The following is a 144,179-nucleotide window of genomic DNA, read 5'->3' on the forward strand; positions in this document are numbered from 1 at the left end:
TGCTCATCTCCCAGGTCATCTCATAAAGCAGTCCCTTACAGTCGCTTGTATCACCTCGGGCGGAATTAAGCCGCCGGCTCCGAGGGCACGCCTACCGGGTCGCTCACCGCGGTGCTGATTGGCTGTTAGGGCTGGTTCACTCCTTCCCTCTTATGACGAGGTGGAGACACGCCTCTCTTCTCCGACTCAAAGCACATGGGCAATGGCGGCCTGCGGGATTGAAAACAACTCCCCTTTTTAAAAGGAACTTTGGACAGCGGAGATGTTTGGGGAAATTGGAAGGGCCTACGCTTATTTTGTTTGATACAATGCAAAGTCAATCTAGTGGGAAACACATATTTAGCCTACATGGAATAAGGAAATACACTATTTAAAAGATATATCGTGACCTGCGTGTAAGTTTCATGGAATTAACTAGGAGGCCGACTGCGACCATTATTTACATTAACAGGGTGTGCCCGTACTTTTGTAACGTTCACATTGTAACGTTTCCACATTCGTTACACTGCACCCTCCTTTCTTCAGGCCCCTTTCTCGGGCCTACTAAACTTTAACTTAGTGTGACACGTAGGTGTAATTCCCTCTACAATTAACCTGACCCTGAGTGTGACAATCTTAAAACACAAATAAGTATGTCCCCCTATTGCATTGCACCCTGTCTAACAGACTCAAGCCCACAGCTAACCGAATTACGGAATTATTCTCAAACTATACATTTACGGTGGGGAGCATTATTTACAATGACGTGATTTCTTATTTACAACGCAACCCAGGACCTGTGTGTTTTTTTTTTTTTCTTTCTTTCTTAGGGAACAAGAAAAAGAAATTCCTGTTGGGAGGGTGGAGACAGCACGCATTGCATCGATGCACCAGTACCAATACCACCAAAGCACCCAAAAGCACCAAAAGCACCACAAAGCACCAAAAGCACCACCCGGTGCGCAGTCACCATGGTTCATAATAAACACAACAAAACAACTGGTGGTGGTCTTCTCTTTCTCTGCTGGGCCGATGTTCTTCCCGACGTCTTCTGGCTTCATGCGGCCTAGTTGGAAATAATAAAAAGCACAACTTGTGTCCATTTTTATTTAGGGCCTCAGGGGCCAACTAAGGGTGGTCCACCTGTTTGGCATAGGTGCCACCTTACCGAGGTCCGCAAGCAAGATTCCCTGGCCACTATGGCCGGTCTCCAACAGAGGTGCCCTGCCCCAGAACCTGGGGTCCATCAAGTGGTACTTGGCCGCAGAACAGCGGTCCATACAGTGGTACATCAACGCAATGCATGCTGGTTCTGGGAATCTCGGGCGCACAATGGCCACCTCACGCACGCTCCCATCGGCACCCAATGGCGCACAGGTCATGTGGGAGACAAAAGAAAGACAATTGAGCGAGGGGTAAGGTCACAAGGGTACACGTCAATAAGGCAATGCAAGGTGAAATGCGTACGGAGGGCGAAGTGAGAAAGCTCGTCCCTACCGTACGTCACCCCCCTGTCACCTACCCTACCCTTGCCCTTGCCCTTACCCCATATGTACAAAATCTACACATTACCAATTCGTCACTACTGTCACGTCTTCCCCATATTTCCCCTATACCAAATTCGTCTCCACAATCCCTCTACTTCAAAATTTGCCATCACCAATTCATCATCAATCCTCATAAGGAGGGAGAGATGGAATTACGCACAATGTCACACCCACGTCATGATGCGTCTCCCAATCCAACATTTGCATCATAAAAAATAATCAAAACATGGCATGGTGTGGAGTACCTGTCACCTCAGGTGAGTGGATGCAGATGGTGCGAGGAGATCCTTCATCCTAACTATTTTCTAAATGACTTTAACACACTTTACACTACCCGGGGTCTCTCCCTGCCAATCCATTGGCCAACTTACACTATGGGTTCTAAAAACCAATTCCCATTGACCAAACTGTGGTGCCTCTCAATTTGGGGTCTCACTCCCCCGATTCATCTCCCGGTGCTTTCGCACAATTTCTGGGCTGCGACGTCTAGCTCTCCCAACAGGTCTACCCACCTGCACACCTCCACCACTGTAGTTGCCACCCGAGCTTACCTAGCTCCTCACCCTAACCTATCTACCTGGGGCAGGCCCCTCCTGGCTCTGTCACCCCACTCGGTGCCCTCTGGCACTGGGCTACCCGGGTCTGTCCTCCGGATCCTCGGGCCCCATCCACAACAACTACTACCGGCTCCCAGAGCCCACCTGCGGCCTCACCTGGCCGACATCCTTACAGTGGTGGAGCGCCCAAACAACTACACACACTAACAGGCTACACGCCCAGCCATTTCCACAACACTAATGCACCCATCCAAATACCATTCTGTCACTCGCACCACAGATGCCAATATCCAACCACAATTTACCTGTACCCTCTACCTAACACTTACACTACCCACCCCGGGTATCCGTGATGGGGGTCCACTCTTCCCCCATTCACACCTTCGCACCATCCACTCCACTCCACAATTTCCACCATTCTCACTCCACGACCATCCATTCCAATACTCCAGATATTCCACACTACCATTTATTCCACACAGCCACATACACCTGTTGTTGCACACCTGTGCCCTCACACCTGGTGCCACCTGCACCCTCCTTTCTTCCTGGACCATTTGGTCAACACAACACGCAATCACCACTACTCCCTCATACACTGCTCCACACACCTGTTCAGTTGCACACCTGTGCAATCACACCTGTTCCATTCTCACCTGTTCAATCCTCACACACACGGCATCATCTCAGCTAACTACTCCCCTCTGAAACTTGCGCTTCCCAGTCGTCCCTTTAAACTATTGCGCTCCCACGTCATTATAATCCCCACTAATCTACCTGCGTCCCCACTACAGGTATCAGTCACTAACTAAACTTAACGTTACCTAATGTCATCTTCGCTAGATCCCTACAATTATAACCTAACCCACCCGGGCTAGTTTTCACTGCCATACACCCCATAAGCTATTGCGCATTTGCCCCACGTCTGTGAGGGATGGTGGATTTGCCATCCCTCCACATCGGGGGTCTCTCACTATCAATTTTGTTCGTCCAGATTCCAACCAATTCAAAAATTTTCCATTTACTGCCAATTCTACTCACTTTTCTAAATTTCGTTTTAAATCACTATCACTATCACCATCACCCGTATACTTATTACATCCTCTCGGTGCGCCAATTCACGTCTACAGCCCGGCTTCGTACAGCCGAGCAATGAACGCGGATTCTTTTGTGCCGGCGGCTGGATGCGTCCCGCATTCGGGGCAGGGGCAGGGGCTTACCCGGGCCGAGATCCCACGCACCACCTCGGCGTGGAGCCATCCAATGTCCCGATCTCGACCTGCCGGCACGTCTCAACAAAACGTGGTCGCCATAACGACCCTTCCTATCCAGCTGCCCGCTCCGCCTAGTGGAGCTCGGACGCGGCCGTTCCAAGCGAGGCACAGCATGGATCGCGTACGGCGGTTCCTTCGAAACCGCCGTGGTTCGGATCCCCGCTGGTCCTCGCGGCATGCGAAGCTGCCCGACGCGCACCGAGGGCCCGATTCGGCTATAAGTCGTTCTAACCTCTAAACCGGTTACCGTCGACGCTTCACCTGGACGCTTACATGCATACGCTACCCCTTTCTTGCTCATACATGCAGCCGTCTCCCTGCTCTTGGTCGTACCTTCTCTAACACACCTCGGGACACTCATTCCGCTCACCGACTTGGTCACACACCTGACCACCGAACACCTTGGCACACATTTGTCGCTCGCACACCTCACCATCACACCTCTTCGCGCCCCTTTCTCGGTCACCTCCTTTGTGACAATCACAGGTGTGCTCTCACCCGCACACCCAACCGCGTGCCTCACGACCAACTCAAGTGTGCATCCCCACACACGCTCTACCATTCCAGGTGTGCATCCTTCCATTCCAGGTGTACATCCTCGCTCACCTGTCACAACCAACTCACGCTCCGTTTCACTCTCACTACTCTCACCTCCCCTCTTGACAACGCACTCACCCTTCCTCTCGACAGCGCACTCTTTCCTCATGCACCCGTCTGTTACACACCTCTCTCGCGCACACTTTTTCGTTACTTCCTCCGTAACACTCACCACACCGCGCTTCCATGTACCCCCTCGCACACGCGCTTCGACCAACTCACTCTTGACGGCACACTCACTCCTTGGCGTGCACTTTTTCCTCACACACCCCATGGTCGGACATTCTCGCACCCCTATTTTTTCGCACACCAGACCTGTCGCACACTTCACCAACGGCCTCTCACGAACACCCGGATCCAAACCAATCCCCAAGCCGACTGAAGCTTTCCTCACATCATATACATTGCCACTCACCTTCGTACCTTGTCTCCGCACCTCCTTTGCCACCTGCAAACTCTTTATTTGGTTATGAGCATCACATTATGAGTTGAGCACCGACCTTGTACATATTCCGCTATCTCCTCCTTTATTTCTCTCTTAGTTTCTGTCCGTCTCTTCTTAATTTCACTCACCTCTTCTTCCACTTCCTCTAATTTTTGTTTAACCTCTTTTATTTCTCGGTGCGTCTCCTCAAGTTCGTCCTCTAAGGCTACCGTGACCGTCTCTATGTGCATCCTCACCTGCCGGTCCTTTGTCTCCATTATCTCTGTCACCTCGTCCACCCTCATTGTCAGTTCCTCCCGTACCATCTGACATTGCCTCTGTGTCGCTATTAATTCGTTTTTAATTTCTTTTTGTGTCGCCTTTAACCCTCCGAGTACTGCAGTGTTCCTTTCCACTTGGTCCGCTAGTTCCCTTTGTCCGACTGTCAGCTGTTCTACTCCCTTCGTCAGATCTTCTATTCCCCCTTGTAACTTAGCCGTATTATTTCTCACCTCTTTCTCCATACGCTTCTCACCTCGCTTTACCTCCTCGCGCAGCCCCGAAACCTCCTCACTTACCCCTCATCGTATTTCCTCCATCTCTTTTGTAGATGCCACCCTCATCTGTCCCAATTCATCCCTCTGAGCATCCAGTTTGGTTTCTACCCCGATTTTCACCTCCTCTATCTGCTCTCCCATTTGTTTGATTTCCCTGGCAGATTGTTCCCCTATTTCCCGCAATTTGTCCTCCATCCTATTTTCTAACCCCATTAACCCATTTTTCACCCCCTCTAACTGATTCTCCTGGGCAGCCATTCTGTTTTCCACCCCCGTTAACCCATTCTTTACCTCTTTTATCCCGTTGTCTAACCCCTCAAAATTATTGTCTAACTTCCCAATTTTCTTGTCTAACTCCCCGATTTGATTTCCTAGTCGCTCGCCCATTCTGTTTTCCATTCCCTCCATTTCCCTGGCTCTTTTTTCGTTGTCGCACTTCGACTGTGCCATGTATTCGCTAAACCGTGCCATGAACTGCTGCATGTTAAAGCCCGCTGATACAGCGGGCTCGGCTACCGCGCGCTCGTGCGAGGCGCCTCTTTGCGCGCCTGATACCCCCTCAACCGCCTCCTCATTGCTCTCCTCCTCCCTTTCTTTCCCTAAGTCCTGGGTTACCCCTAACCCGTCTATTTCCCCCACCGACATCCGATCGCCTTGATTGTCCATGGCGCGATCTCAAAATTCGGGTTTTATAAAACAAAATAAATTTCGGCAGCTTATAATTTTGAGCGCGTTAAGCGCGCTTCGGGTCCGATTTCGGGTCCGATCTCCCTCCTCGACACCAATTGTTACTCTAATAGTACAATTGGTGTTCCAAAATTTGGGCCTAACAAATTTAGTCCCAGGTCCGAATCCAACTCCTCGACATCAATTGTTACTGACGCGGCTTTAGATGTTATATTGACCGAGCGGTGGTGTATTTAACCGCGTCCGAACAGTTACTCCCCGATTAGAACCCGATTCCACCCGACGTTGACCAGATCGCCCCACAGATATTCAATCGGGAAACTTCTAAAGCGACCGAAAGAGAATGAAAAAGAAGAAGAAGAAGAATACGGAGGAAGAACAGATTTATTATACACACACAGCAATGGATGGAAGAAGCAGTAACACAGCGAATCGTTAACTTACACTATTCATTTTTACTTAACCCCAAGACAACGAGCAGGACAGGACGTTCACACTTACACAGGGGATAATGCAGGCAGGTAGGGCTTGAGGTGGATTGCTTGAGAGGGAGGCAAAGTCGGGAGGCAGCAGCTCGCAATTCCTCGTGGTTGTGGCGGGAAAACCCTCCGTCGCTATCCGCTGCGGTAGACGTCACTCGCTGGTTCGGCACACCTGCTCCTCTTCTTGTGGTGGAGCCGTCTCCCTCCTTTCAGCGCGTCTCTCCAAAGCTGGTTTCCTTGCCGAGTACCTCTCCTCTTTGGCTTGGAGCGTTTCGCATCTCACCGCTCCTCTTGGTGCAGCCTCTTTGCTCATCTCCCAGGTCATCTCATAAAGCAGTCCCTTACAGTCGCTTTTATCACCTCGGGCGGAATTAAGCCGCCGGCTCCGAGGGCACGCCTACCGGGTCGCTCACCGCGGTGCTGATTGGCTGTTAGGGCTGGTTCACTCCTTCCCTCTTATGACGAGGTGGAGACACGCCTTTCTTCTCCGACTCAAAGCACATGGGCAATGGCGGCCTGCGGGATTGAAAACAACTCCCCTTTTTAAAAGGAACTTTGGAGAGCGGAGATGTTTGGGGAAATTGGAAGGGCCTACGCTTATTTTGTTTGATACAATGCAAAGGCAATCTAGTGGGAAACACATATTTAGCCAACATGGAATAAGGAAATACACTATTTAAAAGATATATCGTGACCTGCGTGTAAGTTTCATGGAATTAACTAGGAGGCCGACTGCGACCATTATTTACATTAACAGGGTGTTACCGTACTTTTGTAACGTTCACATTGTAACGTTTCCACATTCGTTACAATATATATATATATATACATACATACATACATACATACATACATACATACATATATATATATATATATATATATATATATATATATATATATATATATATAGTAACGAATTTGAGAAGTGTAACGGATTTGAGAAGTGTAACAATTTTGAGAAAGTGTAACGAATGTGAAAAGTATGGTTTTGTTGTGTGTAACTGACCCTCGTAATGTAAAGAATGGTCGCAGCTCGTCCTCTTAGTTAATTCCATAAACCTACACACAAGACACGATATATCCTTTTAAATAGTTAGTCCCTTATTCTCTGTAGGCTAAGGATGTGTTTCCCACTAGTTTGACTCTTCATTGCACCGAATTAAATAAGAGTAGGCCCTCTGACGCCCCATGGCAGCTTCCAAGTGCCAGGTTCGCCACTTTGCTGCAATTGCCTCTTTAGGCACTTTGCTGCATTTCCATCTGCCGTCCACTGTGCTGCATTTGACTCCATTACGCACGAGGTAACGCCGAAGAAGAAAGGCGGGTCTCCACCTCGTCATAGAGGGGAGGAGTAAGTCAGCCCTGCTCATCCAACCCAGAACGAGGGGTTTGGCTTGAGAGGGCGGAGAGAGAACGTTTGGGGAAGGTTCGAAAAGGGTGAAGGGCGGGGCCTATATAACCCGCCGCGGGACGCTCCCCAAGGAGATCTGAGATGAGCTTTTATGGAGATGGGTCCAGGAGATGCGCTGGAGACGAGCAGGTGTGACCGAGCCGCCGTGAAACGTGCCGCGCTGCAGGAAAAGCGGACCGGGGCAACGCAAGGAGGGCACGAGGCAGCAGTACAGAGAAAGGAACTTCGCCCGTGCAGTTTGGGACCAAAGCTCGGCTTCTTGACGGCGGTGCCTTCTGGCCCGACCATGCCCAGTACCCGCTGAACCTTCCTTGCCTCTAAAAGCCACCCATCTCCAAGCCATTCATTCCTGCCTGCATTTCCCCGTGTAAGTGTGATCTTCCGTCTGTCTTCAACATTGTCCTGGGGTTTATTAATTAAGCTTGTATAGGTAAGCTAAAGATTTCACTGTGTGCCTGCTCCTTTCATGTCCCTGTACATAACCGTGACTGCTCCTTTTTGCTTGTGTGTGTAATAATAAAACCTGTTATTCCTCTGTACGTCTTCTTCGTCTTCCTCTTTACATTCGGTCGCTTTAGAGGTTTCCATATCGAATAGCTGTGGAGCGATACGGCCAACGTCTGGGTGAATCGGGTGAGTCGGGAAAAACTGTTAGGTTGCGGGGCCTCCGCTCGGCAAACAACATCCTTAACCGCGAACCGTAACAATATATATATATATATATGTATATATATATATATATATATATATATGTATATATATATATATATATATATATATGCAGTGGTTGATGATCGTTTTCCGTGGATGCAGCGAATGAATGAATAAGAGAATGCATGCATTGTCGTATGGAGGTGTTATTGCCAAAAGTTCTAATTTTGAGAGATAGTTATATAATTATGCAGTGGTTGATGATCGTATTCCGTGGATGCAGCGAATGAATGAATAAGATAATGCATGAATTGTCGTATGGAGGTGTTATTGCCAAAAGTTCTAATTTTGAGAGATAGTTATATATGCAGTGGTTGATGATCGTTTTCCGTGGATGCAGCAAATGAATGAATAAGAGAATGCATGCATTGTCGTATGGAGGTGTTATTGCCAAAAGTTCTAATTTTGAGAGATAGTTATATAATTATGCAGTGGTTGATGATCGTATTCCGTGGATGCAGCGAATGAATGAATAAGATAATGCATGAATTGTCGTATGGAGGTGTTATTGCCAAAAGTTCTAATTTTGAGAGATAGTTATATATGCAGTGGTTGATGATCGTTTTCCGTGGATGCAGCGAATGAATGAATAAGATAATGCATGCATTGTCGTATGGAGGTGTTATTGCCAAAAGTTCTAATTTTGAGAGATAGTTATATATGCAGTGGTTGATGATCGTTTTCCGTGGATGCAGCGAATGAATGAATAAGATAATGCATGCATTGTCGTATGGAGGTGTTAATGCCAAAAGTTCTAATTTTGAGAGATAGTTATATATTGTTACGGACCGCGGTTTAGATGTTATATTTGCCGAGCGGAGGCTCCACGACCGAACAGTTATTCCCCGACTAACACCCGATTCACCCAGACGTTGGCCAAATCGCGCTATGCTAAATCAATGATAAAAGGGACACGACGACTGGGATAGATGAAACGACGCAAGGGGTACAGTTCTCAAGACCTCCGGAGGAGGGTATAATTACAGTGGTGGAGAAAAGGGGGTAGATTACACGGCAGAGTGAGGTAAAGACACAGAAGAGATGGGCACTTAAATACAATCTTATCTATTCCCGGACAGACCACGGACAAACGGACAAGGTAGACTCACACGGGGATTGATGGTGGGAATGGGCAGGTCGGTCGATGGCACAAGGTGCACCTTGGCTCGGGGACAGGATAAAGCACGGTTCAAAAGATGCAGGGAGGTCTCACAGCGCTCGGAGGTGGTCTTGCTTGCTCCAAGCTCAGCGCGCATCTGACGTCACCTCCCTCTCACTGCGCATGCTCAGCGGGGAGTGACACGCCCTCGGCTGGTTGGTTCCGCCCCACTGGGGCCGGTCCGCCGCTTCCATTGGGTGCGGGGGTTACCGGGCTCCGCCCTTGACGAGGAGCCGACAGGGAGCCCCTGTTTGGTAACCCCGTCGAGCACATGTCCGATGGCGGGTCGTTGGGAAGGCCTGGTGCCCTCCCACCACTCCTACCAAGCCGGAGTGAGGACGCGCACTCCCTGCGCTCATTGTTGTTGTTGTTGTTGTTGTTGTTGAACTGTGAGGAAGAGCTGCGGGGAGGTATTGGGAGATCCTAAACTTCCTAACGGTGCCATACAATCACATTCTGGTGCAACGAAGGGTCAGAATTAATGGAAACGAATCCTTAACTGACATAGACTAAGAATAACTAGCAAGATGTCCTATAGTTGTCTTACATGAGATGCGGTGAACCTGGGTGCGACATTTAATGGGGGAAATAGGGGGAGGTCGGGTCTACAGAGTGTTGTTTACAGAAAATGGGACTAGGGAATGGGGGATTGGGGAGAGTTGGGAAGTATTGAGGAAATAGGGGAATATTTACAAGCGGATATGGATGGATGCAAATCCCATATCCGCAACAATATGCAGTGGTTGGTGATCGTATTCCGTGGATTCAGCGAATTAATGAATATGAGAATGCATGCATTGTCGTATGGAGGTGTTATTGCCAAAAGTTCTAATTTTGAGAGATCGTTATATATGCAGTGGTTGATGATCGTATTCCGTGGATTCAGCGAATGAATGAATAAGATAATGCATGCATTGTCGTATGGAGGTGTTATTGCCAAAAGTTCTAATTTTGAGAGATAGTTACCTTCGCAAAAGCGGAGGTTATGTTTTGATCGCTGTGTATTTATTTGTATGTCTGTGTGTGTGTGTGTATGTTATTCGCATAACTCAAAAAGTATTCAACCGAATTGCATGAAATTTGGTGGGATGATTGGTTATTATACGGGACACATTTGATTAGATTTTGGGAGCAATCGGGTCAAAGGTCAAGGTCAAGGTCACGAAAAGGTCAAAATCGTATTTTTACCAAGTACAGAACAGTAGCTGCGGCGAAGGTATGCGCTCTACCGAGTGCCCGTTCTAGTTGAATCTGCGTTACATTAATCAAATAAGATAGGCCCCTTTCAATTTCCCCAATCATCTCCGCTCTTCAAAGTGCAGTAACAGTAGGATAGCGTTCGCTGCCGTTTGCATTGGGCTGTTTGCTGGCACCAAGCCGCCATTACGCACACGGTCTCAAGCCGAGGATAAAGGGGGCGGAACCACAAGAACAAGGTGTGGCACGTCGACTCACCATCAGAGGTGGAGCTTCTTGCCCTTGCCGGCCAACCAGCGCCGAGGTGAGCCGGCCGGTAGGCGTGTCATCGGAGCCGGCGGCTTGATACAACAACGGACAATAAAAGTGGCTGTGTGGGACTGCTTGAACAGATGAGGTGAGAAGGAGGGCAGATGAGGTGAGAAGGAGTTCGGATCGATGAGCTGGAGCGGAGCTGAGAGTGCGCCACGGACTGCTTTTGGTACGAGCTGCGCCACGAACTGCTGATGGTAACGGACTGCGCAGGGGCCTGGAGAGAGAGAGAGAGAGAGAGAGACACACACACACACACACACACACACACACACACACACACACACACACAGAGAGAGAGAGAGAGAGAGAGAGAGAGAGAGAGAGCGTTGGCACGAGCCACATATTACGTATGCTGTATCCCAGTTTCCCCGATATATGTAACGTCCGCTCGCGGTCCACGATACGCGCGCGCTGCCTGCCAGGGTTTCCCGCCACGACGCGAGTCCACTCCTGGAGCCGGACCTCAATGCCCTACCGTCTGCCTGGACATTCTCCTCCTTCCAGCCATTCCTTCCTGCCATTCGCTGTCGTGTAAGTCTGTTTGTTTGGGGTTATAAAATAAGACTGTTTTAAGGCTTGCCCTGTGTATCTGCTTCTTCTTCTTCACTGCACAATTCCCTTCCGTTTCTTCTTTGGTTTTGGTTTTGTATATAATTAATAAATTACACCTGTTCCTTCTTATTCTTTGGGTTTTCCTCTCATCCGGTCGCATTAGTCTTTTCCCTGATTGAATACCTGTGGCGCGATTTTGGCCAAACGCTCGGAGTCGGGTTAGTCCTTTGTTAATGGCTTGAGCTGCGGATTGCTAAACCGCTCGGCAATCTTCCATCTTGTCCGTGGCTCGAGCAGAAGTAGCGCCCTGCTTTGCGGCGAGGTTGGCGAAGGTATCTGGGACTCCATTGACCAGTCACCCTGGTCACCCTCACCCCCGCAAAGGAGCGAGATAGTTCCAGGACTCGGACGGCCAGCTTAAAAGACGAGGGGATTGAACCCTCCTCGGTAAGGGGAGTGCCGAAACCAAGATCCGCAACAATATATATATATATATATATATAGATATATTTATATATTGTCACGCAACCGCCGAAATTTATATCAGGCGATCGCAGATGCCGATCACGAAGGCTTTAACTCCGAGGCGGAAGCTCAATGGCGGATTCCAAAATCTAAAACCCTTAAATGCGCGGAATGGAAGGAAGCAGCGCAAGTCCCCGCAGCCTTATCTATCAAATCAATCACCCTGTAAACTGCGTTCAGGTATTATGTACAAAAAATATATATAAGGGTTTATTGAATAACAGGCAGGGACAGGAAAATACGTGCCGGTAATGAGCTATTCTAAATCGGGATCCCGCACACAACAGATATCAGAGACGAGACGAGGGAGATGAAATACGAAAGAAACACGTCTTTTATGTCAAATGTACGCGGAGCTCAGGCTTATCTGTCTCGTCGTCTGCCTTGGCTACTGTCCAACACTGCCCCGCCCGGCCCGACCGCACACCATGAGGTCCTTTGCTCCAAGTCCCACAAGGCCTCGCTCCAAGCTCCACGCGTCCCACGTAGGCTAGCGGCTCCACGCGAGGTCGACTCGGACCAAAGTCCTGCCGCGTCTCAAACCCAACTGCTCAAAACGGACTCGGGCTCTGCACTGCACTGCCAGGAATCCAACTGCTCGGGATCAACTGCGCTGAACTGCAAACTGCCAGGAATCCAACTGCTCTGGATCAGATCTTCTCAACTGCGCAATGGCCACTGTGCACACGAACTCTCAACTGCCCTGGAAATCGCGTCGGCACTGTTCATATCCCTGGCCGGTGACGTCAGCATTGGCAAACTGTCCTGCCAATCAGAGCCTCCCCCAACTCGCTGGCTCGCTCAGGTCACGCCCACTGCGTCACTCCACTCCCGTCCCCTACGCCTTGGTCACAGCACGTGCTATGCGAGGCGGGTAGGCCTCTCGGAGGTGTAAATGGTGGCGGCCAATTGTGGCGGTGTTCTAGCCCGATTTCTTCCTAAGTCATGTCAGGGGGAAGGGCGTTATTTTGTGTTGTACTAAAGGTCCTAACTAATGTTTAAGTGGTCTGCAGTGCCATAAGGGACAAAGGTTTGACTACCAGGTGAGACATACAAGGGCTCTACTCATTATTCCCTACACTACTTAACACACGAATCTCCTGGTAGATTCACACTCATACATCTTAGCCGACAAAACGCCTACACATGACTTATTACAGGAAGTGTTCCTTATCGCGACATCTCGAAGCATGTTACCTACTCATATCTACTCTGCTCTACATATTGCTCTACCAAATTCGTAACACAGCCCCACCCCCCGCCCCCCGGAATCGTAGCTCCTGCAAGGTTCACTGCAGGCGCTACCATTCCAGCCTTAACACTTCCTGTCACACACTTAATTAACCTATGAAATAAATCAGGAAGGGCTGTGGGAAGTGAGTCGGACTACATACCTACACTTCCTTAACATGCCAAACCCCTTAACCATCATGCAATCAAATATGTACATTGATCTTCTTTGTTCCTGCGGAGGGAGGAAACAAACAACATGCAAAAATCTACCTTATCCACAAAACTTAACCTTACTCAAAAAATTTCAAAAACTCCACAAAACATTTTTTACCAATCACGGTCTACAGACCGCATCCCCCAGTGGATTTTTTTTGTTTGTTTTTTTTGTTTTTTTTGTATACAAGATCGAGGCTCGTGAAAGAGCGAACATTAATCACACAGAAAGACAAACAGACACACAAAACAAATAACATCGGGAGCGGTAGACAAGATGGGGAGAGAGGGGGAAGGACACAAACACAACATTTGAGAGCAGGGACCGAGAGACATGGAGACATCGAGAGAACTGTGGGAGGGAGAGGGCTTTGGGGGGAGGCATGGGAAAGGGGGGGGGGTGGGAGAGGTATAAAACATATGGACACTGCCAAGACTTCCAGGAAAGAAGTTGGAATTTCAAACAAGGTGGATCTGGGGTGAATTAGTGGGGGTAGAAAAGATCAAGGTTTTGGATGGGGGAAGATAAGAGATGGTGGTGAACAGCTGTTTTGAAGACCTGGAGGGAGGAGTGTGATTGAAGTGAGTGTGGGAGTTTGTTCCAGAGGCGGGAGAAAAGAGGAATGAAAGAGTGAAGGTGAGCAGAGAGCCGAGATTTCGGCAGTTTAACCATCAGAGGGTGGCTGGCAGATCTTGTGCGACCTGTAGGAATATTTGGGGGACAGAGCACAGAGAGAGCTGGGGGAGCAAGGCCGGAGAGGAGTCGATAGAAGACAGAAAGACCACCTACCTGCATGCGGTGAGTGAGTGAAAGGCCCTCAGAGATAGCTTCATCGCGGGAGATTCCAATGATTCTGAAAACTTTGGATTCAACAGCGTGAAGCCGAGCCAGGTGTGAGGCAGGAGCACCAGCCCATAGGGGAGAACAGTATTCCATTGAGCTGCGGATGAAAGCCTTGTATGTGGTGAGGAGCTCAGGTGTGCCTAGGAAGGACTTCGCACGACGGAGGATGCCCAGTCGGCGACTGGCTTTCGAGGCCAGCTTGGAAATGTGGTTTTCCCAAGAAAGATCATGGCAGATGGTGAGACCCAAAAGCTTGAGCGACAGAACTTCTTGGAGAGGATTGTTGAGAAAGTAGATGGGAGGGTTGTCCAGTCGATCTTTTCGGAGAGACATAGTAAGAGTGTGAGATTTGTCAGGATTGAAAGACATGTTCCACATGTTTGACCAGTCTGTGATTTTGTCCAGGTCTTCAGAGAGTGAGGAGGCTGCAGACTGCCGATCTGAGGGAAGAGGAATGGAGCGGCAGAGAGTGGAGTCATCAGCAAAGAGATACAGAGGATTTTCCAGAGAGTCGGAGAGATCATTGATAAAGACCAGAAAAAGCACAGGGCCCAGCACACTACCTTGGGGAACTCCAGCCTGAACGGGAAGGGGAGATGAGAGAAATCCATTCAGGGCCACACGTTGACTACGACCAGAGAGGAAGTCCGCAAGCCATGCATGGAGATTTCCATGGATACCATAGGAGGAGAGTTTGGTGAGCAGAGCTGGGTGCCAGACCGTATCGAAGGCACGTGATATGTCAAGGGAGACAGCTCTGATTTCCTGTTTGGCATTGAGGACCTCCATCCATTGTTGAGACAGCAGAAGCAGCATGTCCAGAGTAGAGTGACCTGGTCTGAAACCAAATTGATGATCAGAGATCAAGCCATTGGAGAAGAGGAAAGATTTCATATCCGAAGCAATGATGGATTCCATGACTTTGCTGATAATAATTGGGAGCAGGCTGATTTGTCTGTAGTTGCAAGGATGTGTTTTTGCACCTTTTTTGTGTAAAGCGGTAATGTTTGCTGATTTCCAGGATGCTGGCAGATGACCTTGAGCAAAAGATAGGGTGAAAAGAACAGAGAGAGGGTGAGATAGAGCGGCAAAGCAGGATTTTAGGACCCGTGGGCTGATGCCATCTGGTCCAGTTGCAGAATCAGAGTCGAGGTTTGACAAAAACTCCTCCACCTTGTCAGGAGAGAAGGTCACAGAGTCCAGGAGCAGTTTGGTTCGACTGGGAAAGGTGGGAACAGAGAGAGATGGGTTTGTGACTAAGGATTTTGAGGCAAACACAGAGTTGAGGCATTCGGCTTTGTCACGTGCGATGTCAACTGTGTGGCCATTTGAGGTAAGGGAGGGGATGGAGGGGGAACAAACACCAGAAACGGATTTGACCAGACGCCACCAGGATTTGGAGGAAGGAGACAGGTTTGAGAGTTCATTCTTGAGTGAGGAGAGATAGTGCTTCCTGGCACTCCTGAGGGTAGACACACACTTGTTCCGAGCTTGGTGGAAGGAACTGAGATTTCCTTCAGTTGGATTAGCCTTCCAAGAGGCAAAGGCAAGTTGTTTCAGGGCAACTGCCTCACCACAAGATTCAGTGTACCATGGACGGGAGGTAGGGTAAGACAACTGAAGGCGAGATGGGATAAATCTGTGCATGAGAGAGATCAGTTTGCTTTGGAAGAATTCCCAGGAAGAATTGATGTCAGAGGCAGTGGAGATGGGAGACCAATCCAGACGAATGATGGCTGCTTGAAGACCGTCCCTGTCGGCCTGAGTGAAATGCCAGACTCGTTGACGCTGAGGAGGCTCTCTGAGAATGGCCAGAGAGATGTCCACTTTGACAAGCACATGATCAGAAGAACCGATTGGAGCAGAAGAAGAGCAGCAGACATTAGCAGGGAAGTTAGTCATAACCAAGTCTAGAAGAGAAGATATTCCATTGGCTGAGATCCGGGTCGGGAAATTGACAGATTGTGTCAATCCCAGTGAGTCACAGAAGTCCTTTGCTGAGGTGCCATGACTGGTGAGAGAGGAACCCACACCCAACCAGGTGGCATGATGACAATTGAAGTCACCACATATGAGGAAGAGAGAGTTGGGATGAGTGGATAGAAGTTGGTCCATGTTGTCGGACAGTGAAATGTAGATGGAGTCATCACTGTTTGGGGGACGGTACAGGACACATATGAACAAAAGGTGGGAGCGGAGAGGAAGCCGTAGCCAGAGGTACTCCTGGGGGTGAAGAGGAGAGAGGGCAGTGCAAGGAGAGTGAGGAAGAGAGTTTTTGATAAAGATAGCCACCCCACCACCAGGCCGAGGCTCAGGTCTATCATACCGGAGGAGGGAGTAACCAGGAAGAGATATTAAGGAATCAGAGACATCTTGAAGGAGGAAAGTCTCTGTTAAGCAGATCAAGTCTGGATTGTCAGAAGCAACCTGTATGGAGAGATCAGTCAGGTTTGAGCGAAGGCCCCGGATGTTTGAGGTCCATACCGTTAATGAAGAGAGAGTGGGAGCATCGGGTACAGGACAGGGGAGGGGAGGAGTAGGGTAAGATGAAGGATGAGAGGGGGAGGTAGGGAGAGCAGTTGTTAGTGTGTCAGCGATTGCAGAAGAGTTCCAAGAAAGGGAAGGATGAGGAGGATGAAAGGTTTGAAGGTGAAGGGATGAGGCACAGTGAGGGGTTGTTTGAGGGGGGGCAGAGGAAAGAGGAAGGTTGGGGGGGGTGGAGGTATGAGATAGAAGGGAGACGAAGTGGGGAGGAGGCAGCTTCGAGGAGGAGGGGGGAGGAGGGAGAATTGGAGAGGAATGGTATGGGGGGAGATTTGAATGGGAGGGGTTGGGGGGGAGTTTTGAAGGGGAGGAGTGAGGGGGGAGTTTAGGAGGGGAAGGGCAAGGGGGGAGTTCAGGAGTGGAAGGGCAAGGGGGGAGTTCAGGAGTGGAGGGGCAGGGGGGGAGTTTAAGAGTGGCGGGGCAAGGGGGGAGTTTAGGAGTGTAGGTGCAAGGGGAGGGATTTGGATGGGAGGGGCAAGAGGGGAGTTTAGAAAGTGGATGATTAATGAAAGACGAACATTGAAAACAAATTGGGTTTGTTGTGATTTTCAAGTTAGCAATCCGGTTCAGAATGATGGAGGAGGGATGGAATGAATGTGAATTTAGACCATGTAGTGAGGGAGACGTATAAGATATTGAATTTCTTTTTTTTGAGGTGGAATGAGTTGGAGAGGAAATTGAGAAAAGCCTTTTAAATAGGAAGAAAAACAGCGTGTTGTAAAATACCACTGAGTAAAACACTGAAGGGGAAAGGTTATACATATTTAAATAATATTTAAACAGAACCGTGAACAATCTTATGTGCACAAAAAATACCAACGGGGGGAGAGCCGAGAGGGACCACCACGAGTCAATACTTGGATGCCACAAGACACAACCTTACCTGCGGGGCCATCCCCAATGCACCCCCTAAATTTTCACGGGCCCTGTCCAGGTGTTACAGGTGAGTGACATGGCTCGGTGGATTTCGCCCACATTCATCCTCTCTCTCCCTCTTGCTCCCCCACACGTATTATCCGCCATTTGATTGAACGCCCCGGAGTAACAGCTCGTTTGATCATATGTGCTACCCTAAGGTGTTCACCACACAAAATAGTCACACGACAGTATCTTTAACAACCAAAAGTAATACTCACACCCATAAAACTACAAATCAAAACTATGGCTGATCAAGTCCCGTAAGCAACAAAAATTCCAAACAACGCACAGGAATCCTCAAGGTTAATTCACTCTGGATAAAGCATCTGCGACTACATTGTCTCTGCCCTTTACATGCCTAATTGCTAAGCTGAACTCTTGCAAATACAAGCTCCATCTCATCAACCTCTGATTTATATTTTTCATTTTTTTGGAATGAAGGTTAAGCGGTCGTGATCAATGAAGACCTTTCATCTTAACAGGGTTCATTTGGAAGGGGTGTTGTTTCATGGGAGTGGCCTCCCCCACATAAATATCATTATATACTAAGTCGGTACGACCAGGTACATCTGTGAACAAATGTGCAAACTCCGAAATTAGGTTGGATAATTGTCCTTGTTGTTTCCTTGTCAAATGACCTAATTTCTGGTCTAGGTTCCTTAACACTTCAGTGTTCGTCAATCTGGGCCAAGCCTGGTCATCAATGCTATCGCACTTCACACTGGCCTCATACTCTGGATTCTCTTGCACACCGACTACAGGTACGACAGGTGAGACAGGAGCCATTTTTTCCACTGGCTTCCTCTCATAATATTTCTTCAGTCTGTTAATGTGATACAGCTGCCGCTTTTTCCGTCGGTCTGGAGTTGTCACCACATAATAAATTTCATTGACCCTCCTTTCGATGGCATAGGGTCCAAAATACCTAGCCTGTAGCAGCTAACCTGGAACTGGAAGCAACACCAGCACTCGGTCCTCAGAACTGAAATTTATTTTCTGAGAAGTCTTGTCATGTCTCACTTTCATCCTCTCGCTACTTTACTGTCCTTAGTCAATCTGTGCCTAATAGATGTCACATACTCGAACACAGTTGATTGTGACTCCTCTTGTAGCCACTGTTCCTTCACCAGTTTCAAAGGTCCTCAAACTGTATGTCCAAACACGAGTTCAAAAGGACTGAATCCCAATGGCTCCTGAACAGATTCCCTCATAGCAAACAGCAATAAGGGTATTCCCTCATCCCAATCCTTGTCACATTCAAAGCAGTAAGTTCTGATCATATTCTTTAATGTCTGGTGAAACATTTCCAAGACCCCTTGTCTCTCGGAATGGTAAGTACTTGACCTCACTTTCTTCACTCCCAACAGGTGTACCACTTGCTGAAAAGGCATTGACATGAAGTTGGAACCCTGATCAGACTGGATGACCTTAGGTAGGCCAACCAGGGTGAAACTTTTAATGAAAGCCTTTGCAATAACTGTCGCAGTAATTTTCCTAAGAGGCATCACTCCTGGGAACCCAGTGGAAGTGCACAATATGGTCAGCATGTACTGACGTCCAGCCTTAGTTTTAGTTAAAGGACCTACACAGTCAATAATGACCTGGCTGAATGGTTCTTCAAAAGCTGTAATCAGTTTTAAAGGCGCTGAAGTGCTTTTCTGATTAGGTTTGCCCACCAACTAACAAGAATGATAAGATTTACAGAATTCCGCCACATCACGTCACAATCCTGGCCAGAAAAATGTGCCAAAATTCTGTCATGTCTTGTTCACTCCAAGGTGCCCAGCAGAAGGTGTCTCATGTGCCAAACTTAATATCTCCTTCCGGTAGAGTTGTGGCAACACAATTTGGTAATGGACTTTCCACTCGTCATTCGCTCGAACCTCCAGTGGTCTCAATTTTCTCATAAGTATTTCCCCTTTCATGAAGTAACCAACAAGTACCTCATCGGCTCTTTCTCTGCAATTACTTTACCAATCAGACTCCGGAGTTCAAAATATCTGTGTTGCTCTTCATCAAGTCTCTTTCGGACAAGCACCGTTTGTTCAGCCTCATTCACAGATGTCTCTGAAGGACACTCCATTTTATCCTTTGGTCCAGATGAAACCTTGTCATTAGGTTCCTTGGTGTCACTCCCTTTCCTACCTTGTCTCCCAGACCTTTCCTCCAACATCTCTATAGAACCCAAATCTACATCACCTTCCTTCTCATTCTCTTCAGAGTGCTTCCTACCCATAGCACGAGTCAGATGATGGAAAGATACCCGGATTCTCCTGCTCTAACTGTGCTGTTATCTTCCATACTGGGCTCTTCAACCAACATCGGATTACCTGAAACTCAACCACTGGCCAAATTGTTCCGGATAATAAAAGAGATCCCCTCTACAAGAAGAGTGGCTTGTAAACCGATGGTGACCGGTCCATACACCAACTCAGACTTTAAATGGATCACATGAAGAGGAGCTTTAACGAAGCCACCAACCCCCTGAAAGAGGAGACACTAACCCCAGTTGCAGTTTTTTCTGACAATGGCAAAATGCCCTCGAGCATCAAAGATTGATGTGCTCCCATGTCCCCCAATACCCTAACAGGTCTCTGGTTGGTTAAGTCCCCATCCAGTGACACAAACCCATCGGAAATGAAAGGTTGTAACCCTCTTGGACAAGGTCGTTCTCTGATGCAGTAAGTGTGGCACGGGGAGTTTCACAATTCACTGTCCTCCAAGGAATATTACTCGCACTGGACAACGCATTCGGAGTTGAACTAGCCAGACTCCGATCCTGATTTGTCCTTTTCAGGGTGTAACATTGGGACATCAAATGCCCAGGTTTCTTGAAAAAAGCGCAAGTAGGCCCAGAGGAAAATCCCGTGGTCTGCCTTGCACTAAAATTTGAGGTACCAGCTTTGCACGATACTCTTCTCTGGGCCGTCTCCATGAGAATTTGCTCTCCAAACCTTATTTAATGTAACTCCCCTGACTAATGCTAGGTGGGAAATTTGGTTTGTGAAACCCATCCTGAGTGTCAAGGCATAGTCATCTGCCACTGTTGCTGCCTCATACACTCAGGTACATTTCTTTCACGCAAATGAAATTTAATGTCCACGTGGACACACTGTTTAAATTCTTCCACCAAAATCAATTGTCACAAATGGTTAAAGTCTTCCCCCAATCTCTTTCGAGTCACACCACCTATAAAACATAGTTTCCTTCTCTCTGGCAAACTCAACATGGGTCTCATTCTCCCGCTTCCTACCTCCTTTTCGTTAAAGGGTGGAACCAGTCTTACATGCCTACCAATATCCCAAGAATTCTGACTTGTTGTCGAACTAGCCGGAAAGGACAAGATTTCTCTCCATCCTCCCAGTAATTCAAGCTCCTTGAGTTTAGTTTCCCTCTGATACTCCATGTGCTGTTCCTTCAAGTCCCTTTCAGCTTTCCTTTCCTCTGCTTCCTTTTCTGCTTTTATTTCCTCTCGATGCTGCCTCTTCTGCATCTCCATTTTACAGAGCTACATAATTCCTTTTTCCTCTGGTAACCAATCCAATGCTACATCTTCCCATTTTCTCTCTCCAATTAAATATTCTACCACCAACGTCTGAATCTCTGCCTTCTTCATATTGACTCGGACCTCCAAGTTACAGTATTTGGCCAAAGTCCCAAGTTCCGATATTTTTAACGCCTGGAACTGTGCCTCATTCGTGGACGTCACACAATTTTCCACGTCAAACATTGTGCCTATTAGTGATAATTATTAGTGACTATTAGTATTGTGACTATTTTTTAGCAAGCCTGTTAACCTTTACACAAAAATTGTCAAATTTGGGAATGTTAGGGAATTCAATCCCGGTCACGAATGTTGGGGATTTCAATCACGGATGAGCCCCTAATTTCTGTTTCATGTTACCTCCCCAAACCCCGGTTACAGTGCACCTCAGTGTCTTGAGAGGGAATGCGGCAGAAAGATTTGTTATTTTGAGTGTTCTAATAAACCATGATAAAACCACACCAATGCAATTGTGCAGAACAAAACAAGTAATTGTATTAATAACTCTCACATACACAATAATAACACTATTAAAGAAAGTACCATGAAAATATCACTTGCATCAAATGAACAATACATATGATGGTACCATCATTCCCCAATGCTCTCAAAGCAATAAGCTCACGATACGCCAAACGTGAGTGGAATGTAACATTCCCCAAGTCCTTGCACAAATCCCAATGCTGGGTGAAGGTTGAAGTCGTGCAGAACGATGAAAACAGGCTGTTATCAGCGCGGCTGCGAACAAGGAGTTATGAGGTGAGAGGTCGATATGGGAAATGAGCCGATATTGGAACCAACGGCAATCCACACGGTGATGTCGATATGGGAATCCCAATGACAAAACAAGATGCACCAAGCGGACAGCCTCTTCAAGGACAAAATGGCGTATCGGCCTGTAATGGAGGCGCTTGCTTTCCCTCCAACAATAGCTCACACTGGGTGATAAAACCAGAGATGCATGTTTAATTGCAATCACAATATGTGAGGATGTCGCGGGCAATCCCTTTCCCGGGAAGTCTCAACTCAATCGTGACCAATATCAAAAAAGACCGCTCGCAGCCTCGATGTGACACACAGGCTGTATCTCTCTCATGGTCGTCTCCGCCTCTCTCTCCTCTTCCTCCTCTCTCCTCTTCCGGTTTCTTTGCCGTGTTTTCCTTTTTCCTTCACAAACATTTATTTTTACCTTTTACTAAAGTCATCTCCATTTCACACAAAAATCTTGACAACAATATTACCTGAAACAAAAAATATTCTGCAAGTATATAATAACAACAAAGGCGGAAGTGACGGATCCATAACAATATTCCCTCTGTTCACCCAACTCCCTCACCGTTGCTGTTGAAGGTATACTATAAATTAATCTCCGAGGGTCTTCATGCTTTGGTTCAATATCTACTACGAGTCTGGTTTCAGGAAACTTGTGCATCCACTCCAAACAGGAGCGGATGGTATGCAGGTCATGGTATTACTCTCTCTCTGGAGGACATAGATTACAGTAGATCTAGGCCTGGTCTCAACCTCAAGAACGTCAGGGTTACCAAGTTTCTGGTGGAGCGATCGCTAAGTGGCTTAATCATTCAAGCAAGTACTCAATTTGAAGCCATTAAGGAACGGCTGGCTTAGCAAGCACGAGCTCGCTGCTCACTAACTGAACACACCCTGGGTTTCCTCCATATCAGGTTTGTGTTACTTCAGGCAATGAAAAAAAAAAATTACCTCACGGTTCAGTCTGTGTCTCTAATCTGTCTCATGAATCTTGTGCCCTGTCTGTTTCGTGTTCCCATGTGAATGAATAACATCAGATAGATGAATAACTGAATGAATAATTTATTTTATATATGTTACCTCAGTTTTGTCATGTGCGTCTCTCTCGCTCTCTCTCTCCGCCGCCCTCCCACTCTTCTCTGTGGTAATAACCCTTTTGTTCATAAATACCTGCATGTAAATATTCGAGGGAAGGAACTTTGCCATTAACCCGTAAAGCGTACCGGGCCACGGCACAGGCCTGCGAGCCATGAGTGTGTCGTGGCCCCCACCAAATTTGGTAATTATATGGGCGTGTTCTTGCTGCTATTTGTATGCAAATGAGTTTAAACTGACGTCACCTCAAATAACGAATCAAGACCTTTCTTAGAATACCAGGGCAACTTTTGAAAGCTTGCTTCGAATTGGTGGAGAAAATCCGATGACAAAAAATGCATTTCTGGCCAACGAACCAGTAAAATATGTAATTTGTTTGTTTGTTTAAAGTCTTACGATTGCGTTAGTATGATCCACATGCTGCCTTGTCTCCTAGCAACCATTGAAATTGGGTTAAAATACCTTTTTCGTTGTAGTATACTGCTTTATTCTACCATTTGAGCACACAGGGGTATTGTCGCTATTTTTTTTACGGCCTAGCCCATGGGGAAAAGCCGTCTAGAACAGTGTTTGTTTGTATGTATGTATGTATGTTTGTATGTATGTATGTCCCCTCAAATGAATACCAATCAGACTTGACGATCTGGTCACATGACAGGGTGATGTGATTACGTGTGATGTCATTACGGCGGTAAACACCGCCATTTTGATTACAATGCAGTTCATGGAGAGCATATCGTCGATCCTGTCATTTATCACAATCGCCATGCTCTGCCTTCATGTTTTTCATTCAGTGTGAAACACAAACAAACCGATTGTTAAAATGACCATAAAATATCGAAAGCACGGCATTACGTCTCTTCCAACAGTTCCAACGTACCCAATTCTTGTGGGGTATATAGATTACAGTAGATCTTCCCTCAGTTCTGCAAGTAAAACGTACCTCACGGATGTCTGGATTCCTCCAAATTTATTTGTGTAATGTTGCAAACACCATTAGCGACTGTTTAAAAAGCTCATCATGTGTGTTTGTGGTTTGTAATATTTTACAAGCCCGGCTAAGCTGCTGTTAGACTTTTGGTCTTTTTTTTTTTTTTTGCCTGCTTTCGTCATGTTTAACATACAGAAAAAGAAGAAGTCTGAATACAAAGCGGATGTGGATGGGTTTTGCATTTTCAGATGCTTTCTGGTTATTACCCTCGCCGTAGGAGTGGGTATTGCATTTGGGTCCGTTCATAACTTGGAGAAAAAAAATTTGACAAGTATGTTGATCACTCTGGTTTGTGTGTGTATTTGTCTGTCTGTTCCCTTGCAGGTGACAATTTAAAACCGATTTTCAAGAAACTTCACCAAATGCTCAGGGAGTTCCAAATGCAAATGCCCAAATGGTGGAGTTGGTGGTCCGACAGATTCCAATTTATTTTTTTAGGTCAAAAGGTCAACATGGGCCAAAGGTCAACCGCCTTTTTCAAATTTCGAAAATCCTCGATTTTCATCTGATTGACTTGAAATTTGAATAGAATTTGCATTTCAGCAAACTGAATTCAAAGAACAACTATTTTTGAGGTCAACATAGATCACAAGGTCCACATTGGCCAAAGATAAACAACCTTTTCAAATTTCTAAAATCCTCAATTTTCATCTGATTGACTTTAAATTTGAATAAGATTTGCATATCTGGACACTGAATTCAACCACCAACTATATTTTAGGTCAACATCGGCCAAAAGGTCAACATAGGCCAAATTTCTATAATTGTCAATTTTAATTCGATTAAATTAAAATTTGAAGACGATTTGCATGTGAGTTTGCATGTGTGTTTGCATTATTTGCATGTGATAAATGACCAAAATAGGTCATTGAATGCAACCACCAATTATTTTTGAGGACAAAAGGATGCTCCACTGGGTGTCATTCTACTATGCTTTCTTTTGCCCAAGTGTCGCTCTATGAGTGATTTTTAGCTCACCTGGAACAAAGTTCAGGGGAGCTTATGCGATGGCGCTTCGTCCATCTGTCAGTCCGTCAGTCCGTAAACACTTTAAACTTCTTTTCCGAAACCGCTGATGGGATTGCGACCAAATTTGGCAGAAAATGATATTTGTTGTGTTGTGACTAAAGTTTGTTCAAAGCATTCAAAAGTCGGGGCCGAAGGAGGTTTACCGGGGGTCAAGGTAGATCCAGGTTAACCCCCCCCCCTCCCCCCCCCTATGGGAATTTGCTGTTAGCAAGGTAGATCAAAAATAGGAATTTGCTTTTTCCTGTGAAAATTTCGATGAAACTTTTCCACAACCTTCATCACCCGTGATTTACCAAAGTTTGTTCACTGCATTAAAAAGCTGCCCCATTATGGGTCTATGGGGGGGGGGGGTGTTGCCCCCAAAATCAGTGTTTGCTTTCTTCTCAGAAACTACACACGCAATTCCGATGAAACTTAACCACAACCTTCATCACCCGTGATGTAACAACGTTTGTTCACTGCATTAAAAAAATCTGCCCCTTTGGGGATCGACGGGGGGCTTTTCAGTTGTTTTTTGTTTTTTGTTTTTTGTACAACAGATCGAGGCTCGTGAAAGAGCTAACATTAATCACACAAAAAGTCAAACCGACACACAAAACACAATATAAGGGGAGCGGTAGACAACATGGTGAGAGAGGGGAAGGACAAACACAACATTTGAGAGCAGGGACATCGAGAGAACTGTGGGAGGGAGAGGGCTTGAGGGGAGGTGGGAGAGGTATAAAACATATGGACACTTCAAGGACTTCCAGGAAAGAAGTTGGAATTTCAAAATGTGCATCTGGGGTGAAATTAGCGGGGGTAGGAAAGATCAAGGTTTTGGATGGGGGAAGATAAGAGATGGTGGTGAACAGCTGTTTGAAAGACCTGGAGGGAGGAGTGGGATTTTTTTTTTTTTTTTTTGTATACAACATCGAGGCTCGTGAAAGAGCGAACATTAATCACACAGAAAGACAAACCGACACATAAAACATATAACATCGGGAGCGGTAGACAAGATGGGGAGAGAGGAGGAAGGACACAAACACAACATTATTTTGAGAGCAGGGACCGAGAGACATGGAGACATCGAGAGATCTGTGAGAGGGAGAGGGCATTGGAGGGAGGGCATGGGAAGGGGGGGGGGGTGGGAGAGGTATAAAACATATGGACACTGCCAGCACTTCCAGGAAAGAAGTTGGAATTTCAAACAAGGTGGATCTGGGGTGAATTAGCGGGGGTAGAAAAGATCAAGGTTTTGGATGGGGGAAGATAAGAGATGGTGGTGAACAGCTGTTTTAAAGACCTGGAGGGACGAGTGGGATTGAAGGGAGTGAGGGAGTTTGTTCCAGAGGCGGGAGAAAAGAGGAATGAAAGAGTGAAGGTGAGCAGAGAGCCGAGATTTCGGCAGTTTAACCATCAGAGGGTTGCTGGCAGATCCTGTGCGACCTGTAGGAATATTTGAGGGACAGAGCACAGAGAGAGCTGGGGGTGCAAGGCCGGAGAGGAGTCGGTAGAAGACAGAAAGACCACCTACCTGCCTGCGGTGAGTGAGTGAAAGGCCCTCAGAGATAACTTCATCGCGGGAGATTCCAATAATTCTGAAAGCTTTGGTTTCGACAGCGTGAAGCCGAGCTAGGTGTGAGGCAGGAGTACCGGCCCATAGGGGAGAACAGTATTCCATTGAGCTGCGGATGAAAGCCTTGTATGTGGTGAGGAGCTCAGGTGTGCCGAGGAAGGACTTCACCCGACGGAGGATGCCCAGTCGGCGACTGGCTTTGGAAGCCAGCTTGGAAATGTGGTTTTCCCAAGAAAGATCATGGCAGATAGTGAGACCCAAAAGCTTGAGCGACAGAACTTCTTGGAGGGGATTGTTGAGAAAGTAGATGGGAGGGTTGTCCAGTCGATCTTTTCGGAGAGACATAGTAAGAGTGTGAGATTTGTCAGGATTAAAAGACATGTTCCACTTGTTTGACCAGTCTGTGATTTTGTCCAAGTCTTCAGAGAGTGAGGAGGCTGCAGACTGCCGATCTGAGGGCAGAGGAATGGAGCGGCAGAGAGGGGAGTCATCAGCAAAGAGATAGAGAGGATTTTCCAGAGAGTCGGAGAGATCATTGATAAAGACCAGAAAAAGCACAGGACCCAGAACACTGCCTTGGGGAACTCCAGCCTGAACAGGAAGGGGAGTTGAGAGAAATCCATTCAGGGCCACACGTTGACTACGACCAGAGAGGAAGTCCGCAAGCCATGCATGGAGATTTCCATGGATACCATAGGAGGAGAGTTTGGTTAGCAGAGCTGGGTGCCAGACCGTATCGAAGGCACGTGATATGTCGAGGGAGACAGCTCTGATTTCCTGTTTGGCATTGAGGACCTCCTTCCATTGTTGAGACAGCAGAAGCAGCATGTCCAGAGTAGAGTGACCTGGTCTGAAACCAAATTGATGATCAGAGATCAAGCCATTGGAGAAGAGGAAAGATTTCATATCCGAAGCAATGATGGATTCCATGACTTTGCTGATAATTGGGAGCAGGCTGATTGGTCTGTAGTTGCAAGGATCTGTTTTTGCACCTTTTTTGTGTAAAGCGGTAATGTTTGCTGATTTCCAGGATGCTGGCAGATGACCTTGAGCAGAAGAGAGGAAATTCGGAGAAAGGATTGAAGGGAGTGGGGGAGTTTGTTCCAGAGGCGGGAGAAAAGGGGAATGAAAGAGTGAAGGTGTGCAGAGAGCCTAGATTTTGGCAGTTTAACCAGAAGAGGGTTGCAGGCAGATCTTGTGCGACCCGTAGGAATATTTGGGGGACAGAGCACAGAGAGAGCTGGGGGAGCAAGGCCGGAGAGGAGTCGGTAGAAGACAAAGACCACCAACCTGCTTGCGGTGAGTGAGTGAAAGGCCCGTGGAGTTAGCTTCATCGCAGGAGATTCCAATGATTCTGAAAGGTTTGGTTTCAACAGCGTGAAGCCGAGCTAGGTGTGAGGCAGGAGCACCGGCCCAGAGGGGGGAACAGTATTCCATTGAGCTGTGGATGAAAGCCTTGTATGTGGTGAGGAGTTCAGGTGTGCCAAGGAAGGACTTCGCACGACGGAGGATGCCCAGTCGGCGACTGGCTTTGGAGGCCAGCTTGGAAATGTGGTTTTCCCCAAGAAAGATCATGGCAGATAGTGAGACTCAAAAGCTTGAGCGACAGAACTTCTTGGAGAGGATTGTTGAGAAACTATATGGAAGGGTTTTCCAGTCGGTCTTTTCGGAGAGACAAAGTAAGAGTGTGAGATTTGTCAGGATTGAAAGACATGTTCCACTTGTTTGACCAGTCTGTGATTTTGTCCAGGTCTGCAGAGAGTGAGGAGGCTGCAGACTGCCGATCTGAGGGATGAGAAATGGAGAGGCAGAGAGTGGAGTCATCAGCAAAGAGATAAAGAGGATTTTCCAGAGAGTCGGAGAGATCATTGATGAAGATCAGAAATATCACAGGGCCCAGAACAATACCTTGGGGAACTCAAGCCAGAACAGGAAGGGGGAGATGAGAGAAATCCATTCAGGGCCACACGTTGACTTCGACCAGAGAGGAAGTCCACAAGCCATGCAAGGAGATTTCCATGGATACCATAGGAAGAGAGTTTGGTGAGCAGAGCTGGGAGCCAGACTGTATCGAAGGCACGTGATATGTCAAGGGAGACAGCTCTGATTTCCTGTTTCGCATTGAGGACCTCCATCCATTGTTGAGACAGCAGAAGCAACATGTCCAGATGAGAATGACCTGGTCTGAATCCAAATTGATGATCGGAGATCAAGCCATTGGAGAAGAGGAAGGATTTGATATCCGAAGCAATGATGGATTCCATGACTTTGCTGATAATTGGGAGGAGGCTGATTGGTCTGTAGTTGCAACTATCTGTTTTTGCACCTTTTTTGTGTAAATCGGTAATGTTTGCTGATTTCCAAGATGCTGGCAGATGACCTTGAGCAAAAGAGAGGGTGAAGCAATTCCGACAGGCAAAATGACGTCGTTTATTCGAATTTAACAATGGAAAGAGCAAATGCAGATCTGATGATTTCTGAATATATCTATACACACATATCTCTGTCAATAATGATCCGATCTGCCGATCACCAACAAACTGGGCACATATGTAGTACAGCCTAAACAGACAAAAATGATGAATTCCTGCAAATAAAGGACAAAGGCAACAACTCGAGAACAGAACAAAGTGAATGTCACATCATTCCAAAAATTGCTCAAAAAGATAATTAATTTGAAGTATTACGTGGTGGAATGGGTCCATTATGGATATAAATTATTCAGATATTCACTGACGGGATGCGGAGAAGAGAGAAGAGCATTAAACATGCACGAGTCATGGAGTCAAAATATCATGACTCGCACACTATCATGACTCATCCGCCTCTGCAGTCAGACAAAGGCAGACCAAAGCCGTCCAATATTTCAAACGGCTTCTCCGTTAGTTTTATGTCGGTGGTGTCTTTCACAACAAAAAAATGAGAGGAAATGTTCACATATTTCGGAATCCTCTCCATCTTGCACACAAACGAAGCAGATGACAACTTAAAGTTGCTCTTGGTGGGCGATATCTGAGGTGCAATCAAGCAACACTGAGTAGTACTTGTAAGATGAAACACATGCAAGTATTTCACTTCTAATTGTGTTGGCTAATAATCCGAGGAGCTCGTTCTGAATATCGGCACTCAGACAGTTATCATGTACTTCCCCGGTTGATGATCATCGAATATACTCCTGCGTGACTGAGTCAAATCGACCCACAAACTCCAACTGCCCAATAAAATTACCATTGTTAGGATCGTCGAGGCCTTTTGATGACCCAAGGAATGCCAGATTTCTCTCAGCAAAAAAATGAACAATCGCAATCAAATGCTCAAGGACGTTTTTCCAATGTTTTTTCTCCAGGTCTATCAAACTCTGATGCTTATCATCGAGTCTTTCCGGATTTTAACCTTGCATCCAATCCCTTCCACGTCTGCATGCAAGCTGTGTGGTGTGGTGAGGTTTCATGTCGGCAGAATGTTTTTGACAAATCTTTCCAGGCTGAAAGACCATCATAGGTGAGGTGCATGGCGACATTTCCGAAAAGCTTACAACAGAAGCAATGCACAGCGTCAGCCGCTATAGAATATATTAGCCATGTGTGCTCGATTTGTTCACCATTTTTTTTAGCTTTCTGTGATAATTTTCAGCTGAGAATCCCCTTTCGCATCGTTTTTTGGAAAATCATGCATTTTCACATGCTATGGACCGAACTTGCAATGGCAGAAATTGTCACCTGGTCCAGCACTTGAGGCCACTCTGAAGGGTCAGCAAATTTTTCGACAAAATCTGCAGACCGCTCACCTCCAACTGATTCTTTCTCTGCCTGTCCAGACATCTACTCTTCCATTGAAAGTGTTGTGTCTACATCCATGTCCCCAGAATTCCCATCTTGCTCCTGGCGCTAGAGCTGTGACGTTGAATCAAATGTGCTGTGCTGCGCTCTGGGTGATTTCATCAGAAATTTCTCAAGACAGCCTCTCAATTTTGTTTCTCCAAATTTTGACGCCTCTTGCTTTTTTCTTTTTGCTGCTCCAGACTCGTAATGCCTCGGATCTCGGTTTATGTGCCTATCACTGTTCATTATTGACAGGATGGCTGATGTGAGCCTAATGCCGAGTGTGTTAAGAAAGAAGATAACGCTGACTCACGTCCCAAAGGTATTTCCACAAGATGGTGGAAATGACGTAAAATCGAGTAAATAATTCATAGTAAGTTTCATTTGGTTTAGTTTGAGGTCGTTGGAAAGTTATTTAAGAAGAAATAAAAACATTTCGAAAAATGAAAAAGGATGTAGAGATGTTACTGGTAAAAGTATGGAAACAAGAAGAAATGATCGATTATATTTTGGGGGAAAAAATCAATATCTGTTTAAACATAAAGATACAGAGTTCTATTTTAAAAGTGCGTCTATCTTTCTGAATTGGATTGAGAAGATGTTTCATGTATGACGGCAGGAACCATTTAAGATTTTAGAATAAAGCGTGACAGACACAGAAGGAGCACATAAACAACAACAACAACAACAACAACTCTGCCACGAAAGGTCGGGTTTTCGCGTGTTTCGCTATTTTTCATCCTCTGAGATTTACAGATGTATTGCTGGATTTTAGGACCCGTGAGCTGATGCTGTCTGGTCCAGTTGCAGAGTCAGAGTCGAGGTTTGACAAAAACTTCTCCACCTTGTCAGGAGAGAATGACACAGTGTTCTTGAGCAGCTGGGTTTGATTGGGAAAGGTGGGTACAGAGAGAGATGGGTTCGGGACACAAAATTTTGAGGCAAACACAGAGTTGAGGCATTCGGCTTTTTCACATGCGGTGTCAACTGTGTCGTCGTTTGAGGTAAGGAAGGGGATCGAAGGGGAAGAAACACCAGAAACAGATTTGACCAGATGCCACCAAAATTTGGAGGAGGGAGACAAGTTTAGGTTTGACAGTTCAGTCTTGAAATTGGAGAGATATTGTTTTCTGGCTCTCCTGAGTGTAGACACACACTTGTTCCGAGCTTTGTGAAAGGAACTGAGATTTCCTTCTGTTGGATTAATTATCCTTCATAGGTGAAGGCAATTTGCTTCAAGGCAACTGCCTCACCACAAGCTTCAGTGTACCATGGACGGGAGGAAGTGTATGACAACTGAAGACGAGATGGGATAAATCTGTGCATGAGAGAGAGTAGTTTTCTTTGGAAGAATTCCCAGGAAGAGTTGATGTCAGAGGCAGTAGAGATGGGAGACCAGTCCAGGTGTTTAATGGCTGCTTGAAGAACATGCCAGTCAGCCTTTTTTTTTTCTTTTTTTTTTGTATACAAGATCGAGGCTCGTGAAAGAGCTAACATTAATCACACAGAAAGATAAACCGACACATAAAACATATAACATGGGGAGCGGTAGACAAGATGGGGCGAGAGGGGGAGGAACACAAACACAACATCTGAGAGCAGGGACATCGAGAGATCTGTGGGAGGGAGAGGGTTTGGGGGGGGGGGCATGGGAAGGAGGGGGTGGGAGAGGTATAAAACATATGGACACTGCCAGGACTTCCAGGAAAGAAGTTGGAATTTCAAACAAGGTGGATCTGGGGTGAATTAGCGGGGGTAGAAAAGATCAAGGTTTTGGATGGGGAAAGATAAGAGATGGTGGTGAACAGCTGTTTTAAAGACCTGGAGGGAGGAGTGGGATTGAAGGGAGTGTGGGAGTTTGTTCCAGAGGCGGGAGAAAAGAGGAATGAAAGATTGAAGGTGAGCAGAGAGCCGAGATTTCGGCAGTTTAACCATCAGAGGGTTGCTGGCAGATCTTGTGCGACCTGTAGGAATAGCTGGGGGACAAAGCACAGAGAGAGCTGGGGGAGCAAGGCCGGAGAGGAGTCGGTAGAAGACAGAAAGACCACCTACCTGTCTGAAATGCCAGACTTGTCGGCGCTGAGGAGGGTCTCTGAGAATGGTCAGAGAGACATCCACTTTAACAAGGAAATGATCATAAGAACCGATTTGTGCAGAAGAAGAGCAGCAGACAATTGCAGGGAAGTTTGTCATAACCAAGTCGAGAAGAGAAGATACTCCATTGACTGAGATCCGGGTCGGGAAATTGACAGATTGTGTCAGTTCCTGTGAGTCACAGAAGTCCTTTGCTGAGGTGCCATGGCTAGATATTGTTCTTTAATACTTTTGTTCCTTGTATAAAAATATGCCATATACAGACTTGGCATTTAATATGGAATATTTTTTTGTGGGGGTGAACTTACTTTTCAAGATGTCTTAGAACCAAAAGTTCATTGGAATTATGTTGAAATTATTCTACATTTTGTTAATGTGACCTTTAAAAGAAACAAAAACCACATTTGACATTTCGAAACAAATAAATTGATCCTTGAAAGTGATGTAAACTGATATCGAACTCAATTCATGGACAGTACTGTGTTAAACTTCTGTACGTTTTCCAGAAGTATCTCTTTATTTTGCACATTAGCCAAAAATTTTCTTTTTACAAAAACAAAAGTTAAATTACGACTGGGATTACGGACAGTAAAATTACAGTTCAGTACTTCGTGTAACCCCCACGAGCATTCAGGAGAGCACGTACACGTTGAGGCATGCTGTTCACGAGATTTACCAAGGTTTGGACAGGAATCGCTTGCCATGCAGTGACAATAGCCTGCTGCAATTCATGCACAAAGGTCGGCTGCTGGTTCAAGTGGTCGATTTGACACGTTAATTCTGCCCACAAGTTCTCTATCGGATTCATATACGGGGACATGGCAGGCCACTCCTTATGCTCTACACCACGGTCAGCAAGAAAGTGTTGGATCATGCGAGCACGATGAGGCCGTGCATTGTCATCTTGGAAGACAAAGTTTCCTCGAAAGGCTGCACGAGCAAATGGAAGCAATGTGTCTTCCAGAATGGCCCTGTACTTGAACTGGTTCAGGTTTCCATTCAGAACAACCAGGTCAGTTTTGCCCCCTGCATGAAAAGCAGCCCAAACGGCCACCCCACCACCTCCAGCTTGGACTCTTGGCACAATACAATCTTTGTTGTAGGCTTCATGCACTTGTCTGTACACTCGGATGCGGCCATCTTGACGATAGACCAGAAATCTAGACTCGTCACTGAAGATCACATGATTCCAGTGTCCTGGCTGCCATTGACGGTGCTCTCTGGCCCACTGCAATCGGCGCTGGCGGTGTTGTCTGGTCAGGCGTGGCTTTCTCAGGGGATGCCTGGCACGATAGCCTGCTTGAACCAGTCGTTGGTTGACTAGCCTTCTGGATACAGGCACATTTGTCAGTTGCTGTCATTCAGCCCTAAGCCGATTAGCCGATTTGGTACGGCCATTGCGGACTAACCGGTGCAGCTGGCGATCATCCCTCCTTGTGGTTCTGCGGGGACGTCCTGGCCTCGGTATTGGAGTAGGGACACCCCTCTGAGCATTTCGTTTCAGGATCTTTGACACCTGACCTTGAGTGATGCCATACTGCCGAGCAATAGCATGCTGTTTCATGCCGTAATTTCGTAAAGCCACCACTCCATGACAAACAGCATTGTCGAGTTGACGGACCATCTCCAGAAGAAGCGGCAATAACTTTTGGAGATGTGCAGCAGTTGTTTTCCACTAATACAGAACGCAACAACCCTTGTATACCCGACTGTGAAGCCAATCATCAAATGCACCTGTCCGTACATTTTGCCATGCCACCTGTGATATAATCCTGTTGGTGACTTCTTGCTGCGACAGACAATCAGTGACATGGTTCTTTTCACAAATAAATCACCAAAGTGTAAAAGAAACTCACCAGATTGATATACTGAGTTAAGAAAGTAAACCCAAGTCAAGAAAAAAAATATATGCCATATTAAATGCCAAGTCTGTATGTAGATATTAAAGACAAAACAGTGTGGAGAACAATTAATTCTGAAATCTAATGAAGCGAAACTTTTACTTCAAACCAAGGTAGCTAAGAAATGCCACAAGAGTTTGCTTTGCAAGCCACGGGTGTGTTCAAAGACGGAATGGCATCCACCTGGCCTTGAGGATGTTTTGATAATGCCTGCAGCTACAAAACACAGGGACTGAGTGCTCACTGCTTTAACGATGAGTGTAAAAAGCTATATTTGCGTTTATCTCTCTTTGTATCGATATAAATGAAGTTAATAGTATTTATAACTCTTAGGATAAGGATTATATATTCTCTATAAACTAAGATTACATATGTATGTTAATAGAACAGTATAATAATAAAATTAATGCAAGGGGGCCACAGTGTCTACAAGAGAGACAGAGGAATGTCAGACAAGGACACCACAGCACAATGCTCAAAGCCATTTGTGCCGGCAAAAGACAAACAACCCCTGGCCCAATGGATAATTCGTATGAAGTGAACAAGGAGTAAGACATTATGAATCAAGGATTGTCCAGGGTTCAGACAACACCCCTCCACTCTCTTTGACGTCTTGCATCCTCACACACTTCCCTCTTGATGCTTTGACGCAAGACATCACCTTGAGTACATAGGGTGGCTTATACCCTATTTCCCTCAACCCACACCTGCATCCTATACCATTGAGTTGAGAAAACTCCTATATAAAGCTGAACTCAAGGAACATTTTTTTTAGAGATTATCAGAGAGTTCTGTTGTACTGATCGTTGTAATTATTGTGCTGTTTCTTTTATAACTGTTACCCTTGTAATTGCTGTTGGTCCTTTGTAATTGATTTGATCTCTGATCATCTCTCCATTTAAACATTCTCAACTCGACCCAGAGTGGACATTGAATCAGTTCCACGTCAACAAGTAACACCAATAACCTAGCGAGCTGATTGAACACATTTTCACTTTGACCTTTCAAACCATTCCAAAGATTTAACAGTGGATACAGGACAGAAAGTAAAGGATCACCAATCACAAATGAGGTTTATTATATTACCAATGTAGGAATCAACCCAGTCACTGCTTTACTCGTTCAACCTCTTGAGAGTCTTTCATGGAGTTTCAGAAGATTGCAAAACTTAAATGACTCAATTTTAGAAAGAAAATCTTCCAATTATACAGGATCATGTTGATCACATTTTGTTTTTTCAATTATACAATTAAAATGAAAATAAGGTTGAATAATTATTGTTATTGTACTTTTATTGATGTGCATTTTGGGATTGGTTTGAAAAAGGTTCTCTTGAGTCTGCTATGTTAGAGACTATATAAACCAATGGTAAGAGTGCTGTATATTTTATATATGGCAATGCGCACAATGTTAAACAACAAAATATGTGTTGAGCAATGTGAAAATGAAAAGCATAATGTTTCAAACTTTAAACCACAGACAGTATTTATTGCAGTTATTTGCTGTGCCTGCTTATCTACAGTTTATGGAAGTCCTTGTCAAATAACAGAAAGTCATAGTTTGCGCAGCATAACAGCAAGTGGAGACATCATGCTCACTGGCATGATCGACGTCCATTATGGCATGGACAAAATTCAGCAATCCTTTACAAAGCTTCCAAACTTTCGTGGCTGCAAAATGTAAGTGTGCAAAAAATTCTGTTGAGGTTTATGTTTTATAACAAATCTCATAACGCCATGTATTATTTGTTTCTCATGAACGTGGAAAAGGAATTGTGAATCAGAGGCATGTCCCCAGAAATGGTAAGTAAACCAAGACTTTATGAAGAGTACAAAGTGAGCCAAGTAAGTGGTTTGACTAAAAATAACGGTAAATTTTGTCTGACGAGCTATGTCAGCTGCAAGTTGTTTGAGTGGCAATGGAGTTTGAATTGACGTTATGCAGCAGTTGAACTATCATTATTCTTGTAAAAATCTTTGTTAGCAAAAGCGCGTTCTTCACCCGACCAGTTCCACATGGTCACTCAAGTGTTGTGCCTGCAAAAAATAAAAATAAATCAGTAAAAAATATAAATAACAAAAATGCATGCAGTCCCATGTAGGGGAGAGGCAGTTTAGTTGATACAGTAGGTTAGTTGATACAACCTTCCTCCTTGCCCTCAGAAATGAAACTTGTATAAATGCTGCCCCCTGTTGTTAGCTAGTTGCATTACATATCATTGATGAGTACGTCAAGAAGTTACAGCAAAGAATTGGTGTGATTCTCCAAAAAAAAACTGATTTGTGTCCTCCTGAGTAAAAACGCCAACAAAAGGTAAGATCATTTATTGTGATAATACAACATAGATTTCACAGGAGTTCTCATTGGTTCATTATACCTTGTGAAAGTGGCTTTCAGCCTACGCTGCTTTGATTGCCAGGATAATAAACATAAGCATGTGGGCAACATGTGTTGCAAAAAACCCATGGATGGGTTAGATGATACAGTCTGAGTAGGTTAGTTGATATGCGTATCAACGAACCCCACCGACCTGTATCAACTAACACATTCATTTTTTTTTTTTACAAGACAATGCAGTAGCCATTTGTAACTGGGCTTCATACATCATAATACATTTCATTCAGAAAGTATTCAGAACCCTTCACTTTTTTCACATTTTGTTATGTTTCAGCTTCATGCTAAAATCGTTTAAATTCATTTTTTCCCTCATCAATCTACACTCAATACCCCATAATGACAAAGAGAAAACAGGATTTTAGAAAGTTTTGCAAGTTTATTAAAAAGAAAAAACGGAAATATCACAATTGACATAAGTATTCATACCCTTTGCTATGACACTTAAAATTTAGCTCAGGTACCTCCCATTTCTCTTGATCATCCTTGAGATGTTTCTACACCTTGATTGGAGTCCACCTGTGGTAAATTCAATTGATTGGACATGATTTGGTAAGGCACACACCTGTCTACATAAGGTCTCACAGCTGACAATGCACATCAGAGCAAAAACCAAGCCATGAGGTCGAAGGAACTGCCTGCAGAGCTCAGAGACAGGATTGTGTCGAGGCACAGATCTGGGGAAGCCTACAAAAAAAATTCTGCTGCATTGAAGGTTCCCAAGAGCACAGTAGCCTCCATAATTCTTCAATGGAAGAAGTTTGGAACAACCAGGACTCTTCCTAGAGCTGGCCGCCCGGCCAAACTGAGCAATCCGGGGAGAAGGACCTTGGTAAGAGAGGAGACCAAGAACCTGATGGTCACTCTGGCTGAGCTCCAGAGATTCTGTGTGGAGATGGGACAAACTTCCGGAAGGACAACCATCACTGCAACACTCCACCGATCTGGGTTATATGGCTGAGAGGCCAGACGAAAGCCAAACAGTTCAATCTTGGTTTCATCAGACCACAGAATCTTGTTTCTCACAGTCTGAGAGTCCTTCAGGTGCTTTTTTGCAAACACCAAGCGGGCTTTCATGTGTCTTTCACTGAAGAGAGGCTTCTATCTGGCCACTCTGCCATAAAGCCCAGATTGGTGGAGTGTTGCAGTGATGCAGTGATGGTTGTCCTTCTGGAAGTTTCTCCCATCTCCACGCAGGATCTCTGGAGCTCAGCCAGAGTGACCATCGGGTTCTTGGTCACCTCTCTTACCAAGGCCCTTTTCCCCGATTGGTCAGTTTGGCCGGGCGGCCAGCTCTAGGAAGAGTCCTGGTTGCTCCAAACTTCTTCCATTTAAGAATTATGGAGGCCACTGTGCGCTTGGGAACGTTCAATGCAGCAGAGATTTTTTTTGTAGGCTTCCACAGATCTGTGCCTCGACACAATCCTGTCTCTGAGCTCTGCAGGCAGTTCCTTCGACTTCATGGCTTGGTTTTTGATCTGATATGCATTATTAGCTGTGAGACCTTATATAGACAGGTGTGTGCCCTTCCAAATCATGTCCAATCAGTTGAATTTACCACAGGTGGACTCCAATCAAGGTGTAGAAACATCTCAAAGATGATCAAGAGAAATGGGAGGCGCCTGAGCAAAATTTCAATTGTCAGAGCAAAGGGTAGGAATACTTATGTCAATGTGATATTTCAGTTTTTTCTTTTTAATAAATCTGCAAAACTTTCTAAAATCCTGTTTTCTCTTTGTCATTTTGGAGTATTGAGTGTAGATTTGATGAAGGAAAAAATGAATTTCAACGATTTCAGCATAAGGCTGCAAGCCTGCAACATAACAAAATTTGAAAAAAGTGAAGGGGTCTGAATACTTTCTGAATGCACTGTATATGTAGGCATATTTAGCCTACACTGTACATCTTTGGAATATAAGAGTTGTGTCCATCTGAGTTGTGAATCTTGTTCCTTTCCTGATATTTGATGCTTGCCGATTCATTTGTTTGGCAGATCTTTTTTTTCTCTCTAACTCTGGGGTACTTAACCTGGGGTATCCATACCACTTGGGGGTATGAGGACCAAAATCTGGGGGTATGGGGCTAGTAATAAATTATAATAATAAATTGTTACAAATTCAATGAAATATCAACTTGAAATATATAATAAATATATTGTTGTGGATCTCTCGAACCCGTCGACGTACAGAGGGGGGTTAAACCCTTTTCCCCGTTCGAGGTTCGAGTCCGAGTCGCCACTCCCATAGCGAGCATGCGGAAGGGTATCTGGTCGAGTTGCTACGTACCTTCGATACACACGCCGCCAAGAGAACGTGGACTGGACCTCACATGGGTCACGCTAATCGGATACGCCGAGCGGTTTACGTGTCACATGACCCGTGCCGTTAATTCTTATTGAACCCGATTTGAGTGGTTTTATTCGTGCGATGCTTGGCCAATAGTGTGAAATGACGTGCACGGTCAAATGGAAGGAAGAACACAGGTTTATTTACAACTATACAGTGATCAGGGTAAAGAGAAGAGACACAGAGCAGATACTTAGTCAATCTTATTTAATCCCCGGACAAGGGCCCACTCACTCACGCAGGGAAAGAAGGAAGGAAAAGTACGCACTCCAAACGTGTCCTGGCGCCGTTCGCTCCGGACAGCTCGCCGGGCATGGCCCTCGAAGTGTTCGCGGCACGTGTGCTGGGAGCACAGGTAGGAAGGTCGTCAGCGTAGGTGGCCCCGGGAGAGATCGTCCTCGCACAGCGTTATTCACAGGCAGCAGGGTGCTGAGCAGGGGAGAATTCGTACACACACAGCCTTGATCTCCTCGCAGCGATTCTCTCTCTCACAACGCTCTGACTCACAATGCTCTCCCTCACAATGCTCTCTGGGGCACTGCTGACGACTGGGGCACTCTCTGACTCTCTGCTCAGACTTGGTCACAGCTGCACTCTCTCACAACGCTCACTGACTGGCTTGGTCACTGCTGCACTGCGGTGGGGGGCCCGGGGCAGGGTTTTATAGCCCCGCCCCCGAGTCTTACCTGAATGTTCCAAGCCCCTCCTCTCGCTGCCATTGTTAGCCACTACCCTTGAGCTCCGATTGACTGCTCGCCACTTACCGGCCACTCCCCTGCAGCTCCTCCTTCGGGCCTGCCAGACTTGTTCTCAGCATAGCACATGGCATTCTAGCCCAATCCAGGCCTACACTTACTGGCCTGCTCAACTCATACTAACACAGGAAAGGAGACTACGCTTACATTTAATAAGAAATAACTGAACTAAAGCGAGGCTACATGTTGTGGTGCAACTACCTACGAGGAGGGTTATCCTTTATTCTGAAAACTGCAACACTACTCCCCTCTTTCACCAGACTCGGCCCGAGTCGACCGCAACAGTGGAACGACTGGTAGAGCCTGGCATGCAAATTTACCCTTCCCGTTAGTGTGACACATAGGTGTAATTCCCCTCAGGCCCCACTCCACTCTAACCTAACCGGCTCCCAGAGCCGACCTGCGGCCTTACCTGGCCGACAAACTACCAGTGGCGGAGTGCCCCAATAACCATACGCACCAATTAAGACACACGCCCAGCCATGTCACTGACTACTGCACCCTCCAAAACACTTCGTTCCACTGCCCGCACCACAGGTGTCAATATCCATGCAATTTACCTCTGCCCACTACCTGGCTTTGCACTACCCCCCCGGGCTTTCGTGAATGGGTTCCACTTCCCCCCATTCACTCCTTCGTACCATGCATTCCACACCATTTATCTCACACACCATTTATTTTGCACACCACTACTTTCACACACCAAATATTTGCACACCATTTTTCTCACACCTCAACACAATTCCTCAAACACACAGCATCATATATCTACGTAATTTCCCCTAATCTCGTGCTTCCCCGTCGTCCCTTTACACTATGCACTCCCTTTTCTTTTAACATCCACCTGAACTCTCTGCGTCCCCTCTACAGTCAGGTTTCACTACTTAAATCTCAGTCTCTACTATCTTCAAAATCCCTAACATTATCCTAGCCCTCCCTCGGCTAGCTTCGGTGCCCCATGGAGGCAACCATTGCTGGCCCCTCCATGGGCCTAACACTGCCACCCCCCTAAACTAATGCTCATGGGCCCCCCCGTCTGAGGAATGGTGACACCACCATTCCCCCACGTGAGGTACACTACTTCCAGTCCTCTAAACGATGAGCCCCCATTTATGGAGGTACATTGTCACAGCTCGGCCTCGAAGGGCCGAGCGATCCATGCGGGTGGTAGGTCCCCTGTATGGAGTGTCCGTCCGGCATTTTCAATCCAAGGGGGGAGGGAATGATGGGCCCAGGGGCCGGGCTCCATCTCTGTGCGGGGTCTCGCAGTCCTACGCACGATGACCCAACCGGCCAAAATCCGAGCACCTCACCCGCCAAGTTGCGTGGCTCCGATCCCTCATACCTCCCCTTGAACCCGGCCGACCGGCCTTGCCACCATACAGCGCCAACCATAATGTGCGGGGGCCGGGGGCACGAATCGTGCACGCCGGTCCTCGTGAGACCGACGCGGCACCGATCCCCTCTGGTCCCTGCTGCACACAAATCACCGGGGGCTCGCGTTCACTACCCGTCCCACTAAGCACTACCCCAGTCGGAGTCAATGCATGAGCCGCGTCCTCACCACGCGTGACCCACTCCACACTCGCACACCCATGCGCCCACGCGCATCCCACTCACTCCGTTGTGCACTCTTCTTTCACACACTCAGGTGTGCACTCTCGCTCACACTCCGTAACACTCTTCCCACACACACTCCGGTGTGCACTGTTTTTCCACACACTCAGTTCTCGCACACTACGGTGCACACTTTTCTTTTTCACACTCGGCCATCGCACATGCCGGTGCACTCCTTTCCACACTCTTGTGTGCACTCTCGCTCATACTCCGTACCACTCTCTCGCTCCAAGCGCTCCGGTACGTACTCCCTCTCACACCGCACAATGGGCCCTTGGCAAATCGTACCACCCTCACTCGTACACCGCACAATGGGCCCTACGTGAACGCCAGGGTCTCGCCTTTTTCCCAAGCGTGCCGAGCACCCGTTCGCGCCAAACACATTCCCGCCATTTGCGCTACTCACCTCGGGGCTCTCCTTCCCCGCCAGCACATGCAAACCTTTTATGGGGTTAGCAAGCATGGCATCAAGGTGTGAACACAGACTTTGTGCGCATTCCATCACCTCCTCCCGTGATTAATTCACTTTCTCTCCCGTCTCTTCAGCCCCAATTGTTTCTTTTTCTAACACGAAGATCGTCGGCACCCCTAAAATGTTCTTTTCCAATTCAGCCTTCCCCGGCGCCCCCAAAATTTTATTTTCCAATTCGACGATCGTCGGCTTCTCTACACCCCATGTCGCTACTCCCATAGCCCCGGTCAACTTGGCTGTCCTCCGCTCTAGCTCGCTCCCCATGTGCTCCCCGCACCGCATCTCCACGTCACGTACCACCGCGACCTTCCCGCTCAGCCTGCGCCCAATGTCCGCCCCCATTTTTTATGTCCTTCTTTGACGCTGCCCTCATCTTTTCCATTTCACACCTGGATTATTTTATTTCGTCCCTCTGGGCATCCATTTTGTTTTCTAACCCATCCTTCATCTCTTTCATTTCCTAGGTGGATGTCTCCCTGGGTATCCATTTTTTCACCCATTTTTTTTAGGTTTGCCATGAATTGCGTCATGAATAAGGCCATGTACCCTGGCACTGCGGGCTCGGCTCTCGCCGCCACGTGCGAGGTGCAGCCATTTCCTTCGCCAGCTGCCGCACCCTCATCAACTTCCTCCACTACCAACTGTCCCTGCCGGTCCTGGGCCATTAGTTCTTCTTCTGTTATTACTCCCACCAACATTTGACCGTCTTGGCCAGCCATTGTACGAATATAAATTAGATTTTACAAACTAAATTTCATTCGCTCGTTATTTTTGAGTGCGTGAAGCGCACTCTAGGTCCAATTATCCCACTCCTGACACCAATTTGTTGCGGATCTCTCGAACCCGTCGACGTACAAAGTGGGGTTAAACCCTTTTCCCCCTTCGAGCTTCGAGTCCACGAGGCCGAGTCGCCACTGCCGTAGCGAGCGTGCGGAAGGGTATCTGGTCGAGTCCCTACCTACCTTCGACACACACGCCGCCACGAGAACAGGGACTGGACCTCACACGGGTCACGCTAATCGGATACGGTGAGCGGTTTGCGTGTCACGTGACCCGTGCCGTTAATTCTTATTGAACCCTTGATTAATTCTTATAGCTTGATCTCTGACCATCAATTTGGTTTCAGACCTGGTCACTCCACTCTGGACATGCTGCTTCTGCTTTCTCAACAATGGATGGAGGTCCTCAACGCCAAACAGGAAATTAGAGCTGTCTCCCTTGACATTTCACATGCCTTCAATACGATCTGGCACCCCGCTCTGCTCACCAAACTCTCCTCCTTTGGTATCCATGGAAATCTCCACGCATGGCTGGCGGACTTCCTCTCTAGTCATAGTCAACGTGTGGCCCTGAATGGGTTTCTCTCATCTCCTCTTCCTGTTCAGGCTGGAGTTCCCCAAGGCAGTGTTCTGGGCCCTGTGCTTTTTCTGGTCTTCATCAATGATCTCTCTGACTCTCTTGAAAATCCTCTCTATCTCTTTGCTGACGACTCTACTCTCTGTCGCTCCATTCCTCATCCCTCAGATCGGAAGTCTGCAGCCTCCTCACTCTCTGCAGACTTGGACAAAATCACAGACTGGGCAAACAAGTGGAACATGTCTTTCAATCCTGACAAATCTCACACTCTTATGATATCTCTCCGAAAAGACCGACTGGACAACCCTCCCATCCACTTTCTGAATAATCCTCTCCAAGAAGTTCTGTCACTCAAGCTTTTGGGTCTCACCATCTGCCATGATCTTTCCTGGGAAAACCACATTTCAAATCTGGCCTCCAAAGCCAGTCGCCGACTGGGCATCCTCCGTCGTGCGAAGTCCTTCCTTGGTACACCTGAGCTCCTCACCACTTACAAGGCTTTCATCCGCAGCTCTATGGAATACTGCTCTCCCCTCTGGTCTGGTGCTCCTGCCTCACACCTAGCTCGTCTTCACGCTGTTGAAACCAAAACGTTCAGAATCATTGGAATCTCCCGCGATGAAGCTAACTGCAAGGGCCTTTCACTCACTCACCGCAGGCAGGTTGGTGGTCTTTCCGTCTTCTACCGACTCCTCTCTGACCTTGCCCCCCCCAGCTCTCTCTGGGCTTTGTCCCCCAAATATTCCTACAGGTCGCACAAGATCTGCCTGCAACCCTCTTATGGTTAAACTGCCAAAATAAAGACTTTCTGCTCACCTTCACTCCTTCATTCCTCTTTTCTCCCGCCTCTGGAACAAACTCCCTCACTCTCTTCAATCCCACTCCACCCTCGAGGTCTTTAAAACAGCTGTTCACCACCATCTCTTATCTTCCCCCATCCAAAACCTTGATCTTTTCTACCCCCGCTAATTTCACCAAAAATCCAACACTTTTTTTTGAAATACCAACTTCTGTCCTGGAAGTCCTTGGTCTCCTTGTGTTTTATACCTCTCCCCCCACCCCCTTCCCACGCCTCCTCCCCCCAAGCCCTCTCCCTCCCACACTTATCCCTGCTCTCAAATGTGTTTGTGTGCTTCCCCTTCTCTCCCCATCTTGTCTTCCGCTCCCTCCTTTTATATATTTTGTTTGTCTGGTTGATTTGTTTGTGAAATAAATGTTAGCTCTTTCACGAGCCTCGATTCGGTATCCATAAAACCCCCCCCCCCCAAAAAACGATTTGAGCGGTTTATTCGTGCGATGTTCGGCCAATAGTGTAAAATAACGTGCACGGTCAAATGGAAGGAAAAACACAGGTTTATTTAAAACTATACAGTGATCAGGGTAAAGAGAAGACACACAGAGCAGATACTTAGTCAATCTTATTTAAATCCCGGACAAGGGCCCATTCACTCACGCAGGGAAAAGAAGGAAGGAAAAGTACACGCTCCAAATGCGTCCTGGCGCTGTTCGCTCTGGACAGCTCGCCGGGCGTGGCCCTCGAAGTGTTCACAGCACGTGTGCTGGGAGCGCAGGTAGGAAGGTCATCAGCGTAGGTGGCCCCGGGAGAGATCGTCCTCGCACAGCGTTATTCACTGGCAGCGGGGTGCCTGGTAGGGAGAATTCGTGCACACACAGCCTTGATCTCCTCGCAGCGATTCTCTCTCTCTCAACGAACCACTCTCTCACAACGCTCTGACTCACAACGCTCTCTGGGTCACTGCCGACGACAGGGGGATTCTCTGACTCTCTGCACAGACTTGGTCACTGCTGCACTCTCTCACAACGCTCACTGACTGGCTTGGTCACTGCTGCACTGCGGTGGGGGGCCCGGGGCAGGGTTTTATAGCCCCGCCCCCGTCTTACCTGAATGTTCCAAGCCCCTCCTCTCGCTGCCATTGTTAGCCACTACCCTTGAGCTCCGATTGGCTGCTCGCCACTTACCGGCCACTCCCCTGCAGCTCCTCCTTCAGGCCTGCCAGACTTGTTCTAGGCATAGCACATGGCATTCTAGCCCAATCGAGGCCTACACTTACTGGCCTGCTCAACGCATACTAACACAGGAAAGGAGACTACGCTTACATTTAATAAGAAATAACTGAACTAAAGTGAGGCTACATGTTGTGGTGCAACTACCTACGAGGGGGGTTATCCTTTATTCTGAAATCCGCAACAATATATTTCAAAACAAATTATATTTGTATCATTATATTTCAAACAAATACATATTCAATTTTCTAATACAATTCGAATAAATCAACTATACGCCCCAGGCGTATGCATGCAATTACAATGCATGATTGAGATGACAATGAGAACATTTACATAGCGATTAGGGGGAGTCAAAGTTCACACTGAGCCAATGTGCTGTGACGTACTGTAGGTAGGCCCGACATTACGTGAGATTGTAGGCCATTAGGATATTAAGTGAACAACCGAATATCGGCAATTACGGCAATTACAACCTCATTCTCAATTTGATTCCGGTGAAAACATTTGCAAAACAAGTGAGTACTGATGTGTTCTACATCGCGAAGCCTTGGCGTCCAAAACGTTGTCGAAGAAACTGAAAGAAGAGATGGTAATAGTCGTGCAGACAGTCAACTTTATTCGTGGACGGGCATTAAATAATCGGCTATTTCAAAAATTCTGTGATGAGATTGGGGCAGAACATTGTGTTTTACTGTACCACACAGAGGTAAGTTGGTTATCTCGTGGTCGTGTTTTCACATGTGGAGTGGAACTTCAGGAAGAAATTCTCGAATTCCTCAGGCATCAACAATCCCATCTTGCGAACAGTTTTGAAGATGAGCATTTTATTGTTAGCCTGGGATATTTGGCCGATATTTTCGGTCACCTCAATGACTTGAACATGGCGATGCAGGGAAGGGATGTGGACATTATTCAAGCCAGGGGAAAGTTAGTGGCATTCACGAAGAAATTACCTATTTGGAGTCGCCGTGTTGAAAGCGGAAACATGGCGAACTTTCCAATCCTTGGCGATATCCTTGATGGAGAAGATAAAAAGGCATTGCCTGGGGAAATACTTCAAGAAGTCAAGGACCATTTGAAAGTCCTAAGTACCAATTTTGAGGGTTACTTCTCAGATATTGATGATCTTAGCACGGAATCCGTTTGGACCCAAAACCCTTTCTCGTTTGATATTTCTACGATGAGTGACAATGATTTAGTGAAGGATGATTTGATCGAGTTCCAAGAAGATCAAAGAAAGAAGGCTGATTTCGGAAAGGCTGGGCTGGATTTTAAGCAGTTTTGGTGTGAGCAGATAGCAGCTTACCCTAGCTTGGCGAAGAGGGTAATGAATGTGTTGGTTTCCTTCACAACTACGTATCTCTATGAAACAGGTTTCTCTGCATTATTGAACCTGAAATCAGAGTAGAGAAATCGACATGATGTGTCCGATGATATGCGAGTGGCGTTGTCACGAACTGTGCCCCGATTCCATATTCTGATTGCACGAAAACAGCAGCAACAATCTCACTGGATTAGTAAAACGGCTTGCATAAAACTTGCATGTTTTAGTTTAGTTTGTTTTGTTTCATTGTTAACAAGCAAATAAATAAATAGGGATAAAATCCTAATGATTTTCTTTCGTGTTCTGTTCCCAATTATCCATAGGTAAAACTAAGCTATCGAGATATTTTGAAGTCACATTGGAACCTAATGGGACTGGTAATCAGGCGCGGATCCCCGAACTTAGCCCATTTTCTGGGTAATAAGTTACCAATTTTCATCCAAAGAAATAGGCAATTAAAGTAAAAAAGACCCCTCAGAATGCACCACAAAGCACCAAGAAATCCAAAAAATTATAGGGGGACATGCCCCCAGTCCCCGCTAGCTATGTGCACCTGCGGTGCGCCTTGGTCAGTCAACAGTCTGGTGAAGGGGGTATGGGGACATCGTGGGCAATCCGTTGGGGGTCTTGACAGGGAAAAAGGTTAAGAACTCCTGCTCTAACTTTAACAAACGTTAAGCCAACTTTTAATTGATTGACAGCTTTAATTAACAGTGCTCATTGATTGAAAATACCATTAGTACAAATATTATACAGAAATGATGGTATGTAGCCTAGTTTGATGTGTCTCTGTAATTATATGTGCATGCTAATTTGTTACCATTGGCAGAAATACCATGTAAATCGATGTATCATCTAACTCATTCACCATGTAAATCGATCTAACCTACCAAGGTGTATCAACTTACCGACTTTGTCAGGTCAGATGATGTTTGACAAACAGCTTTTTTGTGAGCCACCATTCCAAGTTTGATAATGCAGCGGATCTGGCATGCTTCACAGATATGTACATGACCCTGATATTTCTTTTGGACAATTCATGAATCCTGTCGAGCTAACAGTCTTCATTATAGGCCAACATAAGTGAAAAGTGTATCAACTAACCTGCCTCTCCCCGACTTCAATATCATGAATGAATTTATTTTGAAATGCAATTTTTTTTCCCCTTCACACGAATCTAGCAGTGGCGAACTCGGGCGTGTTTGATACTTTAGTTGAAGAGGATAGTATGACCTGGGTGGATATACCAGTAAGCAAATAATTTAAGTATTAAATTATTTTGAAGTACTCTGAGTCTCTAAGCTGTCTGTCACCATGGAAGTGAAGAGATTGCATTGAGACACTGGTTTATTATATAATTATGTTGGTCAGTTAATCAACACTATTAAAGTGACCTCAGCACCATCCCGACACACACCACTGTGTGCGTCACGGAATGAGGTGTTTTACAGTGGCCGGAGTGCAAATCCTGCCACCAACCTCCTTGAGACAGGACCCAGTGAGTTGGTACTCATTTTGCCGACCTCGGAAGGATGACAGACTGAGTCAACCACACCTGGTGTTAAGTCAAGAACTGACTGGGATTCAAGCTCAAGATCCGAGGATCCCAAGCCCTCCACCCTAACCGTTAAGCCAACACCAGTCTTCAGGTGGTTGGAGGCAGTCATAAGAAATGCTTCAATGTTTGAAGAGCCCTTAATAAAAGTTTTAATTATCAAAGAGGGGTGGGGAACTGAGAAGGGGAGGGGGAGGGAGAGGGAGAGGGGTGGGGAACTGAGAAGGGGGGCAAGAGAGCCAGCGAGGTGGCGGCAGAAGGGTTTATTTAAAATGGTGAGTTGAGGTAATGCTGGTTTAGTTTTATTTAAGAGGCGAGTTAAGGCAATGCTGGTGGGTAAAGGGGTCTTGAGTGTCTTCCAGGCCGAAAGTGATTTTGTGGCCTAAAGGGTCTTCAAAGTCTTGAGGGTCTTTGGGGTGTTAATTGTCTTTGAGGTCGTAACGGCCTTAAAAGGTCTTAGGGATCATTGGTATTCAAAGGGTCTTTGGGGTCCAAAGGGTGTTTGGGGTCTTCAAGGGTCTTAATGGTGTTATGGGTCTTTGGTGTCTGAAGGGGTCTAATCTCTCAAGCATGTAAAAAGTCTTCTCTCAAGCATGTATAAAATAATATTATGGGTCTTTAAAGGCTGAGGTTGTGGATGAAAATACTCTTAGGCCAATCCCTGTGTAGGACTTAAACAATGTGCCAAATTTGGTGGTTGTCGGCCCAGCGGTCTTTGCAAAAAACACAAACAGATAGACAGACATCCAATGAATTTTATTGATCAGAAACGAGTGGAGCACCCGTGGGAAACCCATGGGCATAGACGTGGATGACATTTCGACATCTTGAGTTCGATGCTGCACGAAGAGTTTCACAAAATGGTTAAAAACCTCTCTCCTCTCCCCCTCCCCCCACCCACCCCTCACTCTTCTCCATCCCTCACCCTCTCTATCCTCACTTTCATCTCCCCTGATCACTCCTGTCCTCTCCCACCTTCACTCCTCTCTGCCCCTCACTCTCCTCTCCCCATCACTCTCTCTCCTTCCCTCCTCACTCCTCCTCTCTTCTCCCTCCTCCTCCTCTCCTCACTCCTCTTCTCCCTCACTCCCATCCTCTCCTTTCTCTACTCCTCACTTGTTGTGGACCTGTTGCTTCGGGGTACCACGTGATTGGGGGTTAATCGAGGAAGGGTGCGCATGTGCAGGAGGAAAAAGCCGAATTAAATAAAACCTTTTGATTCTCGTTCCTATTGCTGTTTACTGAATGTACAGATACTACATCACTCCTCTCCCCCTTCACCCTTCTCACCACTCCTCTTCCCTCATGTCTCCTCTTCTCCCTCCCCCCCGCCCCCCAATTAGGGCAAAGGGGGGAATTAATCTCCAGGGGGCATTAGGCTCCACTACATTGTAAATGCATTATATTTACCTTCAAAATTTACAATGTAGTGGAGCTTAATGCCCCATGTGCCCTACTCCTTTCCTTTAACACTCACTCTTCTCCACTCACTCCGTTCCCCTCACTCCTCTCCTCCACCCTCGCTCCTCTCATCCTCACTCTCCTCTACCTCCTTCCTCCTCTCTCCTCTCCTCTCCCCCCTCGATCCTCTCTCCCTTCACTCCTCTCATTCACCTTTCACTCCTCTTCGCCCCTGACTCCTCTCACCTCACTCTTCTCCACCATCACTCTCCTCTCCCTCCTCACTCCTCCTTGAAGCCCCTACCCGAACGGGGGAAGCCACATCCATGTACGGACAGACGGACACACTGGAGTTCCAGTATCGTGGAAATCTTGCCGAATACGCCATCATTAACGAAACACACCCCTGCAGGCCGCCATGTTTGCGCAGAAAGTAATTGCATTTTGCGTCTGTTTGGCAAAATAAAAGGAATTTTTTTTTCATTTACTATACCTTTCGTAGACTAGAAAGCAATAAAGACAGCTAGGATAACAAACCGGAGATAAAATTAGTTTGCGTTTAACACATGCTCGAGGAACCAAAATGATACTGCAACCATAATGAAGAAGAACTGCCAATTAACCACCGTGTTTGAGTGTATTCGGCAAAATAAAAGGAACTAGAACGACACTCTTCGACGTCACGTCGGCGACCAATATGCCTCCGCCTACATTATTACATCATCATACATTCTTGCATCAAGTTTGATTTAAATACCTTCAGTTGTTCTCAAGTATTACATTTTTACCTGACATGACCTCTGACCTCACCAAAATCACAAAATCACCTCACTCACTTTTTGATACCAAATATAATAACTTCATCTTTACATCATAATAGAAACTTACACCAAGTTTGGTCAAAATCCATTCACCGGTTTACAGGTTAGAACAGTAGCAGAATTTTTACTTAACAAAATAAAACGTAACCAGACTTGGTGGCATAATGGTTAGGTTAGGGAGTCTACTATGAGTCTAAGACTTTGGCGATTCGAACTTCGGCTATGTCATACCTAAATGATTAAAATTGGTATGTGCTACTTCTTTGCATGACCCTCAGCATTTAAAAAGGATAGAGTAAAAAACAAAAACAAATGAGTAAAATGTAAATATAAAAAGGAATCCTTAAAATAACTTTAAAAATATCTACTCTACATCTGCTTAAATATAATATCTACATATATTATATTGTCGGAGTTGCGGATGACGAGAGGACGAGACATTGCCTAGCTGTTCAAAGCTCCTTTATTCCAACAGCACTGAAAAGGCGACCGGAACTCATACAGCTTTTATAACGCCAAAACCCTCTTCGGAGGGCGTGGCTCCAACAACCGCGTGCATGCCACGCCCACACCATCAAAAGCCCCACTGGCCCGTGCCCGTGGATTATGTCCCAATAAGGTAACCACTACATGCGCCCCCCCCCCCCAGAATGCACTCGCAATGTCAGTTTTCGGGGGGCCTTAACCACCCGGCCGAAACGACTGTTGACCCGAACAGGGACTGTGAGCGACTTAGCAGTGGGCGGGCCAACAGGGGACTTACCCGACAGGGGACGGCCCCGCCGTGGGGTTGAGCCAACTGAGGGGGCTGGTCAATGCCTCGGGGGAGGCTGCTGAGGTTCCTCACGGGCCTCCCGATGCTGCTGAGGTTCCTCACGGGCCTCCCCGATGCTGCTGAGGTTCCTCACGGGCCTCCCGATGCTGCTGAGGTTCCTCACGGGCCTCCCGATGCTGCTGAGGTTCCTCACGGGCCTCCCGATGCTGCTGAGGTTCCTCACGGGCCTCCCGATGCTGCTAAGGTTCCTCACGGGCCCCCCGAGGCTGCTGAGGTTCCTCACGGGCCTCCCGAGGCTGCTGAGGTTCCTCACGGGCCTCCCGAGGCTGCTGAGGTTCCTCACGGGCCTCCCGAGGCTGCTGAGGTTCCTCACAGCACTCTTCAGTAAAGCAAGATGGTGTCCGCCAGCGGCGAAGGCTCGACGGGGCCGGTGTCCCATGCGGCCACACCACATTGCTGTCTGGCGGAGAAATACTTGTCTGCTTCTTTGGCCAGGGTGCAGAAATCCTTGACAGCAGAGTTAGCCAGGGCTGACCATACCAGTCCTGGCAGCTGTTACAGGAGCAGTTCTTTGAAGAGGAAACATGGTCGGTGGCTGCCCAGGAGAGACAACATGTCATCCATAGGCCCCGACGGCTTGGAATCGCCCAGCCCGGGTAAAGAAAGTAGTTCGCTGGCATGCTCGGCAGTGCCGAGCAGGCTCGAGCAGTGCTCGGCCTCAGTGCGTGCGAAGGTCACGAGCAGCAGTGCCGCCAGCGCCAGTGTGCACGAAGGTGACGAGCAGCAGTGCCGCCAGCATCAGAGCGCACGAAGGCCACGAGCAGCAGTGCCGCCAGCGCCAGTGTGCGCGAAGGTCAAGAGCAGCAGTGCCGCCAGCGTCAGTGCACACGAAGGCCACGAGCAGCAGTGCCGCCAGCGTCAGTGCACGCGAAGGTGACAAGCAGCAGTGCCGCCAGCATCAGTGCGCACGAAGGTGACAAGCAGCAGTGCCGCCAGCATCAGTGTGCGCGAAGGCCACGAGCAGCAGTGCCGCCAGCGCCAGTGCGCACGAAGGTCAAGAGCAGCAGTGCCGCCAGCGCCAGTGCACACGAAGGCCACGAGCAGCAGTGCTGCCAGCGTCAGTGCGCGCGAAGGCCACGAGCAGCAGTGCCACCAGCATCAGTGCACACGAAGGCCACGAGCAGCAGTGCTGCCAGCGTCAGTGCACGCAAAGGTGACGAGCAGCAGTGCCGCCAGCGTCAGTGCGCACGAAGGCCATGAGCAGCAGTGCTGCCAGCGCCAGTGCGCACGAAGGTCAAGAGCAGCAGTGCAGCCAGCGTCAGTGCACACGAAGGCCACGAGCAGCAGTGCCGCCAGCGTCAGTGCATGCGAAGGTGACGAGCAGCAGTGCCGCCAGCGTCAGTGCACACGAAGGCCACCAGCAGCAGTGCCCCCAGCGCCAGTGCACACGAAGGCCACGAGCAGCAGTGCTGCCAGCGTCAGTGCACGCGAAGGTGACGAGCAGCAGTGCCGCCAGCGTCAGTGCACACGAAGGCCACGAGCAGCAGTGCTGCCCGCGCCAGTGCACGCGAAGGTGACGAGCAGCAGTGCCGCCAGCGTCAGTGCACACGAAGGCCACGAGCAGCAGTGCTGCCAGCATCAGTGCACGCGAAGGTGACGAGCAGCAGTGCCGCCAGCGTCAGCGCGCACGAAGGCCACGAGCAGCAGTGCTGCCAGCGTCAGTGCGCGCGAAGGCCACGAGCAGCAGTGCCGCCAGCATCAGTGCGCGCGAAGGTGACGAGCAGCAGTGCCGCCAGCGTCAGGGCGCCCGCAGGTTACGAGCGGCAGTGCCGTTAACGTCTCGTACTTGCGGTCCTTGTCGTTCCCAAAACTCCGGCAGTTTAATCGAAACTGCGCTTTTCGCCATGTTCGTTTGAAGCTCCGAAACGTCGAGAGCTAGACGGGGTCACCAATGTAGGAGTTGCGGATGATGAGAGGACGAGACATTGCTTAGCTGTTCAAAGCTCCTTTATTCCAACAGCACTGAAAAGGAGACCGGAACTCATGCAGCTTTTATAACGCCAAAACCCCCTTCGGAGGGCGTGGCTCCAACAACCGCGCACATGCCACACCCACACCATCAAAAGCCCCACTGGCCCGTGCCCGTGGAATATGTCCCAATAAGGTAACCGCTACAATATCTTATAATACCTGTATCTATAATAAAAAATATCTGCTTTAAAAAATATATAATATCCTTAAAAAGCATAGAGCATGGAAAAATAACCTAATGTTGGTAACCACGATGCCGGCTCATTTCGATTGGCCAAATAGTTTCTTCCTGGGTAGGGGTTGGTTCTAAAACAACATGTATTAATAATAATTATATATTTGACAATGTCAATTTTACCTGTACAATTTGAAGACAAATACAATGAGAAATTTCAGATGTTATTTTCCAGATGGAATGCAAGTTATTTACGTGAATTGATTGCAATTGTATTTACAATTTCCGAAATAAACAAAAACCCATTGTTGCTGCCCAATATCACTCTTGGTTATATTATTTATGACACATGCTATGCTATCCCGAAAGTAATGGAAGCTGCATTAATAATTTTGGGTTCAAGAGCACGATTTGATCAAAGCATCAGTTGCCCTCCTACTGCTGTCATTGGTCCATTCTCTTCCTCGCTTTCCCTTATTTTGAACCAAGTGTTGGGACTTTACAACATCCCACAGGTGACTTTTTAACGTTATTTTTAACTTGTGTTTGATAACTTGTCTGGTTTAACACTTACTATAACAATGCAAATCATGTGCAGATATGACAAGCATGTGAGGTTTCTTGTCTTAATTACCTCTGCCACCTTAAGATTGACGGAAATTATGTTTTGACCCCTGTTTGTCAGTTTTCTTGGCAAAAAAAATGGTGAAAATTCAAATGATCGTTTTGTTAGTTTGTTTGTCTGTCCGCTCTCCACATAATGATATCTGATCATTCTGTCATTATCTGTCATTAGAGAGGTACCCGTGTTACGCATGGGTTGGAGGCCAGAAGCAAACAGACAATGCAGAAACAGCGAATGCTAAAGCATGAAACCAATAAATTCCACATTCCTGTACCACCCTCAGTCACACGTCAGACATGGACAGCAAGTTCGTGAAGGACTTCCATGAAAAACGTACCCGTTCACAAACAAACGGGTACGTTTGTTCAATGCCCAGTCAATGGCGAATCTGCATATGGCGATCCACGAATTTCACGTTTAGAAAGTAGAAACCATCAAGGCATGTCGTCATTCACTTGAACTCGATATCTCTTTTTTAATTCCAAACAGCATAACTCCAATCACAAATTAAATAGCATTAATATAAAATATTTATACTTTTAACAACATTCGTGACATAAACAAATATTTAAATCCTGATGTGAAGTTCCGGATGGTTGGGTGAATACAATTACGAATTCAAAATCGTAATTGTATTCACTCAATTCCAATCATCAATTGATACTTTAACAAAATACTGTTTTAAATCACAGTTGTATTGGGATATTATCAAACTAGCCCATTGCCGTAATCTGTCCACTTCCGCATTCGCGGCAGGTTCATAATTCTCATCAAAATCTAGAGTATTTGTAGAATTTCAATAAAAGCCACATCACTGTTCATATCGGTAAATATTATAACATCGTGTTTGGAAAAACTGGAAAATTTGAAAAATTGGAAAAACAATATAGCCTATTTTACTCCAGGGGGTCCCAGGATTACCCACTCAAAAAATCGTTGCGATTGGATCAGCCGTTTTTGCGGTACCTGGGAACGGACAGACAGACGGACATTTGGTGAATTCTAGTAAGATTACGCCTTCTATCATAAATCTTAAAGTGATCTGTCATAAACTCATTATCTGTCATTATGTCATAAAGTAATCTGTCATTACGCCTTCTTATGATGAAAATTTAAAATTTTCATGTCAAGTCCAGTTTCATATTTTTTCCGAGTGTGATGTCACCATTATATCTGAAGAAGAAGATTAGCACTTTTAATCGCGAAATTACCTCTTTTATAAATCGAAAAACCGGAAAAGACATCATATCTGTGTTAAATAGATTAGTGTCGAAGTGTTCTGAACATTTGTAGTGCAACAGATAAACACAAAAATTGTGCATTTTATGAGAAAAGCATGAAATTTTTAACATAGTTAGTGCATACCATAAGGTTTATTTTCAGATGTGGAGGGAAGTCAGATTTGACCTCTGAGAACCGTGAGAGGTCAAATCCAAAATGGCCGCCAGTCCACCGAGTTGAATGTCCAAACGCGCTTAATTTTGGAACCAAATAGTGTAGAAAAACATTATAGGTGTCATTTCCAACTAAATTGGGGATGCCCAGAGGTGAATGATGCTTTCAATGAACTCCTAGGCATGCCAAGTGAGGTCAGCGAAGGCTCAATGTTACTGCTAGAGCGATTTGTGGTGCTGATGTACGATAGAACCAGTGAGAGCACGGAAGTGAATGATGCCAGGAAACAGCTCTTCACACAGTAGTGTAGAACTCTAGAGAACATTCCTCCAACCCAGGCAACACTCAAGCAGCACATCAAGCGCACTTGCTACCAGGCCAACTGTTGTAACCAGGCATTGGTCATGGATCCAGAGATGCCAGACCCACCTGACTGGGGCTGGACAAAGGAGACAACTGGGTGCCAGCCTCTTTGGACCACTCTTCCTGAAGCATCAACATCGTGCCATGAATTGATCGACTGTGGCTGCAAGAAAGGGTGCACTGGACGCTGCAAGTGTGCCAAAGCTGCATTCAAGTGCACTGCATTGTGCTTCTGTTCTGGAGACTGTTAGATTTAGATCATTACCCAATTTTCATCATTGCACTTGATTTAATGTAAGCGTTGGTGGACATACTTGGTGAACTACAGTTATTTTTTCAGAGGTTATTGCATCATTCCTTGCAGTGTAAACACTTTTTTTCATCATTTCTGGTCTTTGGGTGTTCTGTACCTATCCCTGTACCTGAAAAAATTAAGTTTTAAAAGTTCAAATGAACTTTTTCCAATAGCAGTTCCAACTGCAGTATCATAAAAATAGATATTTACCGTAATTTGACCTTGACCGTGACCTAAATGCATGTCGTTGAGTTCTGGCGATCTCAAAAGTATCACCAAATGAATGGGCATCCCCAATTTAGTTGGAAATGACACCTATAAGCATGTTTGAACATTAGAACCGGTGGACTGGCGGCCATTTTGGATTTGACCTCTCACGGTCCTCAGAGGTCAAATCTGACTTCCCTCCACATCTGAAAATAAACCTTATGGTATATACTAACTATGCTAGAAATTTCATGCTTTTCTCAAAAAATGCACAATTTGTTAAAATATGAGAGCTTATCCGCTGTACTATTGGGGTCCCCTTTCAGTTTGATTTAAAAGCATCATGAAATAAGCTCAGGTGGCATAAAAATGCAAAAACCTTGGAGGGCCACTGTATATTTCATGTAACTTCGTTGAATATACAATTTGAAAGTATAACTTATAGTGAAACGTGTCATACTTTAAAGGTAGGAATTTCATCGACATGCAAGTGCCTGAGCGACAAGAAACAGTTTCCTTCATTCGTGCGAACGGTCCCAAGTGATGCATATCAAGCCACTGCTATTGCTAACCTTGTTCAGTACTATGATTGGCACTACGTCGGGACAATGTCAGTCGACGATGAATACGGACGAAATGGAATAACACAGTTTATACATGAAGCAGAAGCAAATGGTGTTTGTATTGCTTACCATAAAATACTCCCAAATGTATTGGATAAATCCGCAGATGAAAAGCTAGGTGAGTCTCTCTTTGTTTGTTTCTCTCCACATGGTAGTTCCTTTGGAATGAGTGAATGAAAATTATGAATATAACAGTAATATAATATTAATAATTAATGATGCCATCTTACAGAAGTGTTATGATGTATCTCTGTTTGACACTATTGAATCTCAGACAGTCATTGGATCTGGGGACCTCTCGTGATGCTATCTCAGTTATCTGTATTCTGCTCACTCAGCATTGTCTTATCTTTTGAGAGAGGCCTTCTTCCTGCAGTGGACTGAAGTAAATCTAAGTCAGTATCACAAAATGCACTTTGAAGTACTTAAAATGGATTTTATTTTTTCATCTACTTCTCATTCTCTCATATTCCCTTCCCCAACCCAAAATCCATTATATGTAGTTGATGCGATTGTTCAAGCAAATGCAAAAGTTTGTTTACTGTTTAATAAGGAACCAGACTTGCTTCGATTAGCTGAGGAAATTTTACAAAGAAATATAACAGGAATAACCTGGATTGCTTCAGAGGCATGGGTTGCTTCTGTTTACCTGAAAGATCCTCCTTTCAGAAGTACTTTCCAAGGTACAATGGGATTTGCTTTACGACAAGGAAAAATTCCTGGTTTTCATGATTTTCTTATAAACCTGAAACCCGAAATCAGTTGGATTGTTAATTGTGATAAACAGAAACGTGGAGTTTCCTTTTTACAAGAAATGACAGCAAAGTATGGGTTAGCCATGGAATTTCCAAATATAATAGCATATTATGAAATATTGAGAGAAAATAATATTAGTGCAGCTACTCTACTATCACAAAATATGATCAAGCTGTCCCATAGTAAAAACAATCTTATAAAACGTGATGTAAAAGATGAAGAATGTTTCATGAAAGATGGCTCACTGGATGAATTTATGTTGGAACTTTGGGAGGTAACTTTTAATTGCACCTGGGAAATTGCATCTGAACTAATTCAGCCATGCATGGGTCATGAGAGTTTGTTGAATGCAAACACAATGTTCACTGATACATCTGAACTCCGAGTTACGTACAACATACACATGGCAGTGTACTCAATAGCACATGCCTTACATAACTTGGGCAAATGTGTTCCAGGTTTTGGCCCATTTGAAAATGGCCGATGTGCCAACATGTCTGAATTTTCTCACCGACAGGTATTATTTTTTAACCTGCGACATGTCGCAGGTCTACAAGAGCTTTGAGTTGCTGATGTTGTTGTTGTTGGGATTCTTGTTGGGGGTCGATTTTTGAAATGTGCACCCCTTGGTCGGGCAGCTGCCAGACCACCCACCATAGCACCTAAACAAAATTATATGGCCACTATCTTGGTTTTCTGATGGGCCTAACACATTAGGCATGTAGACCTCTGCTGATTATACACTGCACGGTTTTGTTGTATCAGATTTACATTGGCTTTGTTTGGGTCAAGTGTTATTCACGATAAAGGACACCAAAAAATCTAATCACATGTCGAATTATAGTAAGGTTTAATGAAGCCCGTCAGAACACACTAACATCAGAACGCATGATTAGCACGCGTTATGCTACGTTACATAATCAAATGTTGCCTTACGCAGATTACTAAAAAAAATAGCGTTACATTATTTTTGAATGGCCTCATGTTGAGGTGAAGTAATCTGTGACCTTGTGACAAATCAGCTAGTTCTGCTATAACCATGGGGAGGGTGACATGGACAAGAGGTGTCGAGTTAATTTTTTAGTAATGCACTGTGTGTGTGTGTGTGTATGTGTGTATGTGCGTGTGCGTGTGTGTGTGTGTGTGTGTGTGTTTGTGTGTGTGTGTGTGTGTGTCGTTATCTCCATTTGGGTGTTTCAGGAGGTGGAACGTGGAACAGAGTCCTCCCAGTCACCAAAGTATCCACCTTCTCTTCGGTAAGGGATAACAGTTTATGGACCAAGTTGTTCAACTTTTTCAGAGTTTTGTTCCAAGGGCTCTTTTCAGGATCATCACCGAACCCCGGATTGCCTCCAATTGTAGTTCATTTGTGGTAAATATTCCTAGGGATGGTTTTCAAAATCTCAGTGTGGTTTTTCATTATCACTCCTGTTGCTCCAATATTCACTGGTACAATATCGACGCTCTTCAGCTTCCACGATCTCTTAACCTCATTTTTGAGGTCCTGGTATTTCGTCATTTTCTTGATTTCTGTGTCGTTTCGGCCAAAATTGATGGGTACTGATATCTCAATCATCAAGGCTGTCTTTTCCTTTTTGTTCCTGAGTATAATGTCCGGACGCAATGCTTTGCTTTCTATGTTCACTCTCGATTGAATCATCCGGTCATACGTGAGCATTACGTCCTCATTTTTAATGATTGCCCTCTGTTCGTGTTTCCATGAGTTTCCAAGAGTGTGTGTGTGTGTGTGTGTGTGTGTGTGTGTGTGTGTGTTTGTCGCCATTTTTGTCAGAGATGGCTGAACGCATCTTCATCAAACTATCGGAGGTTCATCAGTGAGTGCCGGGGAATGTTTTAGGCAAAATATCCTTCCATAACTTTTTGAAATATCATCCTATACCATTTATCGTTTTTGCCCCGATCTCTCAAGTGTGACAAATCACTGAAAAACATAGTATCTGGATCCAAATCTTCACTAAAATCTAACCAAGTTGTCCTTATCACATGCCTAAGCTGTCCAGCAGGTTTTGTCCAAGTCCCCCCACCCCCCAACAGAAATACAGGAATGACCACCTGACGAACTTGGACAATCACAGAAAATTTTTATTGAAGACAATACATGTACATGGGAGAAACTGGTGAATAACCAAGTGATACTCAGAATATCCAACAAAGCTTCTCAGCCTATACATAGCCAGCTAGAGTTTATATAGCAACATCAAAGCATGTGAAGGAAAAGAGAAAAGAATTATGGCTGCCTGGTAAGGAGAAAGCTATTTCCCCACCCACACAGTTTAGCCCAAGGTCGGGCCCAGAACCTAAATAACAGGATATGTTTTTACGAGGTCAGTTAAAGGACAATCATCACTGCTACCCTGTTTTCTCACTCTTCCCAGAATGCATAGCAGTTGCCTAGCAATGGACCCAAATGTATGAAATCCTGGAAATGTGTGTGTGCGGGCGTTAGACTAAAGGGAAAAAAATGGACATCGACTTGGACAACCACTCAACCATGGACAACCACTGAATGAAAACTTTGAAATTTGGCTTGCATCATCAACTCCCCATCATCAACATAATCACTGAAGTGGCATTCCAGCCAAAATTGGTCGAAATTAAAATCCTTATCTGAGAAATATATCTGATACAGGGGGTCCTCGCTATATGTTCAATATATTGTTGCGGTTTTGAGAACCCAGCACAGGTAACATCATTAAAGTTTAAAGGCTGCACCCCATAGATAGGCCACAAGCAACACGTAGGTCACCTTAGGACGATAGTTATTTCTTAGTATGTGTTTAGATAAGGCCATTCCCAATAGTTGCATCTGCATTGTGTATAACAAATAAGAGTAGGCCCCCATCCGTCCATTTTGCAGCCTCCCTTCCATCGACGCCATTAAGAGCGAGCCAGTCTGTAATCGCCCTCGCCCTTTAGGCTGCCAGCAGCCTTCGCAACCTCGCTGGGCTTCCGCTCAAACCAGCCCAAAAGCCACGAGGTGAGGCGCGAAAAGGGGGCGGAGAGCAAGGTTGGAGGTGCGGCCACGTCAAGCAGCCATCAAGGCGGAGCCGGTAAGCCCACACCAGCCAATCAGGGCTGAGGTGACATCGCCTGACAGGGTGTGGCTGGACATTCAAGAGGGTTCGCTGGGCGTGGTAATATAACCCCTGGCACGAGGCCCCCACCTCAGGTATGAGGGGAGAACTGAACAGAGTTGAGATCCCAAAAGAATGTGTGCTCCGAGTTATGAGGGGAGGGCTTGAGTGATTAACATTGCACCTGAGTGATGAGGAGGGATGCAACTACGAGCCTTGTTCAGAGTTATGAGCGGGGAGAGAGAGGCTCTTGACCTGGTTCGTGTGAGAGTTATGAGGGGAGGGCTTGAGTGATGACCATTGTACCTGAATTATGAGAAGGACTTGAGGGGGCGAGCGCGTTGTGCCAAAGAACTTGTACGATTGGCGTTGAAGGACATTTGTTGGAGGCACGCGTCATTGTGAAGGGTTTATCGGGGATCACCGGTTGAGAAATCGGCTTGGGCTTGCGGTGCGCAAACATCCAAACGCCCGTATTCTTATTACATATGCGGCCAAAAGCCACGAAGTCACCGATAGCCCAGCTTACCATTTCCCCGATATAATTGTCCGCTCGCACCTACGCTACGCGGAGAGCTGCCTGCCGTCCACCATCGTCTGCTGGTATGGGTCGAGGACCGGGACGAGCTGTGAACGCCATCGCCGGACCCTCAACCCGACCATCTGCATCCCCGCGTGAGTCCGAGTCTGAGACTGAGTCTGAGAGCGAGCGGGCCCGTGTCCAGGGAATAGAATAAGACTGTATAAGGCTACCCTGTGTCCTTTTTCTTCCTTTTCCTTGTACATTCTTTCTTTTCCTCTTCTTGTACAAATTGTAATAAATCACCTTGTTCTTCCTGGTTTCTTCCTAATTCGATCGTCCTAGTCTTTTCTCAATTGGGTAAGTGTGGCACGATTCGGAACCACTATAATCGGGTCTAGTCATTGGTTAACAGCTCGGATCGCAGATTGCTATCTGCTTGGCATATTCCATCAATATCCGTGATTCGGGCGGGAGTTATTTCCTCGTTCCCGGTCAGCGTTAGTACTTAGGTAATAGCGAATCCCTAGTCTTAAAAACCCTACCTAATGCTGCCTGGGAAGGACGTTATAACCCCGAGGATCGCGTCGGCCAGTAAAAAGACAAGGGGATTAATCCTCCCTTCATAAGGGGAAGGCCGACGTTTTGGAGATCCACAAAAATATGTTCCAGAAAGGTTGGACTTGTAATGAAATGATGGATAGCAGGGAATTTTTCCCCATGAGAAATAGTGTAGTTAGGGGAGATGCATTCCACCTATACAACTCCACACAACAAGCATAGCAATCAAAAAGTATGTATGAAACACACAAAACAGGAAAAAAAATACAATAAATTAAACAAATTTTAAAACCCATACCCTTTTTTGTGTTACCATATCTTGTAACTACTGTATTTTATCATTATAATTTAGCGATCTTACACATTGAAAAGTTGGCTGATTTCATGTGTTAGGGCTGGCTGATGAAAGTGATGAGAAGATCTTTTGGATCTTCGAGGTATTTTGGGGCTTTATGGGTTTTGGGGTATTTTGGGTCTTTGTGGTCTTTTGGGTGTACATGGTCTTTGGGGTATTCAGGGTATTTTGGGTCTGCAGGGTATTTGGGGTCTTCAAGGTATTTTGGGTCTTCCTTGACTTTTGGGTCTTCACAGTCTCTCGGGTCTTTTGAATGTTTGAGGTCTTCAAAGTCTTTTGGGTCCGCTGGGTCTTTAATGGTCTTTGAGGTATTTTGGATCTCTGGGGTATTTGGGGTCTTTTGAGTCGTTGTCATTAAGGTATTTTGGGTCTTTGGGGTCTTTTGTGTCTATGAGGTATTCTGGTTATTTTGGTTCCTCTGGGTCTTTTGAGTCATTAAGGGTCTTCGGGGTCTTTCAGGGTCTTAGTGGTCTTAAGGGACTTAAAGGGCCTTCAAAGGTCGAAGCGGTCTTAGCAGTCTAAAGGGTCAAAAGGTATTGTCGCGTGAATGCCCTCGGTTAATACCGTGGGATCGCGGATGACCAAACGGGCTTTAACGGAGGCGACGATCAATTGCGGATTTGACTAGGCAGCACGGGCGGAAGAAAGAAGAGGAAAAAGCGTGAGCTATTACCTGACGCGATCCAAGCAGTCTTCAACCCTGCAAATTAATCTCACACGAACACGGGATTTGGTATGAAAGAGAAAATAATAGAAGGGTTTATTCAAAATAATTATCGGGACAGGGAAACGCGGTGACACAACTAAATTCTAGGTTGGGACGTCCCCGCTCACAGACTTCGGATACAAGACAAAGGGAGAATGAATAAAATTAATGTCCCGTCGTGTATTTGTGAATGCGAGCTTATCTGTCTGGCAGTGTAGCATCGTCAGGAATCGCCCAGGCTCCGGTGTTCGGGACCCAAGCGTGCAGTCTGGGCACGGCTTTGGTTCGCACGAAAATGCCCAGTCCTTGGCGCGGAGCAGCTCCCGGCCCGCTCGTCAGCACTCCAACACAGGCCCCGCTCGTTGTTCGCACACCAACGCAAGGCCGAGAATCGACGGCGTTCCTGCTCATTCCTCCACCAGGTCAGAAGCAAGAGAAGGCCCAGCACGAAACGACAATCAGGAGCGAGGGGCCAAGGGAAGAGAAGCGGGAAGCAGAGAAGCAGAGACAGCCAACAGACCGCGAAGAGCCCAGGGAAGCCGACGACCAAACAACCAGGGAAGAACGCAGGGAAGAAGAACCAGGGAAGACGACGACTGAACAGCCAGGGAAGAAGAACCAGGGAAGAGGACGACCAAACCCAGAATGCCCGTCAACCAGTCGTTTCGTCCCCCGTGGTCTGGCGTCAATGCCCCCGCGTTTCCAATCAGTCCCGCCCTTCTTTTTGGTCTTTCCCGCCTTCTGACATCACCGGCGCTTGTCCTCTAACTCGCGACCTGCTTTTAAGTAATGGTTTGGTGCCTTCCGCAATGATTGGCCGAGTGTTCGTGTCTTCCGCACTGATTGGCTGAGTGTTCACGGTCGGTGGCCAATCAGCGTGCCGCTTCCTTCCCCCAAACAATCACATGTTCCCTGGGCATGGCTATCGCTTGCCTTGCACTATGCTCGTTACTATGCCAGCTGGTGATGTGGCTGGCTGCGGTCCCATCGGCGGTGCCCACAACTGGCTTCCTGCCTGTTATTTTCCAAAGTCATTGTGGTGGCGGGGAATTATTTGATGTGTGCACTAAGGGACCTATCTAAGCGTCTATATGAGTGCGTTGCCATAAGGGACACTGGATTGCTCACAGAAGGAACGACACACGAGGGAATTTTACCCATAATCCCTGTACTAATTAGCATGCCCCGCCCCCTCGCGGCGGGGACACCAAACAAACCTTATTTCGAAATCCGGCTATACATAGAACTTATAACAGGTAGATTCCCGATCACGACAGTCAGCACCTACCTATACAGATCTACCTGGATCTATATATTCCTCGACCCCCCCCCCCCCCCCCCTCCCGACATCACAGTATATTCCAATAGGATGTAATTAATATATGTACATAATTAATAGACAGGATGCAACCAACACATAATCTGTAGAAGATTTTATTTATTCAACATTCACATTCAGACACGCACACACACACTGATATATATTTACTGAGTGCGAGGATGTTAAAAAGTGAAATGTATTTTAAGTGGATAATTATATTAGGCTATGAGCCGAGGGGTCGACCATGCTCAATCAGAGGGAGGATGGCTAACAGTTATTTTTGGCAAGGCCAAGGTCCCTAGTGCTGAAAAAAATGTGATAGCAGTGTGAAACTCTTAGCCGTATCTGTGTTATCATCACATTTGTCAGATCACCCATTTATCGCTTTTCGGGTCATTTTTCCCGCTTAAGATTTAGGGGGTGGGGTTAGTTTTTTGGCTCTCAAATAATATCACGTGTATATATCAGCTGGTGTGGTATATCAGGTAAAAGGTTATTGAATTACCTTTCAAATGATGTATAGAAAGTGCACGCCGCACGCGCAGCCCCTCCAAATATTGCCAAGGATCTGGAGAAAGCATGGGAAGTCGGACACAAGTGCTACACAAACTTCAAGATTGAGCGACTTGAGAGCAACCCACCAATCAAGAAATTCCACGACCCTTTGCAACTGAACAAGCTGAAGACTTTCAGCAACCTCACTAAGAAGAAGGAATGCAGAAGCAATGGCAGGGCAGTAATTCTTCAAGCAGACAGAGCTCTATTTGGTAGAATTATCGTGATGGTACAGGGCCGAGATCTTCACATGGCAGAGGTGCTATCTCATCCTCTAGGTCCCTTGCCATGGGCCCTGGCGACACCCGAAGGCCTTCTACGGAAAACCAACAAAGCTGCCCTAGCCACGGCCTTGCAAAGGACTGTGACCCCGGCTGAAAGGATACCCGACAATTCGGCAACAATTATTGACGGGATGCTCCTTATACAGAAGGTGGCAGGTGATCAAACTACATTTGCCGAAGTGGCCATGATTGTCCTATCCATGGCCCTGAAGGATGGATGCAGTAGCCAGAGGATCGATGTCGTCTTTGACACCTACAAGGAGACTTCCATCAAAAACAGTGTAGGGGAAGTGGTGGGTGAGACTCAAGACGCCAATGGTCGGAAACAGGTTTTACAAAAGGTCTGGTTTATTAACTGGTTATTCACTTCATTCCATTACCAAATAATACCGTTTAACTCAATGGACCAGGTTAACTCTATTCGCATGGTCCTTCTCGTTCGGCCGATGTTCCTCCGCCATTCCCGTCGGGCAGAGGTTCTGAGTATGAGTGCTCTCTCTCAGCGCTGTTCACAGGGTTCCGTTCCGTTCCGTAGGTCAGAGCTTCTGGTGACAAGTCTCTTTACTCATAGTTTGCTCTGGTTTTTATGGGCCTTGTCGCACTAATCCCTTCTCCGCTAATGCCCCGAGGTCATGCATGCACCGAGTCCTGGCACCAGCTCGCTCCCCTCCTGCTGCGAGTTCCATTTACCAAACGATAGGGGGGTGCTCCAGCCTGGGGCTGTGACCAGGTGGACAAGAGATTACCATGTTCGTGCACATTCTTGGCATTCATTTCTATCTGCTTCGTTACCAGTCTTAATCAATGAGTTACCAGTGCCAATCAATAAGTTACACTGAGTTACACTTCCACAATTCCCTCATCTTTTTGTTTTTGTTTATATTAACCATTAATCTAAACATCAATATAAGTAAACAATCAATCACTACAAGTAAACATCATTACAAGTATAAGTAAATAATCAATCACTGCAAGTAAACATCATTACAAGTATAAGTAAATAATCAATCACTGCAAGTAAACATCATTACAAGTATAAGTAAATAATCAATCACTTTGGTAATCAAATTCCCTTAGGCATACACCGTCATCCTGCAAGAATCACAAAACATTTCGTTGGTCATTGACTCCTTCCATATTGTTCAATCTATTGCATTTGCATCACAAATATATTTTCAAAACAACACTCCATCACCAAGATACAACAATTTCACTTCATTTTCAAGTTTTGTAAAGCATCTGCACCATCTGGCAAAAACGTTTGCCTCCACACAAATGTTGACTTTGTTTGAAAGGAAGGGCTGATCACTTGTGTTTGAATCCAGGTATGAAACATTTTCTCCTAATGTCTTCATAGCTCCTGCACTACTTCGTGTAGGATTTCGCTGTTGTGGTAACATTGCGGAGTCATAGACTGACCCTGCTCTCCTTGTAGCATTCTTGCCACTTTTTGCTGTAAACCATTGTAATTCCTGAACAAGGCCTTCACCCAGTTGTAGTCGACTTGCCTCCTCCCTCATTGTGAGTGGGCAGCAAGTATTGGTGTGACGTTGATTGGCCAGCAAGATGTGGAACAGGGATGCCGGATGCATCCACAATGATGTTGGGACAATGGTGTTCAGGTCATCCATGGTCCATACCAGGAGTGGCCCGCAGAATCGCGCACAGCTGTTGTGAAAAGGCACAGCCATTGGTTTGCAGCTCCATGCCGGCTCCCCGGAAGTTGGTGAAGTAATAACATATGTCCCCGCATTTCACAGAGGTTGCAGGTAAAATGTCGTTCTCCTGCAACTTCTGATGTGATGAATGTTCGAAGCCTTGAAACAAGAGTAAGTGATCGCCTTTCTTTCATATGTTGCAGTGTGATCCAGGCAAATGGTCACATAAATTTCCTTGGTGAAGGTAAGCATCCATCTCCAAGTTACACGGGAGAATGTCTTCATCATTCTTTTAGAAAGAGGGTGTATGCCACGTTTAACTTCATTTTTTAGCCACAAATTTTCTTTCTCGAACTTCTTCCCAATTCCGTTAGCACCCCTTTCAAATGTGATCTTGTCTTATCCTTATGCTCAGTCACATCTGAATCTGCTTTCCACACACACTGAATCAGATAGGGTACATCTTACCATGAAATCAGCATAATCATGTATATCTTCCGACAGTTTCACATTCAACAATTTGTTGTTTTCCCTTACAACATTCAAAAAGTTATATTCATTTATATGCGTCACACAAATAATATTCAATCAGGTATGTATTTTACTACTAAACTAAGAATAGCATCCACAATTGCTTTCAGGTTAATATATACACAAAGAATTAAGTTAAGCACCCCCCCCGTTTTTTTACAACCTCGCACATTACAAGTTTGTTGTCGTCAAAACAGTGTAATATACCCATGATATTGCTATATTTTCTGGAGAAGTGATATTATGGTCACATAAAAACATAACAATCATGCCGTTTTCAATATTGTATTCTGAATAATTTAAGGTGAAATTCTTTGGGAATTTTAGGCATATTTTCACCTCAATTTAAGTATGGAGCTATAGGTCCATCACGGACAGTGTGGATGACGTTTAGGTTTTCTAACGTACAGTCATTGTTCTGAGAAGACCTCTAGCGATCTTTGCGTCAATAACGTGTGTAGGACCCACGTGATCGGATCACTGACTCAACCCTACGTCTCATAGACCCTGTAAGCCGTCGTATGCGTTGCTGTGGCAGGTTGTTCCATTCCCGATGTAATGCACGTTCCAATTCATCCAGATTGGCTAATGGAGGGACCATCTTCGCAATTTGTCGTCCCAACATGTCCCAAACGTGCTCGAGGGGGTTCAGGTCAGGACTGTACGCAGGCCAGGGGATGGTTGTCACAGCACCTTGCTCCAGCAAGGCTCGGACGCGTCTCGCACGGTGAGGCCTGGCGTTGTCATCCATGAAGATGGGATTGACGCAAAGATCGCTAGAGGTCTTCTCAGAACAATGACTGTACGTTAGAAAACATAAACGTCATCCACACTGTCCGTGATGGACCTATAGCTCCATACTTAAATTGAGGTGAAAATATGCCTAAAATTCCCAAAAAATTTCACCTTAAATTATTCAGAATAAAATATTGAAAACGGCATGATTGTTATGTTTTTATGTGACCATAATATCACTTCTCCAGAAAATATAGCAATATCATGGGTATATTACACTGTTTTGACGACAACAAACTTGTAATGTGCGAGGTTGTAAAAAAACGGGGTGGGTGCTTAACTTAATTCTTTGTGTATAGTTCAAAAATTAACTTGTGCAGGTATTTTAGCACTACTCTAAGAAAATAAATTGTATATGATTACAATCACAAACAGGAATATCTAATTCCCAACAACAATTTTCCCAAACCAACAAATTAAGCATAATGTATTATTACCATAATTCCCTCTCCACTTTTCTTTTTCCTTTTTTTTTTCCTAACAGTGTGTCACTCGTGGTGATATGAGTTCACTGATATTGTAATTGACACAACTCATAACATTGTCGTTATGCCATTATCTTAATTCTACTGTATTCATTTGCAACATCACTTGATTTAATCTTTTAATCTCAGTAATTATGTCGCCATAAAAGTCTTCCTTTTCTGGTTCCACATTTCTTTCCTCATTTGTCACTTCATGCGTTATCATCGTGTTGTTGGTTACCTTATTCAAACACACCGTAACTAAGGCTTTCAATCAAGCCACCACTAAAACAATTGCCACTATAACTACTAAACCAACAAACAAGTCTGCTACTCCTTGTATATATTCATACCTATGACATAATTATATGTTGATGACATTCAACATTATATACCAAACTAACAAGCTTCCTAAAAGGTAAATAAAGAAAATCCCTTAATATGTAACATAAATCAGATTATTTGTCTTACCCTGATCCCCCTATCTCCCGGGGTTGAACTCAATCCCCTGATCATGAGTGTAGTTGTGATACATTTTTCACTCATGTTGTATTAATATCAGTAGGTAATTGTATGTCATGTAGGCAAATAAATGTCACTATCCCAAGTAGGAATATCACATGTTGAAAATGTAATGTTTATCAATGCAAGGGGTGTTAAAATGTAATTCAAATGACTGTAAATCACGACTATCATTTATCTGCCACTGAATGTTCTGCTGGGCTGCTAGGTGCAGCCTCATTTTCTGTGGGATCGTCCACCTTAGCCCCATGTGCTTGTTTGCAATGAGGGGCATGAATCCAACTTTCTATTTTGGGTCCATATTCGTTTCTATTCTTATCAATCTCCTATGGTTTATCAATTCGTTCCAAGATACCGCAACCAAAGGTTTTAACCAAAGCTCTACCAAACTATTTCCAATTTGAACAAAAAATGCCAGTGAAACAATGATTCGAAGTATTAACTTCAAGGGGTCAATAAATTTATTCTATAGCCAGATCTAATTTTCCCATCCAATAGTTTGCCTTGCCACATGTCATATTATAACACTTTAATAAACCTTCGAAAAATGTTTCCCATCTCAACAAATTTCCTTTTTACAAATAGCCATGTGTAACTTACGTATTTAACTACAATTTCCTCTCAATTTGTTTGGCCTAGCTGGCCGCAAAAGTGGCTGCCGGCATGCAGTACCGTTCTTTATCTACCAAGGAAGTGCTCGTCCACACAAGACCTCTACCAAAATGTTGTTTGTAAAAACAAATCTGGGATTTCTGATTACATGGATGCACACTCTCAGGACATTTTCAGGCTGCTGTTAACAATCCACTACGATAAATTAATTCCTTTACCCACAATCAAATAATTAGTACAAATTGAGGATATTATCCCTATCACATTCTTTTATAGATTCATTATGTTGGATCTAATTTTTCCCAATAATTTTCCACTGCTGTAAGGAAGAACAATAGCTCTCATAAGTCTTAGTAATATCGTACTTAATTTGCCCAGCATCGAATAATTTATTTACTATCCTTTCTCATCTGTTAACCAGTGACTTTGTTTGAACTCCAGAACTGAAAAACCACAATAGTTCAAACCAGCAAAATTTTCTTTACTATTTTCCCATATCATCTATGCCTAAACCACATCCATACATACAGCACAATTTATATGCTGATAAAATTCAAGTTTATATATATAAAAATCCATGAGCAGAGTACTCTGGGAAGTCAGTGTAAGACCTCTCCAAAATTTGGCTAATTTTGTACTCCCACATTTTTATGAAGCTCATATCCATAAATAGCTTTGATTCTCATATAAATTCGATCACAATGGAATCCCTAGATTACTTCCAATTTTTTTTTTACTATTAATGAATAGCTGCTCATAACTCAGCAAATCAAATCTTTATTCTCCATCTCCCTTGACAAAAGTGATAATTTTCATAATCAAATTATATTTCTATTTTTTTATTTTTTTATTTTTATGAATTCTCTCGATATGCGATCCCTTCCCCATGGAACTATCTATTTTTCAGACAAGGCACACTGTCGGTGTCAACAATCTTGTAAGATTGATACACAAAAACAAAAACAACAAACACAAACATTGATACACAAAACACACACACACGCATGCATTATGCATATTTGTTTGCGTTGGAACCATTATTTACAGATCAGGTTGGGTGTCAGTTTTATTTCATTTTCATAAAATTTGTCCTTCAATTTTATAAATGCTAATACGCAAATGGACCAAAAAAGTTTATTTTTTAGAAAACCCCTATGATGTCACATTGAAATTACCCTTTCAGTTCCCACCATAATTTATCCAAATTTGACTACACACCCATTTGCATGTCAGTCGACCACTGACCTATCAATCATGCGGAACACTAGTCCGAAATTCCCACCTGATCATCATGTGACTCTTGTCACTTGGTTTCAAAAATTTGCAAAGCAATTGTTCCAACTTTGTAAATTTAAAATTGTGTGCCCAACATAAAAGATCCAATTTCGGCATTTGATCAATTAATTACTAATTTGCTTACAAGCAAAATAAAAAATGAATAATTCTTGCTCCGAAAACTTTTCAGACCCAAGAATCATCGACAGTTATTCATGTTTGTCCAGTAATCTAATTTGTTGAGGCCAATCGTCATTTGGGATTTGTCGCAATGAAGGCCTAATCATTGTCTGAGGTATCGGTCAGCACTGGTACCCTTGATCTTGGTTTACCCTATTAACTTGTCTTCCTTTTGGTATACGGACATCCTCTTTTCCAATGTCCCATCCGTCCACACTTGAAACACCGGTTTCTGTCGTTGCCTGGTCTGTGCACCTGTGCACTTGTATTGCTGGGCTGCATCTCTACATCCCTGAGTTGCCACTGCAATCTCTCGTTATCTCCTGAAACACGAAAAAATTCTCTGTACCGTCCTTTTTGGGGAGACAACTGGAAATCAGATGGGACAACTGTCACTTTCATTCCTAATTTCGAGGGCAGTTGTGCATTTGTCTCCTCCACTGTATCCTGTATCCTTTTTATTTTAAGTTCTAGATCCGTTATCCGTTCTTGCTGTTCCCGTTGTCTGGATTCACCATCCCAAAGATGGAATGCAAGCCAGTCTACCATTACATTCTGTCTCTTTCTGGCTTTCAATCTTTGTTCTAATCTTTCCAATTGACTTCGCTCAAATGTACCATCTCTTGGAAACTCCTCATCATGTCCCTTTGTCCACAAATACCAATTCTCGACCTGCCTTATAGCTTCGGCACCATAACGGTCGTACATATGATGTGTACAAGTACCTTTTTGTGGAATCTCTGGTTGTCCTTGTGTATTCTTGCAGACTCCATTTCCCATTCTGCCTTTTATCAAAGTAGCGTTGGATGTGTTGTAGTTTGTTCCTCTAAAGCTTCACTCGTACCTCCAGGAAGGATCTCTCCACCTGTTCAAACGGTAATTTACAGAGAATCTCTCTCACCTGTGGCTTTTGCACAATCCAATCTCACAGATCAGTATTTGCAGATGAGCCAGAGGGTCAGTATGAAATGGGTGAATCCTCAGGTGTCCGCTCTGTTGAAGGGGAAATCATACAATGGTAACCGCACATATATATCTATATATAAACTCACCACCTTGCTCAATTTTCCAAGGTTGTCTTCACATTGATAATATCTCACAAAGATATTAAAGCTTCTTTCTTGAGACCGCATTTTCATCAATCAAACGATCAATATATTCAATTGAATTTATTCAATTCAATTTATCCAGTTAAATTTATTCAATTAAATTCAATCAATTAGATTCAATCAATCAACAATTCAGTCAATTATTCAATTTCAATTAATTCATCAATATTCATCAATAAATCAAATTAATCATTTTGGATGACTCCTTGCATAAGCCCTTTCCCCAATGATGTCAGGACAGGTCCATCCATTGACTGAGATCGAATCTCATCGGTCGTCACCTCTGGTTCATACCTCATGTCAATTGATGAATCACCGTTCTGTCCTAGGGTCATATCTGACATATTTCCCCATTTTGCCTGGTCTCCACAAATTTTCTTTGCAACCACTAAAGGCAACTCATCCTTCATTCATGAGACAGCCAAAATGGATGGCAGATATTAAAGTTCATTGGGAAAAATATCTCATCATTTTTCTTTTAATAGTACCCAAAATCTCTTGGCAATATAAATTTCGTAAAACTCCTGAAATAAGACTGTAAAATTCCTTCAATCATGCTAAATTTTGAAACTCCATCGCTTGTAACACCCAATTTATCCCATAGGGCTTGAAAGTTCTTTCCCAAGTTCATGCAATCATTCTGCATTTGAACCCTATGATATCATTCATAATAATCATCATGATTTTATAGTCATGGTCCTATCATAATCATCTATTTAAAACGAACATTTCCTTTATCACCACAGCTATGTGGTATAATCAACAATAGAATAAAACTGTACATAGCAACAGGCTACCTCATGGCCACTTAGTATACCTATTGACAATAAGTCATAACAATATTGAATAATCATTGAACAATTCAAAAAAATCGCTTCCACTGCTCCAGCCGCAGTATTCGTCATTTTGTCTGCTCATCCGCGTGACCAAAACGAAATAAAGGGAGCTCAACCATGACACAGCGCTTTTAATGGCGCATGCCATAGGAACTCAACGCAATTTCGACTCGGCCAGCAAACGAGCAAATTTGCAGGATGTTAACTGGAATTAGTCGTGAAAATATATCCAAAATACACAAAAAATACACACCCACAAAAATAAACAACAAAACCCAAACAAACCCAAGGTCGACCCTCTTACACAGTAAATTACATCATTTCAGCATCGTATTGATTGCTGAAATATTCCAGGGTTTATACACACCTTAAAAGAGGTATGCGTGGTGTTGCCCCCTCCCACGTTTATTCCAGGGTTTATACACACCTTAAAAGAGGTATGCGTGGTGTTGCCCCCTCCCACTTTTAATTCCTCATTAAATTCCTCATTAAATTACTCATTAAATTACTCATTAAATTACTTATTAAATTACTCATTAAATTACTCATTAAATTACTCATTAAATTACTCATTAAATTACTCATTAAATTACTCATTAAATTACTCATTAAATTACTCATTAAATTACTCATTAAATGACTTATTAAATTACTTATGAAATTACTCATTAAATTACTCATTAAATTACTTATTAAATTACTCATTAAATTACTCATTAAATTACTCATTAAATTACTTATTAAATTACTCATTAAATTACTCATTAAATTACTTATTAAATTACTCATTAAATTACTCATTAAATTACTTATTAAATTACTCATTAAGTTACTCATTAAATTACTCATTAACTTAACTTACATAGTTTCAGCATTGTATTGATTGCTGAAATATTCCAGGGTTTATACACACCTTAAAAGAGGTATGCGTGGTGTTGCCCCCTCCCACGTTTATTCCAGGGTTTATACACACCTTAAAAGAGGTATGCGTGGTGTTGGCCCCTCCCACTTTTAATTACTCATTACATCGTTTCCATTAAAAACATCGCTTCTACTGCTCCAGCCGCAGCATTCGTCACTTTGTCTGCTCATCCGCATGACCAAAACGAAATAAAGGGAGCTCAACCATTACACAGCGCTTTTAATGGCGCATGCCATAGGAACTCAACGCAATTTCGACTCGGCCAGAAAACGAGCAAATTTTGCAGGATGTTAACTGGAATTAGTCGTGAAAATATATCCAAAATACACAAAAATACACACCCACACAAATAAACAACATTTATTCCGTTCAACAGAACAAACATTTCCTATATCATGACATGCATGTCTTCAAAATTATATGACCAAGAGAAAAGTAAAACTAATTAAAACTGCGGGCAGTGATAATCCGGGGACCATACCGCTCCATCCTGATTGGACGGGTGCATGCTAGAGTCGTTAATACCGACAGTCCAGATCCGATTGTTCAAAATTTCAACTCAATCGATCGAAAAATGAACGCAGGGATGCATTTTAAAGGTGCAGTGGCACTAACTGAGTTGCCACGAATATGGCCACAAAATTGCCAATATGGCCATCACAAAATATTTTCCTTAATCAATTGGCTCATAGCATAACCAATCTGCAAGTATCTCATCCGAAGATGTATCTCTGAGGAATTTTAATTAAATAAGTCATTTATAAATCAACGAGTTAATTTATTAAATGATTAATCAATAAATCAAAATTTTTCTTGACAGCCACATCACTTGGTCAGTGTCATGTCCAAATATCAGCTTCCTTACTCAAAAGGTGCCTGAGTTAATGTAATGTAATTACTGTAATAAGATTATTGCAATTACTGTAATGATTACTGTAATTACTGTAATTACTGGAACTGTAATTACTGTAATTACCTCAGGTAATTACTGTAATGTAATTACTGTAATGTAATACGAAATGTAATTAATTAAATAAGTACTTCCTTAATCGCTAATAATTAAATAACTCGTTAATTCTTATCCGATTTACTTAACATTTGAGTGTCCCCAAAACGTTGGAGCAAAACGTTGCAAAAACGAAAGTGAAACGTTGTAGCGACGTTGTGGAAACGTCAGCAAACCACAACATTTGAATGTTCCCAAAACGTTGGAGCAAAACGTTGCAACAACGAAAGTGAAACGTTGTAGCGACGTTGTGGAAACGTCAGCAAACCACAACATTTGAATGTTCCCAAAACGTTGGAGCAAAACGTTGCAACAACGAAAGTGAAACGTTGTAGCGACATTGTGGAAACGTTAGCAAAACCCAACATTTGAATGTTCCCAAAACGTTGGAGCAAAACGTTGCAACAACGAAAGTGAAACGTTGTAGCGACGTTGTGGAAACGTTAGCAAAACCCAACATTTGAATGTTCCCAAAACGTTGGAGCAAAACGTTGCAACAACGAAAGTGAAACGTTGTAGCGACGTTGTGGAAACGTCAGCAAAATCCAACATTTAAATGTTCCCAAAACGTTGGAGCAAAACGTTGCAACAACGAAAGTGAAACGTTGTGGCGACGTTGTGGAAACGTTAGCAAAACCCAACATTTGAATGTTCCCAAAACGTTGGAGCAAAACGTTGCAACAACGAAAGTGAAACGTTGTGGCGACGTTGTGGAAACGTTAGCAAAACCCAACATTTGAATGTTCCCAAAACGTTGGAGCAAAACGTTGCAACAACGAAAGTGAAACGTTGTGGCGACGTTGTGGAAACGTTAGCAAAACCCAACATTTGAATGTTCCCAAAACGTTGGAGCAAAACGTTGCAACAACGAAAGTGAAACGTTGTGGCGACGTTGTGGAAACATTAGCAAAACCCAACATTTGAATGTTCCCAAAACGTTCCAACAACAAATGATCACAAGTAATTATCACTTTGCAATGACCTCTAAACATTCCTAAACCAATAAGCTAGTCTGGCGATGCCAAATACCTCACACGTCTGTCATCTTAGAAGTCGCTGTTTGCTTTAGACAAATACTTATCAAAGCCTTCAGACAAACTATTAGCAATATTATTCCTAGGATTAAAATTATTAGGATTATTATCAAATATTTATCAAAATATTAGGATTATCATCAAACCAATGAATGACTCAATTTTTTAATGACTACATCCAAACCTAGATATTTTGAGTTCCGTAACTTTAAAACTTCAAATTTTCCATTCCTTCCCTTCCTGATCCTTAGATGTAGGGATGGGTTCTTTTTAGGATCATGTTGCATCGAGCATTATTTTCCAAAACAGTGTGAACATTAAACTACACCATTACCTCTGACATCCCACAATTAACATTAGCTTTCCCATGATGTCGCGATATGACCTTATAATCCCATAAAACTCTTCGTTGCTTTAACATCCAATATGAAAATTCTCATTTAATAGCAATTCTATATTAAAATAAATAGTATGTCATTTCTCTTGAAACAATCCAGCCATAAATATTATTTGGAAGTCTTCTGCTGTCAGAACACAATTTCTCTGCCGTCAAAGGTTAAAGTTTGGCCTCGGTGACTCCTCAGCTAATTGTCACTTTTTTCTTGACAAAAACAAATATCTTTTATATTTATCCCATTAAAATCCCATTACAATCCCATATCTTGTCACCCTTTGCATTGTTGAAAGCAATTAATTCCATAACTCAATTTTACCTTACATCCTTACATTACATTACACCCTTACATCCTTTTTTTTAAATCCCATTAAACTTGTTCAAAGAACGTTCATTTCGCAAAATCGAACCAACCACAACCTTCGCCATTAATATCTATTGTAAGCGTGCCGAATCAATAAGTATCACTTTTCCTATGAGCCTCGACCAGAGGGTGGTTGTTACTCACAAACACTCGTCACTAGCTGTTCCATTGTCTGTTGATTTTCATTCTGCTGCCTATTTCCATTGAGCCATCAGAGTGGAATTTGGAATTTTTATTTCTCTGAGCTCATGAAAGTGGTGACAATGGGTGGTCTGCCATTGCTTTTCCACAAAAGCATTTAATTATTGTCTTTCATTCAACCGTGAAGCATGTCTCAAAGGCTTAGTGATGGACCTGGACAAAATTTGATGCAATTTTCATCCAATCGCCATCTTTCATAATAATTCTGGACCGGTATGAGATGGGGTTGTCTGTCATGAATTTATTTGTTGATCGAACGAGTTTTAGATATGGTGGGAAAACTGAAAAAAAATATTTATTTAAAACGGGTGTACACGATTGTACACGTGTACGGACCTTACCGAACCTTACCGAACCGGCAAACAAATCGCCTCATGGTGCACTTCATGAGCCGATTTGCCTGCAGACCAGAGCAAGGCTTTTGTACATATCCTCGCAAGCTCACGAATAATAGAATCATTTAAAACATTCCATCCTTGGATTACCTATGGACAATCACAAGTCCCACACACCAAATCCTCCATGTATATACAACATAACTATTCCCAAGTTCATAAATCATACTGGACAAAAACAAGACACACTCACCTTTAAAGGTCTTGTATGTGTCCAATTGATCCCAGCGGTGCCTCCAAATTGTAGGGGAAGTGGTGGGTGAGACTCAAGACGCCAATGGTCGGAAACAAGTTTTACAAAAGGTCTGGTTTATTAACTGGTTATTCACTTCATTCCATTACCAAATAATACCGTTTAACTCAATGGACCAGGTTAACTCTATTCGCATGGTCCTTCTCGTTCGGCCGATGTTCCTCCACCATTCCCGTCGGGCAGAGGTTCTGAGTATGAGTGCTGTCTCTCAGCGCTGTTCACAGGGTTCCGTTCCGTTCCGTAGGTCAGAGCTTCTGGTGACAAGTCTCTTGACTCATAGTTTGCTCTGGTTTTTATGGGCCTTGTCGCACTAATCCCTTCTCCGCTAATGCCCCGAGGTCATGCATGCACCGAGTCCTGGCACCAGCTCGCTCCCCTCCTGCTGCGAGTTCCATTTACCAAACGATAGGGGGGTGCTCCAGCCTGGGGCTGTGACCAGGTGGACAAGAGATTACCATGTTCGTGCACATTCTTGGCATTCATTTCTATCTGCTTCGTTACCAGTCTTAATCAATGAGTTACCAGTGCCAATCAATAAGTTACACTGAGTTACACTTCCACAACAGCGAACGGTTAACCAGGGGGGGAGAACTTGGACTTGAGCTGAAAAACATCACGGCATCTCAAATTGTAAGGCAATGGCGCAAGTTTCTCAGCTATGTTGGGAACAAGTCAAGTCTTATCATGTTCCTGGTCGAAGAGTGGAAGAAACCAGAGTACATCAGACGCCTACAGGGAAAGGTTCTCTTTGTAACATGCGATGACAAGTGTTATCAGATCACATCTGATGCTAGCCAAGAAGTAGTGGCCCTGGAAAGCACACACGAGGAAGCAGATGGTCGTCTGTTCTTGCATGCTGCCCATGCTGCCACACATGGATACCAGTCTGTGCTTATTAGCTCAGATGACACCGACGTACTTGTCATTGGCTTGGCATTTCATACCAAGATTCATGCCAAGTTGTTTCAGAAATGTGGCACCAAAGCAAGGGCTAAAATCCTAGACATAGGGAAAATAGGAAAGTCAGTCGGCACAAATGTATGTCAGGCCCTAATTGGAATGCATGCCTATACCGGATGCGACACAGTCAGCACGTTCGCTGGACGAGGAAAACTGACTGCACTAAAACTCATCAGAACCAACAAAGATGTGCAGGATGCATTTACACAGCTGGGAGAGGACTGGGACGTCAGTGAGGAACTGATGGATAAATTGGAGAACTTCACTTGTCTCATGTACGCACCGAAGTCGGGGACAGTGAAGGTGAATGACTTGAGATATCACCTGTTCTGTGCCAAGAGGGGAGAGATCGACAGTCACCAGCTACCTCCGTGCAAAGACTGCTTAACCAAACATGCACAGCGAGCCAACTATCAAGCCGCTATTTGGAAGAGGAGTCTCAAGATGGATCCAGCAGTACCGAGTCCAATCGGGAAAGGATGGCACTGGGATACCCAGGATGGTCGCGTGCAGCTGGCAGTCGACTGGATGCAAGGACAGCCCGCACCACAGGCGGTTCTGGATTTACTGGCATGCACCTGTTCGAAAAGATGCACACTACCCATGTGTGTCTGCATGGCCAGTGGTTTGAAGTGCACAGACATGTGCAAACTCACCACATGTGACAACCAGAGAGTGTATGGTGAGAGTGATGACAGTTCGGCAGAAGACGATGAAGAAGACGACGACGATGACGAGGATAACTTCTGAATTGTAGAACTGTATGGAGAAAGATCATGTACATATGTGTAACAAATATGGTGTACGCTGAATTGATAACTCGTGTACTTTATGGTATGATGTCTATAAATATATGTTGCTTAAATAGAAAGTACATTGTTTTCCTTTGGTTTACTTTATGTATAGCTGGTAATATAAGAGAACCATACAACACTACAAGACTAAAAACGTTTGCATGAATATGATGTAAATTATCTCGCCAAGTTAGGGTACATCAGGATACATACATATACATGGAGTAGGTTAATCATCACATGCATCATACGTCTGTGGTATATTCAAGAACACCACATACAGTTTGGTCATAATGCCTTCATATTTTTAGAATTAGACATTTCTGACACCAATTTCAGTACTTTTTGGCCTATATATGGCTGACATCCCAATATTATATATACTATTTTGAGACCAATAATGGTATACAAACTATATACATGCTGTCGGTCAAAAATCGTAAAATGTAAATCAATATATCATAAGAGCGGAAAGATATACATTTATGGATTTTAGGTCATGGTTACAGCAACTACTGTATATTGGATTTTCTCATCTTTATCAAGGTGTATGAGATTTAAGGCCCAAATTTGACTTTAATCATACTGTGTGTTTCTCAAATTCAAAAATTCATTTAATATCCGCCAAACTGAATTTTTGCCTAATTTTGTTTTCATTGGGGATTTTGTGATAAATTTTTGAGGGTTGGCGGAAATAATTATGTTTTAATGATCATAAAGAGGTTACTATATATCACACAGGCACTTTCTATACATCATGTGAAAGATAATTCAATTACCTTTCACCTGGTATACAACACTAACTGATACATATAGGAGATATTATTTGAAAGCCCCAAAACGAACCCTACCCCCTAAATCTTAGGCGGAAAAATTACCGAAAGCGTTATTGGGGTGGTCTGACAAATGTGATGATAACACAGATACGGCTAAGAGTTTCACACTGCTATCACATTTTTTTCAGCACTAGGGTCCCTGGCCTTGCCAAAAATAACTGTTAGCCATCCTCCCTCTGATTGAGCATAATGTCGAAAATTTGAGGGTCTGGCTCATAGCCTATATAGGTCAGTGGTTCCCAAACCCATGGTCGCAACCCAAATGAGGATCATGAAGGCGTTCCTGAGGGTCGTGGGATGGTCTTAAAAAAAGAAATATTAGTGTTATAAGTGATTACTTCACTGGCACAATATGAAGGATTATTGAAATGGTAATTAAAGTGGCATAGTTGAGCTTAATTTTCGAATGCACTGGTTTTTATTCGTTAAATGTTTTTATTTAAATTTAAAATGTTTTATTTTTATACATTCATAACTGTTCCAGATGAGTTTTATCATAGGAGTTTATTTTATTATATTCTGTTGCCAAAATATATTTTGTATTCTTGGCCATGGTGATACCCTAGTTGGAACTTGGCCAAGGTGACGGTGACAGATCGCCTAATCTTCACGAAGGACACCATGGGATCTTTAACATCCACCAACAAATGCTGGCAGACAGGATGCCCGTAAAAATGTCCAGTCCATCCGAGGGACGGCACACACATTGATGAATCAACCCACCTGTGAAACACCAAGATGACAGTTTACAGCTGGGTTGAGTTTCAAACCCAGGCTAGACAGATTAGAGGAGAGTGTGCGTAGCACAATGCCATCCTGTCAGCCCGATAATCCAAATAATTACTTCTGTTCTTGTATATTTTCTGTGAAAAAGAAACTTATGAGGATTCTAAATACTGCTACATCCTTTTGTTTCCATGCAAATCCCATTCAGTTGTTGTTCTACCTCCGAAATGTTTACTTCAAAAACAATCTTGGTGAATTGGTGAGTTTTGATGAGAATGGAGACCCTCCTGCTATTTATGAAGTTCTAAACTGGCAACCGGACAGCACAGGTGGATTACGGTTTCAGATTGTGGGAGGGTTCGATTCCTCAGCAGCAAAGGACAAACAACTTCACATCAATACAAATAGAGTAGTTTGGAATGATGGTGGGAATAAGGTATCTGACTTGTCACAACTGCTTAAATCTAAAAGCACAAAAGCATGTATTTTCTTTTTCTGAATAGAATCTAAATGTTATACATTTCTTGATTTCCCCATTAGATTCCACAGTCATTTTGTAACGACCCATGCAAACCTGGCTCCAGAAAGGTTCTCAGAAAAGGTGAACCATTTTGCTGTTACGATTGCATCAAGTGTACATCAGGAGAGTATTCCAATGTAACAGGTAAACTTTTGTACCGAATTCCTCACTCCCTATACCAACCATACCTTCTCGCACCCAAATGGTCCCGCACACTGCGTATTTCTCGCTTAGAGGGTGGAGAGGTCTCCAGCAAACCTCGCCTCCATTTCTGTGACAGGCTCAGGTGGCATCGATGCATTTGTCCTAAAAACCTGTGCGGCTCTCAACGGAATAATTAATATCCTCTCCCTGTCAAGGCCAGAGTGCCACAAAGCAGTCTTCTGGGCCTAGTCATATTCCTCATCTTTATCAACGATATCACTGACTCTCTGCAAAATTTTCTTTATCTATTTACTGGTAACTCCACCTTCTGTCGTGGCAATCCTCCTTCTTCAGACAGGTATGCTGCAGTCTTTTCCCTCTTGAAAAAGCCAGGAATCGAAACTTCCCACAATCTGAAACCGTAATCCACCTGTGCTGTCGGGTTGCCAGTTTAGAGCTTGAAAAAACTCACAAACTGGTCAAACACTTAGAATATGTCTTTCAATCCTGACTAGTCTCACACACTCCTAAACTCCCCCTGAAAGGACCATATAGCAAATCCTTCTTCACCTTCGTATTGAGGAAGTTCAATCAGTCAAACTCCTGGATCTCACTGTCAGCCATGATCTTTCTTCGGCAAACCACATTTCAAAGTTGGTCTCCAAAGCCAGCCGATGCCTAGGAATCTTGTGTTGTACAAAGTCATTATTTGGCACACCTGATCTCCTATCCACTTGCAAGATCTTCATCCACAACTCGATGGAGTGCTCTCTCCCCTCTAGCCTGGCTCCCCTGGCTCACTGCTTGCTCATCTTGACACCGTGGCTACCAAAGCCTTCAAAATCCTCCCACGATGAAGCTGTCAATTCAATCTCATTCTTCCCTCCAAATCTTTAAGACAGCTGCTGTTCACCCCCATCTCAGATTATTCCTCATTCAAAATCATGATATTTTCTTCCCTCATTAACTCCTCGCCCTTTTCCCCAAATGCACCTCCTTTCAAATTTCCATTTTTTCCCCTTCCTGAGAGTTTGCTTATGTATCCATCATGTCTACCCCATGCATCCTCCTTTACCAATCATTCCCCCCCTCACCCATTATTTGTCCAAGTCTCCTTCTATTTTGTCCTCAAACCCCGCAGTTGGTGTTTCCCCCTCTCTCTATTGTTGCTTTTGTTCTGTTGCATCCTGATCTACTCAGCGTTATAGCTCTTCCACGAGCCTTTACTCTGCATGCAAAAAAAGGAAAAACTAGAACAATGTGACTGTGTCACCAATATGCCTCCGCATAGTCCCACAACGGGTAGATGCCATCACTCTGCATATGTATGGGGAGTGGATCATGTTTTTTAAGTTTCGTATTGATCGGATAAGGTTAGTTTTTCTATCCAAGATGGCTGCCAAACCATGTGATAGACGTGATATGACATCATCATTTTCAAACTACATGCAACAGTGCTGTTAGATTATATTTGTAAAATTTTGCATCGATAGGGTGAGTGGTTTCAGAGATATAATTATTTAATATTTTCCTCCAATCCAAAATGGCTGTCAAACCATGTCAACTATGATGTCATATATTTTATATTTCAATACAAATGGGTCATAGATCATGTGCATGCAATTTCAGATTTTTATGTCAAGGAATTCAATTAAAACAATTTTTCCTGGTATATCACTTTACCTATGATGTCATCATTATCATGCTTTTGTTCCCCATTGGGAGTACTTGACAATGTGCCAACTTTCAAATTTTTCCATTCAACGGCTCACGCTTTCGAAGTTAAGTAATTTTTCACAATTTTGTTTTTGTCGAAACTGTATCTATCTTTCGGTGTGTGTACCTATAGTTTGTCTTTAGTAAGATTATCGGTGTTAATTTTTCATACCTGCATACAAAATCGTCGGTTAATTCGTGTCGCGTATTTTGAGGCCGAGTAGGCTACCGTGTCCGACCTTGAGGCTTTGTTTTTCTCTCAGCGGTCCGTCGATTGCGTTGCAATTACTTTCGTTCTCTGTTTTTTCCCCAGTCTTTCACCCCATACTTCCTTGTTTAAAATCTCAACTCAAAAAAAAAAAAAAAAAAAAAAAATTCCTTCTGTTCTTATTCGTTTATTCGTTGTTCTTATTTGTTCATTCGTTCTTCGATCACGTGTTTCACCCCCATTTCCATTTTCCATTTCCCCAGAAAGTTTTCACTGCTCAATTTAAAAATGTTTAAACTTTCCCCTGAAGAACTGTATTCTGTCGTATATTATAACACCTTTTTATTCTTCTTCTATAAAAGGACGCTTTCGTCTTGCTCACCAAATCTATTCATTCCAAAAAAAAATTCCATCTCTTATAGTTCCTTTTTTCTACATTCCCGAAATTCTCCTGCACTCCACCTCTTCTTCAGCGTCCTCAAACGTATTTTTGACTCGAAGGTCACAAGAAACTCATTTTGCAATAAATGTTCGTTTCCCATTAATCGTACACTTTCTAAAATCCAATCTCACCCCTCCCCTCCAAATCTTCCCCATCACCCCTTCCCTCCAAAACTTCCCCATCACCCCTCCCCTCCAAAACTTCCCCATCACCCCCTCCCCTCCAAATCTACCCCATCACCCATCTCTTTTTAATCTTCCCCCTTGCCCCTCCCCTCCAAATCTTCCCCATCACCCATCCCTTTCAAATCTCCCCCCTTGCTTTTTTTTTTTTTTTTTTTTTTGTATACAAGATCGAGGCTCGTGAAAGAGCTAACATTAATCACACAAAAAGACAAACCGACACACAAAACACAAAAAAAAGTGGAGCGGTAGACAAGATGGGGAGAGAGGGGGAAGGACAAAAAAGAGAGGGGGAAGGACACAAACACAACATTTGAGAGCAGGGACATCGGGAGGACTTGGGGGGAGGTGGGAGAGGATTAAAACATATGAACACTGCAAGGACTCTGGGGTGAATTACCGGGGGTAGAAAAGATCAAGGTTTTCGATGGGGGAAGATAAGAGATGGTGGTGAACAGCTGTTTTAAAGACCTGGAGGGAGGAGTGGGATTGAAGGGAGTGGGGGAGTTTGTTCCAGAGGCGGGAGAAAAGGGGAATGAAAGAGTGAAGGTGAGCAGAGAGCCTAGACTTTGGCAGTTTAACCAGAAGAGGGTTGCAGGCAGATCTTGTGCGACCTGAAGGAATATTGGGGGGACAGAGCACAGAGAGAGCTGGGGGAGCAAGGCCGGAGAGGAGTCGGTAGAAGACAGAAAGACCACCAACCTGCCTGCGGTGAGTGAGTGAAAGGCCCTCGGCGTTGACTACATCGCAGGAGATTCCAATGATTCTGAAAGCTTTGGCCTCAACAGCGTGAAGCCGAGCAAGGTGTGAGGCAGGAGCACCAGCCCAGAGGGGGGAACAGTATTCCATTGAGCTGCGGATGAAAGCCTTGTATGTGGTGAGGAGCTCAGGTGTGCCAAGGAAGGACTTCGCACGACGGAGGATGCCCAGTCGGCGACTGGCTTTGGAGGCCAGCTTGGAAATGTGGTTTTCCCAAGAAAGATCATGGCAGATAGTGAGACCCAAAAGCTTGAGCGACAGAACTTCTTGGAGAGGATTGTTGAGAAAGTAGATGGGAGGGTTGTCCAGTCGGTCCTTTCAGAGAGACATTGTAAGAGTGTGAGATTTGTCAGGATTGAAAGACATGTTCCACTTGTTTGACCAGTCTGTGATTTTGTCCAGGTCTGCAGAGAGTGAGGAGGCTGCAGACTGCTGATCTGAGGGATGAGGAATGGAGCGACAGAGAGTAGAGTCGTCAGCAAAGAGATAGAGAGGATTTTCAAGAGAGTCAGAGAGATCATTGATGAAGACCAGAAAAAGCACAGGGCCCAGAACACTACCTTGGGGAACTCCAGCCTGAACAGGAAGCGGAGATGAGAGAAACCCATTCAGGGCCACACGTTGACTACGACCAGAGAGGAAGTCCGCCAGCCATGCGTGGAGATTTCCATGGATACCAAAGGAGGAGAGTTTGGAGAGCAGAGCAGGGTGCCAGACCGTATCGAAGGCACGTGAAATGTCAAGGGAGACAGCTCTAATTTCCTGTTTGGCGTTGAGGACCTCCATCCATTGTTGAGAAAGCAGAAGCAGCATGTCCAGAGTAGAGTGACCAGGTCTGAAACCAAATTGATGATCAGAGATCAAGCCATTGGAGAAGAGGAAAGATTTAATATCTGAAGCAATGATGGATTCCATGACTTTGCTGATAATTGGGAGAAGGCTGATTGGTCTGTAGTTGCTGGGATCTGTTTTTGCATCTTTTTTGTGCAAAGCGGTGATGTTGGCTGATTTCCAAGCAGATGGCAGATGACCTTGAGCAAAAGAGAGGGTGAAGAGAACAGAAAGAGGGAGTGAAAGTGCAGAAGAACATGATTTTAGGACCCTTGGGCTGATGCCGTCAGGACCAGTTGCAGAATCAGAGTCGAGGGTTGCCAGAAACTTTTCCACCTTGTCAGGAGGAAAGGACACAGAGTCCAGGAGCAGCTGGGTACGACTGGGTACGGTGGGTACAGAGAGGGATGGGTTTGGGACACAAGATTTAGAGGCAAACACAGAGTTGAGGCATTCAGCTTTTTCACGTGTGGAGTCAGCCGTTAAGCCGTTTGAGGTGAGGGAGGGGATGGAGGGGGAACAAACACCAGAAACAGATTTGACCAGACGCCACCAGGATTTTGGAAGAGGGAGACAGATAAGAGAGTTCGGTCTTGAGAAGGGTGAGATATTGTTTCCTGGCTCTCCTGAGGGTGGACACACACTTGTTTCGGGCTTTGTGAAAGGAAATGAGATTTCCTTCCGTTGGATTTGCTTTCCAGGAGACGAAAGCAAGTTGTTTCAGGGCAACAGCCTCACCACAAGATTCCGTGTACCATGGACGGGAGGAAGGGTATGACAACTGAAGACAAGATGGTATAAATCTGTGCACGAGAGAGAGCAATTTACTTTGAAAGAATTCCCAGGATGAGTTGATGTCAGAGGCGGTAGAGATGGGAGACCAGTCCAGATGATTGATGGCTGCTTGAAGACCGTGCCAGTTGGCCTGAGTGAAATGCCAGACTCGTCGACGCTGAGGAGGCTCTCTGAGAATGGTCAGAGAGATGTCCACTTTGACAAGCACATGATCAGATGAGCCGATTGGAGCAGAAGAAGAGCAGCAGACATTTTCAGGGAAGTTTGTCAAAACCAAATCCAGAAGAGAAGATGCTCTGTTGACTGAGATCCGGGTCGGGAAATTGACAGATTGTGTCAGTCCCAGTGAGTCGCAGAAGTCCTTTGGTGAAGAGCCATGGCTGGTGAGAGAGGTACCCACACCCAGCCAACTGGCATGGTGACAATTGAAATCACCACATATGAGGAAGAGAGAGTTGGAATGGGTAGATAGAAGTTGGTCCATATTATCAGACAGTGAGATGTAGATGGAGTCATCGCTGATTGGTGGACGGTACAACACACATATGAACAAAAGGTGGGAGCGAAGGGGAAGCCGTAGCCAAAGGTATTCCTGGGGGTGAGGTGGAGAGAGGGCAGTGGAGGGCGAGTGAGGAAGAGAGTTTTTTATAAAGATAGCAACCCCACCTCCAGGACGAGGCTCAGGTCTATCATACCGGAGGAGGGAGTAACCTGGGAGAGATACCAAGGCATCAGAGACATCATGAAGGAGGAAAGTTTCTGTTAAGCAGATCACATCTGTTTTGTCAGAAGCAACCTGTATGGAGAGGTCAGTCAAGTTTGAGCGAAGGCCCCGGATGTTTGAGGTCCATACCGTTAATGAAGAGGAAGGGGGAGCATCGGGTCCAGAACAGGGGGGGGGGGGTAGGGTAAGATGTGGAAGAGGAGGAAGAGGTAGGGAGAGCTGTTGAAGGTGTGTCAGAGATTTCAGAATAGCTTGGAGAAAGGGAAGAATGGGGCGGACAAAAGGTTTGATGGAGATTGGGTGAGGCACAGTGAGGTGTTATTTGAGGAGGGGGAAGAGCAAGGCAGAAGGTTTGGGGAGATGAAGGTGAAAGTTGGAAGGAGGAAGAAGCAGGGAGGATGCTTTGAGGAGGAGGGGTGAGAGGGGAGTCTAGGAGGGGAGGAGCGAGGGAGAGTCTCGGAGGGGAGGGGTTGTGGGGGGAGTTTAGGAGGGAGGGGAGGGAAGGGGCAAGGGGGGAGATTTGAAAGGGATGGGTGATGGGGAGGATTTGGAGGGGAGGGGTGAGATTGGATTTTGAAAAGTGTACGATTCATGGGAAACGAACATTTTTTGCAAAATGAGTTTGAGACCTTCGAGTCAAAAATACGTTTGAGGACACTGGAGGAGGGATGGAGTTCTGGATAGTTTAGGGAATGTAGAAAGGAGGAACTGTAAGAGATGGTATTATATATATTTTTTGGAATGAATAGATTTGGTGAGCAAGACGAAAGCATCCTTTTGTAGGAAAAGAACAAAAGGGTGTTATAATATATGAGAGAAAATAGTTGTTCAGGGGAGAGATTATACATTTCTAACCGCGTGATCGCGAACGAAGAACGAACGAACAAAAAGAACAAATAAAAGAATAAGACCTGGGAAGGAAATAGTTTTTTTGGGGTTTTTTTTTTTTTTTTTTTTTTTTGTGAGTACAGATATTAAACAAGGAGGTACGGGGTGAACGACTGGGACGAAACAGTGAACGAAAATAATTTCAGCGCATTCGACGAATCGCTGAGAGAAAAACAAACCACAAGGTCGGATACGGTATGGTAGTCCAAGCCTACGAGTACTAGGCCGCAGAATACTCGATACCATTAACCGACGATTGTGTATACATGTACGAAAAATTAGCACCGAAAATTTTCCAAAAGATACGCTATAGGTACATACACCGAAAGATAGATACAGTCTCGACAAAAACACGATTGAGAAATATCACTTAGCTTCGAAAGCGTGAGCGCATGGAGCAGCTTCGAAAAGACGTGACCTCGCCGTGATCTCGCCCTCGCCCTTCCCTCCTAAACTCCCCCCAAACCCCTCCCCTCCGAGACTCTCCCTCTCTCCTCCCCTCCTAGACTCCCCTCTCATCCCTCCTCCTCAAAGCGTCCTCCCCGCTTCTTCCATCTTCTTCCAACTTTCAGCTTCATCTCCCCCAACCTTTTGCCTCGCTCTTCCCCCTCCTCAAATAACACCTCACTGTGCCTCACCCAATCACCATCAACCCTTTTGTCTGCCCCATTCATCCCTTTCTCCAAGCTATTCTGAAATCTCTGACACCTTCAACAGCTCTCCCTACCACTTCCTCCTCTTCCACATCTTACCCTACCCCTCCCCCCCCCCCCTGTTCTGTATCCGATGCTCCCCCTTCCTCTTCATTAACGGTATGGACCTCAAACATCCGGGGCCTTCGCTCAAACTTGACTGATCTCTCCATACAGGTTGCTTCTGACAAACCAGACGTGATCTGCTTAACAGAAACTTTCCTCCTTCATGATGTCTCTGATTCATTGGTATCTCTCCCAGGTTACTCCCTCCTCCGGTATGATAGACCTGAGCCTCGTCGTGGAGATGGGGTTGCTATCTTTATAAAAAAAACTCTCTTCCTCACTCGCCCTGCACTGAACTTTCTCCAACTCAACCCCAGGAATACCTTTGGCTACGGCTTCCCCTTCGCTCCCACCTTTTGTTCATAAGTGTGTTGTACCGTCCACAAAACAGTGATGACTCCATCTACATCTCGCTGTCTGATAATATGGACCAACTTCTATCTACCCATCCCAACTCTCTCTTCCTCATATGTGGTAATTTCAATTGTCACCATGCCAGTTGGCTGGGTGTGGGTACATCTCTCACCAGCCATGGCTCTTCAGCAAAGGACTTTAAAGACTCACTGGGACTGACACAATCTGTCAATTTCCCGACCCGGAACTCGGTCAACGGAGCATCTTCTCTTCTGGACTAGGTTATGACTAACTTCCCTGAAAATGTCTGCTGCTCTTCTTCTGCTCCAATCGGCTCATCTGATCATGTGCTTGTTAAAGTGGACATCTCTCTGACCATTCTCAGAGAGCCTCCTCAGCATCGACGAGTCTGGCATTTCACTCAGGCCAACTGGCACGGTCTTTAAGCAGCCATCAAGCATCTGGACTGGTCTCCCATCTCTACCGCCTCTGACATAAACTCATCCTGGGAATTCTTCCAAAGCAAATTGCTCTCTCTCATGCACAGATTTATCCCATCTCGTCTTCAGTTGTCATACCCTTCCTCCCGTCCATGGTACACGGAATCTTGTGGTGAGGCTGTTGCCCAGAAACAACTTGCTTTCGTCTCCTGGAAAGCAAATGCAACGGAAGGAAATCTCAATTCCTTTCACAAAGCCCGAAACAAGTGTGAGTCCACCCTCAGGAGAGCCAGGAATCAATATCTCTCCGTTCTCAAGACCGAACTCTCTTATCTGTCTCCCTCTTCCAAATCCTGGTGGCGTCTGGTCAAATCTGTTTCTGGTGTTTGTTCCCCCTCCATCCCCTCCCTCACCTCAAACGGCTACACGGCTGACTCCGCACGTGAAAAAGCTGAATGCCTCAACTCTGTGTTTGCCTCTAAATCTTTTGTCCCAAACCCATCCCTCTCTGTACCCACCGTACCCAGTCGTACCCAGCTGCTCCTGGACTCTGTGTCCTTTCCTCCTGACAAGGTGGAAAAGTTTCTGTCAACCCTCGACTCTGATTCTGCAACTGGACCTGACGGCATCAGCCCATGGGTCCTAAAATCCTGTTCTTCTGCTCTTTCACTCCCTCTCTCTGTTCTCTTCACCCTCTCTTTTGCTCAAGGTCATCTGCCACCTGCTTGGAAATCAGCCAACATCCCCGCTTTGCACAAAAAAGGTGCAAAAACAGATCCTAGCAACTAGAGACCAATCAGCCTTCTACCAATTATCAGCAAAGTCATGGAATCCATCATTGCTTCGGATATGAAATCTTTCCTCTTCTCCAATGGCTTGATCTCTGATCATCAATTTGGTTTCAGACCTGGTCACTACTCTGGACATGCTGCTTCTGCTTTCTCAACAATGGATGGAGGTCCTCAATGCCAAACAGGAAATTAGAGCTGTCTCCCTTGACATATCACGTGCCTTCGATACGGTCTGGCACCCCGCTCTGCTCACCAAACTCTCCTCCTTTGGTATCCATGGAAATCTCCACGCATGGCTGGCGGACTTCCTCTCTAGTCATAGTCAACGTGTGGCCCTGAACGGGTTTCTCTCATCTCCTCTTCCTGTTCAGGCTGGAGTTCCCCAAGGCAGTGTTCTGGGCCCTGTGCTTTTTCTGGTCTTCATCAATGATCTCTCTGACTCTCTGGAAAATCCTCTCTATCTCTTTGCTGATGACTCCACTCTCTGTCGCTCCATTCCTCATCCCTCAGATCGGCAGTCTGCAGCCTCCTCACTCTCTGCAGACCTGGACAAAATCACAGACTGGGCAAACAAGTGGAACATGTCTTTCAATCCTCACAAATCTCACACTCTTACGATGTCTCTCCGAAACGACCGACTGGACAACCCTCCCATCCACTTTCTGAATAATCCTCTCCACGAAGTTCTGTCACTCAAGCTTTTGGGTCTCACTATCTGCCATGATCTTTCCTGGGAAAACCACATTTCAAATCTGGCCTCCAAAGCCAGTCGCCGCCTGGGCATCCTCCGTCGTGCGAAGTCCTTCCTTGGCACACCTGAGCTCCTCACCACATACAAGGCTTTCATCCGCAGCTCAATGGAATACTGCTCTCCCCTCGGGGCTGGTGCTCCTGCCTCACACCTAGCTCGTCTTCACGCTGTTGAAACCAAACCGTTCAGAATCATTGGAATCTCCCGTGATTAAGCTAACTCCAAGGGCCTTTCACTCACTCACCACAGGCAGGTTGGTGGTCTTTCCGTCTTCTACCGACTGCTCTCTGGCCTTGCCCCCCCAGCTCTCTCTGGGCTATGTCCCCCAAATATTCCTACAGGTCACACAAGATCTGCCTGCAACCCTCTTATGGTTAAACTGCCAAAATCAAGACTCTCTGCTCACCTTCACTCCTTCATTCCTCTTTTCTCCTGCCTCTGGAACAAACTCCCTCACTCTCTTCAATCCCACTCCACCCTCCAGGTCTTTAAAACAGCGGTTCACCACCATCTCTTATCTTCCCCCATGCAAAACCTTGATCTTTTCTACCCCCGCTAATTTCACCCCAAATCCACTTTTTTGAAATACCAACTTCTGTCCTGGAAGTCCTTGGTGTCCTTGTGTTTTATACTTCTCCCACCCTCCACCCCACTTCCCATGCCTCCTCCCCCCAAGCCCTCACCCTGCTCTCAAATGTTGTGTTTGTGTGCTTCCCCTTCTCTCCCCATCTTGTCTTCCGCCGCCTCTTTTTATATATTTTGTTTGTCTGTTTGATTTGTTTGTGAAATAAATGTTAGCTCTTTCACGAGCCTCGATTCTGTATCCCCCAAAAAAAAAAAAAAAAAAAAACGGTCTGAGAAATAATATTTTAATTATTTGCTTTAATCCGAGATGGCTGCCATACCACGTGACCTATTACGTCACAATTATCATAAAAACATTCTGCATGGGTGTCACTCCTACCCTGAAAATTTCGTCTCAATCAGACATGTGGTTGCTGAGAAAAACGAGGTTTCGGACAGACGGACAGACGAATGTACGGACGGAAGGACAGACAACCCGAAAACATAATGCCTCTGGCGACTTTGTCGGCGGAGGCATAAAAAGCTGTCTATTTGTTGGTGTGGCAGGCACTCTGCAGTGCACTGTCACAATGGAGGTGAGAAAGACTCGCTCAGTAAATAACTTTCACATCTTACATGATTACATGATTTTACACGACTTACATGATTTTGATTCACACTCAGAATTGTTATTGCACACACATTGGAATCGAAGGAATTGGAACATTTGATGTGGGATGGGTGGGAGGATGAATATTGAAGGTAGCTGTGTGAATCTGTAGGTTTATAATGAACAGTCGTAGCAAATCCGTTATTTTTTACAATATTATTGTCGAGAAAGATATCAAAGGTAATCAAATTCTCCCGCTTTAAATTGAAGGTAGGGTGGACAGAATCGACAAAGCCGACACATCACTGAAGGTGCTTTCTGCGACAGTATGCAGCACCAATGCAGTCTTCTTTGTAGCTGCGAAATAATTCTGGGGTGAGACTGTCAAACTGGTCAGAAATTTTGTTTCTCAATGAAACCGATCAAATTATCTCCATAGGTGGGGCTCATTTTGGTGTCCATGGATACACCGTTTGTCTGCTTGTAGAATTTACCAGCATATGAGAAGCAGTTGTGAATGAGGCCCAGTTCGGTAAAGCAGAGTTAGAAGAATCCTCAGTCCATACCACATGATCCATGCTACCTCGAGCACAATGTCCATCCTAACCCTCAGCTTTGGGTTTGATGGTGTTCAGGAATTTGAAAAAGTTGATTCAAGAATCAACACAAACCCATAAAGTATGGACCATTTGCTCGAGTAGGTTAGATTTACACCTTTACTTGGGGCATGTCAGGGATAAGTTGTACATAATCATTTGATTGACTTGAAAATTGAAAAACCTTTGCATTTTGGGTCACTGAATTGGTTCATCAATCAAAAGCTGGAAGCATTTTTTTGAGCGCCAAAGGTCAAGGTCACAGCGACTGATTTCGCAAGTTCTGTTAGATGACTGCTTGTTGGCAAAAAACAACAACAATTTGACAAGTATGTTGATCACTCTGGTTTGTGTGTTTAGTTTCTCTGTCCGCTCACTTACACTTGCCTTTAGGTCACAATTTAAAACTGATCATCATGAAACTTCACCAAATAGTAGAGTTGGTGGTCCGACAAAATCGTATTTATTTTTGAGGTCAAAAGGCCAACATAGGCCAATGGTCAACCACTTTATCCAAATTTCTAAAATCCTCAATTTTCATCCGATTGAATTGAAATTTGAATATGATTTTCATATCAGATAACTAAATTGAGCCACCAACTATTTTTGAGGTCAACATAGGTCACAAGGTCAACGCAGGCCAAATTACTAACATTGTCACTTTTCTTCCGATTATCATAAAATTTGAAGACGATTTGCAGATCAGGTCACTGAATTGAACCACCAATTATTTTTGAGGTCAAAAGGATGCTCTGAGTGCTATTCTTTCATAGGTCACAAGGTCAACATAGGCCAAAGTTCAATGCCTTTTTTCAAATTTCTAAAATCCTCAATTTTCATCCGATTGACTTGAAATTTGAAGAGGATTTGCATATCAGGTCACTGAATTCAACCACCAATTATTTTGGAGGTCAAAAGGTCAACATTGGCTTGGTTTCTAAACCTGAGAGATAGGTCCAAAAACTATATGTCTATATTGTCGTGTGATTTCCTCCCAGTTAACACCAGGAGTGTCATGGATGGCCAATAGCAAGCTTTAACTCGGAAGCGTTCAGTTCAATTGCGGACTTTATCTATGCGGGGGAAGAGAGGGGAGGAGGCTGAAGCGCTTACCTGAGCGATCCCGCTGGGCAGACTTCAACCTGCAGAAAATTACTCAAACAACAACCGGGTTTAGAAATGTACAAGGAAAATAACAAAAGGATTTATTAAACGGATTCTGATAACAAGAATACATGACGTTAAAACTAAGACACAGTACACAGACAGAGGGGAATTCAAGAACTGGAAAATAATAGTGTAATTATGGCACTTAGCTCAACTCACTCGGTGCGTCGTCGGCAATCGTCAGGCCCCGATCGCGCAGTCCGGACGTGGCTTCTGCCTTGGTGGAAACAAAGCCTCGCGGTCCATCTCGAACGGCAGGCGCGCAGCTTCACTCCCCATACGCGACGGCCTCCGTTCTCCTCACACGCCAAATGATGGTGTCAGCAAGTGTCGAGGGGTGAGTGAGAGGCAGGAACGTAAAGGGACAGAGGAAGATGCAAGAGGTGAGGAAGGGTAAGAGGTCGTCGAGGGCAAGATGAAGGCGTGAAGGGCAAAAGGCAAGAGAGAAAATGTCGGTCCGAGAGTTCTTTTATGGTCGGGGTCGTGACGTCATCAGCGCTTTTCCACCAATCAGCGCGCCGCTTCTTGCTCGCCTCTGACGTCATAGGTGGTCTTTGCCAATTGGCGCTCTGTTTCCTCCTCGGCCTTCTTTCCACCAATCAGTGGGTAGCTTCTTGCTCTGCCCTGGCCAATCACGAGTCCCTTCTTACCCCGGCCTTCCCGTTGGTCAACTCCCACCCAATAGCGAGTTGCTTTTTGCTAGGCCCTGGCAAATCGCGGCTCCTTGGGGTGTGTCTGCAGTCTGCCTGTCTTCCGTGGCGATGTGGCTGGTGCATCCAAATGGCCATGCTCAGACCTGGCTTCCGGTTGGTTTTTTTTTTTTGTTTTTTTTGTATACAAGATCGAGGCTCGTGAAAGAGCGAACATTAATCACACAGAAAGACAAACCGACACATAAAACATATAACATCGGGAGCGGAAGACAAGATGGGGAGAGAGGGGGAAGGACATAAACACAACATTTGAGAGCAGGGACCGAGAGACATGGAGACATCGAGAGATCTGAGAGAGGGCGAGGGCTTTGGGGGGGGGGGCATGGGAAGGGGGCGGTGGGAGAGGTATAAAACATATGGACACTGCCAGGACTTCCAGGAAAGAAGTTGGAATTTCAAACAAGGTGGATCTGGGGTGAATTAGCGGGGGTAGAAAAGATCAAGGTTTTGGATGGGGGAAGATAAGAGATGGTGGTGAACAGCTGTTTTAAAGACCTGGAGGGAGGAGTGGTATTGAAGGGAGTGAGGGAGTTTGTTCCAGAGGCGGGAGAAAAGAGGAATGAAAGAGTGAAGGTGAGCAGAGAGCCGAGATTTCGGCAGTTTAACCATCAGAGGGTTGCTGGCAGATCTTGTGCGACCTGTAGGAATATTTGGGGGACAGAGCACAGGGAGAGCTGGGGGTGCAAGGCCGGAGAGGAGTCGGTAGAAGACAGAAAGACCACCTACCTGCCTGCGGTGAGTGAGTGAAAGGCCCTCAGAGATAGCTTCATCGCGGGAGATTCCAATAATTCTGAAAGCTTTGGTTTCAACAGCGTGAAGCCAAGCTAGGTGTGAGGCAGGAGCACCGGCCCATAGGGGAGAACAGTATTCCATTGAGCTGCGGATGAAAGCCTTGGATGTGGTGAGGAGCTCAGGTGTGCCGAGGAAGGACTTCGCACGACGTAGGATGCCCAGTCGGCGACTGGCTTTGGAGGCCAGCTTGGAAATGTGGTTTTCCCAAGAAAGATCATGGCAGATAGTGAGACCCAAAATCTTGAGCGACAGAACTTCTTGGAGAGGATTGTTGAGAAAGTAGATGGGAGGGTTGTCCAGTCGATCTTTTCGGAGAGACATAGTAAGAGTGTGAGATTTGTCAGGATTGAAAGACATGGTCCACTTGTTTGACCAGTCTGTGATTTTGTCCAGGTCTTCAGAGAGTGAGGAGGCAGCAGACTGCCGATCTGAGGGAAGAGGAATGGAGCGGCAGAGAGTGGAGTCATCAGCAAAGAGATAGAGAGGATTTTCGAGAGAGTCAGAGAGATCATTGATGAAGACCAGAAAAAGCACGGGGCCCAGAACACTGCCTTGGGGAACTCCAGCCTTTTATGGTTATTATTGAGTACCAGTTCACTGGTAATTCCCTGTTTGTCGTTAAAGGCGGCAAAAAGGGTTGGCGTCAGGAAGGGCATCCGGTCGTAAAACATTGCTTCAAAAAGGGGACCAAAAAACAACAACAACCACGGTTCCCGAAAAAGGCCAACCCCCGCTTGCGGGGAAAAATGGCCTCTAAAGGTGGTTATTTTTTAAATATTATTTAGTGCAATTAATGGGCATTTCCTCACTAGCGTCTATGGTGCAGTGCCAAAAGAGACAAATGACAAATCACATAGGGTAAAACATACAAGGGATAATTTATAATTATCCTCTAAGCTAAATAACATGCCCCGCCCCCTCGTGACAGGGACAGATACACAACTTATCCGACATTCGGCTAAACAAAACTTATTACATGGTGATGATTCTTACCCGACATCCGGAGCATGATACCGACCCAAATCTACCTGACTCTACATATCACTGCCTACCTCACAGACATAACACAGCCCCCCCTCCTCCCCCGGAACCGTAGCCTTGAAAGGTTCGTTGGAGGCGCTACCATCCCAGTCTTAACACTTACTGTCTCACACTTACTTAACCTATGAAATAAAGTAGGAGGGCTGTGGTGAGTGAGCCGGAGCTACCTACCCGTTCTCCTTGACATGCTAATCCCCTTAACAATCATGCAAATATGTACAATCGTGGAATCCTTGGCCCCAACTCCTGGGGCAGGAAGAAAAACAACAAAGCACACAAAAATCTACCTTAACCACAAAACTTAACCAAAACTTTCAAGAATTTAAAAAACTACAAAAACATTTATACAACCCCTTCCTAAAGACCGCGTCCCCCGGTGGATGCCACAATACCCAACGTTACCTGTGGGGCCATCGCAATGCACCCCAAATTTCCACGGGCCCTGTCCTGGTGTTACAGGTGAGTGACATGGCTCGGTGGATTTCACCCACATTCATTCAACACAAACCCATAACCACTCAAACACATTTCAAAAATCATCAAAACACAACACTCATTACAAATCACGTATTTCACCCTATTAGGGATTGACACCCCCTCCCCCTCCCCCCCCGCCGCCATCAGGGATGATAATTTGACCAAACTCAGACAGTTACAGGAAAATTTATTAGAGGTAACATGTACATGGGAAAGCTGCCATTTAAGAGTAACAGCAGCTTCTCAACAAAACATATCAGGCCAGGGTTTTTATACTCCACAAGAAATAATGAAAGGAAACTTCAAAGACAAGACGGAAAGCATAACAATTGGAGCTGTTTTAGTAAGGGAAAAGCTATCTTCTCGTCCACGCAGCTTTTGCCCAAGGTCGGAGCCTGAAAACTTCAACAACAGGCTATGTTACAGGGAGCCGAGGGGTCGTTTCTTCCAGCTTTGTTCAGTTCCCAGAATGCTCAAGGGCTGCCCTGGCAACAGAGCCAAATGTATGAAATCCCTGACACTGGGATTCGAGTGAAATCCACCACAACCCCCCTGCAAGCCCTGCATGACCATGGCAAAGATGTCAAAACACATGTGTGTGCGTTTCTACTAGGCAGCAGGGAGGTACCATACAAGGAAGATAGTGGGGGCACACCAGGCTGTGGTGCCCGCAGTCCCAAAAACAAGTCTCCCGACTTACGACTTCTTCCCCCCCCCCCCCCCCCCCCCCCACTTTACCTCTTGGCCCCATGACAGCCCTGCATGACCTCTACATATCACTGCCTACCTCACAGACATAACACAGCCCCCCCTCCTCCCCCGGAACCGTAGCCTTGAAAGGTTCGTTGGAGGCGCTACCATCCCAGTCTTAACACTTACTGTCTCACACTTACTTAACCTATGAAATAAAGTAGGAGGGCTGTGGTGAGTGAGCCGGGGCACATCACGTATTTCACGTTCTCCTTGACAACGCTCTGGAGCCTGTAACACCGAGCACTCACCTGTAAATCCACCGAGCACTCACCTGTAACACCAGGACAGGGCCCGCGGAAATTTGGGGTGCATTGCGATGGCCCCACAGGTAACGTTGGGTATTACGCTGTCGTTACGCTGTCGTCCCGCTGGGGAGCGGGGGGGGTGGGGGCGGGAGGGGTCTCCACACACCAGGCTCCGTCGCCTCAGGCTTCCATGCAGCCTCACGGGTCGCCGGGAGTCTCATACCCCAGGGTGCCCAAACAGACCCCCACCACAGACAGGCTCCCAATTTCCAGGCACCACTGGCTGCCAGGGGTAATTACCGCAGAGGGGGTTGCAGTCACCGCTCCTCCAGAGCTTGATCCATACCTGCGGACACACACACCTTCCCCACCCACAAGATCCACAAAAACATTTCCTCCCCTGCTGCCATTCAACTCTCAACCACATATTTCCAGAGAAGATGTCACCAAAAAGATTCTGCCAGAGCCTGCTTTCATGTGAAATCCCCAATTCACATTTTATCCATTTCCAAAACACAATAATTATCACTCGTACTCAATTTCCATTTCCATCCCCTCGACCACACATAAACACCATCACCTCTACACTAAATGTATTCACGGATTTTCACCAATCAGGAACCTATCCCCCCTTTTTCCACTGAAACAATGCCCTGCTATTCGTGGGTTTCGCTATTCGTGGATTTCCCAGGAACATATCCCCCACGAATGGCGGGGCTTGACTGCAGTGTAGAGGCCGAATGTGCCATTGAATAATTTATTATACTGAAGGAGCTGTGCTCCAACGCGAGTTGAAAGAATTGACGCGACCAAAGATGGAAATTCGTCCGAGTAGGTTTAATAAATGTATCACACTCGGGTACTCTGAAAAGCCCGTTTATCGGGCAGCAATATATATACACATTTATGTCGGGAAGTTTGCCCGGCAAAAGCTATACCGGGCATGCCCGGGTATCAAGGGCGAGCCTTGGAAAGGCGAGTCTGGTCCTGCCCGGGCGTGTTTGGCTGCGGCCTGGCAAGTCGAGGCTGGGCGTGCCCAGGCGCTCTGGACGAGCACTGGAAAGGCTATAGCGGGCATGCCCGGACGCTCTGGGCGAGCCCTGGAAAGGCGATAGCGGGCATGCCCGGACGCTCTGGGCGAGCCCTGGAAAGGCGATAGCGGGCATGCCCGGACGCTCTGGGCGAGCCCTGGAAAGGCGATAGCGGGCATGCCCGGACGCTCTGGGCGAGCCCTGGAAAGGCGAGAGCGGGCATGCCCGGGAAAGACGAGACCGGGCGTGTCCGGGAGGTTCGGGCGTGCCCGGGAACAGTGAGTCCGGGCATGCCCGGGAGAGGCGCGTCTGGCCGTGTTCTGGCCGGTGCAAGGCGATTGTGTGCATCCAGCGGTAACCGCTACACACGCCCCTCCAGAATCGACCTGCACCGGCAGGGTCAATTTAAGGGGGGTCTGGATGACCCGGCCGAAGCGACCCCTGGAGGGTCGTGGGGAGGGGTCCGACGTGGTGGTGGGTGGTCGAGCGGGGGGAACTGTGGACGGGGGGGCGGCCTCGCCGCGGAGGAAGGGCCAACCATGGTGGTCAGTCGACGTCCTTGTGCGCCGGTTTGAGGCGGTCCACAGAAATCCGGTCCGGCCGGCCGCCGAAGTCGACGATGAAAGACTTGTCGCCCCGTCGCAGGACCCGGAAGGGCCCGTCGTACGGCGGCCGGAGTGGCCCCCGGTGCGCGTCATGACGCACAAAGACGTACTCCGCTGTGCGAAGCGCCGGGGGGACGTAGGACTGGGGGCCACCGTGGCGGGACGTCGGCACGGGGGCAAATCATCGGGCGGCCTCCTGGAGGTCCGAGCGCTGGCGAGCGGCGGACCAGGGACTGGTGGCGTCGGGCACGAATTCGCCCGGGACGCGGAGCGGCTGGCCGTAGACGAGCTCGGCGGCGGATGCCTGGAGGTCTTCCTTGGGGGCCGTGCGAAGGCCCAAAAGGACCCACGGCAGCCGGTCGGCCCAACCGTCGTCCTGAAGGCCGGCCATGAGTGCGGCCTTCATGGAGCGGTGAAACCGCTCGCACAACACATTGGCTTGGGGGTGGTAGGCCGTGGTGCGATGCAGCGTGACCCCCAACGAACGGGCGACCGCGCCCCAAAGCTCAGACGTGAACTGTGGGCCGCGGTCGGACGAGATGTCCGCTGGTGCACCGAAGCGCGCGACCCAGGTGGCGATGAACGCCTGCGCCACGTCGGCGGTGGTGGTGGAGGTGAGGGGCACGGCCTCCGGCCACCTGGTGGTCCTGTCCACCATGGTGAGCAGGTGGGTGAACCCCCGCGAGGGGAGCAGGGGACCCACCAGGTCCAAGTGGACGTAGTCGAAACGCCGTTCAGGCACGGCGAAAGGTGCCAGCGGGGCCTGGGTGTGGCGGTGGACCTTGGCTCGCTGGCAGGCCGTGCAGGCGTTGGCCCAGTCGCGGATGTTTCATCGAAGGCCGTGCCAGACGAAACGTGCCGACAACAGCTTCTGAGAAGCTTTCCGGCCCGGGTGAGAAAGGCCGTGGATGGAGGCGAAGATGCGGCGCTGCCAGGAAACGGGCACGATGGGGCGAGGCTGGCCCTGGGAGACGTCGCAGAGCAGGACGGTGCCCGCGAAGGGGATGTCGGCCAGGCGGAGGTCCGTGTCCGCCGCGCGGAGTGCCTGCACCGAGGCGTCGGTGGTCTGGTCGGCCGCCATGAGCGCGAAGTCCACGCCGAGGTGGACCGGGTTCGCGCTGGCCCGCGAAAGGCAGTCGGCCACGGCGTTGTCTTGGCCGGCGACGTGCTGGATGTCCGTGGTGAACTCCGACACGGCAGAGAGGTGGCGCTGCTGGCGGGCCGACCACGGCTCCGTGACCTTAGCCATTGCGTAGACCAACGGCTTGTGGTCGACGAAAGCCGTGAACGGGCGGCCCTCCAGGAGGTGTCGGAAATGGCGAACGGCCAGGAATAGCCCGAGCAGCTCGCGGTCGAACGTGCTGTAGTATAACTCGTTCGGCCGGAGTTGCCGGCTGAAAAAAGCGAGTGGCTGCCAAACCCCGTCCACCCATTGCTCATGGACGGCGCCCACCGCGTAGTTGGAGGCGTCCGTAGTGAGGGCGATGGGCGCGTTGAGCACTGGGTGAGCCAGCAGTGTTGCGTCGGCGAGGGCCCGTTTGGCGCTGGCGAAGGCCGCGTCCATGGCCGCGGACCAAACAATGTCATGCTTGGCTGGCTTGCCCCGGAGGGCCTCGTAAAGGGGCCGCATGAGCTGAGCAGCGTGGGGCACGAATCGGTGATAAAAATTCACCATGCCGAGGAACTCTTGGAGGGCCTTGATGGAACGGGGATGCGGGAACGTGGTGATGGCCTCGACATTGGTCGGCAGCAGCACGGCCCCGGTCTTGGTGATGCGGTGGCCCAAAAAGTCAACGGTCGTCGCGCCGAAGTGGCATTTGACCGGGTTGACAATTAAGCTGTGCTCGCTGAGGCGACCGAACAGTGTTCGGAGGTGGAGGAGGTGCTCGGCGCGGGATGTGCTGGTGACGAGGATGTCGTCCAGATAGACGAAAAGAAACAGCAGGTCGCGCAGCACGCCGTCCATCAAGCGCTGGAACGCCTGGGCCGCGTTCTTGAGGCCAAACGGCATCCGCAAAAATTCGAACAGGCCGAACGGCATGATGACAGCCATCTTCGGGACGCCGGCCGCCCGGACAGGTACCTGGTGGTAGCCCCGTATCAGGTCAATTTTCGAAAAGATGACCCGTCCCGCCAAACGGGCGGAAAAGTCCTGAATATGCGGGATCGGGTACCTGTCGGGGGTGGTAGCGTCATTGAGACGGCGGTAGTCGCCACACAGGCGCCATCCACTCCCCGGCTTTGGCACGATGTGCAGTGGTGAGGCCCACGCGCTATCGGAGCACCGCACGATGCCGAGGTGCTCCAGCGCGTCGAATTCGGCCTTCGCCATGGCGAGCTTGGCTGGGTCGAGGCGGCGGGCTCTGGCGTAGACCGGCGGGCCAGTAGTGGGTATGTGGTGCTCGATCCCGTGCCGCACCGCGACGGCCGAAAACGTCGGCCGCGTGAGGGCCGGGAATTCCATGAGCAGGCGAGCGAACTCGTTCGTTGCCGGGAGGGCGCACGCCAGTTCGGTCGGCGCGGAGCTGCTCATTGTGCACGCCAGGGAGCTGAAGGTCTCGGCGTGGACAAGGCGACGTCGTTTTACGTCGACCAGCAGCCCATGCGCGCAGAGGAAGTCGGCGCCCAGCAAAGCCACGGGGACGCTGGCGGTAACAAAAGTCCATTGAAAGCGCTGGCTGCCGAAGCAGAGGGTGACGAAGTGTGGGCCGAAAGTGCGTATGGCCGAGCCATTAGCAGCGACCAAAGAGGGGCCGCAAACTGCGTCCAGCCTGTCCTGCTCGGAGGCGGGTACGACGCTCAGTTGGGCGCCTGTGTCGCACAGGAAACGCCGCCCAGACGCTTTGTCCCGAATAAACAGCAAGTTGCCCGAGTGGCCGGCGCTCATGGCTGGGAATGAACGCCGGCCCGGCCGTTTCCCGACCTGCCAAAAGTGCACGGGGGCCGGCACGTCCGAGCCTTGTGTCCGAACCTGGCATGGTAATAACACCACGCCCGGTCAGGTGGAGGCCCCGGCCGTCGTGTCGGAAGCGGGCGGTGCGGCGTGGCGGCCGCCAGTTGCACCGGCAGTTCGGCCTCCAACCGCGCAGGGCGCTCGGGCATCGTGGGCGTCGCCTCGGACGGCGGCGGGCTCCAGGTAACCGCGCCGATGTGCTGGCCCGCTGAGGAGATCTTATCGGCTTCCCTGGCGGGGGCGCGGGAATCCATGATCGACGTGCCAGCTAGGGCGAGGCGTACCGGGTGAGGCAGCTGGCGAAGGAACAGCTCGCGGAACAGAAAATCCGGAGAGTGCTCACCGAGCAACGAGAGCATATAGTACATGCGCTCGGACGGGCGCGTGTCGCCGAGCTCGGGCAGGTCAAGCAGGCGCCGTGCGCGTGCTGCCTGTGAGAGGGCGAAAGCGTCGAGGAGGAGTGTCTTCAGCGCGTCGTATTTGTCAGCAGCCGGCGGGTGCTGGAGGAGGCTCAAGGCGCGGGCCGTGGTGGCGGAACCGAGCGCCGCCACAACATGGTGGAAGCGGGTGTCGTCCGCGGTGATGTCTCGCAGGGTGAACTGAGAGTCCGCCTGAGCGAACCAAACAGCCGCGTGAGCCTCCCAGAAGGTAGGCAGTTTAAGCGTCACTGCCGTATCCATGTCAGTAGGTCACCGATGAAGGAGCTGTGCTCCAACGCGAGTTGAAAGAATCGACGCGACCAAAGATGGAAATTCGTCCGAGTAGGTTTAATAAATGTATCACACTCGGGTACTCTGAAAAGCCCGTTTATCGGGCAGCAATATATATACACATTTATGTCGGGAAGTTTGCCCGGCAAAAGCTATACCGGGCATGCCCGGGTATCAAGGGCGAGCCTTGGAAAGGCGAGTCTGGACCTGCCCGGGCGTGTTTGGCTGCGGCCTGGCAAGTCGAGGCTGGGCGTGCCCAGGCGCTCTGGACGAGCACTGGAAAGGCGATAGCGGGCATGCCCGGACGCTCTGGGCGAGCCCTGGAAAGGCGATAGCGGGCATGCCCGGACGCTGTGGGCGAGCCCTGGAAAGGCGATAGCGGGCATGCCCGGACGCTCTGGGCGAGCCCTGGAAAGGCGATAGCGGGCATGCCCGGACGCTCTGGGCGAGCCCTGGAAAGGCGAGAGCGGGCATGCCCGGGAAAGACGAGACCGGGCGTGCCCGGGAGGTTCGGGCGTGCCCGGGAACAGTGAGTCCGGGCATGCCCGGGAGAGGCGCGTCTGGCCGTGTTCTGGCCGGTGCAAGGCGATTGTGTGCATCCAGCGGTAACCGCTACAATACTCACTTTTATTTTTTTAAATGAATTCTTCCCATTATTTTCAGGTAAAGTGCATGGTTTATATTAAACACAGACTTATACCTTTACTATTATCATTATTACAGACTCGCAGAATTGTAACAAGTGTCCTGAATATTACTGGTCAAATGATCACCGCAATGCTTGCATCGTCATGCCCAAGGAGTTCCTTGATTTATCAAACCCAGTTTCAATAATTCTACTTGCCATTACATCATTGGGCTGCATAATTACGGTGATAATAACTTTTCTGGTATTTCAAAGATGCAAGCTTCAAGTTGCATTTTCTGAAGATAATGCATTGGATTTTATTCTGCTACTTTCATTGTTGGGGACCTTTTGTAGCTCAGTGATGTTTGTTGGAACTCCAACCACAGTGTCTTGTACTCTAAGAGAACCACTGGCATGTGTGTGGCTCATGATAGATGTGACATGTTTGCTTGTTAAAACATCTGAATCTTTCATTCTCAATAAAGGTAAGCTTTGATAGCTTTAGGTTCCTCAAAACAAAGCAAAAATGTTTCTCACTGTTTGTTTTAATTGTTACAGAATCAAACACTGCTGCCTCGTAAAAAAAGAAAGGCCACAACATAAATCTTTTGTAAATAGAACATCTATGCTCTTGATAAATTTGTTGATGCAAATATAAAGTATCTACATCAACATGAATTTAACATCGATGAGTCCAATAATATTTGCTATGCATATCAAATTCATCAATAATATTTGCTATTATTTCTAATACCTTCTCTACTTCATAACTTTTCAACAGGGGGTATTATCCTTCATTGTGGGGAGAGAGACAGATGGTCAGTATTGACTGTGTTCTGCCAAACAATTGTGAGGTAATACTGCTTTTATAAACATGCTCTTGACTCAAAATCCACATCTGACGAATTTGGGAATACTAAAGTCAACATTGTATACACATCTGACGAATTTGGGAATACTAAAGTCAACATTGTATACACATCTGACGAATTTGGGAATACTAAAGTCAACATTGTATACACATCTGACGAATTTGGGAATACTAAAGTCAACATTGTATCACATTGTCATTGAGGATCAGTGGAAAGGATAAGTTGTAGCAAAATGGGTCCAATAAAACCTGGAGAGGCTCAAAAGCTAAACCACGTTGCATCAGGTCAATATCATCTTCAGCATTTTTTTCAGGAAGGGAACATTTCCTTGGAACACATCGTTGCTTGGGACAAAACCTTTTGCCAGAACTACAAACCATAAATAAAGTCTTATTCAGCAAAGTGGAAAGGACAGACATCTCCCTTCTGAATAAGATGAAATACCAAGAACGGAGCATCAAGTTGGCTCTTATAATTCTGTTTTAGTCACAATCACTTTGGAATTTTATGATACAGGACAGTTTCACATGGCATAACAGTGAAAATAGACTACAATCATACAGGTTTTACTTGATCACCTTAGACCTCAGAACAATATTTACAATATTATGGTAATAACTAGTAGGTGCTGGCTTACTCGTAGGGAACCATCATTTTGCTGGTTCACCAGTGGGAAACCCACATGCATATACATGCATGACATTTCGACATCTTTTGTTAGATGCAGCCCATAGTTTTCAAAAATGGCTGCTGGCCAGTCAGCAAATCCAGAGATGTAATGTAAACAATTTATTTACTTCACATAATATGTGAATACATGTCCATGTACATGTTAATTAGTTTGTTTATAAATCTGCATGTATTTTCACACCATTCAGCCTTGAAAACTCCAGCGAAAATTGAAATTTCATACAACCTTCCTTTTTTTTCGCTGGTGTTCAGCATAAAAGTCTGTCAAAAAGACAGGTTGGAGTTTTTTCTACTATATCAACGGTTCCCGCCCCAAGGGCGGGGCTTCCATTGCGAGGTGCAAATGATTATTTAAACGATTTGTATAAACATCCGTTAAATATCACACGCAAATCATCAAAATCTAAACAGTATTTTTAGAATTTCAAAAAAAACAAAAACACCACTGTTCATATCGGTAAATATTATTCCATCGTGTTTCAAATTGTGATATCAACTGTACGCTTTTCTTTAGGAAAAAAAAATGGAATGATTTTGTACCTCTTCTTCAGCTTATAACTTCAGGATAGACGACATTGCTGATAAAAGTTACTTTTCTCTCTTTGAAGTTCTTGGCAAACATTTTTATATTGTCGCTGCTGCCAATGCGACGCCATGGCATTATTCATTACATTCATTCATTCATTCAATGATCATTAAACATTATTCTTATGCTCATTAAACGTCCATTAAACATTAAACGTTCATTAAACGATTACTAAAATAAAAACGAAAAACATTACGAAATTACGTTCACACCGTCACGTCAAACACTGCCGTGAACACAAACATCGTCACAATAAAAACATCGTCACAAACGTTACGTTACGTAATTCAAACCGTGAACACATCGAATATTGGAGAGCCCATTGCCCAAACGAGTTGTTTTCTCTGGTACCATGTTGGTGCTCGCCGTTACTGCGATGGTGCCATGTTGGTGCCATGGCGTTACTGCGCCATGTTGGTGCTCGCCGTTACTGCGATGCAAAGCGAACGTTAGGCGGGAGTCCAAACTCGAGAATGCTGGAAGCCAAAGCTGAAATTGGAAAAACAATATAGTAAAGCGCGGCGTTACGCGCGCTGCTTGTGAGCAAGGAGGAAGCGGACAAGCGGTAACATATAAACGTCTTTATTGTAAGACTACACTGTAACACTGAAATGTTCCGGGCTGGTCGCCCGGTGTATATCATGAGGCCACGCCTACCCCTCGGGCGTGGCCACCGCCCACTTGGTGCGTGGAATGATGTCACCACGCCAGTGGGCTTTTGTGTCCGCCACACGCGCCCCCCCAGAATTCCCGGGCACCTGGAGGGCCAGTTTGCGGGGCAGACGAATGACCCGGCCGAAGCGCCCCCTGGCGATCGGCGGCGTCCGGGGTGCAGGGATGCCAGGTGGGATGCCCCTGGCTGCCCCTGGGATGGGTGCAGGACCGGGGGGCGGCGTGGCGGTGGGGCTGGGCGGTGCCGGGGGTCCGCCCGCAGGAGGGCGGCCCCGACGTGGGGGTCGGGCCACTGGCGGTGGATGGTCCACATCGAGGTGGGCCGGCTTGAGGCGGTCTACCGAAACACGGTCAGGAGTACCGCCGATGTCCAGGGTGAAGTGCTTCGCCCCGGTCTCCAGCACGCGGAAAGGCCCGTCGTACGGGGGCCGCAGTGGTGTCCGATGGGCATCGTGGCGGACGAAGACGTACTCCGCCGTGCGAAGCTCCGGGGCGACGTGCGTCGGTGGGTGCCCGTGGCATGCCGTTGGCACCGGGGCGAACCTCCGGGCGGTCTCTTGCAGAGCGGAGCGCTGCTGTGCCGCGGACCATCGTGCCGTGGAGTCGGGGAGGAACTCGCCCGGCACCCGCAGCGGTTGCCCGAAGACCAACTCCGCCGCGGATGCGCGCAGGTCCTCCTTGGGCGCCGTCCGGAGGCCCAGCAGGACCCAGGGGAGCCTGTCGACCCAGCCGCCGTCGCGGAGGGTGGCCCGGAGCGCGCCTTCAATGAGCGGTGAAATCGCTCACACAGGCCGTTAGCCTGGGGGTGGTAGGCCGTGGTTCGGTGCAGCCGGACCCCGAGCCCCTGCGCAACCGCCCCCCAGAGCTCTGAGGTGAACTGGGGGCCGCGGTCGGATGAGATGTCTGAGGGGGCGCCGAACCGGGCGACCCAGGTGGCGATGAAAGCCTGCGCGACATCGGCCGCCGTTGTCGACGCCAAGGGCACGGCCTCCGGCCACCGGGTGGTGCGGTCCACCATGGTGAGGACGTAGGTGAAACCCCGCGAGGGGGGCAGAGGTCCCACCAGGTCCACGTGGACGTGGTCAAACCGGCGTTCCGGCACCGTGAACGGGGCCAACGGGGCCTGGGTGTGCCGGTGCACCTTGGCGCGCTGGCACACGAGGCACGTCCTGGCCCAGCCGCGGACGGCCTTCCGGAGGCCATGCCAGACGAACTTGTCGGCGATCAGCCTTTGGGAGGCCCTCGCGCCCGGGTGGGACAGGCCGTGGATGGCGTCAAACACCTGGCGCTGCCAGCCCGCGGGCACAATGGGGCGAGGACGCCCGAGGGAGACGTCGCACAAGAGGGCCGTGCCCGCGCCGTCGAACGGCACCTCGGTGACGCGTAGGCCCGTGACGGCGGTCCGCAAGGCCTGGACGTCGGGGTCAGTGGCCTGGTCCGCTGCCATCCGGGCATAGTCGATGCCGAGGTGGACTGCGTGGGCGACGGCCCGGGAAAGGCAATCCGCCACCGGGTTGTCCTTCCCCGCGACGTGCTGGATGTCCGTCGTGTACTCGGACACGGCCGAGAGGTGACGCTGCTGCCGGGCCGACCACGGCTCGGTGACCTTGCCCATCGCGAAGATCAGCGGCTTGTGGTCGACGAAGGCAGTGAACGCCCGGCCCTCGAGCAGATGGCGGAAGTGCCTGACCGCCAAGTGAAGTCCGAGCAACTCGCGGTCGAAGGTACTGTAACGGCGTTCGGGCGGGCGAAGCTGCCGGCTAAAGAACGCCAGCGGTTGCCAAGCTCCACGCACCCATTGCTCGTGCACCGCGCCCACCGCGTAGTCCGAGGCATCGGTGGTGAGGGCGATCGGTGCATCGGGCGCCGGGTGCGCGAGCATGGTGGCGTTAGCCAAGGCGAGCTTCGCGCCCGTGAACGCCGTGTCCATCTGCTCGGTCCAGGTAACGTCGCCTTTGCCCGGCTTACCTCGGAGAGCTTCGTGCAGGGGGCGCAGGAGCTGGGCGATATGGGGCAGGAACCGATGGTAAAAGTTCACCATGCCCAGGAACTCCTGCAGCCCTCTGATCGTGCGGGGGCGCGGAAACCCCTTCACCGCCTCCACCTTGGCCGGCAGGGGGACGGCTCCGTGCCTGGTGACACGGTGCCCCAGAAAATCGATTGTGGCGGCGCCGAACCGGCACTTTGCGGGGTTCACAATCAGGCCATGCTGGCCCAGGCGTTCGAAGAGCGTGCGGAGGTGGCGTAGGTGCTCTTCGCGGGACGCGCTGGCGACGAGGATATCGTCCAGGTAGACGTAGACAAAATCCAAGTCGCGCAGGACGCTGTCCATCAGTCGCTGGAACGCCTGAGCCGCATTCTTCAGACCGAAGGGCATGCGCAGGAACTCGAAGAGTCCGAATGGCGTGATGACCGCCGTCTTCGGGACGTCCTCCGGCCTGACGGGGACCTGATGGTAGCCGCGTATGAGGTCCACCTTCGAGAAGAAGGACCTGCCCGCCAAACGGGCGGAAAAGTCCTGAATGTGGGGGACGGGGTAGCGGTCGGGAGTCGTGGCGTCATTGAGACGGCGATAGTCCCCGCACGGTCGCCATCCCCCGCCGGGCTTCGGCACGATGTGCAGCGGCGACGCCCAAGCACTCTCTGAGCGCCGAACGATGCCGAGTCGCTCCAGGGTAGCGAACTCCGCTTTTGCCACCGCCAGCTTCGTCGGCTCGAGGCGGCGTGCCCGGGCGTAGACCGGTGGCCCGACGGTGGGGATGTGATGGGCCACCCCGTGCTTGACGGCCCCCGCCGAGAAGGTGGGCCGCGTGAGGGCCGGGAAACCGGCGAGGAGGCGGGTGAATGCGTCCGCTGCCGGAAGCGTACAGACCAACGTGGCCGGAACCGAATCGTTCGGCAAGCCGCTTGGCAAGCCGCTCGTTGAGCTGGGCAACGCACAAGCGAGCGAGCTGAACGTCTCGGCCTGGACAAGCCGTCTGCGCTTGACGTCGACCAGGAGCCCATTAGCGCACAGGAAGTCCGCGCCAAGCAGTGCCATGGGCACGTCGGCGGTGACGAACGTCCATCGGAAAACCTGCCCTCCAAACCGCAGAGAGAGGCAGCGTTTTCCGTACGTACGGATGGGCGTCCCGTTCGCGGCAAGCAGCGCGGGGCCCCCACCCGCAGCGTGCTTGTCTTACGTGCCGGCGGGAATGACACTCACCTGCGCTCCCGTGTCGCACAGGTAACGGCGCCCGGAGAAGGTGTCCGTTATGAACAGCAGGCTGCTCGAACGGCCGGCGCTCATCGCCAATATTGAGCGCCGGCCCGGGCGTTTCCCGACCCGTTGAAGGAGCACGGCGGATGACACCGCCGAGCTTCGTGGCCGAACTTGGCGTGGAACCAGCACCAGGTGGTGGAGCTGGAGGAGCGCGGCTGGCTCCGCCAGGCCGGTGGAGTCGACGGGTTTCCCCGCGGTGGCGGTTTTCGCCGCGGCGGTGGGCGGGGCGTGGCGGCGTTCACGAGGTGCGTATCAGCATGCTGCTGAACATCAGCGTGCTGCTGAACATCAGCGTGCTGCTGAACATCAGCGTGCTGCTGAACATCAGCGCGCTGCTGAACATCAGCATCGAATGCCGTGACGGCCACGCCGACGCTCGCCCGCGTGTCCGAAACGGCGAAGTACTTGTCCGCCTCGGCCGCCAATGCTCGGGGTTCCGTTAGCCCGGTCCCGGCCAACGCGAGGCGAACCTGCGCTGGAAGTTGGCGACGGAAAAGCGCCCGGAATAGCGAACCGGGGGCTTCGTCGCCCAACAGTGACAGCATATGGTCCATTCGGACCGACGGGCGCGTCTCACCGAGCTCGGGGAGATCCAGGAGGCGGTCGGCCCGTGCGTCGTCCGTGAGGCTGAACGTGGCTAGGAGTAGCCGCTTGAGTGCCTCGTACTTGTGGCCTTTCGGTGGGTGGCGAAGGACGGACACAACTCGAGCGGCCGTGCCGGGCCCGAGGGAGGCGACGACGTGGCAATAGCGCGTGTCATCGCCGGTGAGGTGCCGAAGCTGAAATTGGGCTTCGGCCTGGACGAACCAGACTTCGGCCTGAGCCTCCCAAAATTCCGGAAGTTTGACGAAGTCGGCCATGGCGATGGCGTCGCGTGTGGAAGGATCGCTCCGGCAGATCCAACGTCGAGGGTCACCAGTAAAGCGCGGCGTTACGCGCGCTGCTTGTGAGCAAGGAGGAAGCGGACAAGCGGTAACATATAAACGTCTTTATTGTAAGACTACACTGTAACACTGAAATGTTCCGGGCTGGTCGCCCGGTGTATATCATGAGGCCACGCCTACCCCTCGGGCGTGGCCACCGCCCACTTGGTGCGTGGAATGATGTCACCACGCCAGTGGGCTTTTGTGCCCGCCACAATAGCCTATTTTACTCCAGCGGATCCCAGGATTACCCACCCAAAATATCGTTGCGATCGGTTCAGCCGTTTTTGCGGTACCTTCGAACGGACAGATGGACAGACAGACAGAAGGACGGACATTTGGTGAATTATCGTAAGATTGAAGACTTCAAATATTAATCATGACTATTTTCTTTCCTCTGCATGGCTTGTAATGAAAACATACCTTTCTTTCATGATAGATGATGCATTGTTCAGTTTTCAAATGTATATAAGCTCAGAAGTCCTCTCGAGTACTATTTTTTTTATTTGTGCGGTGTATAAGCAATAGACCGTGGCCTCAATCGCGCCGGAACCTATTATGCATTAGCTCATTTCCTCTGCATGGGTTGTCATCGAAATGTAACTTTCTTTCCTCTGCATGGGTTGTCATCGAAATGTAACTTTCTTTCCTCTGCATTTGTTGTCATCAAAATGTAACTTTCTTTCCTCTGCATGGGTTGTCATCAAAATGTAACTTTCTTTCGTCTGCATTTGTTGTCATCAAAATGTAACTTTCTTTCCTCTGCATGGGTTGTCATCAAAATGTAACTTTCTTTCCTCTGCATTTGTTGTCATCAAAATGTAACTTTCTTTCCTCTGCATTTGTTGTCATCAAAATGTAACTTCCTTTCCTCTGCATGGGTTGTCATCAAAATGTAACTTTCTTTCGTCTGCATTTGTTGTCATCAAAATGTAACTTTCTTTCCTCTGCATGGGTTGTCATCAAAATGTAACTTTCTTTCCTCTGCATTTGTTGTCATCAAAATGTAACTTTCTTTCCTCTGCATTTGTTGTCATCAAAATGTAACTTCCTTTCCTCTGCATGGGTTGTCATCAAAATGTAACTTTCTTTCGTCTGCATTTGTTGTCATCAAAATGTAACTTTCTTTCCTCTGCATGGGTTGTCATCAAAATGTAACTTTCTTTCCTCTGCATTTGTTGTCATCAAAATGTAACTTTCTTTCCTCTGCATTTGTTGTCATCAAAACGTACCTTTCTTTCATGATGGAAGATGCATGTTGTTCCGTCTATAATGTACACCTGAAGCCTGAGGCCTATAAATTGGTGGATGTATGATTATTATCATTATTTTTTTTGTGTACAAGATCGTGGCTCGTGTAAGCCCACAACTCAATCGTAAAAAAAAAAAAAAACGGACACACAAAACGTACAATAAAGGGGAGCAGGACACAAGATGGGGCGAGAGAGGTAAGCACACAAGTACAACAGCAGAGAACAGCGACAACGGAAGATCTGTAGGAGGGAGAGGGCGTGGGGGGGGGGGGGAGGAGGCATGGGAAGGTGGGGGGGGGGGGGTGGGAATGTATAAAACACATGGACACTGCTAGAACTTCCAGGAAAGAAAGAGGTCGGTATTTCAAAAAAAAAGTGGATTTGGGGTGAATTAACGGGGGTAGCAGAGATCAAGGTTTTGGATGGGGGAAGATAAGAGATGGTGGTGAACAGCTGTTTTAAAGACCTTGAGGGAGGAGTGGGATTGAAGAGAGTGGGGGAGTTTGTTCCAGAGGCAGAGTAAAGAGGAATGAAGGAGTGAAGGTGAGCAGAGAGTCTTGATTTTGGCAATTTCACCAGCAGAGGGTTACTGGCAGATCTTGTGCAACCTGTAGGAATATTTGGGGGCCAGAGCACAGATAGAACTGGGGGAGCTAGGACAGATAGGAGTCGGTAGAAGACAGAAAGACCACCTACCTGCCTGCGGTGAGTGAGTGAAAGACCTTCAGAATCAGCTTCATCGCGGGAGAATTCCAATTATTCTGAAAGCTTTGGTTTCAACAGCGTGAAGACGAGCTAGGTGTGAGGCAGGAGCACCAGCCCAGAGGGGAGAGCAGTATTCCATTGAGCTGCGGATGAATGCCTTGTATGTGGTGAGGAGCTCAGGTGTCTGCCAAGGAAGGACTTCGCATGACGGAGGATGCCCAGTCGGCGACTGGCTTTGGAGGCCAGCTTAGAAATGCTGTTTCCCCAGGAAAGATCATGGTAGATAGTGAGACCCAAAAGCTTGAGTGACAGAACTTCTGGGAGAGGATTGTTGAGAAAGTAGAAGGGGAGGGTTGTCCAGTCGGTCTTTTCGGAGAGACATAGTGAGAGTGTGAAGTTTGTCAGGATTGAAAGACGTGTTCCAAGTGTTTGACCAGATCGTTGATTGTGTCCAGGTCTGCAGAGTGTTGTAAAAATCAGTCACAACCGCTTTCTCGTTCCGAGTTTAATCTGAATCAATCTCGAACAGCATCTAGAAAGAATACATGGCAACGATCATTTCAGTTCTCTCGTAGGCATCAATTGTATCCATCATATGGGGTACACATAAGCAAGCCTCCTGCCAACGTGATTTCTCACCTTCCTAAGTAAGCACGTAAGCGCGTAATAGTCACAGGTCTGCCCCTCGCAGTCAGCGAGCGGATATTTATGAGCACTTTAGTGGGCAGAATGATGTTACTCCACCTGGGCTATTACTTAGATGCCTACGTTTCACAACACAGAGATTGAAGATGCTGCTTCCCCAGCGATGTCGCATGCTAGAGGATGTTTACCCTGAGCTCAAGAAGCGAAAAGGAAGGATAACCATTCGGCTGAATCTGTACGTGTGGTGTTCGTGCGTGTTTGCATTTTTAAAATTAATCTCTCGGCAAACGTTGGTCTGATTGACCCGTAATATTATCATAGGAGCGCATATGCCTGTATAATTTTTTATTCATAATTATGACGTCATAGGTCACGTGGTACGGACGCCATCTTGTAAAAACTTTATTTGTTTATTCCTCGGCAAACTTGTAAAACCTGTAAAAACTTTATCCCGGATTCATTTCTCGGCAAACATTGGTCTGATTGACACGAATATTACCATAGGAACGCCTATGCCTGTATAATTCTTTATTCATAATTATGACATCATAGGTCGCGTGATACGGACGCCATCTTGTAAAAATTTTACACCTCTATAACTACGAAACCACTCAATGGAAAAAATTGAAACAAGACTCATTGCCAAGTACTCCCCATGGGAAATATGATATGTTAATGATGTCATTGATACCCTCGTTATGAGGTCATAATTGGAAAAATGCAACGCTTCATTCGATCAATACGATTTTTTATCTCTGCAAATGTTGGTCTGATGGACACAAATTTTTCACAATGGGAGCGCCTCCTCCTGTAGAATATTTTAATGATAATTATGACGTCATAGGTCACGTGGTACAGACGCCATCCTGGAAAAAACGAAAAAAGTTGCACCTCTATATCTCTGAAACCACTTCATGGGAAAAATTTAAATTTGGCTCATTGTAAAGTCCGCTTGGGGAATAAGTAGTATTAATGATGTCATCAGTCCTTTCATTATGACGTCATAAATCGACAAGTACAAAGCTTGATTTGATCAGTATAAATTTTTTTCTCTGCAATTATTGGTCCAATTGACACTAAATTTTCACCATAGGCGGCCTCCTCCTTTAGAATATTTTAATAATTATGACGTCGAAGGTCACGTGGTACAAGCGTCATCTTGAAAACCTTTGCACCTCTATATATCTGAAACCACTCCATGGAAAAAGTTGAGACCTTGCTCATTGTCAACTACTCCCCTTGGGGAATAAGCGATGTTAATGATGTCATCGGTGCCTTCGTTATGACGTTATAATTCGACAAATACAACACTTATCCGATAATGTTTTTTTTTTTCTCAACAACTGTTGGTCCGATTGAAACTAAATTTTCACAATAGGAGCGCCTCCTCCTTTAGAATATGTTAATGATAATCATGACGTCATTGGTCATGTGGTACAGGCACCATCTTGGAAAAACCGAAAAACGTTGCACCTCTATATCTCCAAAACCGCTCCATGGAAAAAATTGAAACGTGGCTCATTGTAAAGAACTCCATATGCGGAATAGGTGTTGTTAACGATTACATCATTGATGCCATAATTATGACATCATAATTCGACAGGGACAACACTTAGTCTGATCAGTTTGAAATTGATCGAGCATGATCTATGCAACAATTATATTAGAAAATATAAATTTATGATGTCATCGCTGACATGGTCTGGCAGCCATATTGGATCAAAGAAAAAATAAAACGTTCAAAATCAGAAGACTTGGCTCGCACCAATTTGACTGCGCAGTGTAAGTATTCTATGAATACCACCGAGTTTGTTTGTTTGGCATGGTGGCGGTGTACTTGGAATGTAGCTCTACTTGTACAATGTTTTGTGTTTCTTGATCTTAAGAAATACTATTAATAAACGTTTATTAAATGCATAAAGATCGCATTTTAGCAATTTTTCCAGCAAATCTTACGTCATCTCAAAATTGCAGATCTCGTATTTTGCTGCTGGATGTTGACACCCAATAAGTGGAAGTTTAAACAAATGAAGTTCGGAATTTGGATGACATCATACTGTGTGTTTTTCATTTGCTGGTGTGTGCTGGGAAAAACGAGAGTTTACAGAAATACCAGCGATCGTCCTGGTACCATCATCATGGAATGTGCTCGTTTATCACGGCAGTGGATTATCTGTGCTTTGAGTTACCTGGGGCTTCTATCGGTGCTTTGTTTTATTCTCTCCTTGAAAGCACAAAATCTTGCAACAAAAACAAATGAATGTAAATTCACCAACTTCAGCCTAAGTGGATTCCTCCTTGTGTGGCTCACTTTCATTCCTGCGTACAATAGTGTTGATGGAAAATTAGTTGTTGCAACTAAAATGTTTGCAATAATAGCTTCAGCATGTTCCTTCTTGGGCTGCATTTATGCTCCAAAATTATACATGTTAATAATAAAAGGGAAATTCAAATGAGGCAGCCAAATAAACTATTGAACAATAATTATATCACATTTCAATCGATATATTTCCATCGCAATGCATTGCTTCGATAAAGTGTTTGATTAAAATGTAAGTCAATAAATATGTATACAACCAGACACAGAGGCATGATGGTGAGAGCGTCCACTCTTAATCTGGAAAGTCAATGGTTCAAACCCCATTCTACTCATACCAAAAACTTTAAAATGGTACATGCTGCTTTGACGATCAGCATTTAAAAGGATAAAGCAAGGACAAACAACGCTGGGAAAGCAATGGCAAACCACCAAGTATAACACTTTTTAAGGAGAATGTTACATCAAATCAATGAAATACAGTAAAACTAGAAGTCACGACACATGCATGGCTACTTTTATCATCTCCACTATGATCGCGCCCACAACACCTGAGTGTCTCTTATCTGGTGCTTCTTCTGAGACTGGCCCCACTACCCATATGGCAAGCAGTTGCCGTCGTGATGCCATCATGCTGCCCGGTTGATATTATAGCACCTCCGGGACCATCATGGACTCCGGGGAGGAGTTAAAAGCTGCACACGAGATGCATACACATCTAAAGTATCCCTTCTGTTACCATTACACCTGGTGCTTCAGGTTTGGAGAGAACAAAATGAATCACGTTCTCCTCCATAATGTCTCTGTCAACTCTGCCACATCTCATGGCATACATAAACGCCAGAGTAGTGTATACAGGGTGTCCATAAAGTTATTCTGCACCTTTGAACTTTCATAACTTTTGATGTACACAACACAAAACCAAACTGTAAATGGTGCATGAAAGCATAATTATTCATAAACTTTTAATGCAATACAGTTACATTTTTTCATGTTCTAACATAACTGCCATCTATGACGACATTTTTCAATCCAATTTTCTATTTCTCTAAAAACAATTCTCCAGTTGCTGCTGAGTGATGTCATGAATTGCATTCTTGGTTTAAGTTCCCCCAAAGAATGGGGTTTTGATGAATAAATAGTAGTTTTTACATGGCCTATTAAAAGAAATCAAATGGGGACACGTCAGGAGAACCAGGTGGCCAAGCAAGTGGGCGAAGTCGACCAATCCACTTCTCTGGAAAGACAACACAAAAACCCTTCTGATCATCTTGGTGGCCACCCTCTCGTCATTTTTGTGGCCACCCTCTGGTCATTTTTGTGGCCGCCCTCTGGTCATTTTGGTGGCCGCCCTCTGGTCATTTTGGTGGCCGCCCTCTGGTCATTTTGGTGGCCGCCCTCTGGTCATTTTGGTGGCCGCCCTCTGGTCATTTTGGTGGCCGCCCTCTGGTCATTTTGGTGGCCGCCCTCTGGTCATTTTGGTGGCCGCCCTCTGGTCATTTTGGTGGCCGCCCTCTGGTCATTTTGGTGGCCGCCCTCTGGTCATTTTGGTGGCCGCCCTCTGGTCATTTTGGTGGCCGCCCTCTGGCCATTTTGGTGGCCGCCCTCTGGCCATTTTGGTGGCCGCCCTCTGGCCATTTTGGTGGCCGCCCTCTGGCCATTTTGGTGGCCGCCCTCTGGCCATTTTGGTGGCCGCCCTCTGGTTATTTTGGTGGCCGCCCTCTGGTTATTTTGGTGGCCGCCCTCTGGTTATTTTGGTGGCCGCCCTCTGGTTATTTTGGTGGCCGCCCTCTGGTTATTTTGGTGGCCGCCCTCTGGTTATTTTGGTGGCCGCCCTCTGGTTATTTTGGTGGCCGCCCTCTGGTTATTTTGGTGGCCGCCCTCTGGTTATTTTGGTGGCCGCCCTCTGGTTATTTTGGTGGCCGCCCTCTGGTTATTTTGGTGGCCGCCCTCTGGTTATTTTGGTGGCCGCCCTCTGGTTATTTTGGTGGCCGCCCTCTGGTTATTTTGGTGGCCGCCCTCTGGTTATTTTGGTGGCCGCCCTCTGGATATTTTGGTGGCCGCCCTCTGGTTATTTTGGTGGCCGCCCTCTGGTTATTTTGGTGGCCGCCCTCTGGTTATTTTGGTGGCCGCCCTCTGGTTATTTTGGTGGCCGCCCTCTGGTTATTTTGGTGGCCGCCCTCTGGTTATTTTGGTGGCCGCCCTCTGGTTATTTTGGTGGCCGCCCTCTGGTTATTTTGGTGGCCGCCCTCTGGTTATTTTGGTGGCCGCCCTCTGGTTATTTTGGTGGCCGCCCTCTGGTTATTTTGGTGGCCGCCCTCTGGTTATTTTGGTGGCCGCCCTCTGGTTATTTTGGTGGCCGCCCTCTGGTTATTTTGGTGGCCGCCCTCTGGTTATTTTGGTGGCCGCCCTCTGGTTATTTTGGTGGCCGCCCTCTGGTTATTTTGGTGGCCGCCCTCTGGTTATTTTGGTGGCCGCCCTCTGGTTATTTTGGTGGCCGCCCTCTGGTTATTTTGGTGGCCGCCCTCTGGCTATTTTGGTGGCCGCCCTCTGGCTATTTTGGTGGCCGCCCTCTGGCTATTTTGGTGGCCGACCTCTGGCTATTTTGGTGGCCGCCCTCTGGCTATTTTGGTGGCCGCCCTCTGGCTATTTTGGTGGCCGCCCTCTGGCTATTTTGGTGGCCGCCCTCTGGCTATTTTGGTGGCCGCCCTCTGGCTATTTTGGTGGCCGCCCTCTGGCTATTTTGGTGGCCGCCCTCTGGCTATTTTGGTGGCCGCCCTCTGGCTATTTTGGTGGCCGCCCTCTGGCTATTTTGGTGGCCGCCCTCTGGCTATTTTGGTGGCCGCCCTCTGGCTATTTTGGTGGCCGCCCTCTGGCTATTTTGGTGGCCGCCCTCTGGCTATTTTGGTGGCCGCCCTCTGGCTATTTTGGTGGCCGCCCTCTGGCTATTTTGGTGGCCGCCCTCTGGCTATTTTGGTGGCCGCCCTCTGGCTATTTTGGTGGCCGCCCTCTGGCTATTTTGGTGGCCGCCCTCTGGCCATTTTGGTGGCCGCCCTCTGGCCATTTTGGTGGCCACCCTCTGGTTATTTTGGTGGCCACCCTCTGGTTATTTTGGTGGCCACCCTCTGGTTATTTTGGTGGCCACCCTCTGGTTATTTTGGTGGCCACCCTCTGGTTATTTTGGTGGCCACCCTCTGGTTATTTTGGTGGCCACCCTCTGGTTATTTTGTTCATGGTTCTTAATCTTAATGTCACCAAAATCCACCACTTTCTTATATCCCACATATTGTGAAAAACTGCAAACCCATTTCCTTTCATTTTTATAACATCACACAAACCCCCTTGCGTTTATATGGGAGTAAAACGGAAAATCTGACGTCATCAAGTCATGCTTTGACCGCGACAATGAACTGTTGGCAGATTTACCTGCCTCTTCTCTCAGGCCCCTCAACTTATGCCGAACACAGCATCCAGAGTTGTAGTTCAAGCTCAGAAATCACATCACTCCAATCCAATCCTTAAGACACACTACACTGCTGCCTTCCAGCTCGTCAACAGGTTAACTTAAAAATATTGTTGACAACTTTTAAAACTAAAAATAAACTTCATTCTGCCAAGATTTCATAATTACTTACACCTTGCATAACAGCTAAAATGCTGTGGTCTGACAATGGGAATTTCCTTGTAATCTCTTGCAGAAGAATGAAGACTTTTGGTAATTGCTCATTCTATTGACATACTCCCAAACTTTGGATTTATCTGCTTTATAATATTTATTAAACAGCCACCTCAATTACAGTATGTAAATCTCTTTAAATCACATATTTTTGCTTTTTGGTAATTTTGTTTTCTTTTTAGCCGCGTCGCAGACGCTGCTCATAGAGTGCCCTCTGCTGTTGTTGTTGTTCTTCTTCTTGTTCTTGTTGTTGTTCTTGCAGAGAAGACAAAACCTCAAAGCTCCACCCATTCTGGGAACCATAGCTCCACCCATTGTGGGAGAGGCTTCATTTTTTTTTTTTTTTTTTTTTTGTTTGTATACAAGATCGAGGCTCGTGAAAGAGCGAACATGAATCACACAGAAAGACAAACAGACACATAAAACAAATAACATCGGGAGCGGTAGACAAGATGGGGAGAGAGGGGGAAGGACACAAACACAACATTTGAGAGCAGGGACCGAGAGACATGGAGACATCGAGAGATCTGTGGGAGGGAGAGGGCTTTGGGGGGGAGGCATGTGAAAGGGGGGGGGGGGGTTGGGAGAGGTATAAACATATGGACACTGCCAGGATTTCCAGGAAAGAAGTTGCAATTTCAAACAAGGTGGATCTGGGGTGAATTAGTGGGGGTAGAAAAGATCTAGGTTTTGGATGGGGGAAGATAAGAGATGGTGGTGAACAGCTGTTTTAAAGACCTGGAGGGAGGAGAGGGATTGAACGGAGTGTGGGAGTTTGTTCCAGAGGCGGGAGAAAAGAGGAATGAAAGAGTGAAGGTGAGCAGAGAGCCGAGATTTCGGCAGTTTAACCATCAGAGGGTTGCTGGCAGATCTTGTGCGACCTGTAGGAATATTTGGGGGACAGAGCACAGAGAGAGCTGGGGGAGCAAGGCCGGAGAGGAGTCGGGAGAAGACAGAAAGACCACCTACCTGCCTGCGGTGAGTGAGTGAAAGGCCCTCAGAGATAGCTTCATCGCGGGAGATTCCAATGATTTTGAAAGCTTTGGATTCAACATCGTGAAGCCGAGCCAGGTGTGAGGCAGGAGCACCAGCCCATAGGGGAGAACAGTATTCCATTGAGCTGTGGATGAAAGCCTTGTATGTGGTGAGGAGCTCAGGTGTGACGAGGAAGGACTTCGCACGACGGAGGATGCCCAGTCGGCGACTGGCTTTGGAGGCCAGCTTGGAAATGTGGTTTTCCCAAGAAAGATCATGGCAGATAGTGAGACCCAAAAGCTTGACCGACAGAACTTCTTGGAGAGGATTGTTGAGAAAGTAGATGGGAGGGTTGTCCAGTCGATCTTTTCGGAGAGACATAGTAAGAGAGTGAGATTTGTCAGGATTGAAAGACATGTTCCACTTGTTTGACCAGTCTGTGATTTTGTCCAGGTCTTCAGAGAGTGAGGAGGCTGCAGACTGCCGATCTGAGGGAAGAGGAATGGAGCGGCAGAGAGTGGAGTCATCAGCAAAGAGATAGAGAGGATTTTCCAGAGAGTCAGAGAGATCATTGATAAAGACCAGAAAAAGCACAGGGCCCAGCACACTTCCTTGGGGAACTCCAGCCTGAACAGGAAGGGGAGATGAGAGAAATCCATTCAGGGCCACACGTTGACTACGACCAGAGAGGAAGTCCGCAAGCCATGCATGGAGATTTCCATGGATACCATAGGAGGAGAGTTTGGTGAGCAGAGCTGGGTGCCAGACCGTATCAAAGCCCCGTGATATGTCAAGGGAGACAGCTCTGATTTCCTGTTTGGCATTGAGGACCTCCATCCATTGTTGAGACAGCAGAAGCAGCATGTCCAGAGTAGAGTGACCTGGTCTGAAACCAAATTGATGGTCAGAGATCAAGCCATTGGAGAAAAGGAAAGATTTCATATCCGAAGCAATGATGGATTCCATGACTTTGCTGATAATTGGGAGCAGGCTGATTGGTCTGTAGTTGCAAGGATCTGTTTTTGCACCTTTTTTGTGTAAAGCGGTAATGTTAGCTGATTTCCAGGATGCTGGCAGATGACCTTGAGCAAAAGATAGGGTGAAAAGAACAGAGAGAGGGTGAGATAGAGCGGCAGAGCAGGATTTTAGGACCCGTGGGCTGATGCCGTCTGGTCCAGTTGCAGAATCAGAGTCGAGGTTTGACAAAAACTCCTCCACCTTGTCAGGAGAGAAGGACACAGAGTCCAGGAGCAGTTGGGTTCGACTGGGAAAGGTGGGAACAGAGAGAGATGGGTTTGGGACTAAGGATTTTGAGGCGAACACAGAGTTGAGGCATTCGGCTTTGTCACATGCGATGTCAACTGTGTGGCCATTTGAGGAAAGGGAGTGTATGGAGGGGGAGCAAACACCAGAAACGGATTTGACCAGACGCCACCAGGATTTGGAGGAAGGAGACAGGTTTGAGAGTTCATTCTTGAGTGAGGAGAGATAGTGCTTCCTGGCACTCCTGAGGGTAGACACACACTTGTTCCGAGCTTGGTGGAAGGAACTGAGATTGCCTTCAGTTGGATTAGCCTTCCAAGAGGCAAAAGCAAGTTGTTTCAGGGCAACTGCCTCACCACAAGATTCAGTGTACCATGGACGGGAGGAAGGGTAAGACAACTGAAGGCGAGATGGGATAAATCTGTGCATGAGAGAGATCAGTTTGCTTTGGAAGAATTCCCAGGAAGAATTGATGTCAGAGGCAGTGGAGATGGGAGACCATTCCAGACGATTGATGGCTGCTTGAAGACCATCCCAGTCAGCCTGAGTGAAATGCCAGACTCGTCGACGCTGAGGAGGCTCTCTGAGAATGGCCAGAGAGATGTCCACTTTGACAAGCACATGATCAGAAGAACCGATTGGAGCAGAAGAAGAGCAGCAGACATTAGCAGGGAAGTTTGTCATAACCAAGTCTAGAAGAGAAGATACTCCATTGGCTGAGATCCGGGTCGGGAAATTGACAGATTGTGTCAATCCCAGTGAGTCACAGAAGTCCTTTGCTGAGGTGCCATGACTGGTGAGAGAGGAACCCACACCCAACCAGGTGGCATGATGACAGTTGAAGTCACCACATATGAGGAAGAGAGAGTTGGGATGAGTGGATAGAAGTTGGTCCATGTTGTCAGACAGTGAAATGTAGATGGAGTCATCACTGTTTGGGGGACGGTACAGAACACATATGAACAAAAGGTGGGAGCGGAGAGGAAGCCGTAACCAGAGGTACACCTGTGGGTGAGGAGGAAAGAGGGCAGTGCAAGGAGAGTGAGGAAGAGAGTTTTTGACAAAGATAGCCACCCCACCACCAGCCAAGGCTCAGGTCTATCATACCAGAGGAGGGAGTAACCAGGAAGAGATATTAAGGAATCAGAGACATCTTGAAGGAGGAAAGTCTCTGTTAAGCAGATCAAGTCTGGATTGTCAGAAGCAACCTGTATGGAGAGATCAGTCAGGTTTGAGCGAAGGCCCCGGATGTTTGAGGTCCATACCGTTAATGAAGAGAGAGGGGGAGCATCGGGTACAGGACAGGGGAGGGGAGGAGTAGGGTAAGATGAAGGATGAGAGGGGGAGGTAGGGAGAGCAGTTGATAGTGTGTCAGATGTTGCAGAAGAGTTCCAAGAAAGGGAAGGATGAGGAGGATGAAAGGTTTGATGGTGAAGGGATGAGGCACAGTGAGGGGTTGTTTGAGGGGGGGCAGAGGAAAGTAGAAGGTTTGGGGGGGTGGAGGTATGAGATAGAAGGGAGACGAAGTGGGGAGGAGGCAGCTTGGAGGAGGAGGGGGGAGGAGGGAGAATTGGAGAGGAATGGTATGGGGGGAGAATTGAATGGGAGGGATTGGGGGGGAGTTTTGAAGGGGAGGAGTGAGGGGGGAGTTTAGGAGGGGAGGGGCAAGGGGGGAGTTTTGGAGGGAAGGGGCAAGGGGGAAGTTTAGAAGTGGAGGGGCAAGGGGGGAGTTTAGGAGTGTAGGGGCAAGGGGGGGGATTTGGAGGGGAGGGGCAAGGGGGGAGTTTAGGAGGGGAAGGGCAAGGGGGGAGATCAGGAGTGGAGGGGCAAGGGGGGGATTAGGAGGGGAGGGGCAAGGGGGGAGTTTAGGAGGGGAAGGGCAAGGGGGGAGTTCAGGAGTGGAGGGGCAAGGGGGGGGTTTAAAAGTGGAGGGGCAAGGGGGGAGTTTAGGAGTGTAGGTGCAAGGGGGGGATTTGGATGGGAGGGGCAAGAGGGGAGTTTAGAAAGTGGATGATTAATGAAAGACGAACATTGATAACAAATTGGGTTTGTTGTGATTTTCAAGTTAGCAATCCGATTCAGAACGATGGAGGAGGGATGGAATGAATGTGAATTTAGACCATGTAGTGAGGGAGACGTATAAGATATTGAATTTCTTTTTTTTGAAGTGGAATGAGTTGGAGAGGAAATTGAGAAAAGCCTTTTAAATAGGAAGAAAAACAGCGTGTTGTAATATACCACTGAATAAAACACAGAAGGGGAAAGGTTAAACATATTTAAATAATATTTAAACAGAACTGTGAACAATCTTATATGCACAAAAATACCAACGGGGGGAGAGCCGAGAGGGACCACCACGAGTCACATGAACAGGGCAAATGGTGGATGGCAAGGAGATAATGGGGGCGGGGCGAACAGCACACCTGGACAGAAAATACAGGATGAGACAACAGTACACGTGGAGAAAAGAAAATAAATGTTTTTGTTTTTTTGTTTTTTTTTGGGGGGGGGGTGGTGGGGATTTAGAACGTTAGACAGAGTATTATGTTCGGGGTAGAAGGGAAAAAACTAAGAGCCAAGCAAAACACGCTTAAGTTAACAAAACACCTACGGGGGTACAACTACAAGGCCACACACGAGGAGCAGAACACGATTCATTAATTACGAGTTACAGGAAATTCAAACCAAAACTAACTATAATCAAACAATATCGCATGGACGATAAAATAACGAGTTGAAATTTGACAATCTATCTGGGGAAATGGGGGAGAAACACGTGGTCGAAGAACGAACGAACGAATAAGAATGAATAAACGAATGAGCACAGAGAAGGTAATGTCTTCTTTTTTTTTTTTTTTGAGTTGAGATTTACATAAGGAAGTAGGCTTTGGGGTGGAAAGCCTGGGAAAACAGAGAACTAAAGTTATTGGATCACAAACGACAGGCGCTGAGAGAAAAACAAAGCCTCAAGGTTGTACAGTGTACACTGTACAAGGCCTCAAGACGACACGAATTACCACGATTTTCAATACAGGTATGAAAGATTTGCACCGAAAATCTTTGTCGGGACAATATACGTACATACACCATAAAATAAATACAGTTTTAACGAAAATACAAAATGGGAACAATTACTTAACTTCGATTTCGATGGAGAGCGTGTGGAGCTGCGAAAAAACGAACCCTCGCCAGCAAGACCGGAAACGGAAGTCAAAAGTCAAATATAAACAAATATCCACCATTTTATTAACTCGCATAGCTTTGAGGCCTGTTTTGTAGGCCCGTGGTGTCTTGCTCTCTCACACAGTTTTACTTTCAAATCAAATTCGATATATCATTTCATTTTTCACAGTCGCTAACATAGTTTTAGACTCGGTTGAAAAAAAACGTGAAGAAAATCCGATGAAAGTTGCCCTTTATAGAACGAAATGAATTCTCAAAGGCCTGTAACTTCAAGTCCATTGAGATATAAATTTTTTAAATCGCGGCATGGTCAGTCATACACCGCCCGAAATAACAGACGGGAAAATTCCGAGATATATATATTTTGTTTAAATCGCGGCATGGTCAGTCATACACCGCCCGAAATAACAGACGGGAAAATGCCGAGATATATTAAAAATTCGTCCATTTGATGACAATCGTCACGATGAAATATTTAATTTATACGTCGTCACAATAATGTGGAGAGAGGAGCACAGCTTCGTTCACATGTCGCCACATACGGGAAATTGCCGAGATTTTTTTTTTTTAAATCGCGGCATGGTCAGTCATACACCGCCTGAAATAACAGACGGGAAAATGCCGAGATATATTAAAAATTCGTCGCCACACACGGGAAATTGCCGAGATATATTTTCACTTTGCACAAAAATAACATCAAGTAATCGAATCAATAGGAATGTCCTGTGCCTATAACATCGACGGTATAGGCACAGCTGCATCTAGGCATTGTGTAACATCGACGCGGCTTTTGTTTTAATTAAAACTTTTTGTACTTGTTCTTTCAAAAATCCTATCTTTTACTTATTGCGTGAATTTTACTATAATTACCTTTGCCACCGAAGGTGGATGGAGGTTATGTTTTCACCCCTGTCTGTCTGTTTGTTTGTCTGTCTGCTTGTCTGCTTTTCTGTTTGTAAACAGGATACCTTAAAAATTATGGATGGATTTTGATGAAATTTGGTGGAGAGGTTGGGTATGTGAAAAGGAAGAATTGATTCGATTTTGGTGAAGATTTGAAACCGGATACGAAGATTTTTAAAATATCAAGTGATTCTTCACCATCGAGTGAGAGGGCGAAAAACGATATATTGCAAAACTAGAACAACACTCTTCGACGTCACGACGTTAACTGATATGCCTCCACCGACATTATTGCATCATTATACATACTTGTACCAAGTTTCATTTGAATCCATTCAGCTGTTCTCAAAGTATCACACTTTTACCTGTCATGACCTCTGACCCCACTAAAATCACCTCACTTCTCACCTTTGATGGCAAAACATAATCACGTCATCTTTGCATCATAATATGTACTTGTACCAAGTTTGGTCAAACTGTCATCACTGGTTAACAAGTTGGTGCAGCAACATAATTTTTACTTAACTTGACCTTTGACCTCTTGGCCCCAAAATCTAATCAGTTCATCTTTTCATCGTTATACATATCTGGACCAAGTTTGACGAAGATCTCAGCCGTTTTTAAGTTATCGCGGTGACGAAATAATTGTAACTTAACATGACATCTGATCTTTGCCCTCTTGATCCCAAAATCGAATCATTTTATCTTTGCATCATAATATACAATTATACACTGCATGACCAAAAGTATGCGGAGGGTTCTGGAATGGCCAAGTCAAAGCCCGGATCTAAATCCCATCGAGATGTTGTGGGGGGATTTGAAACGAGCTGTGCATGCAAGAAACCCCTCAAACATCACACAGCTGAAAGAATTCTGCATGGAGGAGTGGGCAAAAATTTCTCCCAGTCGATGTCAGAGACTGGTAAAGTTATAAGAAATGCCTACTTGAGGTTGTTTCTGCCAAAGGGGCAATACCACCTATACGAGCCAAAGATGTACTTACTTTTTCCAGATCTGAAATTTCCATTTATGTTTATTTAAATTATACAATGGACTACAAAATGTAAATGTTTCATGATATTTGTTATATTATATCAACTTTATCTGTCAATATTGTTGAAATGAAAATCAAATAGCTGTATGTTGAAATACGTATGTTGAAAAAGTCAAAACTTTACATGGGGTGTACTTACTTTTTCACGTGACTGTACCTGTCAGCAATGGGTGTGGCTGAAACAGCCGAATCCACCAATTATAAGGGGTGTCCGCATACTTTTGGTCATGCAGTGTATAATTGTATATTATGATGCAAAGATAAAATCGTCTGTCCTCAGTTGCAACACTCACTACCGAGTTCCAAACTGCCTCTGGAAGCAACATCAGCACAACTGTTCGTCAGGAGCTTTATGAAATGGGTTTCCATGGCCGAGCAGCGCACACAAGCCTAAGATCACCATGCGAAATGCCAAGCGTCGGCTGGAGTGGTGTAAAGCTTGCCACCATTGGAATCAGGAGCAGTGTAAACACATTCTCTGGAGTGATGAATCACACTTCACCATGTGGCAGTCCGAGGGACGAAACTGGGTTTGGCGGATGCCAGGAGAATGCTACCTGCCCGAATGCATAATGCCAACTGTAAAGTTTGGTGGAGGAGGAATAATGGTCTGGGGCTGTTTTTCATGGTTCGGGCTGGGCCCCTTAGTTCCAGTGAAGGGAAATGTTAACGCTACAGCATACGATGACATTCTAGACGATTGTGTGCTTCCAACTTTGTGGCAACAGTTTGGGGAAGGCCCTTTCCTATTTCAGCATGACAATGTCCCCGTGCACAAAGCGAGGTCCATACAGAAATGGTTTATCAAGATCGGTGTGGAAGAACTTGACTGGAACTTGAAGAACCCTGGCCTCAACCGCATCGAGCACCTTTGGGATGAATTGGAACGCTGACTGTGAGCCAGGCCTAATCGCTGAACATCAGTGCCTGACCTCAATAATGCTCTTGTGGCTGAATGGAAGCAAATCCCTGCAGCAATGTTCCAACAACTAGTGGAAAGCCTTCCCAGAAGAGTGGCGGCTGTTGTTGCAGCAAAGGGGGGGAACAACTCCATATTAATGCCCATGATTTTGGAATGAGGTGTTCGATGTTCAGGTGTCCGCATACTTTTGGTCAAGTAGTGTACCAGATTTGGTGAAAATCCCATGACTTGTTCACAAGTTAGCTCGGTAATATAATTTTTACCTGAAGGGACGTCTGACATTTGATCTTTGACCTCTCGATCCCAAAATCAAATAATTTCATGTTTGCATCATAATACATACTTGTACCAACTTTGGTCAGAATCCCGTCACTGGTTCACAAGTTACTGCAGTAACAGGATTTTTACCTAACATGACCTCTGACCTTTGGCCTTTGACCTCATGACCCCAAAATCTAATCATTTCATCTTTACCTCATTATACCTGCACCAAGTTTGACGAAGATCTCTTCAGCCGTTCTCAAGTTATTGCAGTAATGAAAACATATCGAGGATGGACGAACAGCGGACGGACAACCCAAAAACGTAATGCTTCCGGCGACCTCTTCGGTGAAGGCATAAAATAAGTTGAGGCTAGGGTTAGTTGTGTTGTGGACTAACTCAAAAGGTTGTGGACGACTTGTGACAAAACTAGGTGGATGAGTTGCTTTTGGCGACGAGAACAAGCCCATTATATTTTGATTTAGGTCCGAATCCAGATATGGCCTATCAGTTGGATACAAAACAAACTGTTCAGCCTGGTGGAGGTATGCTCTCGTGTTTTCTTGCAAAGTAAAGTAATTTGAGATTTTATTTTTAAATGAAAAGTGATTTGATTGAATGTGTCGTTATTTTTAAAGAAACAAATTTGATCAAATGTGTAGTTATGGAGTATTTGTATAGTTTGGAAAAAAATGGGATTGGGATATTGTTATCCCTGGGTTTTTTGGGAATGTACAGACCATGGACTTGATTGGTGGGGGTGGCCTCCTGTGTATGGGGAAATATAAACCAAATACTAAAAGCTGAAAGCAAACATAATAGCATTAAATTATGTAACAACACTTTCCCCATTGAAAATATGATGCTATTTAAGGATTAAAACACATCAATTATAATTACATGATGGTGACTACATCGATCCTGGATAATAATGTTTTCCTATTTCAATGAACGATTCATAACCTCTCTCATTGCAACATTTGCAATTTGACGGAGGGAATTTGAAAGCATAAATACTGATGTCGGGGAACATTGCATGAGGTTACAAACGGGGTGCTGTTTAACATTCAACAAGTTGTATGGAATGATCACTTCTTCCAATTGAAGAGCAAGAGTCTGTTCTTCATAAGTATTAGTCCTTGAGGAAGTGTGAGCAATGATTTGGTTTATTTTACTGTATGCTTGTATTCATATATGTTGTGGAGTTCTAAAGCCTGTGACAAGAAAAGACCTTCAAGGAATATTTGCAAATGGAGATATCATACTTGGAGGAATTTTCCCTATCCATATCACAGCACTTGAAGATCATCCACTTTTGAGAGGACATCCTCGTGTTTTCGTCTGTAAGACGTGAGTCACGCATGTATTTTTATGTTTTGTTAACTTGTCTAACAATGAAAACATTATTATGAGCCACATCTGTGTTAACCGCTTTTCATTGTTAAAAAATTCAATGATCATTAAAAAATTTAATATGAGCTATCGGTCGCAAACAAACTCAAATGTGATGATTTCTCAACTACAGAAGTCTTGATATAGGTTAAAACCAATGGATATACAGTCGCGGCCAAAAATATTGGCACCCTTGCACTTTTTTTCAAATAACTCACAATTTTCTCTAAAAATAAGTTGAAATTGACAAAAGTATTTGATCTGCACAATTCTTTATTCTCACTGTTAATATAACAGAAACTTTGTTTTTATGATTCAGAACTTAATATATCCTTTTAAATCAGAAAATAAAAATAAATGGCATTGACAAAATTATTGACACCCGAGACTTAATATTTGGCAGCACATCCTTTGGACAAAATAACTGCAGTCAAGCGCTTCGTATAGCCATGAATGAGCTTCCTACACCTCTCCACTGGCAGTTTGGCCCACTCTTCTTGTGCAAACTGCTTCACTTCTCCCAGATTTGAAGGGTAGGCCTTCTCCCAAATGCTGTTTTCAGATCTCAACCAACACAGGTGTTCAATGGGATTTAGATCTGGAATAATTGCTGGAAACTTAAGAACAGTCCAACGATTTCTCTTGAATCATTCCTGGGTGCTTTTTGAAGTGGGTTTGGGGTCATTGTCCTGTTGCAAGACCCATGTCCTTCGACTGAGACCCAGCTTTCTGACACTGGGCTCAACATTGCGCTCCAAATGCCTTGGTAATCTCCTGATTTCATGATGCCGTGCACACATTCAAAGCACCCAGTGCCCGAGGCAGCACAGAAACCCCAAAACATCACTGAACCTCCTCCATGTTTGACTGTAGGGAAGGTTGTCTTTTATTTGAAGGCTTCATTTTGTTTTCTGTAAAGATATAGATGATGTGCTTTACCAAAAAGCTCTAATTTGGTCTCATCTGTCCACAGGACATTCTCGCAGAAGGATTTTGGCTTCTTCAGTTGTGTTTTGGCAAACTCCTGTCAGGTTTTCTTATGTCTCTCTCTCAGCAGTGGGGTCCTCCTGGGTCTCCTACCATAAAACGCCGTCCCACTTTCAATAAGTTTTTTTTGTATTTTTGCTTTTGTATACATAATCGAGGCTCGTGAAAGAGCTAACATTTATCACACAAACAAATCAAACAGACAAACAAACAAAGTATATGAAAAGGGGAGTGGTAGACAAGATGGGGAGAGAAGGGGAAGCACATAAACACAATATTTGAGAGCAAGGACATCGGGAATGTGTGGGAGGGAGAGCGCTTGGGGGGAGGTGGTGTGGGAAGGGGGAGGGGGAGTGGGAGAAGTATAAACACAAGGACACCAGGGACTTCCAGGAAAGAAGTTGGTATTTCAAAAAAGTGGATTTGGGGTGAAATTAGCGGGGGTAGAAAAGATCAAGGTTTTGGATGGGGGAAGATAAGAGATGGTGGTGAACAGCTGTTTTAAAGACCTGGAGGGAGGAGTGGGATTGAAGAGAGTGAGGGAGTTTGTTCCAGAGGTGGGAGAAAAGAGGAATGAAGGAGTGAAGGTGAGCAGAGAGTCTTGATTTTGGCAGTTTAACCACAAGAGGGTTGCAGGCAGATCTTGTGCGACCTGTAGGAATATTTGGGGGACAGAGCCCAGAGAGAGCTGGAGGAGCAAGGCCGGAGAGGAGTCGGTAGAAGACAGAAAGACCACCAACCTGCCTGTGGTGAGTAAGTGAAAGGCCCTCGGAGGTCGCTTCATCACGGGAGATTCCAATGATTCTGAACGCTTTGGTTTCAACAGCGTGAAGACGAGCTAGGTGTGAGGCAGGAGCACCAGCCCAGAGCGGAGAGCAGCATTCCATTGAGCTGCGGATGAAAGCCTTGTATGTGGTGAGGAGCTCAGGTGTGCCAAGGAAGGACTTCGCATGACGGAGGATGCCCAGTCGGCGACTGGCTTTGGAGGCCAGATTTGAAATGTGGTTTTCCCAGGAAAGATCATGGCAGCCAGTGAGACCCAAAAGCTTGAGTGACAGAACTTCTTGGAGAGGATTATTCAGAAAGTGGATGGGAGGGTTGTCCATTCGTTCTTTTCGGAGAGACATCGTAAGAGTTTGAGATTTGTCAGGATTGAAAGACATTTTCCACTTATTTGCCTAGTCTGTGATTTTGTCCAGGTCTGCAGAGAGTGAGGAGGCTGCAGACTGCCGATCTGAGGGATGAGGAATGGAGCGGCAGAGAGTGGAGTCATCAGAAAAGAGATAGAGAGGATTTTCAAGAGAGTCGGAGAGATCATTGGTGAAGACCAGAAAAAGCACAGGGCCCAGAACACTGCCTTGGGGAACTCCAGCCTGAACAGGAAGAGGAGATGAGAGAAACCCATTCAGGGCCACACGTTGACTACGACGAGAGAGGAAGTCCGCCAGCCATGCATGGAGATTTCCATGGATACCAAAGGAGGAGAGTTTGGTGAGCAGAGTGGGGTGCCAGACCATATTGATGGCAGGTGATATGTCGAAGGAGACAGCTCGAATTTCCTGTTTGGCATTGAGGACCTCCACCCATTGTTGAGACAGCAGAAGCAGCATGTCCAGAGTAGAGTGACCTGGTCTGAAACCACATTGATGATCAGAGTTCAAGCCATTGGAGAAGATGAAAGATTTCATATCCGAAGCAATGATGGATTCCATGACTTTGCTGATAATTGGGAGAAGGCTGATTGGTCTGTAATTGCTAGGATATGTTTTTGCACATTTTTTGTGTAAAGCGGTGATGTTGGCTGATTTCCAGGCAGATGACCTTGAGCAAAAGAGAGGGTGAAGAGAACAGAGAGAGGGAGTGAAACAGCGGAAGAACAGGATTTTAGGACCCGTGAGCTGATGCCGTCAGGTCCAGTTGCAGAATCAGAGTCGAGGGTTGACAAAAACTTTTCCACCTTGTCAGGTGGAAAGGACACAGAGTCCAGGAGCAGCTGGGTATGACTGGGTATGGTGGGTACAGAGAGGGATGGGTTTGGGACACAGGATTTAGAGGCAAACACAGATTTGAGGCATTCAGCTTTTTCACGTGCGGAGTCAGCTGTGTCGCCGTTTGGGGTAAGGGAGGGGATGGAGGGGGAACAAACACCAGAAACAGATTTGACCAGTCACCACCACGATTTGGAAGAGGGAGACAGATAAGAGAGTTCGGTCTTGAGAACGGAGAGATATTGTTTTCTGGATCTCCTGAGGGTGGCCACACACTTGTTTCGGGCTTTGTGAAAGAAAATGAGATTTCCTTCCGTCGGATTTGCTTTCCAGGAGACGAAGGCAAGTTGTTTCTGGGCAACAGCCTCACCACAAGATTCCGTGTACCATGGACGGGAGGAAGGGTATGACAACTGAAGACGAGATGGGATAAATCTGTGCATGAGAGAGAGCCATTTACTTTGGAAGAATTCCCAGGATGAGTTGATGTCAGAGGTGGTAGAGATGGGAGACCAGTCCAGATGATTGATGGCTGCTTGAAGGCCGTGCCAGTTGGCCTGAGTGAAATGCCAGACTCGTCGACGCTGAGGAGGCTCCCTGAGAATGGTCAGAGATATGTCCACTTTTACAAGCACATGATCAGATGAGCCGATTGGAGCAGAAGAAGAGCAGCAGACATTTTCAGGGAAGTTAGTCATAACCAAGTCCAGAAGAGAAGATGCTCCGTTGACTGAGATCCGGGTCAGGAAATTGACAGATTGTGTCAGTCCCAGTGAATCGCAGAAGTCCTTTGCCAAAGAGCCATGGCTGGTGAGAGAGGTACCCACACCCAGCCAACTGGCATGGTGACAATTCAAATCACCACATATGAGGAAGAGAGAGTTGGGATGGGTAAATAGAAGTTGGTCCATATTATCAGACAGCGAGATGTAGATGGAGTCATCACTGTTTGATGGACGGTACAACACACATATGAACAAAAGGTGGGAGCGAAGTGGAAGCCGTAGCCAAAGGTATTCCTGGGGGTGAGGTGGAGAGAGGGCAGTGGAGGGCGAGTGAGGAAGAGAGTTATTTATAAAGATAGCAACCCCACCTCCAGGACGAGGATCAGGTCTATCATACCGGAGGAGGGAGTAACCTGGGAGAGATACCAAGGCATCAGAGACATCATGAAGGAGGAAAGTTTCTGTTAAGCAGATCACATCTGGTTTGTCAGAAGCAACCTGTATGGAGAGATCAGTCAAGTTTGAGCGAAGGCCCCGGATGTTTGAGGTCCATACCGTTAATGAAGAGGAAGGGGGAGCATCGGATACAGAACAGGGGGGTGGGGGGGTAGGGTAAGATGTGGAAGAGGAGGAAGGGGTAGGGAGAGCTGTTGAAGGTGTGTCAGAGATTTCAGAATAGCTCGGAGAAAGGGAAGGATGGGGCAGACAAAAGGTTTGATGGTGATTGGGTGAGGCACAATGAGGTGTTATTTGAGGAGGGGGAAGAGCGAGGCAGAAGGTTGTGGGAGATGGAGGTGAGAGTTGGAAGGGGGAAGAAGTGGGGAGGATGCTTTGAGGAGGAGGGGTGAGAGGGGGGGAATGGAGAAGAAATGAGGGTGGGGAGATTTGAAGGGGAGGGGTTAGGGGGGAGTTTAGGAGGGAAGGGACAAGGGGTGGGATTTTAAAGGGATGGGAGATGGGGGAGATTTGGAGGGGAGGGGTGAGGGTGGAGTCTAGGAGGGGAGGGGTGAGGGGGAGTCTAGGAGGGGAGGGGTGAAGGGGAGTCTAGGAGGGGAGGGGTGTGGGGGGAGTTTAGGAGGGAATGGGGCAAGGGGGAAGATTTGAAAGGGATGGGTGATGGGGAAGATTTGGAGGGGAGGGGTGATGGGGAGGTTTTGGAGGGGAGGGGTGATGGGGAAGATTTGGAGGGGAGGGGTGATGGGGAAGTTTTGGAGGGGAGGGGTGATTTGGAAGATTTGGAGGGGAGGGGTGAGATTGGAATTTAGAAAGTGTACGATTTATGGGAAACGAACATTTATTGCAAAATGAGTTTCTTGTGACCTTTGAGTCAAAGATACGTTGAAGGACGCTGGAGGGGGGATGGAGTGCAGTAGAGTTTAGGGAATGTAGAAAAGAGGAACTGTAAGAGGTGGAATTTTTTGGGGGGATGAAAAGATTTGGTGAGCAAGTCGAAAGTCGTCAACGACTCACCACCATCTGTTCACCACCATCTCTTATCTTCCCCCATCCAAAACCTTGATCTTTTCTACCCCCGCTAATTCACCCCAGATCCACCTTGTTTGAAATTCCAACTTCTTTCCTGGAAGTCCTGGCAGTGTCCATATGTTTTATACCTCTCCCACTGCCCCCTTCCCACGCCCCCCCCCCCCCCAAAGCCCTCGCCCTCTCTCAGATCTCTCGATGTCTCCATGTCTCTCGGTCCCTGCTCTCAAATGTTGTGTTTGTGTCCTTCCCCCTCTCTCCCCATCTTGTCTACCGCTCCCTATGTTATATGTTTTATGTGTCGGTTTGTCTTTCTGTGTGTTCATGTGATTAATGTTCGCTCTTTCACGAGCCTCGATATTGTATACAAAAAAAAAAAAAAAAAAAAAAAAAAGCAACCTTTTAAAGAAGAAGAAGAAAAAGGTGTTATAATATACGACAGAATACAGTACTTCAGGGGAAAGTTTAAACATTTTAAAGTTTAACAGTGAAAACTATCTGGGGAAATGGGGCTGGAACACGTGGTCGAAGAACGAACGAACGAACGAATAAGAACAACAAATAAACGAATAAAAACAACGAATAAGAACAGAGAAGGAAATGTTTTTTGTTTTTTTGTTTTTTGAGTTGAGATTTTAAACAAGGAAGTAGGCTATGGGGTGAAAAGACTGGGAAAAACAGAGAACTAAAGTTATTGGAGCACAATCGACGGACCGCTGAGACAAAAACAAAGCTTCAAGGTAGGACGCAGTACAAGGCCTCAAAAGACACGACACGAATTAACACGATTTTCCATACAGGTATGAAAGATTTCCACCTAGAATTTTCCTAGGGACCCACTGTTGGTACACACACCATAAAATAAATACAGTTTTGACGAAAATACAATTGGGAACAATTACTTAACTTCGATGGCGTGGAGAACGTGGACAGCTGCGAAAAAACGTAACCTCGCCGGCAAGACCGGAAGCGGCAGAAGTTGGCGATGGATGATGTGAGTTGAAACTGTCGTAACTTGTGTCTGAAGGTCAGCTTGAATCTGTTTGGCAGTTGATCGAAGTGCTTTATCCACCATTCGAACAATCCTTCGCTGCAATGTTCAATCAATGTTCCTCTTGCGGCCACATTCAGGGAGGTTGGCTAGAGTGCCATGGACCTTAAACTTCCTGATAACATTGAGTACGGTGAACACAGGAACATGAAGGTCGCTGGAGATAGACTTGTAGCCTTGAGATTGTCCATGCTGGGCCACAATATTGTGTCTGACCTCCTCAGACAATTCTCTGGTATTAATTTTTCTCCATGCTCATTGTCGTACATACAGTGACACAAAACAGCAGAGCGACTCCTTTTCTCTATTCGAATTCGTTGAATCAGTGATTTTTATATTGCAGGCACCTGCAACTCACCACAGGTGAGTTCAATTCCAAAGTAAAGGAGAATCACCTGCTTGAAATCTAATTTTATTTCTAACAACTTCTAAAAGGTGCCAATAATATTGTCCGGGACATTTTAGGATTTCTGTGAGGAATAAGCAAAGATGTCGTAATTTTTTCAGCTTTTTTTGTTTTTTTCCCACTGCAAACCAAAGAAATGCACAAGTGAATACAAAAAAATATGCTGAATCAAAAAGTCAATGTAGGAATGACAAATTACCGTCTAAAAAAGGTCCTAAACAAGATAAGGATGTTGTTGGTTCAGAGAGTAGCTCAGAGTATTGTCATCACATAACCATCCCGACATCACTGCCTCCAGACTATTGTCTAGGGCTAGGCCTAGATAAAAGTATTAGAAGCTCCTATATTTCATTTCTGAATAAGTATAAGAAGTTCCTATATAATTCCAGGGACTTCTTGCAGCTTCAGTTGTCTTTCCTACTTTTTTTAATCAACTTAAGAGTAACCAATCACAAATGCAGATAATTATAGAATGCTGTTATTAGAGATGTCCATGCAGTTTTAAGTAGTTGATGATCATGTACTGATATTATAACATTGTACTCTGGCTGCTAATTTGTAGAGTCTCAGTATGTGGCTACACTACAAGAGTAATCAAGTCCTGGTGTAACCAGTGTTTGTAGAAGCTTGAAGCAATAATTGATTAAGTGTTAACGAGGCAGTGATGTAGGGATTGTTTTGTGGTGGCAATACTCTTAGCTAGTATCAAAACCAACAGCACCCATATCTTGTTTAGGACCTTTTTTAGACTGTAGTTTGTCATCCCTACATTGCGTTTCTAATTTAGCATAAATTTTTGCATTCACTTGTTTCTGTAATTTTTTTTACAATGTGGAATAACACAATGGTATGGTACTCAGAGGATACCCATTCTTGGATCAAAAGTGTCAAGATATCTTCGTCAGCAATGTCAAATACCACACATGTGTTCCTATATTGTCTTAAGTAACACTGACTGTATCTTGCAGCTCTGTCTTATTGCTCGTTTCTCAAAGAGTAATGTCTTAATCCAGCCTCAGGCCACACAATGACCTGCACTTAGAAATGCCCAAAATAACTGGTGTGGTTTCCCTCTAACCAATAGGGGGGGGGACAGAGGGAAGGCGCGGAGCCTCTCGAGGAATCTATGCAAGGCCGGATGTGAAAGGCACTCTCATGGTTTTTACTGTTTTGCTTCCTTGAAGTGTCAACAAAACTTATTAAACACTCGAACTGCAAATGTCCTCGATAAACTACTAGGAGTACGAAAAGATACTCCAACCTTCGTTTTGTATCAGTGGGCGGGGCCGACATTTATTATCCACGTCATCCATACGTTAGTACGTAGAGTACCCTACATAGATTCGAGAGCGCCAGCACACTCTCTGATAATATTGTTACGGATCGCGGATTAGATGTTATTTACCGAGCGGTGGTATTGCCGCGACCTAACAGTTCCCCCGATTCTTCCCCAACTCACCCGATTCCACCCGAACGTTGGCCAAATCGCGCTACGCTAAATCAATTATTGGAAAGGACACAACAACTGGGATAAATGAAATGACGCCAGGGGTACAGTTCTCAAGACCTCCGGAGGAGGGTATAATTAGTGGTGGAGAAAAGGGGTAGATTACAAGGTAGAGTGAGGTAAAAGACACAGAAGAGATGGGCACTTAAATACAATCTTATCTTATCCCAGACAGACCACAGACAAACGGAACAAGGCTGACTTACACAGGGATTGATGGCAGGAAGGGACAGGCAGTCGATAGCACAAGGTGCACCTTGGCTCAGGGACAGGATAAAGCACGGTCCAGTCCAGAGATGCGGGGAGGTGTCACAGCGCTCGGAAGGGACGTCTCTCTTGCTTCAAGCTCAGCGCGCATCTGACGTCACCTCCCTCTTCTGCGCATGCTCAACGGGGAGTGACACGCCCTCGGCTGGTTGGCTCCGCCCCAGATGGGACCGGTCCGCCGCTTCCATTGGGTGCGGGGGTTACCGGGCTCCGCCCTTGACGAGGAGCTGACAGGGAGCCCCTATTTGGTAACCCCGTCGAGCACATGTTTGATGGCGGCTCGTGGGGAAGGCCTCGTGCCCTCCCAACACCCCCTACCAACCAAGCTGGAGTGAGGACGCGCACTCCCTGTGCACGCCGCCGCCGTTGTTGTTGTTTCTGAACCGTGAGGAAGAGCTGCGGGGAGGTATTGGGAGGTCCTAAACTTCCTAACGGTGCCATACAATCACATTCTGGTGCAACGAAGGGTCAGAATTAATGGAAACGAATCCTTAACTGACATAGACTAAGAATAACTAGCAAGATGTCCTATAGTTGTCTACGTGAGATGCGGTGGACCTGGATGCGACATTTAATGGGGGGAAATAGGGGGAGGTCGGGTCTACAGAGTCTTGTTTACAGAAAATGGGACTAGGGAATGGGGGATTGGGGATAGTTGGGAAGTATTGAGGAAATAGGGGAATATTTACAAGCGGATATGGATGGATGCAAATCCCATATCCACAACATTGCACCCTTCTCTACCTCGGGGCATCCCGACCCGATAAATTTTTACCTACTTTAGTGTGGCACTCAGATGTAGTTCCCTCTACTATTAACTCAACCCTGAGTGAGACAGTTTTACAGATGTTAACAAATGAGTAAATATGTCCCCCTGCGACGTTGCACCCTTCTCCTAACAGAAACACACCCACAGGATAACCGAATCGCGGAAAGCATCCTCAAACTAAACATACAGCCGGTAGGGAGCATCATTTATACAAGACTGATATTTACATTACGATCCAGGACCTGTTCTTTGAGGAACACATGCAGATGTTATGCATAGAGAGAGAGCACGCATGCCAGGATCGATACACCAACCCACGAGTGCCCTGTGGCCCTATGGCCTTTAATAATGTGCAGAGCACCCCGTCCAAGCACCAAAAGCACCACCCCATACGCACAGTCAGCACCATCTGGTGCACCAATAAAGTGTTCAGTAACAATGCACAATTAAGTGTCCATGGTCACCGGTGGTGTCGCAGCCGGCCGATGTTCTGCCGCTGGTCTTGCCTTCTTGGAGTGCACTTGGCCTTCTGGCTTCTTTAGAAATAAAGAAAGGCGCCAACCGCATCCATTTCTAAATTGTGGCCGTCAGGGGGGCCAACTAAAAGTGGTTCACCTGTATGGCATAGGTGCCACGTTGACCCAGAGGTCCATCCACGGGTGGTGCTTGACCGCCAAAGAACTGCGGTCCATTGTGGGCAGCCACCAAAATTGCGGTCCATATGGTGTATCGATCCAGGCAGCAAGCAGCGGAGGTACAGGCCCACTACTGCGGAGCCAGCACCTCTCTCTCCTCTCTCTCTGCCCCAAAGCCAGATCCTCGGAGGTGGGAGACAAAAGAACACAAGTGAGTAAGGTGGTAAGTGCGCAAAAGTGCACGCAATACTAGGCAATGCACACTGGGGGCACATGGGAACCAGGTGAGACAGGTACGTTCCTACCGTACGCCCCCCCCCCCCCCACCAGGTAACCTACATTGCCCCTCCCTTACCCCTTACTGTATCCACAAAACACAACACTACCCATAAACATCTACTTTACACATCACCAACGTCCCTACTGTCTTCCCCGTTCCTCCCATAAACCAAATTCGTCTTCTCTCCCTCCTAACCAATCAAATTTGCCATTTCCAACTCTCATCAAAATCTGCCATCACCAATTCATCATCAGTCCCTCCTAAGGAGGGAGAGATGGAATCACCCCAATGTCTCATCCACGTCGTGATGCGTCTCACAAATCCACACAGCAATTCTCCTTTCCTGCAACACAGAACAAAGGAACACAGGTGTGGAGTCATCATCATCACCTCAGGTAAGTGGCTGCGTATGGTGCGACAGGTTCATCAATCCTAACTATTTCCTAAATGACTTTAACAACTTTACATTACCCAGGGTCTTTCTCCTGCCAAACCATTGGCCCTCTTACACTATGGGTTCTAAAAACCAATTCCCATTGAGCAAACTGTGGTGCTTCTCAATTTGGGGTCTCACTCCCCCGATTCATCTCCCGGTGCCCTCGCACAATTTCTGGGCTGCGACGTGTAGCTCTCCCAGCAGGTCTACCCACCTGCACACCTCCACCACTGCAGTTGCCACCCGAGCTTACCTAGCTCCTCACCCTAACCTAACTAACTGGGGAAGGCCCCTCCTGGCTCTGTCACCCCACTCGGTGCCCTCTGGCACTGGGCTACCCGGGTCCGTCCTCCGGATCCTCGGGCCCCATCCACAACAACTACTACCGGCTCCCAGAGCCCACCTGCGGCCTCACCTGGCCGACATCCTCACAGTGGTGGAGCGCCCAACCAACTACACACACTAACAGGCTACACGCCCAGCCATTTCCACAACACTAAGGCACCCATCCACAATACCATTCTGCATCCGCACCACAAATGCCAATATCCAACCACAATTTACCTATACCTTCTAACTATTCTTTAAACTACCCTCCCCGGGTACTCGTGAAAAGGGGTCCAACTCTTCCCCCATCCACACCTTCGCACCATGCACACCACTCCGTACCACTTACTCTAACTCTCTCCACACCACTCATTCTCCGCTCCATATATTCCACACACCTGTGCTTGCACACCTGTGCTCTCATACTTGGTGCCGCCTGCACCCTTCTCTCCCCTAAGCGCATTCGCGCTGATCCACAACACTCACTACTCACCATGACACTCATCCGCAATGCTCTCTCATTCATCACTTGTACACTCACACACACCTCGGAGCATTGCCTCACCGATGCCTCATTTGAAGCTGCTCACCAGCACTTCCATTCACACTGCATCATCTACTCTGTCTACTCCCTTCTAAAACTCGCGCTCCTCCGTCTTCCCTTACACTCAGCGCTCCCACATCATTATCAAACACTAAGCTACTACGTCCCCTCTACAGGTATCCTTGTCACTAACTAATCTTAACGTTGCCTAATGTCATCTTCTAGGGCCCTACACACAATATCCTAACCCACCCGGGCTAGTTTTCACTGCCATACACCCCATAAGCTAGTGCTCCTTTGCCCCCCTTCATGGGAAGGGTGGCAGGGATGCCACCCTTACCCACCGTCATACGGCGCGAGTGGGACCTTGTGGGACCACCTCGTATGCGAGTCGTTGCCCGCCTGCCGGACCCCGTGCGTCGCCCCTTGCGGGGTCAGCGCGGGGCCGAACCGGCCGGGCCCCCACAGTACATTACCCCCAAGGGGCTTCTGTGCCTCCCCTGTCCCTCTAAAAACTACCCCTGTTGGTGTCGATGCATGGGTCACACTTCCGCAACGCGCTACCCATTCCATACCACCACAACCTTGCTCACTCACACATCGCACCTCTCCCATCACCGGACCCTCTCGCTCGCACCCTCGTTCCATACCCTCCGGACCAGCCATACACCTCACTCTTGGCCTCTCACGAACATCCGGGTCTATCTCGACCCCCAAGCTTATTAAATCACCTGGCGCATCATACGCACGACCATATTGGTCACCACTTACACCGGGTCCTCTTTCTCTTCGCTTCTCCTCCATCATCTGCGAATCCCTCATCCGGTTAATGAGCACATCATCACGATCCGAACACAGACTTTGGACCAATTCTTTTACTTCCTCCTTTATCTCTTTCTTATCCTCTCTCCGTCGCTTCTTAATTTCGCTCACCCCTTCTTCCACTTCTTCTAATTTCTGCTTCACCTCCTTCATCTCCTCGTGCGCCCCCTTAAGTTCTTCCTCTAACTCCACCTTATTTTTTTCTATATGCTCCCGCACCTCCCGCTCTTTAACCTCCATCACCTCTACCACCTTGTTCATTTTCCTCGTCAGGTCCTCATGAACCGTCTGACACTCTTTTTTAATTACCCCTACGTCCTTTTTCATCTCCTTCTGTGTCGATTTTAAACCCTCTATTACCGCTGTGTTCTTCTTTACCTGGTCCCCCAACTCCTTTTGTCCCACTGTCAGTTGTTCTACTCCCAGCGTCAACTCCTCTATACCACCTTGCAATTTTACAGTCCCCTTTCTCACCTCCTTCTCCATGCACTCCTTACAGTGCCTCACCTCCTCGCGCACTCCTCCGACCTCCTCACTCACACCTCTTCTGATCTCTTCTCCCATCACTTGCATCTCCTGCCCAGATGCCACCCTCATCTGCTCCATTTCCTCCCTGTGAGCATCCAATTTAGTTTCTACCCCCATTCTGACCCTCTCTATCTGCTGCCCCATTTTTTTAACTTCCCTTTCCGCTTGGTCCCTCATGTCCCTCAATTTGCCTTCCATACTGTTTTCTAACCCCTCTAACCCCTTTTTCATCCCTTCCATTTGATTCTCTTGAGCGGCCATTCTGTTTTCTACCCCCGTTAACCCCTCCTGTATTTCCCCTAATCTATTGTCTAATCCCTCTATTCTACTCCCTAACCCTCCGATCTGGGCCCCCATCCTTTGTTCTAACCGTTCCCCCATTTCTCCCATTTTGCCCCCCATTCTGCCCCCCAATCACTCACTATCAGCCCTCATTTGCTCACTATCAGCCCTCATTTGCTCACTCTGAGCATCCATCCGATTCCCCATTACCCCCATTTGGCCCTCCAATCGCTCCCTCTGAGCATCCATTTTTGCCATCATTTGAATCATAAAGACTCGCATGTACTCTGGCATCTCTGGCTCGGCTGCCGCGACCACGGGCGCAGCGCAATTTGGTACTGCTATGGTCACGGGCGCGGCAAAATTTGGTGCCGCTACACCCACATGCGCGAGGACGCCATCTTGTGCGCCCGAAACCTCGTGCGCGAGGACGCCATTTTGCGAACCTGCCGCCCTCACTGCTTCGCTCTCCTCTTGTCCCTCTATTTGGTCCTGGATCGACCCTGCCTCACTCTCCTCTACCGGAACCCAGCCGTCTTGATCTGCCATAGCGCGACTTTCAAAATTCGGGTTTTTTGTAAAACAAAACAATTTCCAACTGCTTGTAATTTTGAGCGCGTTAAGCGCGCTTCGGGCCTCGTATCTCACTCCTCGACACCAATTGTTACGGATCGCGGATTAGATGTTATTTACCGAGCGGTGGTATTGCCGCGACCTAACAGTTCCCCCGATTCTTCCCCAACTCACCCGATTCCACCCGAACGTTGGCCAAATCGCGCTACGCTAAATCAATGATTGGAAAGGACACAACGACTGGGATAAATGAAACGACGCCAGGGGTACAGTTCTCAAGACCTCCGGAGGAGGGTATAATTAGTGGTGGAGAAAAGGGGTAGATTACAAGGTAGAGTGAGGTAAAAGACACAGAAGAGATGGGCACTTAAATACAATCTTATCTTATCCCAGACAGACCACAGACAAACGGAACAAGGCTGACTTACACAGGGATTGATGGCAGGAAGGGACAGGCAGTCGATAGCACAAGGTGCACCTTGGCTCAGGGACAGGATAAAGCACGGTCCAGTCCAGAGATGCGGGGAGGTGTCACAGCGCTCGGAAGGGACGTCTCTCTTGCTTCAAGCTCAGCGCACATCTGACGTCACCTCCCTCTTCTGCGCATGCTCAACGGGGAGTGACACGCCCTCGGCTGGTTGGCTCCTCCCCAGATGGGACCGGTCCGCCGCTTCCATTGGGTGCGGGGGTTACCGGGCTCCGCCCTTGACGAGGAGCT

This window comes from Myxine glutinosa, chromosome 3 (genome assembly GCF_964187855.1).
Source record: "Myxine glutinosa chromosome 3, kmMyxGlut1.1, whole genome shotgun sequence".
Classification (NCBI taxonomy): Eukaryota; Metazoa; Chordata; class Myxini; order Myxiniformes; family Myxinidae; genus Myxine; species Myxine glutinosa.